The sequence below is a fragment of the Stigmatopora nigra genome, chromosome 14, assembly GCF_051989575.1.
Source record: "Stigmatopora nigra isolate UIUO_SnigA chromosome 14, RoL_Snig_1.1, whole genome shotgun sequence".
Taxonomy (NCBI): domain Eukaryota; kingdom Metazoa; phylum Chordata; class Actinopteri; order Syngnathiformes; family Syngnathidae; genus Stigmatopora; species Stigmatopora nigra.
The window spans coordinates 10,901,554-11,016,913 of record NC_135521.1 but is presented as its reverse complement, the minus strand read 5'-3'; the positions used below and the strand labels follow the sequence as shown (position 1 = coordinate 11,016,913).

The window sequence follows — 115,360 nt, the reverse complement described above, 5'->3', positions numbered from 1 at the left end:
ATCTATCATTCTGTCTGAGGTGATGTGGGCTGCCATACATCTCTCCTCCACTCCCTCTTCCTTCTTGGTTCTGTCTACAGCCCGTGTTTACAACCCCATCCATCTTCTCCTCATGGCATTACATGTCAACAACCACCAAGTTGGACAGATGGGAAACAGAAGAGAGGCAAATCAACTTCTTTATTGGAGAATAAAAAAAGTATTCACTGTGTTTCTGCATGCAATTGATACAAGAGAAGATCTGCATGAAAGGTAAATGAAAGTATGTGTATGCTATATTTACTCATTTCAATTACTGTGATGGGAACAATTATATTAATCTATGATTTCCCTATGCAGTTTCCTTATTTCTTTCTTCCCTCTTTCTCTTTCTCTCTGGCTAAATTTTAACATTCCATTTGCTTGAAGCAGAGCAATTCAGAAGGCTCAATGAAATAACACACCTCAATGAACAAATATACATAGTTTATTCCTTTATTTTGTTACAAAAGCACAATGACTTCCTTCCAGAACACTTTGGCTAGAAAAAAATATTCCTCAATTGCCCCGCCCCCTTATTAAAACATACCAACTACTGTTTGAGTTTTTATATTTTAAGACACCATTCTATAGTAAAAAAAAAAACATAAGAATGAACTCTAAGCATAATATACTGTCAAAAATGAAAACAACATGGATTAAAATCAAATGTTTTTAACTTACTGGCACTTTAAAAATACAAAAAGAAAATGATTTGTGAACATTGATAGTAAACTGCAAATTCAACCAAAACTTGATTCAAACATTAGTTTTGACAGATTTTCCACATCCGTATGATTTTTTTCCATTTTTATTTTTTTCCACAATTAAAAATGTAAAACACTGGCAAACCAACTCTCCTTTATAATACAAACATCGACTGTTTTTTTTCCCTTATATATTTTTTATATAGAAATCTTTTATCGCATATAAAATCTTTCTGAATGTCAAGCCTCCGGTGCTTTGTCCTAATTAATACAACAGCACAACAAGATGGAAGTAAAGTTTGCATGCCTTTCTGGTACACAGAGGCATTAAGTGTAAAACAGGCATTTGAGAGAGGACATTTATGTACATAATATGTGCTGATATGTATGGTTTTGGTAAACTGCCTATTATCTTGAACAGAGAATAATTTGAGATATTAAGAATTAAATTTGGTACCATCGTTTCTAAAGCAGGAAAAAAAGGAACAAATCAATAGAGAAAGAAGCAATGGTATGAAACTAGCACAGCAAACTTTCAATAATAAGCACGGCCATAACCTTCTAGTCACCTTCAGGTAAAAATCACAGCTTGAGGTATGAACAATTTGCAATGCAGGGGTATTTCATAGTGAGTGATGAATGACTGTAATTTCATGTTTTCATGTACCCGCCTTTCCTTTCATCTACTTTGTCAGACATTCCACTGAAGTAACAATTCCAGTGGGGAGAGGACATGGGAAGGGAAGTGGAAAATAATCAAATTTTCAATCTGCCAGAAAATAAAATGAATAAAAAAATGCCTGTTATACAGCATACAGTATATGACGTGTCACCTAGAGACCATTTCAACTTCTCTACAGAGAAACTGATTGAAGGATTTATGTAAAATATGATGACATTATCAATACAGTACATTTACAATACATTGTAAAACTTGACTGTAATTGAAAACTTGACAAGGTTAAATTTTGTACCCCCCACAAATGAGCCATTTTGTTCTTTTGTGGTCTATTTAATACTATATGTAATTTTAAACTCAGTCTATTTCATTGTGTCATCATTGACTGCAATATTTACAAAATACTTTAGTTCTTTACGACCTTGAGTTTACTTATCATTAACTTTATATGGCATCATTATTGATATATTATTTTTTTGTAATGTGATATTTTTTCCCTAACCAAAAATTATCTTTTTAAAAAATGCTGCTAAGAAATTATATACTATTTTGTGCCAGATAGCCTTCTCAAAAGAGAAGTTCCCCAAAGCACATAAAAACTTTGTGTATACAAAAAATGGTGCTGTGACAAGGCATGACGTGTGATATGAGGTGTAGCAGCAACACGTTTTCTTTCTTGTCTTTTTTTCTCGCAAGTCAAACAACTAAACTTTGTTACATAACACCAGTGCAAACCATATACTAAAAACTGTCTATGCTACACTGGTCACAGTGGTCCTCTCAATATTTATTTTAAATGAAAGGGTGAAAGAGTGGAGGCATATACTTAAAATAATAATTGTAGTGATTTATCCTTATCTCCATCTCAGTGCAAAGTCAACCTTAACCACTAGTAAGCATTATGTAGGTAGTAGGGCCAGAAGTGGAGGTGTAAATATTGCACATACAGACTATAGTCAACAACTCCATTGCAATTGCACAAGGCAGGTGGCACACTTAAGACTTTTTTTTTTGCATCACAGAAAATAACACAGTTAAAAAGAAATAGCAAAAACACAACCAGATTCTTTATTGCAGCACACTTCTTGTTTTCCCCAAATATGCACATATGAAAAAGTCATGAGTCTTTAGTTTGTAAGGAGCATTTAAAGAGTACATTTTGGCAGTAAGTTCAATCTTGTTCCAGTCGGGCACAGCAAAAAAAAAAGATGGGTCAAACCACACAGCCATGTTTTTTTGTTTATTTTTTTTGGAGGTCATCCGAGTCTTGTGCTCTTACTGTTCCACCCTGCCCTCATTTTTTGCTCCAAATGTGATATGATCACATTCCTGAGGGACCCAGTCCCATGCTGGCAGTGTGGCTCATGCATGGTAGAGTTTGGATGGTCTTGGGGAAATCATGGGTGAGGAGTCGGCCATTCTCTCCTCCGCTCTCATTACCGCTCATCCTGGTTAGGGTGGAGCAGCGCATGGCGTCATTGATGGATTGCTGTTGGAAAATAGCATAATTCAATCAGTCTTTTCATTTTAAATCATTGCACGTTTGGACTAAAAAGTGACAAAATTGATCCAATCTATTTTAAATATATTAATATATAAATTCAGTATATCTTTGTCTCTCTAAATGTAACAAAAATGGTCCATAAGGGTAGTAAATGTCTGTTTTTTTCATACAAATTAAGATACTTTACAGTTATTTCTTTTTGTTTTCCTATGTTGAGCTATTATATAAATATTCATACTGTCTGCTATTCATTCAAATTGGGCAAGTATCAATTGTGTCTGCCTAAATGAGAATTTTTTTGATTGCTTTTAAACATGGTGGCTGTCTATCTGTTTTGTTTTTTGGGGGCTTTAAAACCTCTGATGTTGGCTGGGAATCAAAGTCCAGTTGGAACAGAGCAGAAACAATTCTGGAAGCAAGCTGCAGCTCCATTTCTCGCTGTAATTGCACTTGTGGGCCATGTCATACAGAAAGAGTAAGATAGTACAACAAGAAGCTGTCAGTTGCAGCTGACAATTCAAAAACTGAGACTCCTCGTCAATTTCATCAGCATACGGATAAGGTGACTAGTTGTGTACTGATTAAAATCGATTGAATAGAATAAAACAACCCACCAAGAACATCCCCTATAATGTTGGCCCTGTTGTGTATTGTTGCTGCTGTTTAAAAGTGGCAGCCCAGAGAAGTGATTCATGTCAAAAGACGAATCGAGTTGTTGTTTGTTCCTTGAATTAACTGTCAAATATTGTAAGCTGAACAATGGAGAACTTCCATATCTCTGAAAATGCAATCATTAGAAATAGAAGCTTCTACACTAAAGCAGTGATGGAATACAGGCCTGCCTTATGGTATAGTACATATATAAAGGATGTTCACCACAATGGGCCCTGCTTTGCAAAACATTTAGCAAAAAAGAGGAGAAGGAGCAGGGGAAAGATTTATTCAGAGTGACAGAGGTAGATAGATGCATCACTGTAATTTGAATTGCCTTTATACCTGCCCTCTAATATGAGCTTTGGTTGATGTGTGTGTGTCCTATTTATCATATCAATTTCTTTTTTTCAGTGTCTACGCAATGGATGATGCATTTTTGTGGCTAATTCTGCCATAAGGAAAACATAACATTCAGATGCAAAGCCTGATAAAGGTGAAGTTCTAGTATATTTTGTCAAATTAAATAACTTAAACTAGATACAGAGAGAGAAGGTCATTTTTATTCTGTTGGTAATTAAAATCAGTATAGTTCTGCCTGTGGATTTAGCGTCTGCACTCTAATTGCCAAGTAATCTATCTTTTAGGCAAAAATATTGTATAGAACTCTTGAATTTGTTTCAAAAAAGCTTGTGGGTTTACTCAATGAGAATTTTCTAACCAGATTTTGTGATTGTGAGATGTTTTGGTCCCATAATGAATGGTTGTCTATGAAAGTACTTTAGGTTTAACCTGAGCAGGTATGAGGACAATTTCAAATTAAGCAATTCAGCACATCTGCAGGCCTTCTTTAACACGAAAACTTAGCGAGGTAGCAACAGAAGGAGAGAGAGGTACAGGAGAGCGTTTGCATTGCGGTGGAAGCCGTGAAAGGCCCTACTGTAGCGACGGTTAGATGGGCAGGGGATGAGTAGGCGGATGTCATCATCATCATCATTATTATCATGGTTTAATGTTTCCTACCCCGTGGCTGTGCTCTGCTCTTATATCTTAACAGTGTTGTTGGCGTACAGGCCGTAGCTCTGCAGCTCTGTGTAGGGGGCGCTAGCACCACTGTCTAAGGCTGAGCAGTGAAAGGCCTGAGCAGCTGAGGCAGCAGCGGCTCGTGCAGTTGAGACCTTCATTCGCCGTGACTCCGTCCTGGATTTGTAGCAGAACTCCACCAGTGCCACAAGCATGGCCAGCCCCAGGCCACCGATCAGGATGTAGAAGACTCCGGCGACGTTGCTCAGGCTCAGAGCACTTGTCTTGTCCTGGAAGAATTGACAGGTAAGGAGTACCAATCAGTGAATGGAGCTTTTGCAGTGTAGCAAAAACTAGGTTTACACATTCATTGACAGAAGACGTTCCCATTCATACATAACATAGTACGCAGAAAAGTGTAAAAACACTTTCGACATGACACGTAGCCCTCTACACAATTGTATGTAGGTATAAACTCACTGGCCACAATATTAGGGGTAATAAATCAATTCATTGAATACCAGCCATTATTTGAAAAGGACAACCCCTTTTATTGCAGTTAATTATTTTAACTGATCTCCAAGGTCCAAAGAATATCGTATATCTTGGGATTCACAGTACAGCTGCGTTTAACACATCAGAAAAAAACTGTCAATCATTATAATGTGTGTATTCATTAAGTCTTTTATCACTGAAAAATTAAACAAGAAAATAAAATTAAGACTTAATAAATGGCTGATAAACATTACCTTTATGTTACAGTTTACCTAATATTTTGACCAGTGTTAATATACTTATACATTCATCCAGGGATAAACTTACGTACATGTAAATAGATTACACACACACTCAGCCATGCACACAGATCGACAAACAGAAATAAACAAACACTAGAATACTTCCAAGAAAAAGGCCTGTCTCACGAAACAAAGTCAAATAATTTTACTGGATAACTTATTGAGTTATCTCAATGCAGCAAGGTGTTATTTCCATTGCTCTGAGTATTTTCATTACATACCCAATCAATGACAGTAAATGCTATCAGAACCCAAGGGCTATCTATCACTACAAGATGTAATAGTGCAACTTCTTTTAACAATACTATATTCTGGATATTGAAGGCAGATTTGCCCTTTATAATTGCCTTAGCCATAGTGATTGTCTTACAATGGTATGCTGTTAATCATTTTTCTCAGATCTGTATTCATAAATATTTAACTATAGTGATGTTGAACTGGTGTCATGACAGAGGCCACACATTTAAAGCTTCATGTGAGTGAATCCCCACCAAAATTGACATAGTAGAAGGCCACGCAAAACCAAGATTTATCATTACTTAAATTTATACAAATATTGATATTTCTATTGGGAGCCATGATTATAATATATGCTTTCTTATGTAAATCAAATAAATGCAAAATAGAAGAACAGCTTGTCCATCAACATAATTCTAGTATCAAAAATCCCATGTAGATTAGAGTTTGTGTTAAACTATATTCATGTTTTATGATTGAATACCATTGGGATGGGAAGCATCCTTTAAGGTAGTTATGATTCATATTGGAAGGTTGGTCATCAAATCTGTTGTGAAGGCATGACAGGCTGCGAGGTATCAATTTAAACTGTAGCAGTGTGATGATTTAAAAGTCTAATTCCTCCTGTCAGGCAAAATTCATCCTCATCAAATCATCTTCATGGCCATTTACAAGCCTGTAAAGGTGTAACCCTGAAGCCCAATACTCAAAAGCATCTTAAAAAATAAATGTTCTGAGTATGTATCAAGAATTATGTTTTATTTCTCAATATTATGCTGATTCCCAGGTTAAATTATTGAAATAAATACGATAAAAATGTATATAGAGGAATAAATAAGTACACTATTTTAGTGATTTTGGTGAACGAAATTTCTCTTTCTCACTCTCACCGTCTTTGGATGGAGATCAAAGTGCAGAAAAAGCACAAGGTTAAGCTTACAGACAATAGTTTATGTACGATTTTGTTCAAAAGTCCACAAGGTTAATTGTGTAAAGTTTTGGCTTTTGCCCTCTGCTGTAAATGACATACTGGACTTTGGCTTTTATCAGGGCAAGGTTATGCTAGGAGGTGCTGTGATGTGACAGAATTAGGATTGAGACTAACCTTTCTTCCAGAGTCCTTGTTGCCACATTCCCCTTTATCGTACCACCATTTGTTTTTCAGTTTGTCTAAGACGGCTTGCTCATTGAGTTTCAACACCGCTAGGTTTACTGGGATTCTTCCAACCACAAAGAAATAACATAAATAACATATTATACCATGTTATTTTATGTTATTGAATCATAAACATAACAAATTACATTCACACATTAAAACTTGAGCTGGGCTTTGGTAAATAAAAGGAGAAAATATTACATCAGACGTGCACACCCACACACACACTCACAAATAATTACAGATGGCATAAGCATCATTAGGAACTTTAGAATCAAAGTGATATGCATTAATACTCCATCTAACTTGTTGTATTTGCTCCCTAAGGCAGTAGATGTGTATTACTATATCACTTGGGGGAACCGGCACACTGCATAGCCTGTATAATAATACTTTAGATGTGCTTTGATTAAAGACTTTTTGAACAACAAATACCTGAATGCAAATTTTAGACTAAATTACAAAATGCAGCTTGTGCTATTTACCCCCTTTTTTGTCTTTTATTGTTTACTGGCATTGCAGTGTGCCTGCCGGTTACCCCCTTCCCCCAAACACCTACCACACACCCAGTGGTGGTGGCAGGTTACCCGCAGGGTTTATCAAACTGGCTCTGACCTTGGAGTCCCCGCCCCCGCTGCCGCACTCTCCCTTGTCGTACCACCACTTGTTTTTCAATTTGTCCAAGAGGCCCTGCTCGTTCAGTTTTAACACTGCCAGGTTTACAGGGTTTCTTGAATATAGTAGAAAACGATATCCATTAGATATGCGACTGATATAATGAGGTAAATATCATTCATGGTGGTGGTGATTATGACAACACTGAGTTGAATTGAAACTCCTGCATTTACCTACTGATATAAAGCAGGAGCCCTTTTTGATATGTGTTGTTAGTTGTACATCAGCAATTGGCTGAAATACAGCAATCAAGTCAGATTTTACCAAGCAGGGGCCTCAGAGGGAGAAACAGCACATTATCAATGGAGATGGCTTGGATGCGGAAGTCTGACAACAGACGGCAATTTCCTTTCAGTAGCGAAGGCATGCAGATCGCTATGGTAACTGACTTATCAATATTCAACCCAAGACATCGTCTTTGTAAATTAAAACTCAGGTAGAATCATTTATCAGCAAAGTCATATATGTATTTGGAATCTTTTGTTCTATCTTTAGTTTCTACCTCTATAAACAAAACACTGAAAGAAAACCATGGTCTAAACCGCCATTGTCATCCTCATCCAAATCATCTCCAAAGAGGCTGTAGCTCTCTCTGGCGAGTAAGTGTATTTCCTATAGCTGATGGCTGCAGACAAAGACTCCCAATCAAAGAAAGGAAGAATCCGCAATCAGAGTTTGAATAGGACATGAATGAATCTGTGATATTTCATAAATTGGGTGTCAAATGAGCTTGCCATGCGGCTCATCTTTTTTTTTTTTTTTTAAACATTCTTCCCTTCTAACTAGATCTAACTAGACTTTGTTTGCAACCAAAAGTACACAACAGCTTTAGGGAACACAGGTACATTATCATCTGAGCTGGTAAAATCTTTGAATTCTTTCTCTGTCTGGGCCTCAGACAAAAAAGAAAGAAGTCAAAGTGCATGGGTATGAATGTCTGGAAGTTAATTAGTTCGGTCACTTGGTTCAAAACCAGCTGGTGCCGAAACAGGGAGGTGAGATGGACTTAACAGGCAGGCATGCGGGTGGCAGGAGATTGTATAGGGGAAAAACGGGTAAAGGGACATCTAAAGACAAAAATATATAAAATGATATGTCTTTTGAAACAAAATAAATAGCAGTCAGCTCCTTCTGAAAAATAAGAGTTATGTCAGCAAGGCATCGATGCAATAATACATGCTGTAGCTTTTCAACAAAGGTGGACATTTGACTTTTTTTCTGCAATGAATGAACTCAAACATTAAAAAAATAACGATGACATGAATCAACAACATTAAAAATGAACTAATTTATATTAATGTTTCCATTTCATCTGAAAAAGTTATTAATGCCATTGTTCAGATGAACAGGAAACATGCACCACAATATTAAACAAAAAAAAATGCATTCATTGTCTATTGAATGGAAAACATCAACCCCCCATTTTTAAAATGAATAATTAACTCGAATAATGCCCATTTTTTATGTGTCATTTAAGTGTGGCATCAAAAATATGTAAATCGCACCTTGAATGCAAAATTATTAAATACCACATAGAGGAAGAGCTTTGAGTGGTCCTCAGCAAATCTTTACTTAACAAGGACATCCCAGATCTAGTTGACTTGATGACATTGAACTAAATCTAAAAATCCGGGTGCACTATTGAATTGAATTTTAGTCTGATTTAAAAGACGCTGTGATTGAACAACTGGAAGCATTTCTGGCAAGTTATCTGACCTTTGGCTATGAATCAAGGTGGAAGCCCAAATGAATCCAAAGCAATTCTGAATAAAATCACACCATATGACTCCTTTCATTAAAATGAATGAGTCTTATTAGTTCTGGATTAAAATCTTCAGATACCACCGGCTTGAGCTCTCCCTCTTTGCAGCAGCAGAAGCATGAATGGTTGTTGATGTAATGCAAAATGGCAGCTGCTGCACTTGGACATTGGCGGCAGAAAAGCATTCAGTATACATTATCATTAGTTACATCAATTACGGCACCTTAATAGGGCACATATTCAATTTGGTTAACTCAACACTCGCAAGTGTGAGCCCTGATGGAAGTGGGCAGGTGGCTGTGTGGGATTTGATCCCATTGACTGCCCTCCTGCTTTGAGGGCCTCTTAGATTGAGATTGACACATTGATTGTATGAGAGTATCTGTTTCAATCCGTACATTGAGTGTGGTTCCATTTTATGCCATATACTAAATGAAAGGGTTTAAAAGAATAGCATGATTAGGTCTCAAAGCCACCAGCCACCCAAAACTGCTCATACAAAAGTAATGTGTAATCAAGCAGTTCCTTCCAAACTTGGTGTTATTTCATGAAATCACAACAAACTGTTTTAAAGAAGTAATGTATCATATTTAAACAAAAAAATAATGTAAAATAATAACATTCTATGCAAACTTTCAGACTGAGAACATGCAAAATCATGATGTAATAATGCAAAAGAAAAATGGAATTAACACTAGAACAATTATGGAAAACTGAAAATGATTTAGTTCATGCATACATAAACATTCATGGAAAGTATCTCTTAGCTTGTATATCCAGCTTTGCTGTAATGACTGCGTTTTACCTGAGGGGAGATCCCTTGGGAGTGGCAATGCCATAACCTTTAGAGTCCAGATTGCCTCCTACTTTCATAGTGTCACAAGGTTTTCTCTGCTCTATGTACTCATTCATGGTAGATTCCAGCAGGTAGGCATATTTCCCTTTGGATTTACGAACTCTTATGACGCCCTCGTCTGTGGTCTTGACGAACACAGATGGATCGGCAGCCTTCATGTAGGACCACATCTTCTCAAACACAGCGATTTTAGATCTCTGTGGAAATATATTTATATTAATTGTTATTAATCAGATAAAATGCTCTTAAATAAGGTACATATATGTCGTATTAGTAATAATTACTGTATAATGTGTTTCTGCAATTCCATCACAATTTTGGGTGGTATGCTCATATATATAATGTAGTGAATGTTTAAATGTTCTCACCCTGAAAAACTCTTTTGTAGAGCCAGCATCCAGTGTTCCATAAGCAATCTCTGTTTGCTTGGCCAAATCTTCAGCGCTCTCGATAGGAGACACCATCCTTTCCACTGTCAGGAAAGCAGCCAAATTGGCAGTATAGGATGATATAATGATGAGAGTGAAGAACCACCAGACACCTCCAACAATGCGGCCAGACAGGGAGCTATAACCAGAGGAAGACACAGTAAGTTAAAAGTCTAAATTAAATGAGATAGAAGTGTTTATATTGTGGTCATGAATATTTCACAAATGGTTCAACTAAACCGCCATTATGACATATATGGCCTATAATGATGTATATACAGCAAGATAACAAATCAAATACTGCGCACTGAGCTTCTTCTACTGCATACAATGGGCTCAATAATTCTTTTTTTATTTGTATTTTGGACACATTTGGATTTGAAATGAAAATAAAAGACCAGTAATTCAAAAATCACAACAGTTTTAGTGGGGTGGCCGACAGGTTAGCTCCTTGGCCTCAACGTTTTGAGGTCGAGGGTTCGATTCTAGGTTAGAATCTTCCTGTGTGGGGTTTGCATGTTCCCCCTCAGTCTTTCATGGTTAATGTCCAAGACAAAAAAGGAACGCAGTGGAATTGTTCGGATTTTTCTGATTAAGGCAAAGAAAGTGATCAACACTTTTGAGATATGTGAACAGATGAAGAGCGTGACAAAACAAGTTGAGGAAGAGAGACCCAATGAGTGAGTGGGTGGCTCACTTGAGCAACAGGAAAACTGAGGGAGAAATAAGAGAGATTAAAAGTAAACTCCTGCTGCTGCTGAGCTCTGGAGATGCCAGTAAACAGCTGTCTAATCCTTCTTCTTCAATTGCCCTCTTTCTATCTTGTTCTTTCTTGTGCTCTTCCCTCCATCCACCCACAATTTCCGCTCTGCCCGCCCCTCCATGTTTGCTCGTGTGCTGGGGGGAGGCTGACAGGGCTTTGTTGTGGTCCACACCTTGGCACAGACACAGAGGCATTCAAGTGTGCACACACTCTCTCCCAGTTGGAGTGGGCTTGTAAGTAAGTTTTGTCACTGCCAGAGAACAACCAGGTCACCATTTCAATCGCACTTTGGTGTGTGTAAGTGAGTGTGTGTGTGTCTAATGGAGTGTGTATGACAGCAGTCCTCTGCACTTAAAGAAAAGAGTACCTGGCAGGCCCAGACCTGTTTGTTCCTTTTTGTTTAGTCCCTAAACCCATTCCGTGGAGCCTCTCTTGCTCTCATCAAACATTCGTGGAGCAGCATCCTACCTAAGAGCCTTGATAATCCTAAACTGTCTCATGACTACATGGGAAAGTCTCCAACTAGGACTGTAATTTCCTAGTCTTGTACAACTGATTAATCAATTATTCATTTGATCTCCCTCTTTTTTTTCTCCTTTCATTTCATGAAAATAAGATACTGTAATGGGGAAGCAGCTTGAATTCTGTTTACATGAAGACATTTGTATATGATAAAGGCTGGAAAGATTAATTGATAAATCACTTGGAAGCCATTCGATATATTATTTCCGGCATAAATTGTCAAAACTGCACTTAGAGGTTTTTAAATGACAAACTGCTGTTTCATCATAGAAATGGACTTGATCTCCATGTATTACTTTCTTGGTCATTGAAATTTTAAGGATATTACAATGAAGAACCATTACCTTTGAGTCTACACTAATCTGCAAACTCAAGCTGGTAAGAGAAATGATTTAATAAAAATCCCTCCTCTCGACATTTAAAGGTCAATATTAGCATGTTATTGCATAGAAAAACAGAAAATGAAAAATGTGGCCACTAGCAGGCACCAAAAAAATGGTGAATGCACTTTTTAAAAGGTTTCGGAATGATAAAAGAGAAGAGTTAAAGATATTAAGACTCTTTAACTTTTCTGTTTGACTCATTTTGTCGAACTTTCCTGTTTGGCTCATTTATAAAAAAACTGTAGAATTGTACTGAAAAGCAGTGAGTGCACCAACATGACAAAATATTACAGAACAACACTGTTAAGAGGCTCACTTTACATTAACTATAGCCAATAATCATCAAAAGATAGGTATGTGAACCTTTCTATTTTCATAGACTTGGAGAAAAGCTTGCTTTCCTCTAAGAAGAAACCTCTCTTTCCACAGTTGCCATGGTAGCACATTCAGCACTCCAAACAGTACTGCTGAGCTGAGAGAGTCTTTATGATCTAATTTTTTTTTTTGCTTCCTCTCCGCATGTCCAATAAGAACACCAATGTGCGATGGAATTGCCGCCACGGTGGGATAACCCTCATTAGGTGTCTTGTTAATTTAGTGGCTAACCAAAGCAAGATTGACTGATAAGACATTAAGATGCCATCAAAGCTGATGGTTGCAAACCTCATTGCTACCCTAAACAAGGCTTTGACTGTATTTTAAATGTAGATTAGACACGGTATACGTCTCTGCCTGTGTACAAAGTGTGAAAATTCAATTGAAATTCCCTATGGTGTTTGAGCATCTTGTTTCTGTGACACACTGGTTTTGTGGTACTAAGTGTGCGTGCATGTATGATCAAAAGTTGAATGTGAGATTTTTTTTTCAATAAATAAAACACAAGCGATGCTATGAACGAAAATGAACTCGCTGTATGAATAAATCATTCCTCCCCCCAATCGCTGTGACAGGAGCTAAAAAATGCCGCAATTATGCAACACAGTGAAATGTAACACCATCTAACAGATTGGTTGCAGTTCAATAAGGCAAAAAGCAATTCTCCTTATGTTCAATACATTTTAAAGTATAGAAGTTAGTCGTTTTAAAGTGCTTTTGGTCTCTTTTATACTGTCTATGAATTAAACAGATTTTTAAAAAAGCAGATACTAAATAGAAAAACTTTCTCCAGCTTTGTAGTAATTCCGTATTTGAATAAATTCATAGACGAATGTGAGGACAAATTATCATATGATTTTCATTTTATTTATTTATTTATTATTTAAAAGATGAGGGTTAAGGCTAAGAGAAGAGGATTTGGACATTTTATAGTATGGGAAACAAAGTTTCTAATCTATTATTGTTCAATCAAAATAGTTGTTGACTCGTATGAGAATTGATTAGGTAGTCGATAAATCCTTGTTAAATTGAAGTGATAGTAGTTTTAAATTGTCAGAAGAAAATGAAAAACTGGTGGATGAAACAAAGAATGAATGGTTGAAGGGAATGAAACAAAAATGGATCTGAAGATTAAGTTTAAAAGACAGATTGATTGCTACAGGATTTGTAGAAATTGTTCAGCCATCTGCAGAGATAAACAGAAGGAGGGCCCACTAGAGCGGACTCCGGCCTATGAAAGGCCTGAGTGACAGAGCTGACATTTAGAAAAAAGCAAAGTAGTCTTAGAATAAATAGCAGAAGCAGCAGTGTGTCCAATAAACAAACATGCACATACATAGACTGTACACATTCATGTACCAACTTAGTGTATGACTAGGTAACACTGAATGCCTACAAGCCTGTGCAAATTCTCTCACACTTTGGACAGTGTGTGAGGACACATATGCACTCCTACTCCCTTAATTCAGGCACTTGTAGTTGAGGAAAGGATTTGAGAAATTATGATGTAAGTACAGAACAAATGAAAACAATATATAGCATGAAGGAAACCTAATTTTCTCTATGCTCTATTTTGTGTGTGAATAAGAGCTAGACTAACTTAGTAACTGGGTCACCCAATTGTTTAAGTGGAGGGCGATTCCCTTCAGGCAAGACTGAGTGGGGTCAAACATTCACTGTGTTGATTTTCTCGCAAGTACACTAGTTCTTACCCTCTTTACATTGTAAACAATTGCTAGATTTCAGTGTAGTTCAAAGGATGACATATTTGTTTGTGAACAGTGTTCATCAAAGATACACTCACACTTTCCAAAAATAAATGTCTGAGGTCACATATATACTGTGTACATGTAAAAAGAAATGACAGGGACTGAGAAAGGTTGGGAGACAAACTGTCCCAACATGACGAATGGCAAGGAATTTTGATGCATTTACTTGCAGCTCTCAGACAAAAAGACATGTCAAGCATGAAGAACAGTAGCCTCTTGGCAATTGTGCAGGTACACAGATTCCCTGCTTCACCCTCCCAATAATATTTGAGTGCAGCAGATGCCTAGTGAAGCACAAGATCAAAGTCAATAACAATGTTACACATCATTACAGTAGCTTTTTTCGGTTTGCCAACGACACGTTTCAAAACAAATTAATCTATATATAACTAGAGGATTTTAGATTTTACCACAAAAAAGCTTACTTTTCCTATTTTTAAATGATACAGCCTGTCGGATTTAATAAAATCACTTCATTTGTGTAAACAAGATTTGCATTATTATCAAACACTTCATCCTTTTACATAAAAGTTTCAAGCAAATCATAGGTGTTAAATGAGTAGAATAATGTTCTACTCACAGCAGAAAGATTATATATCCGTGTATTCCATTTTTAATTTATGAAGAATGTGCGTGCTTGTTTGTTTGCTTGTATGTTTAAAGAAACATTACGGCCTTGACCTGTTTTGAATCTGTAAGGTCAAAATTGTAAGAACAGTAATAGTACTAACATGATCCTCTCTTTTTTTCCACCGAGTCTCTCTGAAAAGCCCAGAAAGTCGACCTCGGTGTCTCTAATTTCAGACACTTAATGAGATTTTTAATTTGTGACCTTTTTGAGAATAGTTTCTTGCCACTGCATATGAGACCTCTAATGGGACTAGACAGAAGCTCCAATTCCCATTAGGCATCCTCATGTTCATCGCTTTTCAAAAAGCATCACTAAAGTGCCATCCTCATTGATAACTTTGATTGAATGACAGCAATGGATCAAGCAAACAGATGCATTGACCAAAAATGAGAGATCTTACCGTGGTGAGATATCACAGCCTTGTTGCATGAACGCCCCCAGTGAGAACCAAAGGGAGTTGAAAATACCAAACTCATTGGACTGTTCTGGATTTTGTTGGTTCGTATTTTGCTGAGTCGTTGTCTGGCCCGGCTGCAAACCATTGGAGGCCGCTGCCTGATTAGGGCTCTGAGGCTCGCCACCTTCCTCGTAGTCGTCAGCATGCCACTCGTATGGGCTGAAGCGACTAACTAGGAACAGTACGACGCTCACGCCAATGTATGCAAAAACTATGCACATCCAAATCTCGTAAGCCAAGGGGTCGAGGAAGGAGAACACTCCAGGTTTGGATTTGGTAGGTTTCTTGATCATGATGGAGATGCCCAGTGACATGAATGGCTTGGAAAAGTCGATGACCTCCTCTCTGACTAGGGTGATGGTCAAAGGTGCCACAGCCACATCTGCTTTCTGAAGGAGAGAAAATATGTAATGCATAACTATTTTTCCCCTCCGATTTCTAAATTGTCAACAAAGACCATTTTTAACGCTCAACCCATTTTTATAGAAACAGAAGACACCCATACAAAGCAGTAGACTCACCCCATATACAAGTTCTCCAACCATGCCGTTCCACATTTTGCTATCAGGATCTCTTGCTCCATACTTGCCATCCGAAACAACCTTCAGTTTGTATTGATAGCCAACATGTTTAGCTATCTCTGCAGCCAGCTCGACAATGTAGCCCTCATATTTATCATTTCCAACAAGCTTTTCATGGTTTGTCTTAAGCATCACATATGGTGATTCCTGTAAAATACAGAGTACAACAAGTCATTAAATATGACAGCCATGACACTGATAACAAGAAAACCTACTGATACAAAAAGTGCTTAAATATATGGCTATGGTCGAAGTTATTGGTCAATGAGAAAGGAGAGGAAGACATTACATACAACTGGACATGGAATGCAATATCATTGAAGATGGACTTTGAAAAAAATGATTTGTGTGTGTATGTACCCTGCCTGACCTTTGTTCTTGACAAATGACAGCCGTATTTGTGCACCTAACATTGATTGGATGGGATTAGGTACTACAGCTGTTCTTACACCTGGGGACCCACTTTGTCTTTCTTCTGAATGCCTTTCACATGGATTCCCAGGTATAAGAATTATTTATTAAGCCTAAAATGAACACCATTTTCAGAGGCTATGAGGTGAACATATGTTGCTGTCATAAATCAAGAAGAAGGAAATTATTATTCTATTGGTTATTGTCTAGATTATTCTGTTCTTTATGTTTTACCCTATTGGTAATATATCTATACTTGAGGGCACGGTCTTGGGCATTCGGAATGACAGACACTAAACCTTTACAAATGCACCCATAAAAAAACATGCAGTCAGAGTTTTAGTCAGAGACAGAGGCTTACAACTTTGGTCCCCCAAACAGCAAAATCTATGGGTGACTTCTGCTATATATTATTGAAGAAAATATATTACAAAGAAATAACTCAAAATCATTGAGAATCACTGCATTAAAGCCAGTCTGCTTTCCACCTCCAGAACTTCTGCTCATACAAACTGTTTTTCACCGACTTCAAGCAGTCACACTGAAATCAAGCACACAGTTACACCTGCATGTATTGAAATAGCACCTAGTCTTAAGTATTATAATAACAATAATACATTTAAAAAAATCTTCAGGTTTTTAGGTAGGAACAATTCAAAATTAAAGAAAAAAACACTATAATACAATTAAAAAAAACATGAACACTTGAAATACACTATAGGGGATATAGAGCCAGTAAAGTGAAACTGAGCTGCAGGCATCTTTGGACACCAATTTTCTTTTCTGATATCAAATTTTCCACACACGACAGAACACGAGAACATCCTGTGCCAGCAAGGATAGAATTACATCTTCCTTGTTATCTCCTGTATATAAACCAGGTGTTCTCAGCAATGCTCTTATTTATTGAAGGAATGTAAGAGATAACCATGGTGACAGATAATAGCAATAATGTCAAAACTACTAACACTAGACCAGTTGCAGATTTATCTCTTCAATTGGCAAGGAGAATGAAAACTATATAGATGAAATGTATAGAAAAAAAAACCAAGAATTAGAGCATGAATGTCAAGACTAGTATTCCAGACAGATTGTACACTTACTCAGATATTTATTAGGTACCTCTGGACCCACCCTGTCTCTGTTACACTGCAACAAGGGTGTTGCCCATTTGCATGTAAAATCCATAGAATTATTAATTTAGCTCTCAAAGCCAGATGATTTAAAGAAGGGGAATAGCGACTATTAGTCCGAAAAATACAATAAGGTATCTGGCAAATTTCCTACATATTCCTGGTTGCATGAGTTCATAGTTGTAATAATTGCCAAGATGTTGCTGCATAATTATGTGATAGCAAGCCAAGTTCTCAAGCTTAGATTTCACACAGACTCACCAAGATAGTAGTGACGATATATGTTCGGTTCTGAAGGCCATATGTATCATTGCTCCCTCTGGTAAAGGTTGCGGTGGTCACATATTTTTCATCTTCGTTCCAGTAGCCAACCTATGAAAAGGATGGTGAAGTACACAGCTTTTTTAAAAGTATTGAAACTTATGTCCTTAAAATGATCTATATCAGGAGTGGTGAACACAGGTTAGGGTTTGAATTTTTGCATTAAAAATAATTGCGTAAACTAAAGTAAAAAACATCATCCATACCTTTTTGGGTCCCGATGGAGCCAGTTCCATGACACTAACAGTGTAGTTAATTCTGCGGCCTTTTTCATTGAATTGAATGTGCCCAGTTAGACCATCAATACGGACCTGAGTTTGAGATGATGAGTCAGTAATTGGAATAAAAGGAGACAGGGTAAGATATATGGAAACAGAAATATATAAAAGCCATTTTCTCTGTCACAAACGTTTGTTCATCCCTTGATGTCAAGGCTTTGGTGTCTATGTTGTACAAGTATGTTGTACTGCATCTGGCTCCCTACGGAGGTAAATGACATATGGGGTGCGTGTTCGTCTACAGTGGAGTGTTTGTCTTGGCGGCATGATGGGGTTAATTGAGCGAACACAGCTTCATTCCACAGTCTATCCGAAGGCAGATGGCTAGATTGACACTGAGTGGTCCTCTGCACAGCCGTTCTGCAGACGGCGCCTCCGGCCGCTTGGGTACATGCATGCTATTTCATTTAATATGGTATCAAGTCTATAATTAGTTTTACAGACAATTAAAACAAATAATTTGAAATGACACTGTTTAGTCAGGCATTGTTGTCAGGAATTGTTTCTGCAACTCTACCAGAACAAATGCTTTTGTGTTTGTCTAATTAAGGACGCCTTCAAGAAATCTCACAGCTAGACTACTTTCTTCTGCTTTCAAATATTACATTTCTAAGCGTAACTGCTGATGTCATATTCCATAATGATCACAGCTGAACGCGAGTGCCTGCAGATATTGTTTACCAGCCTCCATGTCACTTTTGATACTGAGGACTTTCCTTCAACTTTATGTGAACTTTAGGTGACAGAACAAAACCTAATTTGCTAAGCCAGCTACCACTCGGGAGGTGTTAGCGCATGTGCCACTTAAAATGTAGCTGTATGACATTTGATGTTCGTGTGTTTGAATGTAAGGGGTCTTTGTGTGTGGTCAGACCTGCTGCAAAGCTCGTTGGATGTCTATGCCTTGGCCCCATGGAGCTGGTGGGTTGGCAAGACATTCCCCTGCATTGCCCCTGCGCGATATGTCTATCCTTTGTCTCCTTAAATTCTGGAATGCTGTTGACATGACTTTCACACCATCATATGTCAAAGCGCCAGTGTACTGGAAACACAGGGATAATGATTGGGTTTAAAAAATAGTAAATGTTAGAAGGTAATGTGCGGGTGAATTGACATATTTTTGTAGAATGATGTGATAACTAGAAGATTAATATCACATTTAATTTTTTATTCACATCTAGAGTTAATTGCTTCACAATGTCACATTACTTTGCTGGTTAAATCTTTTATCAGGAAATTATATGGCAACACAGGACCATTTTCATTATTGAAATGTGATATAATCAGAGAAAAATATGTTGCCATCCAGTGGCATGACCTCTGGTTAACCGCTACACACAATAAGGGAGCTAAAAATTCTTGCTGTTTAATTATAAAGTGTATAATCCTGTCGGTACACAATGCAGTTTAATAAACCAGCACTCCAATTACAGAAGGTGAACCAAGCAAAAGATTATAAAAAAAATAGTTACTTTGAGTCCACTCTTTGGCATTTTGGAATCTTTGTTGTCAAATTCCATCCATTGTTGGACAACTCTACTGACACTTGGGTCTGAGTTGTTAACAAGCTGGAAGCCTGTAATGTTTGCTCCACCCTTCCGCAGGTCTGTCAGGTCAATGTCCAGGAAACCCTGTGAGGGGAGGTGGACAGACAGACAGTGTGAGGGCCATAGGCAAGAGACTACGCTCACTGGCCACAATATTAGATGCCCCTGGTTAATGAAATGTTCAGAAAGGGCAAAAGCAGTGCAACCATAAAGCAAAAACAGTAAAATAGAATGCAGAGAAACACACTGAAATGCATTTCCTCATCGTGAAATAGCCATTTATTAATCATTTATAGTGTCCCGAAAATGAAAGACACCTCTTTTGAACTTGAGATGAAAGCTGATGGATGGAACCCCACATATATATAAGCACAGACAATGTGGAGAAGAATGGCATATGATACTGCATATTTTGGCATTTATTTGATCCTAGTGACCACTCACTGAGGCTCTAACTATAACCAATTTTTCCTCTTCAAATGTATTTGTTTAGATGCCCGTTTCGTCAAAACATTATGCCAGCAGGACAGAGAGGGAAAAATGGATACAATCCCTTATTGCGATAATTTCCAGGAAAAATATGTCATCCTGAAAAACTTATCCTGACAAGCCTATGTCCTAAAGAGACTTCCTCCCTATTATATGAAGAAGGCCTTTTCAGCAAAAGGGACAAAGGCAAGGCAGTGTGCCTGTCAGGAGGAGGCATGCGGTTGTGATTGAGTAGGAAGTCCAGACCGAGCACGTGAGAAGAGTTTTGACTGATGAGAGGTGAAGGTGCTTCTCTGGATTGTCTGGCAGAAAATCTTCCATTTCCCCTCTATGCTTTGAATTCCTTAGATATGTGTGTTGCATGGCTGCAGACTGGATTTAAAGACTTTCCAGTCATTTCCAATTGATCATTATCTTGAAGCCAGGCTGATTGAGTAGCTTTATGTGTGGCTTTTTTTAATGAAACCCTAAGTAGGGTGAATGTTGTCATGGCAACAACAGTAACATGAAAGCTAGTGATTCAAGAGAAGCAAATGTCACCACCTGCACCTTAAAGTACAAGCATGGTTCCAGTTATGCGAGTAAAACACTTCTACACCATATGGAGGCTAGTTTAAAGTCTTTATAATACCAGCGATGGGACCATCACATTTTTGGGGGTTATTGCAAATGAACTTTTTCATGTTCGTATTTGAAAATAACTGCCATCTACTTGTGTACACCCTGAAGAAATGTGAAAAGTGTTATCATCTAAAATGAACTCATCCATTCGGGGCAGACAAGCCAGATTGAGTCGCTCTAATAATCAGAGTCGCGAGAAAATGTTCAAGCTGCAGCATATTAATGCCGTTATTACTAGAATGTCAATTTCCTCTTCTGCATCAATGAGTGGATATGAGGAACGCTGCAGGGTGGTCAGCATAGAATATGCATGTGGGAAATGGCAGTAGTCAAATTGAGCAAACGGATCTAATCTTGCAGTACATTGAGTGTCTGACCTTTGTCATTGGCATTTTTTTTCACTGCACGTTACATCACTTGATCAGGCTAAATCATTTAAAACTTCTTTTAGCAGAGTGCCATTTCTCCTCAGGTTTTTATTTAGGTTTAGGTTTTGCTTACATTTTTCAAAATGTTTTGAAGGGTTTTATAGAGACATAATGCAGCCTTTTGAGTTATTTAGTATTAAACACTCATAGTGGAATGCAACTAATTTAAAGTAATGCTTACCAGGTTAGCCAAGATGTAGTGGTAACTCTTTGCATTCTTGCCTTTCTCAACAATCTGGTGAGGAGAAAAAAATGATTAAATGACCTTGATAGAAGATTGTGGTGTGTGTGTGTGTGTGTGTGTGTGTGTGTGTGTGTGTGTGTGTGTGTGTGTGTGTGTGTGTGTGCGTGTGTGTGCTGGGTTAGAAAAAGATTGAGACTGTCAAAGCAGTACATTGTACCTAGAAAAGTGTTTCTTGACAGTGAAGAAAGTAGGTCCATACAATTTTGAGTGATGGCAGGGAATGAAAAAGGAGGTCAACATTTGACTTTTTTTTTTAATTCCCGAGATTATCCATAATATAGAAAGTCACGGAAAACTAACAGGCTTTCAACACTAATTTGTAATTTGACTTTGACATTGCCCTTTTCCAGGATTTATATTACATGATAAAAGTGATTTCAATGGCAGATACTAAATACTGGAACACTAATAACAACATCATCAGTGTCTACTGAGGGGGAAAAAAATCATTGCATTTATTGCCCAACACATTTGCAAAACACTACTAGGCATGACACTGTTATCTTTACTGTTGACCGGTCAACCCGACCCTAGGGGTCAGGCAGAATGGAGTAACAAATAGAAGTGTGGAGTAAAGTGTCAGCATCAGTTTGTTCAAAGGAAAGATTTATTCTCATCTTCACTTTGACTGACATTTAAATAGACCCCCTTTCTTTCCCTCAACCCCCATTGCCACGCTCAAGGCTTAAAACTGTCTTGCTTTAAAAAAGACAGTATTTCAGTGTACAATAACTGAATGTCACAAGTGTCAACAACATATAAAAATTAAACCTAATCTTGCAGAGGTAGTTTTAAGTAATGATCCATCCAATTAAAAAAGGCTACGATAGATAAGCATTAAATTCATGTGTCTATTCTCAGCTAGTGTGCAGGTCATCACACATTAGGTCTCTCATCCTCTCAGGATTTACACCTGGGGGGGGGGGGGGGGGGGCATTTGTTTTATGTTTTGTGTGTGTACATGTGTGCGCGTAGTATCGCTGGAGGTCAGAACAGAAGGTGACATTTTTTATTAATTGTGACCCCAGCATAAGACAGGCCCTGCGGTCAAGCCCCGGGCAAGGAAAAGCAAGACAGTGACCCACAATCTAACCACACATGCGACCCACACTGCTATACATACAACAGCCACCATGGGTTACCAAGTGCAAATGTTTTTTGATTACATATGTAAATATGTGCCATTTAGGACATTAAAAGAAAGGATCATCTCTATGCGTAAAAAACTCACAAACAAAAACATCCATGTAATATTTGACCTGTTACACTTTTGTCATCACAGTTGTTCTGCAAGGCGACTACATTAACATTTAGCTTCTCTGAAAAGTCACCCTTAGGGTACTGCCAGTGACATTATCGCAGGAGAATCTGTGTGTACTGTTAGAGATGAATGAGATGAACATGGGAGTTTATAGGGCAGAAGACCCAGATGGGTCTGTAGTTGTGTGTATGTGCAGCTGTATACAAGTGTGAGATACTGTGTGGATTGTGGGAGAGGGGTACCATGGATGCGAGGAACAGATGAAAAAGATTGATGGTGGCTGTATGAATAAAATACTTTTCAATCCATGTTGCTATATAGCAGTGAGAACTGATGCAATAACCTTAACTGTTGACCGTGCTATCAATAACATTCACATTGAAATTGACTATATTGTACCATATGTGTATGACGGCTTGTTCAAAAGTATGATTCATTAGGTGTTGCAGGGAGAGCCGCCATTAGAACGTTGCAGGATTACAAAAAAGATGGTCTAAAAGACGCATCGGCACAACTTCACATTGGTTCAGATACAGAATAAGAGCATGTTATCCCAACAAATAAGCACACATTTAAAAATATTTTGCGCTGAAAAATACTAATGTATTCTTATCTTGTGGATTTATCAATTATGGAATTTTTCCATTACACTTTACGTGTAGTACATAACAGATTTTACTGGTACCTAAGGGTTGTGTAAAAGGTGTACTTCACAAACTAATGCATTTTTGTGTTTAAAGCTTCATGTTCAAAAGTTTGGAAATGCTTTAGGGTCAAATAAATCAAATGGATGCAGTCTACAATAATCAGTGTTATTCATTTTAAATGCATCATTTTTTTTCTTTTATAACAAAAACAGATTGCCTTGAGGATGACAAAATAAACAGTTTGATTCTAAAGTGAGGAGTGAGACTCAAAGTGATTCAATTAAACTGTCAATTAGGATTCCTGAATCATTTTTGTTTGACCACCATCTTGGCGAGAGCTCATTTTTTCACAGAAGAATTGCTAGGTCTTAATGCATAACCTGTGTCATTTATCAGGTTTTTCTTAGATGCTTAGAGACTGCATACAACAGCAGAGAAACTAATGCTGTCACTACCTGCATATTCTTTTCTGTTCTGCATTACTGCTTCTCTTCATCTTCTTAAACCATGCAAAGCCAAATACACAAAGCCACTTTTCCCTAACTCCTTTGAGGAAGATAATTGCTCAAAATAAATCCCATGTGCCCAAAGGAAAAAAAAAACATCCAAACAGATGGAATTTATTTTTCTTTGAGGTTTTAAGATAGTTGAAGCATAATGGTGTATAATAGTAAAATATAAAAATCTTTTTTACCTTTTTCAGGATGCCAGTGAGCCTCTCTGTCTCACAGTCAATGATAATTTGACCCTCCTTCCTCTTGTCCAAATCCTGGAAGACTTTCAAGAAAGATGCTTCTGTCATGGTCTCCACATTGACAGAAGTTACCAGCCAGTCTCTCTCTGCTGCTGTGTCCAAAACTTTCTGGAGTACTGACAGGCCTAATCACAGGTAAAAGAATCATACACAAATGTGACTACATTATAAGTAGTGTCATATGAGACAAGAGCTATTGATAAAAGTTCCCTAAAGGATGAGACATTTGAGATGTTTGCATACACTATAAAAAAAAACAAAAATGACGATGGAAAATATATATTTTGTTAGCTCCTATCACTTTTTGTCCCTATACTGTCAAAGTAAAACATACTTTTGGTCATGCCAACTTAAGATTCTAAGGCGTAAATACAATTATTACTCTATAGTCATATTGTACGTTTCATTTCCAGTTCCTACCCATAGTAATAATACTATAGAGTAGAACTAAGGGCAAGGAACCAAACCCATCCCCTGTAGATTTAGGGATAAAGTGTAATGAACGATTAAGTCCATTCAACACACTGACACTCCCAAGTGGGCCGGCCTAAATAATGACCACTTCTACACCAACAAACACTCAGCCCATGCATCACAGCCAAAGACACCATCACAACCCGGTTTACATCCTCGAAGCACCAATTACAAGTGACACTGCCAGAGTACACTGTTGCCTTGGACACAGGCACACCGTGGAGAAAGAGCGAGAGCAACCAATGAGAGAAAACTCTTGGCAAAACAGGAAAAATAAGAGGTGATTAGAAAACACACAAAGCTCTGACTCTGCTGTTTGCTCCTTTTCTCTTGAAAGTCAGCCATTCAAAGTGAAAACCAGAAACATTCCAAGGAGTGATGCAGTTACCATGCCACAGTGCAGCTGTTACCCAAATAAAAAAATGCTTATAAAATAGAAATAAGATTTTAAAAAGGGTAAATCAATGTTTATTGGGCGGACAGCCAATGTTTTTGCACACTGACACGCTCTTTTGGTCATGATTGTTCAAGAGTTTCAAATATTATTACCTTGTGTAATAATAGCTCATCTGAAACAACAACAACAGTTGCTGCAAAGAAAAATGAGAAATGCAGTCAGTGGTTCTGGAAAATGATGCCTCGGACATATTTGAATGCACACCAGCTGCTCTCCAGGCACTCTATGCTACCTATTTGATGCCAAGTCATTAACTAACAAAAGGATGGATGATGTTCGGCCTCCATAAATAAGCACAATATGAGTAAATAAATAAGACTGGCAGGGAAGCAGAAGGCGGAGATGAAAAGTGATGCACTTCTGGTTGGAGAAGTTGAACACTGAATCAGAGAAACGTAATGGAGCCGAAGGTTATCAGATCTAACACTGGAACTGATGTGTGCAATGGTGACATAGGATGTGATTAATCAAAGCTTGTGAAGAAAGTCCAAGGTTCCGGCTGAAGAGACATTTTGCCCTCCTAACTTACTGTGAAATTGCAAAAAGAAAAAAAAAAACCTGATTTTCACAAAATGAATGTTTCTCAACATGTATTGGGAGAACTTAGTCTTGTTTATGTATTACTAATTAGTAATTATTAGACTTTCCGCAGAGGCCTGATGGTTTGTGACCGCATAATTGGATCAGCGAAATAAATCACGCAATAGCGGCCGCAAAGGAGTAATATATAGATTTTTCATCAATTACCTGTACTGATTATCCTCATCAGGGGATCCTAAGGCTTAAAAAATAATTTCTTTTTAGTCAGACCTTACTAATAGTGTAAAATCTTTAAACTAAATACAATAGAAAATAGCCAAGAAATCATTGTATTCAAGTCTGTGAAAAATGTTAGAGTAGTTGGTCCAATTAAAGTGAGTTTTTTTTTTCCGTCCACTCCATTTTTGTTCTGATTTCCTTCAGTGAACATTCTATTTCAGATGAAGACAAGAATTTGATGCACCCCAATGATTTGGAAAGAGAATGACAAGAGGTCTCACAGGACTAGCTAAAGTAAAACGGTCCTTTGAAGGCATCCGAAATGAGAATAATATCTTAATGGAATCTGGCTCCCACATGCACCCTTGGGCACCAGGCAATTGAGAATAGAGAAACTAACCCTTTAGGAAACCATATCACTGAGATATTTATGATGATTTAATGGCCTATTTTTCCTAATCTTAGTTTTTGTAAGAGAAAACAACATGTAGGTTTTTTTTTTTACAACTACTGCATGTCAAGATAACAAGACCATCATTTCAAATTGCAACTTTTCAATGCTCATAATGAAATTGTAATCTTATTTCCTGAAGACAACATTGTATGAAGTTAACTGAGCAGTTTAGATGTGATAAAATACAAACTCACACACAACAACCAACAGGTTTTCCTTAGAAAAATAAGATATTGCCTCTATTTCTTGAATTGACCTTGTGGACAAAAAGGATTCAGTAGAGTATCCAGGCAACCAATGTCTTCTTAAATGGATTTCATTGACTCAATTCTTCCACTCAGTCAAACGGGCATGCATAAGTACTCATACAGTATAAACAGACAGGATCACAGGACAATTAAAACAATCTTAAGGACAGGCGTGACAAAAGGTTATCATGTATCAACAGAGCAAATGAAAAGGATGACAACTTTGTCATTGTCTATTAGTAAGCATAGCAGTGTTATGAAGTCCAGGTTTTTAATCCTAAAACGGTATATATTAGATATAAAGTGTTACATAATTCTTGCTTCTTTGGACATTATCTTTAAAGGAATGGTAAGATGGTGTATACGTGCTTTTTCTTTCCTTAGCAGAAAATAGTGTATGGTTGCCCCTCGTTTATGACAATGCTTTAAGAGAGCTAAGAAAGGGCGTGGCAACATATAGGGAGGATAGTGGCGATTCCATTCTAGGGGAAAAGATAAGCAGACATGAGGATGATTTCTCCAGTTACTGTCTGTATTTTTAAGCAACAGAAATTCCTGCTGAGATGAGCACAATGAAAAGCTGAATCTTTGGTTCTTTTGTGTGATTTATCTTCCAGTCGGTGCAAGTGCAATTTTCTTTTCAGTATTCTTCTCTAGTATAAAAACAATTTCACAGTTTAGGGTGGCCTGACAGTTACTCATTCATACACCATTGTCATGCCTGGTGTATGAAGACCAAGGATGGTTAGATGTTTGTTTTTTGTTGGTATAGATGTATTTATATAATGTTCTTTCTATTCTTGCTTCATATATCTAAATTGCACAGTTACAGACATTGATAGACTATTGAAAAATGAATTTAAATGGTGAATGAGCGACAGACAGAATAACAAACCAATACATACTTACCAGAGTCTGAACTGTACATGTAGACAAACTTGTTCCATCCATAGTATTCAATCACGCCCACAAGAGCATCCTGTAACTCAGGCCTCAGCTGGATAACGAATTGGTTCGCCGTTTCAATCGGGAAAGATGGTGTAACAAAGCAGACATGGAGGGCGCCGCAGAAGGACATGAGCATGTTGACCGTCTTCCTGTCATACAATCCAATGATGGCGTAGACGCCCTTGGAGAACTGGGAACAGACTGCATGGGGAAGAAAAAAAGAGAAAATGCACAGATAAATGGCAGTAATTAAATGATAGGAATTAAAATTATTGGTTTTCACAAACAGTTTGAGCATCAGAAAGCCAATAGGGTTAGACAGTTGTTGTTCTGAAGTTTTATATGATAATATAAGGTAATCAGCACAGACAAACACTGTGTGTGTGTTTGCAAGTGTGTCTTGGCCTCCGCTGAACCCCAGAAACTGACTCCCACGCTCCTATGATCAAACCAAGATTAAGAACCACCGTCAGACACTGAATATTAATTTTCTGTTGAGATAAACTGTGATGCATTTTGGATTCTGTCTAATGACTGTCAAGAGTTGCCTTGGTAAGTTATAAATTTGGTTTTATGTGCTGAGTATGTTTTATCCCTAGAAAGATCACTGCAATTAACATTATGTTTCCTTCTACGCTGAAAATTAATTGTCAATGCTGAACATTTTGGACAGTGGTATTACCATCCGAAAGTGAGGCTAAAAACAATGGCGTCCTGCAATTAATAATAATCTTTTAAAGTAAAACACAGGAACAAAACAAAACAGTTCCAACTTTGGGCAGTCGGCAGGGGACAGCCTGAATTGGTTGCCAGCCAATCACAGGGCCACATCCATCCCAACCAGGTGCTCAGATTTGAGATGCATACACCATATATATACACCTTACCCATTTGTTTTCCAGCAGCTTGTCTGTTTACTGTCAGTGAAAGCTGCAGGAGCTGAAGGCAGATTAGGAATAAAGAGGTTAATCAATGTATCCCCGGGGTTCCATTGACATTTCACTGGCAGCAGTAGGCGACTTCCATCTATCATTTGCATTTATCCCTCACTAGCTATCTCTCTCTCTTTTTGTTCATTCTCTGTCTGTCAAGCTGATTTTGTTCACACCCTACCGTCCCAAAATAGCTCATTTATGTTCACTGTCTCGTCATGACTAGTTCACAAGAGTCACACATGCAGTTTTTGGTCTGCTATGGTTATTGAAGGCTCTTATCTGAGTGTTAACCAAACAGATTGATATTGCCCTGCACCAGGGCCAGCTCACCACCAGAAGCCGGGGAAAAGACAGAGAAGATGGCCTGTATCCAAAACGCCTAACCTGTCACAGACCTGCACCCTCCAGGCAGGCAAATGTGTGTTCTCGCCTATGACGAAGACAGAGGGTGAAGGGGAGGGGTGAGGGAATATACACATGAAAATACATGTCCACGCATATATACACACACATACACACACACATATGCAGCCTCGAGTGCTCCAAAAACCTAGTGACTCACCCTACTTAAAGCAAGCCCTGAAATAGAATATTTTGCACCTCGCCATACTTTTCTTCATGGCTTGTTTGTAAATGTACATTATGAGATATAGTATTTATGACGTTTTTTTCACTAGTAATTCTCTCAAGTTATTATTTCCAGTGGCCTAGATAATCAGTCTAGATGAAGAGTGTGTAAAGCACAACTTGCTATTTATTTATTCCATTTATTTATAGAGTTTCATTACAGTACTGTACACATTGGTCTTTTAACCAATGATGTATGAAAATACTTAAACTGACATAAAAAGACCAGCAGCGGGACCTCCAATTTTTAACACCCTGATTTCTGAAAGATATATCTTTGTAGAATCAAAAAGTCTGCACAATAATTTAACTGGAACTTAGTATGAATGATACCAGCATTTCGTGATCCTTCAATTTATCTTTATTTCAGAATTTTCTTGCTCATTTTTCCAAAAACATAATCAAAAAGCTACAAGCAAATGCTGAACCTCATTAAGGGTGGAAAAATGCCTCAAAATGTCATGCATATGACCAGTAGTTGAAGAAGAATAGTGATAACCCTGTAAAAAGAACAAAGGCAAGAGGAGAGACCAGAGCGTCCAGGGATGTCTTGTCTTCCCTGTTATGAATGATGAGGAATTACATTTGTGTATAAAAAAATAAAAAAATACAAACTATAGCACTTGGAGGGAAAATCTACTGTTTTGTCATAATTAGGATTCCTTTGCAAGAATTAGGGAAATTGCCAAACTGACTTGGCTTCACAAAATCCGGAGAGAATATTGGAAATAATGGAGGATTTGATTCCCAATTCTGCTGCATCACATTTGTATTTACACTTCAAACAAATATCATCGCAAAATAACAGCCCCACACATACAGATGAAGGGAAACTTTACGAAATGTGGGAAACAGCAGATCGATCTTCAGCAGCTGAGGCCAAACTGAGAACCAAGTCACATTAGAGAAAATCTCAAATGCTCAAGAGACATAGGAGTAGAGTCTGTCAATAACAACCCACACAGTTATGGTCTTGCTTATTTGGTGTTGTCTGTAGCCTGCAGCTGTCCCTCTCTTTAGCATGAGCCAAATGTCAAATGACAGAAGTGTCACTGACGGCTGGACTAGCAGGGCATGTAAATGACAGATTATTTTTTTATATATTTCTTTTTTGTTGTTGCTCCCATATATATTGGAGAATAGTGGTAGGCTAGACAGTTCAGATTATTCGATCCGGATCTGTACAATATCCGATTGAAATAGCAAGTTTTCTCGACATAGTGAGGAAATGTATTTAAAAATGAAGTAAAACAATGTAACGTTTCTCTTACAACGTGTACTAAATATTTATGATAGAATATAACATTGCACTTAATTATACATTTTTAGAGTGGATGTTCATGTAACATAGCTCATGTTTCTTTGAACCACATAGAGGCCATGCAAAATCATCATGTATGAATTTACATCCGAACAAATCAGTGCATTTCTACAAGTCCTTCATATTGAACCCTCGATCTTTGAACTGTTATGCAGACCTGATAGCCACTCTCCTACTGTGCCGCCCTTGCTGCATGTCATATTGACGCCATATTTTCATTTTTATTTGAGGGTTAAGGTGGGTGGATGGTGTGGAGGGGGTGTCAATGACAAGGGCAGAGCATTTTCTGTCACAACAATTGGTAACACACCACCTCCACAAGGGTGAAGGGTCACTCAATCAACCACAGAGCACTTGGAAGAAAGATAAACACATCTGACACCAGACATGGGAAGATGTACGTGATGGCGCTTCGCTCAGCCACCTTTGGCTGATAACTGTCAGATGATGTGTATAATAAAAACAGAGCATGTTGTACCCCCTCTGGTCCCATCCATCTTGTGGTGAATAATGAGCCACAATAATGAGTGGCCTAACAAAGGATGCCAATAGCTTTTATTCACAGAGCATTTTGTACATGCTGCTTGTGAAGAAACCCTCAGGTGATGGGCGGTTGAGGGAAGAATTGCTGTGACTCACACAGAGCAATCAATCTCTCCATGTGCACATGACTGGTCCCTAAGAGACATGGACATAGAACCAGCATGGTTCTGCATGAATGTCTCCATCATTGAGTGGATGGTAATACGAGGTTGGTTGTCTTTTAGAGATGATTGATGTTTTTTCTCTAGTTGTGTGGTCTAAAAACGTTATAGCAACTAGGCATTTGTGCTGTGCTGTCGTTCCAGAGTTTGATTATTTGGCCTTTAACAATTCTCTCAAGTTCCCTCATACCCCCTGGAGTGTTGTGCTCCAGGGAGGTGTGCTTGCTATTCTCCCATAAAAGCGGCTTTAGTTTCTTTGGCTCGAAAGAGATTTGAAGCTTATGCTAAAGCAATAAACCAATGTTTATGACGATGATGTTCTTGACGTGTGTGTTCGTATGTGGTTGTCAATAAAGATAGACTAGAAATGAGAAGGGATGGAAGGGAAAATGATCATTTGCCTGAAGTGAGATGAAATAGATTTTTAAAAAATTGATGAATCCTCGGAAAGGCAACAATAAGGTCCAAAAATAATGTCATGGTTGTTTAGGCAAGTGACTTTTGTTGGAAAATTAAAAAAGAAAAGCATGGACATCCAATACTGAAACCAATCCAGTCAAAGTGGTTAAGACGTCTAAAGTGTCAATGATATTCAATGGATTAAAGAAAAGCGCTATGAGGGGTTAACCGGGCTTATGAGCTGTTAATAATAAATAGGAATGGCTTAATACATGAGGTGTCGAGAGGATCAGAGCAAAACTGATGGGCAGGGAAGGGAAAACAGATGTATTATTGCTTGTGAGAGGAGATAATGGGGAGGACTGCAGCGGGGAGAGAAAACAAATGTGGGCCTAGCAGTGGGAAATGGGGATTGCTGGGTGAAATCTAGATTTCTTCTATTTCCTCTAAGTAATAAAACAATGGTGCAGCATCGCCTCATTAGACAGGTAATCGAGGGTGCAAGAACACACGCCTCAGCATCGGGTGTTTTGCTCCCCTCTCTTATGGCCCGCCCCTACTAGGCTATTGTCTCTCCTCCTCCTCCTCATCATCTTTCCCCGTGGTGTGTAAGCCCAGGCCTGCCACCTGCTGAATAAATACCTGGGCAGCAGGTCAGAACCCCAGTCGAAGCCATTTCCCCATCATGGGGTATGGAAATTCCAATTATCTCCTTAACAATCATGCTTTTGCAATTATCTCCAGTCTGCATCGCTGTCGGTAAGCACAGGGGGGAAATTTTGCTCACAGTTTCATTTCGCTGACAGGAGACGTGATGGAGGTTAAAATGTGGAGCAGGGAGATACAATAAAAGCTGCATGCTAATAAATTATAGAATGAGAGAACCCTTTTATGTTGAAGAATTGCTACCTGTCAATTTGTACAAAGTGTAAAAATAAAATTAGCATTGTAAAAGGAAACATGTGACTGAGAAATTAAACACTTTGTGCACAAATATACAAAATACATTTAATTTTTTGAGCGTCCACTATCTTCTAATATGAAATGAGTCTGTATAATAACTACTTGTTAAAAAAAACTAAAAGCGCAAACAAGTTTTTAAAAAATCATTATAGTATGCTTGGCATTTAACATTTGCTTCATGTGAGTTGATCAGCTTTAACAAATTACAAATGTGCCAGTGCTTATGGGCTAGGATGATTACTAGTCACGGAAGTCGTATTCACTTATTCAGAGAAATTATTTTGGATGTGTGTAAGACTGAATTTGAGTGTGGGATGCATATTAAAGCACTCTAAATATCCTCAGGTCTTTCAGTTCTGACGATAGGAAAAGGGTGTAATTCAATGATACAGGAGTTGGCATCTTGTGGATGACAACAGCACTGTGGGGCAAAAGCTGCAGCAACATATCAAACTACTTAATATACTTGTAGATTTTGCTCTTTATAAGAGTGTGGGAAGGCTCCCGAGATGTACAGGCAGTGACAAAGGGACAACGTCAATGCTGTCTTTGCCACCCAAAACATGACAGCTGCCATCATGGGACGTTCACTCTGCAGCCCACAAAACATTGTTTTCTAATTGCCCACAAAACACATCACTAAGCCAGACGTCCTCATCCCGGTTGCCATTACCTCCAGAGATGACAGGTTTCTTTTAAATACTGGAGAGGGTGTTTAAATACAACAATACAGCACAAGTATTTCAACGCACGATGAGGGGAAATAACAAGGAACTTGACATAAGCTACAGCAGATGATTGGAATGAGAACATTTCCCAAAGGTCCTAGAAAATATGAGCCACTAGACTTCCAAAATTATGAAAATAAAGACAAGACAAGATGTGTTTTGAGGCCTCCAGTCAATTTTAGTGTCATTATAGGGTGTCCTATAGTTTTCAATCTCAGGCCAAATAACATCCAATAACGGCAACACTTTAAAAAAGTGAACAAACAAATAAAATAAAAGTAATTACAACCATAAGACATTGCATACAGTTAACTTGACAGTCAAAACATCCATGCCATTGTACAAACTGGAGGTGAAAATATCCAAAGTATCCATTGACAGTATGTTGGTACTTTACATAAAAAGCATAGGTTCAGATAGGATAGGCAATTTTCCATTAAAAATGGTTACTTGTACTGTTTGTGACAAAAATTAAACAAGCTTTTTCCACCTAATTTTCTCTTTCGTCCCCGTTGAGTGCCCCATGTGCACATTTCTCTTCTTTTCTCAAGTAAAGCAACAAAAGTAGACAAAGCACATAAGAACAATCTTTGTCCTCTTCCTGCTCCCCATTCCATCACTTTGCTGCTTGGGGAGCACTCTTTGAAATCTACATTGATTGCTATGGGCCATTCACAATCCCCTATGGTGGATACTTATTCATCGAACCAGCACCTGTCAGAATCTTGCTCCTGAGAGAATAGTTTTCAGCTTACTTTATAATTTATCACTCAATTCTTTGTTGTTTCACCTCAACAAACAACTATATTGGAACAATAACCCAGTATTCTTTTTCAATATCACATCCAAGTAATCCATCCGATCATGAAAGGACTACAGATGTCACTCACCTAAGCTGCACCTCACTATCAGACAGACAAGCAACACAATATAGTACATCACCCCAAGGCTCTCCCAGAGCAGCCACCAGGTCGTAGAAAAATGCAGCTTAACCTTCTTCTCAACACTTGCAGTATTTCCAAACTAAGGTTGTAAGTGCTTGCTTTAAACCCTGAAGGTAGTGTTAAAAATGTTATATAGTGTCACTAAAAACATCCAAATAAAAGTTAAAGTCAGATAATTATTTAGTTTTCCTTTCTGTCCATTGGAGTATTATGCATTACAGCTGTTAATAGTGCTGGTTTTTGGTGCTTTTTGTTGAATATTTAAATTCATAATTCCATTGAGTGTTTGCTTTGGATGTGTTGGACTGAATAATACATTCAACACATCTGGCCAATCTCTTGTTAGCTATTGTTGTTGTGCACATGTGTGTGAGTGGTGAATTCATTGCACAAATGCTTGTACAGATTGTAATTAACTTGTTAGTGCCATTCTGCAGGATAAAGAAAAAATAAGTTGAGTTCTTGTTGAACTGCACTATTAATAATGGGTTGAGTCAAGTATATATTGTTTTTTCTTTTTAAATCAGTCAGAAAAAAAATCTAATTTTGATTTTGTATTTTAAGATCTTATGATGCATGTTTGATATGAACAATGTAGTATTCACTTGACATTTTCATAGTACTGAATGGTATATCACTAGTTTTTGAACAATGACTCCAGCTGTTCAGTCATAACAAACAAAATATGATGACAATTGCACAACTGGCATTGTTCAATCAAACTGGACTGATGGATGGACATATTGAAGGTATTACTGTACTTTTAAGTGTACATTAGAGTATTTTTCTAAGATGAATGTAAGATTTTTCTGGGGATAGTGGTTATTGAAGCAATGCAACATTAATTTCTGCAATTCTGCGCTCACAACTTCTGCTTCAGACACAAAAGCACAACGGCTGTGATTTTCCATCTATTGACAATCACTTCTTGACAAGATCTTTTAACCTCTGCCGTCACAGTCTCTCCTTGACAAGACCTATATACATCCAATCTTGCCACAACACTGTTTGATAGGTTTATTTCAGGAGGGGCAAACCCTCCCCCTCATCCTATATTGATTAGCTTGGCAGGAATCATTGATCATGACTGTCTCATAGGTCTTTTAACAGTTCCCTTTGAGCTTCCCTCACAGACACAATGACACACTGCTTCTTGCATCACAGCAACAGTACAAATAGTCTTTTCTATGAACACTAATTAGTCTATACAAAAGCTTTATTTCCTCAATGAATGAACTGGACACAAAATCAAAGGCACATTAGTAACCCTGAAGCGAAATGTACGTTTTAAATAGCACCGTTATACATTGCCGCCTGGTGCTATATCCTGTCATTTAAAAGCAGGGCTTATTACCTAAAATAGCTAACGAGTGGTGTTAATCCCTCCACACCTCCTCTCACTCACGCTCCCTGTCATATGCATGTGCACACATAGATATCAAAGAGAAAAGTCGATCATGAAAGCATGAGCCTGCAGACTACGCGACTCAGTTCGTCCTTATTATAAACCAAGTCAATAGCAGATTATGGTAATGTGATACCTAACTGAGGGGAACAGTGACTAATATTCTCATGTACATGCAGCGACCCTAGCAGTTATTTTGAATCACTGAAGTAGATCTTTGCTATAAGCCTTTTCACTGGTCTACATTGATACATATGGTTGTAAATTGAGAATGCTATCTAATGTGTAACATACAGCCAACACAGGCACCAATAAATCTGGATATTATTAATCAACCTGAATACACAAAATCTACTAAAATCCAAAGATCAAATGATACTAGACCATACTATATAACTACCGATCGTTTCATAAATAACGAAAAACTAGGATTTCAAAGGGGAGGTCCACAAAAATAAGAGCAATTGCTATTTGAGAGGAGATTTTACTGACTATAAAATGACCACATCCACGAAAGCTTTCCAATTTCAATGACTAAAGACCTTTGAACATCCAGTCGTGCCGAGAATGTGGAATAGAAAAACAAAACAGAATGTAATAATAGCTTTGCTGTTAATACCTGACAGGTATATATATGGTTCTATTTTCGGGCTTGGTGCAAATCTGCCTCAAAGTGCTGTGCCAATAGGTGAAGATGCATTTTCGATTCGGTCTATTTCGCAGAAAATTCTCAAAAGTAAGGTTGTTAAGCTTCACTATTTTATTAAACCAGAGTAGTGGCCAACCAGAAGTTGCGAAATATTGACAGTTAGGATTTACTCCAGGCCTTTTCCTCAGGGCAGGTGCCAGCGTTTGTGTGCATGTGTGCAACTGTCTAAGTGTATGCATTAGGAGGCATCGCCTCTCGAGGAAGTGGCGAGTCATCGGAGCCAGCTGATGAGTATCACCCTCATCCGGAGCTTCTATTCATGCCCTATGCACAAGGGTTCATTCACCCAGTGCTTTTCACGCTTATGCACCCCAAGAGCCCCTGGGCACCTTCCCACTATCAACTGTCACTCACTCACGACATCCTACACAGATGTCGGAATGGGCACTGAGATTTTAGCACGCACGCTCATCTATTTAAGCATGTTAAATAGAAACCCAGGAATAGAATGCTTTTCTTCGGTGACTCATGACGCAAAGACATTTCTATAGAAATGACAGTGAAATGCTCTATTAGAGAAGAAGTGATCGTTTTGCTAGCGGGTGGCATACTTAGTGCGGTCAATTCTATAGTGTTGGACTGAAGTGTCACTAAATTTGATGGTCGGCACAGAGGATTTTAGAAGGAAAGATGGTTCATTCTTTCGTATTCATGGATAAAGCGATATGATGCATCGGTTATTGAAACACTAACAAAAATGTGGTCTCAGGGTTTGGAAACAGAACCACAAGAGCAGTCTAGGTTTTTTTTTCTTAGTAGTTATGTATGGCACTTTTTTTTGCATCAAACAAATATAAAGAGCCCAATTTGGAACCCTACACGCATGCAGAAATCCATTGGGTCTTTAAACTGCATTGATTCAGTCAAATAGTAGAAGATATAGATGTCTCTTTACTATCACTTCAGTGGGCAGTGTAACAAAATATCAATTTTCATTAAAGCTTATCTTTGGCAAGGTTGCAGAGGGGTGGAGGCTATCCCAGCTGACATCAAATGCAAGGATGGTCACTAGTCCGTCGGAAATTGAGTAGGCAGAGACAACCGGTCACACTCACATTCACACCATCACTAGGTGGAACAGAAGCCCTGTGGCCTGCACTCAAATGAGGCGACATCTTACTCAACCACCAGGAAACAATTTGCAAACACAAATCTTTTGGCTACACACACACACATACAAAAAAAAATCACCAAAAACAACAACAATGAAGATGAACCCAAATCTCAAATAAAGACATGAAATAATGTTTGATTTATAAGCTACTTTGTAGATATTCCTCTCTTTCATGACCTTAATATTAAAATTCCATTCCACTCTAGGAAGAAAGTCATCAATGGGGGCCTGTTTTGTTTGTTTACTTTATTTACACACACATGCCCCAGTTGCATGAGAAATGATGGTATTCCTTAAAGGAAAGTTTAAAAAGCTCAGATTTTTTTTTTTTTTACCATTGACAATACAATCTTTTACCATTCATTCCCTTTTTATTCAATTTCTCAGTGACCGTGCCAGTATATTATGATTTTAAACGACTATGTGCTCATGAAACACATCCATCCCATCACACCTATCTATAGAAAATTAAATTTAAATAGCTTTCATTAAGATATGAAAAATATTTCTCTAGTTCATCCACCAATGCAGAGGAAAGCGCTTAAAATGTCTCTTTCCAACCTACAACATCTGGGTTCCTCTATTCTATTTGATGCCGAGAAACATGGCTAAACCTTAATAAAATAGGGCATTTACACTGTATGCTTGAGGCAGAATTTTATCCCCTGTTAAAAAGACTCAAAATTGCTATTATAGAAAGAGTAGCTAAATGTAGGATAACAACAAGGAAGCAATTTACTGTGACATTTCCTTTGTATCTCTGAGGCATGCACTTGTTCTCTGACTGGCATTATGACACACATTATCAGCCCCATGAGAATAGAATCCCCAGTCCCTACTGCTCTGTCTACCCTGCTATTATCTAGATTTACAAAAAAAAAAAAAAAGAAAGCACTGGAATAATTCCACATAATTTCTCCTTTTCAACGCACTATAATGTTAAATTCCTTCATATGTTGCATTGCTACAATGATGATAATCAAATGCATTTTAAAACCATCTTGCTGCAATTGAAGCTCCTTAAAGATCAATGGGCAGCTTTTAGGACCACCCCCAAAAAAGCTTTTAAACATAACGCTGCAGATGTTGACCTCAGAGGAGCGCAAAAAGCGCACCGTGTTTTACGCAGCAAGAGGTTGCAGAAGAAGAGAGAAAAAAGTCCCCACGCAACAGTTTCCAAGCCCCCCACACTCACCCTGCACGGCCTAGATGCCATTTTTCGCTCTGCGCCAAGAGTTTTGAAAGAGAAACCACAAGCGAAGAGATGGCGACCATGCATTTATACTTACAAGCATACGTCATGGAAAAACTATTTCCCATCTTGACCATGTCGACCTGCGGAACCAGTTTAGGGATGTCCTGGTGGTGTGAAAGGGCGAAGCGAAATACTTCATATTCGTGAGATTCGGTGGGGAACAATCCTCCTGTTGAGTGACAAATGGTGAAATAATAAGGCTCTGGCTCCAGAGAAAAAAGAGCGATAGAGATGTGATTTTTTTATGGAGACAAAGGCGCGCGAGTGCCATCCTTACCTATATTGATGTTACTTGGGAAACTTGCGCTCGTAGCCAAGCACATCCCCAGTAAACAGATGTACAGGAGGGTAACGCTTCGCTGCATATTTCCTTTTGCATTGGCGAAGGGGAAAGAGACGGGATTCGAACATACATAGATAGGTCTCCTCAGCGTCTTCAACTTCCAAATACACCTCTTGCGCAAGCGCTCCTCTCGCTGCTGGTTAGCGCAACATCATCTTCACCGATATTGAACTCCAAAGGGCGAGAGAGAGAGGGAGATGGAATGGGAGAGAGAAATAGAGAAAGAGGGGGACGATGACGATGATGATGAAGGTGCTGGTGCTAATGGAGATGGCGAGAGGAGGTAACTTACTTCCTCTCTCCTGCTCCCCCTCGATCTGCTGCTGCTGCTGTCGTATCGATGGTGAATGTGTGTCTTCATCGTTTGGCGTGCTGCAGAAATGTGCACGCCCAGGAGGAAAAAATAATAAATAAATAAAAACATTGAGGGAGGAAAAAAAGTATTCATTCCAATTTGTATACATATTAAACAATTCTTTCACTGTTTTCCTCATATGGGATGTTGTCATGCAAAATTGCAAACTCTTTAAAAAATTGCAACATTTCAAACTGTGAATTGAACCTCTACACAATGGCAAAATGTCAAACTATGAATTCAAACTCTAAACAATTGCTAAATTTCAAACTCTCTAAACTAGGGTTGGGCAAATAATTCCACAAAGTGCTGCAGTGGATGCAGATTTTCATTCCATAAAAGGAAACTTTTCCACCAATCTCATATTTTACATATACAATAATTGGATTGCAGTCAAGTGCTTCTTGTTTCAGAAACTGTCTTTGTTGGATCAGTTGGGAAACAAACATATACCCACAGTGGCCCACAAGGAGAGTATTGCCCACCCCTGATTTAAACTGTTGCAAAATGTCAAACTCTGAATTCAAACTGAGTCCACCAATGGCTGCAATTGGTCCTGGTCTTTATTCCAACCCATCCAGTGCTGACATTTTAACCAATGAGGTGTCTTCTGAAATGAGTAGCACCTGGCTTTGATTAACTGATTACACTTGCAAAAGTAATCCTCTTGTTTGGTTGAAATGTAAACTTGAACCCTCTGCATCCCTTTGACACCCATGCACGGTGAGTCCAAACAATTACTTGCATGTAAAGTGACAGAATGTGATATTATCAGTGTGTGGTCCTTAGGAACAGAAAGAATTTAAAGTTGGCATTTTGCAGCCTAAAACATTTCAGCTCTGATGAAGGTAATTAGTAGAGTGGTTGACATCTAATGTATTAAAGTCTTCTTTCAAAGTCTTTTGCAAGTTGTTTTAATATAATGTACTGAACAAGGAAGGGGATGATCAAAATTAATTGACTGATTGATCAAAATTGTCATAATGTGCGCTACTATTTGGACATCACACAGTAACAGTATTGCATTATGTATTGCATTAATACGTGACATTGTGCTCAATTCTAGGGATCTCCTGGTGATTTTTCGGACTTCCCACTCAACTTTTTCAAGGTATGTCTTGCTTCTATTGTCAATAAATGCCCTATCAATATCAATCTTTTCAGACTAGTGAAAATAATGCATACCATTGGGAATCATTTATTGTAGAGGATGTAAAAAAAACAGCAAGCATAAAATGTATACAAAAAATGGCATATAATGTGATGCAAGAAAGGACAAAGACGTTGGAAATGGTGTGACTGAGTAATGTCAATCATCTTATGGTGTATACAACTTCTGGGTCCCATCTTTTTAATTATTAACTCAATGTGTATCCCAAAAATATGGCACCACAAATAAAATTAGATTGGTGGTGGATAACATGTACAGAGCTTGCATGCTGTACTAAATACTGTTAAGCCTTAACTTTATTTCAATGTATTTATTTATTGTTTAAAGCATTTTAGTGGTTTGAGAGTGGTTGCATGATTAAAGAGCAATTAATGACACTATTAAAAATCGAGAGCACTTCTTGACGAGGTTTAGTTTCCAGGATAAAGAAAATAAATCAGTAGGCAGCAGAATAATACAAATTCTAGATGCTGGAAAGATTCGAAAGGCAAATAAAACTGCTTAGACGTTTTCTGGGGCAAAAATATTCCCTGAGGTAATTGATTGAACATTTCAAGATTCTACTCTTTTATAAACTGGTGCTTTTTTAAATGAAACATTAAAATTCAGACTTTTTCCTCTAACATTTCCTTTCCTTGTTCAGTAAGCAGGACTGGTGAGCTGCTGATAAGGAGGGGTTATGATTTAAACCATGTATTTACAGACAGCTACAGCCAATTACCTCAGAACGAAAAAGTGCATGCCCCCAATGCGTTTGTACACATGGCAAAATGAGCCAACACCTCATGGGATTCATTGCAAACTGTACTGCATTGTGTTATCAGGGTCTTTATTTAGAAAATGAGGTATTAATTTTTGACTTTGACAAAATTAGGGTTAGAGGTTCCTAACTTGACAAAGAAAGGTAACATTTACTTTTTTCCCAATCATTTAAATTACTTCCACAACAGTTAAAGAGGTATGAAAACACCTACTTGGAAAAAAATAAATACAATTGTATGTTTAATTGAATTCCCCCCCATCATAAATTCTCATTATAATATATGCTTGAACATACACTATTTTATTGTATGAATGGTAGAATGTTTAGTAAAAACAAGTGTTAAGCTTTGTTATTTGTATGTAAGCTTACATGACAAATATGTAAACATCCTGGTTTCACAGTTTATTTCAGATTGTACCCGCTCAATGCAGCCACTTTTTAAAGCCTGATTAATGCAAATAGCTCTTAGAACAGCAGTTGCAATGATAGCCAACTATTTCGAGGTAGAACACAAGCAATTGCTTGTTATTTTACATAAAGAAAATATGTGGTTGACAGAAAAGAAAGCACCAAAATACGTCTTTCTCAAAGATCATAAGGTGTGTCTGTCGGAGGTTTTTAATAGAAGTCTATGTTAAGCAAATAATGAGGCCAATCCGTCAAAATCCCTCCTGTGGTTCTTCTCCAGTGGGCGTAAGACAAACTCACAAGTATGTTATTCCTTTTTATTTGAGCCTGTAGGACTGCGCTCGTGCAAAGAATACATAAAAAAAAGGAAAAGGGAGAGGAGAAAGTACTATAAAAATGGGTGACTTCAAAAGAGTTAAGGGGCCGATGGATACTATGACACAATATATACATAAAAAGCCTTGATATTCATATCCCATCGATTAAAGACATGTTGAGGGTCAAGGGTTTAGTGGCACAAAGGTGGAATATTTCCTGTATAATTTAGTAGTACTTCTTGTTACTTACCTTGTGGGGTTTAGGGAGGGGAGTAGTTATAATAAAAGATGCATTCCAATTTTACAAGGTTTGAAAGGCTGTTGTGGAAATTAATCCAAATTCAAGAGATCAAATAATACTTTAACACATTTAAGTGTTTTTATGTGTGGTGATTTTTTTGTTGTTGTAGAATTTGGTGGATTTTTTTGCTGATTTTGGAAACCAAACCCTTAGGAATTGTGATGTGGACATTACCAGAGCAAATATTTTTGTTTGATCACTGTCTGTTGAAAGGTAGGCAGTTTTATTGTTATCTAAATACCATAATAGTATACAATATAAGACTTGTTGAAGAAAAGGTGCAAATAGAGATATAATATGAAATATGCTCAGGACAGGCTGCTGAAGGGCAATCTGATAAAACAGCTCAAATTTCCAAAAAGCATATTGGTGGATTTTAAGGTCTTCCATTAAACATAAGGGTAATCCCCCTGAATAGGGAAGAGGATGTAAGAAACTATCTTGCAAGGGAAAGCTCATGACCCAGGCAGGACAGACCACGATAAAAACAATGTCCCTGTTTAATGTAATTCTATGAAATTTCCCCTAAAGTGGGTCTAAGGGCTTTGTTGTGTAACAGTTGCATGGAAGCATTGCATCTTCCTATCCAATGTATTTTGTTTTGGAGTGGTTAACTTGCTTCATCTGGAGACTTAAGCATTCATTCTTTGAGCCACAGGCATTGTGGGGATACACCAGACTTGGACAAATACCATACATTACCACAAAATCAATAAGGAGCCGACCAGCATGGACTCAGTGGATGTCTGATTTCTGTCCTGGACCTTAATTGGGTTGAGTTATTGACATGGAGCTTACGGTAATTAGGCATGCCTATAATAGATTAAGAAGTTCTTCCAGGATAGATCCTACTCTTTTAGTTTGGCAAGATTAAATAACTATGAAGAATATCGATGCATTTTTATATTGTTAAATGCATGAGTTTCCGATTATTTTAAGTCGTTTTTCAATATTCAGGTAGCATAAAAACACATTTTTCAATATTCAAGCTTTCAGGCTTTCCCTTTCATATCCACATTATAATCATGAGTCATGGATTTGACAATTTTCATTGTACCAAACAATTCCCCACAGGATATACAATTTATGCTAATCATACAAAAATTTGATTTGGCATTCAGCATTATATTCCCAGAGAGACTGTTCCTAGTTGGAGCACATAGTCCTTTTTTGTCAGTAGTCAAGCTGGCATATATACAGTAATATACCAAGAAGTGAGAAACACCATCGTGAGGAAATGAACATGATTTTTGTCCTCACTGTCCTTTTAGTGCACTCCAGGTGTTCTTTTTTAACATGCTTCCTGCATAATTGCCTTGCCCCTCCACTAGCCGCCGGGGAAGTGGTGCTCTTACAATGTTACCGAGGTAATACTGATTGATGGAGTCGATACTTGTGCAGTCCTGACCATTGAGCATCGCCGCACACAGAAATGTCAAATTTCCGGGGAAAAAAATTACAGCAACTGGGATCAAGATTGATTCCCGAGGGGAAAACGGAAATATTGTTACTACTAGTGAGCCCAAAGAAAAGCATCCTGCCATTCAACATAACATACCATATAAAACCTTATGCATCAATTGCTTCAGAATACAGATAGACATAGTGAATGAAAAACGAGGGGAACTTAAAGTGTTTTTTTTCCATGACTTAAACTAGCTTTTTTTTACCCTTGCATGTCTCACTGTCGAATATGAGGTGTTTAATTGACTCATAGTTGACATTTATTGTTGACAATACAATAAAAGAACATAAGGAAACAGTAGTAACATGTTATATAGACAACAAAATAAATTGAATGGCGCACAGAATCACGGTTTCAAGGATCCAATTTTAGAGCCTAAAGGCCACTATTTCATTTGTTTATTTCATTTTGTGAATAGCTTATCCCCACTAGATAATTATTTTAGCAAGTAGTACAAATATCTGCCTTTACTCTGTATTGGACAAAAATGCTGGTGGGATATCTATGTTGATCTTGCATAGTATGGAGAAATTGTTAGATTTTTACATTTTTGTAGTTCAATCACGTTAGAGCAATTGTACAACCACACATAATGGGACAGGTGGTTAGGGCAGATAAGATGGCAGAGTAGAACCTTGATTCAAGAGGCTAATGAGCTTTGTGACTTCTTTTCGAGTATCAAAACCTTGCAAACTGAGGTTAGTGTTACCAAGAGCCTTGGAATACATAGAAGTGCAATTAATCCTTCCCAAGAAAGCCAACTAAAACCTTCCTTTCGGTTCAAGTGAATAAGTGTAGAATACTGATGGGTGTGTAGCAGTACTTATCTGAAACAGCCAGGTCAAATACTTCTCAATTCTCATAAAATCTCAAGAGTAGTGTCTACTTATTTGTTGAAGGTCACAGCACATTTAGCCTGTCTGAAAAATCAATTTCCTTTCAAGTTAAATCATCCCTTGTGCTTTATTGACAAATATATCTCAAGTGGACCACACTCTGATCATCTAAAGCAGTGATCCTTAAACTATTCCAGAAATGGCTAAAGTGGGTGTGGTTTTTGTTTCAACCTGTAACCAATCCTGTATCCTAGAAGTGCATAAAGTGGATTGAAGTCTGGTTCTCTTTTTCCAGCAGAAACTTTACAGAAGAAACTTTGTGTTGGATCCGTTGGAAAACAAACTTCACCTACAGCGGCCCTCATGGACCAGTTTGAAGACCTTGGATCTGAAGTATGTTGGTTACAAAAATGGATAGGAGCAAAACAGAATTAATATTACAGTATGTATTTTGAGATTGAAAAGCAGCTGATTAAATTGGCTGCATCCAACATTTATATTTAATATAGATATGCAAGATGATTCAATGTTATATTTTTGAATGTGGATTTTTAAATGAATGGGTATGCATGCATCTCTGTGTGAATGCTGACTTTGGGTATACTTTGAAGGAATGGGAAGCCAATCTGCTCCTCTGCAGATTAACTTTCTCATCAAAGACCCCGATTTTTGCCAAACACAACACTCGCTATCTACAGTGTGTGTCTGCTCACTCATTCCTCCACTCCTTCACAACATTACACCATTCCCCCAAGTCCCTTTCTTACCGCTTACTGTCAATCAGGTGGCATACATATTGGCGACAGTGTGTGTATATTTGTGAGAAGGCAATTGATCTTTAAGCGTGAGAAACCAAGTAGAGTTGTACCTCTATTTACAAAATTAATTGGTTGCAGAACTTTTTTCGTAACTTGAAAATATCGTAAGCAGAGCAGTCCTTTGTATGTAAATTATTGAATTTGTTTCACTGTCCTCACACGACTGCCAACTAAACCCTTTAAAATTTGCCAAAGTGTCACAATTTTGTATGAAAGATGTGAGAAACAAGCAAAAATGAGAGAAAATTATAGGAAAAATATTTATTAATGTCTCAAAATGAATATAATGGCATTTTAGACTTTTATGAGTGGCCTGTGTGCATGTGAGAAAATATGTAGCCTGTTGCATTTGTATGGCTTTTAGTCAGGGAATTGCAATCTTTAATAAGAATGTACTTTAAGTTTCCAATAATTATATTAGTTTAGACTTGATGCATGGCCAGAAAAAGTCCTATCATCGTTTTTGTTCGGACATTGTGTTGAGTCTGCAGGCTCTATTCCATCTGGCTCTCATCGCTGTAAGAAATGGCGTCCACTTCTCACTTCTTTCACACACTGAGCCAAAAAACACTGCATTCTGGTCAATTTGCCAAGCTTCCGGCCACTTCATGTCTGTTCTGTGAGTGTCCAACAGGAGGCTCCGTGGATTACAACATGAACGAGAGATATAGGAAATAAACAACATTTCTTCATGACCGATGAAAACTCCTTACACTTCTTTTATAACATTAGGTTTGGAATTGGAAGAGGCAGAAAGAGGAACAAATCAATAACCAAAGAGAGAGTGGGATATACTATGAAGCACTACCTTGGATGTTTGCCATGTGAATGGATGTGAGAATAGGTGCAAGAAACCTGTGTCCCCTGTGTTTCTTCTTTTTGTTTCAAATGTGCTATTCTACTGTAATTGTGCTGAGTGCACTGGAACAGAGATAAGAAGACGGGGGTGTGGGAGGTGGGGGTGTTGGACATGCTGAAGAAGTGTAGTAGCATGCAAAATAGAGTTGGATGATACAAGAGTACATCCTTGGAATGGTGATGATGTTAACACACAGCGTGTTTTCATTAGCAGTTAATTCTAATGAATAAGTTCATAGCTTTGAAGCTATTTTAAATATTCAGGAGCAATGCATTTCTGTGCGTAGAGTAGGAAACGGAAGGAGGATAGAGAAGGGAGGATGTGAAGAAGAATAGGGAGCCATCTAGTCTATGTAATCTAACGACACATGATGTTTTAGAAATGGACCATATGGAACTGGAAACCTCCGAGTGGAAAGCCGTTAGGAAAACTGATGAAATGAGAATCGCTGCCTTAATTGTTTCAAATAAGCATTTGCGTGACTTGTCGTTCGTTGTGTGTTGGTCCGCTTGTCTCCCCGTGGAGACAGATGCAGAGTTAGTCATTAGTGTTAAGTCAAAAGACATTAAGCCAAGCTGCTTGTGGTGCAGTAATGACCAGGCATTTTGAAGCGATGACAAGCAGGGATGGGGTCATAACGGTTTCATTTTCTATTCCTCCCTCGGGGGAAAAAAGGCGTGGGATTTTGGTTTTAGGGAAACCTAGAATGAATTGGAGAGGATGGAATTGCAAAGGAATATTTATGTTGTTGTTAAAAGCTAAACAAAAACACATACACTACCTAGGTGCAACTAAAAGGTTTCACTTTCTATATAAAAGTACTTTTGTTGAGCTCATTGACTTTCTTCTCATTTCACATATCAGAATTATCAACACATTTTAGAAACAGTTCCTAATTTAGCTTTTCAACGCTCATATTTTGCAAAAATATCCATCTTAGGTGTATGACTTTACCATAAACCTCTGCCAAAATTAACAACTCAGTGAGGGAACCATTCAGTTTGATGTCCAATTAATATGTATGAGTATAAATGTGGGTGAGACCTCATATAAAGACTTAACCATGGTGACGTAACTATCTGATGGCTTGGCTGGGAGATATCAATGGACTATTTATTGCCGGTTTTAACACTGAATAAAAGAGGAAGGACATAGGGTGTGGAGTTGAATGAAATAGGAGAAATTGGAGGAGGCTGTAAATAAAACAGAAAGCTGGTGCGTTGACTTCTGAAATACGCTGATGTCAAACATGAGGCAGGGAATCAAGGGAAGTTGGATAAAAAAGGTTTAAAAGCTGAAGGAATTTGCATTTGCAGGCGGCGGGAGCATACATTGGAGTCTAAATCCCATAGAATGTGTCATTTTTGCAGGATGAATACTTTTGATGTCAAAACTGCAGTGCTTACCGTAACATCCTGTGAAAATGATAACACTAGAGCATGCACACTTTCCACACTGTCTACTGATAGTTGACAGCATTAAAGCACATTACCGCACCATCGGTACTGCTATTCACTGTGTTATGAATTATGCTGTTTAAATGGTTTCCCTTCTTTATGTGATGTGGGCATGGTCTGTAGAGAAGCATCTAATGGCAGTAAATGAATTCATGGCCTGATAATGCGTAGGCTGCAAACACAGCAAAGCAACAACAGCTGTCACAGATAGTTGGGGAGTCAGTGAGAGGAGGAGTGAGGAAAGATATGAGAGCAAAGAGACCAGAGCTGCACAGGAGCTTAAATAGCAGCACCATGTACATGTGCAGAAACGTAAAAAAAAACAAATGGCTTGTGTGAGCGATGATCAGACAACATCAGTGAGGTTCAACATTGGAGGAAGTGTGTGGTGGAAAGCAGGCTGAGACTCAAATTTATTGCCCCAGCAGACATTATTCTCTGAGTCAAAGTGTGGGTGGGGGAGAAGAGGTATGGGTACATGAGGTGAGGAGAAGATGATAAATGTTATTTGACAAGACTGTCTTCCTATGGGAGCTTTGATTTTCAGTGGTCAGTGCTCAAATATTGATTAATTTTCATTTTTGCTGTTGCATTATTGTTTTCCTGCATTTGTCAGCACCAATCTGACATATTGTATCATTTGTTGTTCTCAACTATGAGTTCGATACAATCAATATGAGCAAAATATTTCCATTGTATATTTCTCCCCTTGCTAATGAGAATCAGCTCTGAAGACATAAGTGTCTAAGAGTAATGATTCGACTAGAGATTATTCCTGTTATTTTTATTAGTGCTATGGCTGCATATATTTATTATGATAAGGTGTTCAGAAAATGAATGAATATCATTTGGCATGATAATATTATTACATATGCTGCTTTCTAGTCCACTGACTGTTTCTATAATTTACAGGATTTAATTTACACAGACTCATGTTTATCGCACCCTTGGTTTGCAACTGTTGGGACATCTAGCGGCAATTCTACTTCACTGATGTGAAATGCCTAATTAACCTGATGCTTGTTGCAAATCATAAGTACGTGATGGTGGGCAAGTGTAGTTACGGTGATCACCGAGCACTTCTACGGGTGCTAATGATCGCCAATGTATCATTAGGAGTCATACATTATTTTGTTTTAATTAAAGATGGCTGAGTCAAGTCATCCTGTATATGCACAGTAGACTATTGCCTCCCAATTAACCTAGATGAGATACCAGCTCTGGTTGCTGTCATGTAGCCCTCCACCCCCACAACTCAAGGTTAGAAGTGCTAATGCTTTAGGTTCTACCAACAAATTATATGTCTAGAGGTACTTATTTATTAGTCATGGATGAGAGGAGAAGCTTGTTTCCAAGTGTCAGATAAACACAATGTGAGGGGAGGTCATTAAGAAACCGTGAGATAGTCAAAGCTTCAAATGGATAGGTGATGATTAAATGAGTGGGGGATTCCGGGGTTGAGGAATGCCACCAGACTGTCATAATATGGATTAAAATATGAAGAAAGTGTTTACACGACATTCTACGATGACATTCACACATTGAGTGTGTTAAATTCCTCGTAGCATTGATTGGCCAAGGAATATTACGTGATTGTCTGCAGCCAGTGATGGCCAAGTGAGAATGTTATCATGTATAAACATGATGAGTCTTGACTTCTATGGCTGAGGCTCCACTGTACCCCTGAGACTGACTCACCAAACCCCTTGAGTTCGATTGAACCCAGGTTAAGAACCACTGCTCCATAACAACCCTCCACCTCTTATGTAGGGGGAAAGCAGGCTCATAATACAGACTTGGCCAAGGAAGAATATTCCATTTCTTTGCATACAGTTGAATTCACAAAAGAAAATCTCAGATTACATGATGAATAGGCCCTAGATGAGGTGAATATGAAAGTGTGCCTCGAACTACTTTATAGCATCCGTGGTAGGAATGACAGTTGGGCTAGTTAGACAGAATGTCGAAAGAAAGGTAAATAAATGCACAGTCCCAAAAAGGTTTTTAGTATATTCCAGATAGAGTTTTGAGGATCATTCTTGAATGATAGCTCATCAAGCTTCTTTCACAGCACGCCTAATTGCTTTTAGATCAGTTCCTATGGAAACAGCCGTTTTTCTTTTAAGCTGCTTAGTGGGGGCTGTTTCATCACCTTTTCTCATGGGGGTTGGTGCCACTGCTTCATTTGAGGTTTTGGATAAATGCAACACACTATATGCACATTATTTTATTATGCTTCAGAGGACAGGCAACATACCATAATCCAGTTGCTAGATATTTGGTTAGTAGTGTAAGAACTGCACATTGTCTTACTTTCACACAAGCACAGATATGATTTGGCAAATGTTTACAAAGATCATTGAGATCACAAATAAGGATTTAATCTGGGTATTTTATACATGTAGCCATACGTATATTTTGATAATATGGTTAAGATTTTAACATTACAGGTTTTATAATGGTTTTTAAATTTAGATATTTATAGAAAGCATGTAAGAATTGTTTGGACCATGGAAATTTGAAATAAGTAATTTAAACTAGTACATTTGATTAAATTCCTGCCTCTCATTTCAGCTATTTTAATTCTCAGGTTTATAATTCAATTTATTCTTTTAAAAAAATAATTTTAAAATAGTTATGGTTAAAAAATATGTATTGCATTTGGTTAACAGAAATATAACATTGTTGCATAGGTCATTTATGTGTGAAAGCAACAGTTAGACCTATTTGCTGGAAAAGAAAATTTAACTGTATTGCAAGTGTTTTCTTCAAAACTGAGACTGCTCTCAAAGGCAGCTTTGCTTGGGGAAATTACCCAAATGAGTTTGTACTGCCAAGTAGGATTCCTGCACATTTCCTTTCCAAGAACTAGAGATATATTTGCTACTTGCCTTAGCTCAGTCCCAGGTTACATTTTGACAGAGAAAAACATTCACACTCAGACCAAGTGGGAACTCAATCCACTCTAGCCACGTCAAAGTCTCTTGGACAAATATGTGATGGTGGTCCATTTGTTAAGCAAAAGCTAGCCTGCCAACTTGATGATCATGATTAAAAGCATGCAATGCAATACTTGGGGTATTTTATCGACATATTAACCAAGTGCCAAAGAGATGAGGAAATGTGTATAGGCTACAATTCAGTGGAGATGCTTAATAAGGCTTGAAATGTATTCGATGACAGGCCATAAGTAAGTTTAATGTAGGTTGTGTTTGTGGCTCTGGGGGATCATTAGACTATTATGTCCAGATCTTCATTCTATTGCCAGGCCACAATCATTCACTTCAGAGTAAAGTATGCTCACAACCAAATCTGCACCCTTGACTTAAATACAATATTTATCTGACAACCAAAAAACAGTTCTTACTCATTACTTTTAAAATGTATAAGTGGATATAAAACTAAAGAATTTTGCAATGCACACATTTGCTCTACTTGCTATACTGGTTGACCCTTGATACAATATTTATCCGAGCTGCTTATCCTCACAATGCTCGCAGGGGTGCTGGAGCCTATCCCCAGCCAACAACGAACAGTGGGCAGAGTACACCCAGAATTAATTGACAGCCAATCACAGCAACCCCAGACCCTAATGAGGATAAAGCGGTTCAGAACATGAGATGAGAAGAAAAGAAAATCCGCACATAAATTAAAATAATTGTCAATGTGTAGGTGGACTGAAAGAAAAAAAATATGATACTGTATTCTCATCATCATAAGCACTGGCACTAAGTACTGTATTTTTAGTGCGGTTAAATGATAGCAATGTACAGAGCTGCCACAGTGTGTCTTCACGCTAAGATGAGGACAGCTTCCAGAAGATGCTGACGGGTTCACAGGTTCAGCCAAACAGCTCTTATCTCCAACTGGCAGCTGGAAGTGGCAGAAATAATTCAGTTTAATAGCCATTGCTGTTGCGTGATAATGGCCACACTCCTGTCATGATGGGAGACTTCTCACCTTCTTACCCCCATAGCTTTGACTCTCCTCTACAGGCAACTGGCGTTTCAAGCAGGAGTAGGTAAACATTTCTATTTACTACTCCATCTGCTTTCACCTTGATGATTGTTGATGTGATTCACTTCAATGAATCACTACATGTATAGCAATTTATTCAATAGAGTTAAATTATCAATATTTTTTGTTAGCTTTCAACAGATGTCGTAGTCTAAATCAACCCTATTCTCAATGACTATTCTTTCATAGGTAAGACTATTTGCCACCTTTTGTTTTTGTATATTCTGCATGATTAGTCTATGATTTGGCAAAAAAGTAAAGCTGGTCAAAATTGGTTAAAGAATGATAAAGTTCTATTATACCAAGAACCACATGTGGATATTTGTATGTTTAATACATAAACTAGGATCTACAAACATTCCCATGAGGCACGCTTGACTTAGTACTCTTGTGTTAACAGCCCCTCAAACCGCTATTAAGATTATTTTTATTTACTTTAGGAATTCCACAACTAATTTACATACCAGAGATGTCATCTTAATTCATTACTGCTCACCATCTACTATACAACCATGGAGGAACATTGTTTATCTTCAAAGAGAAATTGAGAAGTCTGGTTTTAGCCAAATGATGCTGTTGTTCTGCTTTGTGACACAAGGCTATGTTGCATTAATTCGGCAGTTTGTGTGGAGACGTCTTTTTCTAATCTCCCCTTCAGCACTTTGCACATCTCTTTGACGCCCACATGCATAAACAAGAAAAGAAACACTGAAACACATGTGCGCACACATATAGCACCAATAATGACTGTGACAGGCTAATTCATTTTCTTATAGGAGATAGGATAAATGTATATATTCTTTACCTGTTTGTGTAACTGTAATGGTTATTATTTTGCAATTAGTGTTATCTGTTGATGTTCACCTATGTTTACTTACCTTTACAAAGTGAATCAATAGAGACTTAATTCCTTTGTTACCTTCACTGACTGAAGCAATTAAATTGCCTATAACAGTAGCCAATTATGCAAAACTGTTCCTTACCCTTCATCCGGATTCCCACTTGTCAACCCCAAAGTCTGTGTATGTTGTAAACAGACAAGACTCTCATAAGTAATGTTTGTATTATTTCATCGATGTCTGGTTTGCAAATTGAAATATTAGGTAATTTACAATCCAAATGTTTCTAGCAGTGGTTAAATTACAGAAGAGACAAACAGCATCTTTAAATGGCACCACAAGTAGCAGCAGTAGCCTGCAGCTACCGGGCACACTCACAAAAGGTCAAGGGAACTGCAACTAAAATGAACAAAATTCATGCAAAACAACAGGAACAATGTGGTTCCATCAAAAAAATGCAATTATCTTCTGAGACAATAGATGATTATTCACCTCAATTGACTTTTTTAAGTAGACCCTCATTTGAGAAAGGCTTAGCTTTGTCTTATCAGGATCTTTTAATTTGAATATTAAGTTTACTAATATTATGGTACAAAATGTTTGGAGTGCAGAATCCACTTACCTCCCCTTCCTTTAATAATCATGCTGACTGGCTGTTGTTTAATTATAGGATTAGTAGAGTCATAAATGAAAAATATATATAATTTTCTACCATTAATTTAAAAAGGGACAGTGTTCATTTAGCTAGAGGCGGTCCTGGATAATTTGGCTTCCTAGGCGCACACCCCCTCACACACCCAACGCACAAACTATATTATAAATATATCATTTCTGTTATTTATGAGCTACCTGATGAAGCAGTGGCTCTTTTGACTGACTTCGATGTGAACAATGTGGGATTGATTACAACTTGCTGTCGGGGTGAGCGTGAATGGTTCCATCTTCATGTTTGCCCTTTGCCTCGTAGGTGACCTGTCCATGGTGCTGAACTACGAACTACGGGAACCAGGCAGGGGCTAGATACCCTGAATCGGTGACCAGCCAATTACAGGGTAAGATGCAATATATATTTTTTAAATTAGTAGACTTTGTAGATTCAAGTAAATGTTGAATAATTATTTTCACATTAAGACTGTAGTAAAACTTAGATGATGGGTCTGATTTTCTATTGATTAACATTTGGTCTCCACATGGAGTTCTATGAAGTATTGTGGAAGAATTTGGTTGTTAAGAGTCTGATGGAGATTAATTTAAATTTGAGATATAAGTAGGAGCCCAAAGAAAATAGAGTACAATAGAAAACTTGAAACTGGTGACCAATATGACAATACTTGAACACATTTGGATTATGAAACTAGAAATGCTCCTATTCTTGTTACATCTCAAGCAATGAAAGTACCAGTACGAGTATTGGGAAGTCAATACTTGCCTGAGGGCTGTTTTTTTTTAGCGCTTTTGACCCATTTGTTGAGTATTCTACCACCCCTGTTAACCTGCATATAACCTAGTTGATTTACTTAATACCAGTAAATGCTTACAGAAGTGAGTTGGACTGAACCCTTCGTCTAACCATGAGACCTTATGCCGTGAACTCGTCATTTGAAACCTATCCCACCTAAAAGGCTGCATTAGAAAGCCCTAAAGTACTACCCAAGCTAGGAAGGTTCAACTAGAACTAAATGCAATTTCATCCATGGCTCTGCTCTCTGTGACCTGTATGTGGTAAAAGGGACTTGGACTTGATGGGTAAAGGGAGAGACTGAAGCTTTAGGCAACTAAGGAAGGGGAAGAAAGATTTTTCACCATGCAGGGACTTCATTTCCATTATTATCATTGTAGATTAGCAATTTTATGCGTGTGAAATTACCCATGAATTTCTATAGCCATGCAGTATAATGAACAAGGAACATGGAACAAAGATGAATGCTGAACCTTTTTATTCCATGCAATGGTTCTGACTTTAAGAATCTTGCAGTCGTTGAAGAAAGGAAATAGTGAGTGTATTACATCAAGGTCACCTCAAAGTTTTAAATGAGTTGGAAAAGTTGTTAGTCCCATTTCAAAATTAACACTTTTTTTTTTATTACTTTATTAATGGTTAAAGGAAGGGCTAGCACAATTACAAAATCCAGTCCAGGCTAGTGTCTTTTTTTATTTTTTTTGCTATAAGGAATAATATGGAAAAAGGAAGTGTTATGTTCAGGGAATAAATATTATTGATTTGCTTTAACTATTTTTCTCCTGGGAGTAAACCATTTAGTTTGGTCCTAGTGAAGTGTAGTAGTGGGGAATTGCTCAAATCTATCATCATCAACTTGTTACGTTTCATAACACATCATACGTATCAGCACATGCAATGGTGTGAAAGGCATCAGTAGTCTGCGTTGGAACTGCATTGTTTTTGTCATAGAATTGCCGTTTTAAAGATGGAGATTAACTCCTTCCCACAGAGCAGACAGTGTACACACAGAAAAATAAATCCACTAATAGCCTGGGGGCCTGCAACTATAAACAACAAGCACAAATGCTTACATGAATTGCTTTTGGCTGAGAGGAAGCGTGGAAATTGGATTCATGAAATGTCTTGTATCTGACCTTTTTGTTTTTTTGCCGTAATACAGGTGATGTTCTTTTTTTGGTCAAAGTTTTACTGATCAATAAGATAGTCATTTTTGAACCAATCTTTTTCTTTTTTGTTTATTTCTTTTAATTGTATGACTCAACTATTTGAAATTGTCATTCCCCCCTCAGGAAATGAAGCAGATGCATAATGAACTATCTACTTATTGTGTGATAAAACCATCAGTACCTGCTGCTTGAATAAAAGGTATGAACTCCTAGATCTTATCTTATCCCACAGTAAACAACAAACTTTTAATTATTCTTCTCCTGACTAAGAAAGAGTTTATTTCCTAAACAATACTACAAAAAATAAGACGTGTCTTTCAGTGCAATACGTACCTACGCCCTAAAGAAGGACATGTTAGATATGTGCTTGGGAAGACATAAGTCCATTCTGACATTGCCACACTGCTGTCAGAATGATGCACCACTGTAATATTTCCATGTTGAGTATTTTTGACTTGTGCGAGTTGAAAAGCTCTTGTCAGATATCAGTCAGAATATAGTGATGACTCACTAGCTTACTGAAGCGAGTTCTGAGGGGTTGCAACTGAAGAAATCCAGCATTGACATAAAATTGCATCACTTGTGAGACATTTATTATCTTTGGACCTTGGAGAGGCAAGAGACAAAACAGACATACTTGCTTCATATAACACTAAAAAAATATGTTCTGCAAGTGTATATTTGTCTTATTCTTTACATTTATTCTGCAAAAGAATACAAGTAAGATGACATTTCAAAGTTTTTATTAACGGGGAAATATTTTAATTCTTGCACACTTAGGATTTGGTATCACATTAAAGGTGTGGTCAGTCTTTTCTCCACCTGCAGACAAAATAAGACAAGACATCTATAAATTTACTGACACTTAATATTTGCATTTTTTTAAGGGGCATAGTACATGCAGAGAAACCACATTCATGCTCATCACTGAGTAGAATCTGAATCTGTGCTGCCTGTGAAGATGTCAATGCCACTATAATTGTCAGTGACTTATGGAAACTGTATAAAAGAACATGGAAATAAATTGAATGGAAAAGTAAGGGGCCTCAGAAGCTTTCTACCTCACAAGTCTGGTCAAACTTGCTATTCAAGAACATGTTCCATCAAAGCTGCTCATGGGCATAATACAACTAATTATACTAGGTAAAAAAAAATGTAGATGGTAACTTAAAATATTTCCTATTGTAGAATGACGGCTCGGCTGTGCAACAACTTTATTATGGAACAGATTGAGCTATCGGATAGGAGGTTAGGGTCAGCAATAAATAGACTGATGAAGTGAGGATAAGAGTATAATGCATTAATGTGACTGCTAGGACCTGTCGACAAAGATGAATGAATGTTTCTAAGATGAAGCAAGTAAGACATTTGCAAACGGTGATGTAGTGAATCATGTTTGGAAAAGTGTGTGCTTCGTGGATATTATAATGAATTTGTGGGTGAACTAAAGACAGTTGTGTGGGTGACCATCCCAAGCTGCAGGGTGACACAACTGAGGCTGGCTCTCAATGATGGGAAAATGCTATGAAATTGATGTAGGTGACATCCGAGGGGGACAAGATGAATATGTGCGTCTGATTACGGGAGAAAAATAGAAAACACCAAGATGAGAAAGGATGGGAGCATCTCACTGTAAAAAAAAAAAAAAAAAAAAAAAAAAAAACTGAATGATAGAAAACATGGAAAGCAATCTCTCGGGTATGTAAATATATGACTATATTACACTGAGCAGAAAAATGAATGGAAGAGAAACACAAAACATGTATTATGGTCATCAAACTGTTTTTTTTAAATGGGGTGGAATTGAAATACAATACAAGTCCAAGTGGTTATATACAGGACAAAGTTTGGACGAAACCCCTATCAAGATCTTTGTGGAGATGAGTATTCTCGGTGACTTTGGGTTGAAAGTGAAATAATCCCTGCACTTGTCACCGGTTACTTGCAAGGCAAATATATACAGTATGGAAACACAACCATTTACACCTTTTTCGGACCCTGGCAAAAATGTGTGTGTGAACGTACATACAAACATACATACATAAAAACGTACAGTCCGGGCAACATTGTTGCTTACATCGCTTGTGTTGGAGAGAGTCCATGATCAATTCCCCATAGAAAACCATGAGGGCCTAAACAATGCAAACACATGCATACATGTATGCCTACATACATATGCCGCACATGTAGCATGAACTTCCTGGTTGAGACAATTTGGAAGGCTGAAGTAGAGACATCAACCAGCGTGGTCCTCCAAGACCACTGGTCTGGGCAGGTGTGGTTCGGTGCCCGGTTGGAAATCATTCTTCCATTACATAGAAAAAACTACTCTGGTCAAATGGAAAAATAGTAGGCCTTAGCTCAAGCAGTAGAGTATCCATTCACCATGTGAAAAATTGTTGGTTCAAAACCAATGTCTTGCAATTTGTCACTTTTCAGGTCAAATGGAATTATAGTAGGCCAGTCAAGTGTCATCTTCGATGACTGACTGGCAAAAAGCCTTACTATACTAATAGATGTAACAGACAAAACAATAAATATTACATTCTACTTTTGGGAGCCTGTGGTCCAGTGAATAAGTCATTGGCCTCCCACCTGTGTGGACCTGGGTTCCAATCCTGGTTTGCTCTGCTTACCTAACTTTTCCCACTCGAAGGTACCATAAAGTACTAAGTGTGACCTGGGAGTGAAAAGAGACAAAAAAAACAAATACTACAGTCAAACCATGTAGAGTGGTGGCCCAATGGATAAGTCATCAGTCTTCCACCTCTTTTGTCTTGGGTTCAAATCCAAATGTTTGCAAATATTTTCCCAATATTATTCAGGGAAATTAATGAGACAAAAGTACAAGTACTACTGCTGTCTCACACTGGGTGTTGGCCCAGTGGTTAAGTCATCAGTCTACCACCTCTGTGGTCCTGGGTTCAAATCCTAGTGCATGCAAAGATTTTCCCAATATTATTCAGGTAAATGAAAGAGATGAGAGTACAAGTACTACTTATTTCTCTCATATGGTGGTGGCCCAGTGGATAAGTCATCAGTCTACCACACATGTGGTCCTGGGTTCAAATCCCAGTGCATGCAAAGATTTTCCCAATATTATTCAGGTAAATGGAAAGGGTAAAAGTACAAGTACTACCACCTTCACTCACAGGGTGGTGGCCCAGTGGTTAAGTCATCAGTTTCCCACATCTGAGGACCTGGGTTCAAATCCCAGTGCAGGCACAAATTTTCCCAATGTTATTCAGTTAAAAGAATAAGTTCTAATGTCTAAGTGTCTAACTAAATAAGTATTCAGTGGTGGATGAAGCATTTTGTCCAAAAAATGACTAAGTGTTTCACCCCATTTCCTTGGATAAAACGTTTCAACACCTATGTATAAGTGGGGCACGAGTTGGTGTAGTGGGTTGCACACTCGCCTTTGCACGGAGAGAACGTGAGTTCGCTTCCCGGTGTCGGCGGTTGACTGACCAAGCAAGCGGTCGAGGGTCGGCCGAAGGCCGACCCGAGAACGCCTTTCGCACATACAGGTCCATCAAGTGTCTTCCGAACTGCCGAAGGCAGTTCGGAATATAACCTTTTGCTGAAAAGTATGACTAAGTGTTTAATATAAATTAAAAAGTTTTTTCTTTTTTTTTCTTATTCCATTTACTTTTTTTTTCTTATTCCATTTACTTTTTTTTTCTTATTCCATTTACTCACCTACATGGTTTTGGTGATCAACCAAATGACGACAGCGGGAAGCGAACCCAGGACTCCCAGGTGGGAGTCCAGTGCACTAACCTCTGCGCTAACCAAGTGGCTACACTTTTCTCTGTCATCATTTCAGTGTCTTGTGTACATGTGGTTTTCGGGTCAAATGGAAATGTAGTAGGCCAGTCAATGCCAAGTAATGTGGTGGATTGGGAACTTAGCTCAAGCAGTAGAGCATCCAGCTGCCATGTGAAAGATTCTTGGTTCAAGACCAATGCTAAAATATAATATATCATTCAGAAAATTCTCAAGCCAGCAGATATCATGTTTTGTTATATAAAAGACAAAAATGCAGTTAAGTAATTCATGATTCACACTACAATCAAACATTATTGCAAAAGAGAAATTAACTAGATAACTGAGGAATTGAAATAAATCTATTAGCCTGTATTATCTACACCATTTTGATGCTTCTTCTTCCACCTTTTGCTACTATCACCGCTATAATGTATCTTTGTGTGGTGTGCCCTACTCTTCTATCAACATCAGAGGTTACAAATTCTCAAGGGTTTTACAACAGAAGAAATAAAATGCTGAAATGTATGAGCAAACTCCACATTAAATAGAGAAGAACTGGCTCAAAAGTGAAAAAGTCCTTTACATGTACTTTTGTAACTTTTTGAGGGTTTTCTTAAATTAATCCAACAACATTTTATCATTCAAATTTACTATTTATGTAATTGTATGTAGGTTTTTGTGTGCCTGCAATTTACTGGCACTCATTTCAGCCCGTTGTTAGCGGGGATAAGATTCAGCACACCCATGACCCTCCTGAGGATAAGCAACATATAAAATGAATGTAATATTCTAGCCTTTGAGAGCAGACACTTGTATTCTGGACAGAGCAGAAGGCTGAATGATCGGATCCATTGAGTGGCCTATCTGGCGAGTGTGTCAGCAGATGCTTGCTCCTTTTCCCCACACATTGGAACATATGGCTCCATTCAGAAAGGTGGAATTGCATGAATATTAATACACTTTCCCCATGCAATAAGTACCCTCACAGGAGGCCAGTTTAACTTGAGTGAACACTAGAGGCATGTGTTAAAATGATTCATCGCTTAAGTTAGAATGCTGAAGGAGTAGATTGAAGATGGCCTCATCACCAAGCAATTTCACTCTTTTGATTATGTTTTATTATGCTGTCAATCCCAGTTTAAAAATGAGACATTTTCAAGTGTCAATTTGTTTTGTTCCAAAAAGAAATGGTTTAACTTTAGTACAACAGTATTTACAGACTTTTTGCATGATTTCTTCTATCAATTGGATTATTTTATTTCAAACTTGGTATGAACTGACAAGTGAAGATATGTTAAAGGGCAAGAATTCTCCTTCCAATGTCCTCAAAAAACACTTCTCCTTTTCAGACCATTTTTAAAATAAACAATAGCATAGCTTTTGTTTTCCGTGTCCATACGAATATACTACAAGGTTAGATTCACTCTTAGACAAGCAGTGGTGACAAATAATCCTCAAAGTTTACATTTTTCTTAAGGCATGAACTCTAATGAAATTGCATTCTTCTTGTATTATTCTTCACAAAGAGGTTCCTTTTTGCCATGCTTATAATTTTGATCACATACCTAAGATAAATGTCCTTGTTCTGCAGTCAACTTGGCCAAGTGTAAGTCTATTCTTCCTCAGCCTCAGGGAACCCATCTGCAACATTCGCAACGGTCCGTGGTTCTGCTTGACTGAATCAGTACACCTGCAGCAGATTTGGAAGAGGAAGCTGGGTGAGGATGTCACATATCTGTAAACTGACAGCACCTTATGTTCACTCTGAATTTGCAAATCAGTTAATACAAGCTTTGAAACAAGAGGAAAGATCTCAATTCAACTCAAGATTCAATTGGTTATCTGTAATATTGACATTTTACAACATAGTAAATAGTAGTATTATTAAAAACATGGAATGTGGTGACATTTTCTTATGAAAAATGCAATTTTCATCACTGTTTAAATGATGATTTTACTGTAATTTTGCCCTCTTCATATTTGGTAGTCATTTTTTTTTTTAATGTACATAGATTAGAGTATTATTTTCTTGACCATAGTTTGTGGTATAATAACTAAGCCAGTTTTTAGAGCCTTTGTTTACTGCCTTACTCTGGCATTTATTGTAATATTGACTGTCTGGTTCTGGCATTTAATGTAACATTTGAGTCATCAGACTGGTCATTATGAAAGCAGGATCATTGCCTACTATGGTCCTTTCCCAAGCTTTTCTAATTTTCCACCATATGTTTTTATTGCCTCTTTAGATATGGGGATTCCACCACATATTGCACCCCTGCGACCTTTGTGTGGATAAACGAAACAGAAAACAAATGAATGAAAAAATATTGCTAAACATCCTGCTCAGTTCTGAGACAAAATGAAATTTCAAGAGCCCTCTTAGTGATCTCACAATATATCTCAAACACACACACACACACACTGCATAAATAGCTATAATAAGGCCTTGAGGAGAGTGTGTACAAAGAGATCAAGGAAATAGGTTTTGTGCAAGTGTTGAGTGGGTCATAAGCTATTTAATCATAGAGGAAGATTTTACTAAACCTGCTCTTGGAACTTCAATTTAGATCAGAAAGAAAGAAACAATCTAATTCCATTCCACCCAATCCCCTTGGAATCCTTGCTATCTGCTTTTAGTGGCACCGTCCGAAAAATTCAACAAAGTACTCAAGGGTACCTCTCTGCTGCTTTGTTTCATATACAATGGCTCCTTTTGTAACCAAATGAAAAAGTGTGAACATGTGCTATATGCTGACATTGATTTATCTGACAAAATAAGACTATGTTATGCCTAGCCCCATCCAGAAGGTGGTGAATTATTAACTATTGTTGGCAGTGGGCCTAGGAAGGCATGAAAGGCCTGGCATCCACCCCAGGAAGGGCGAAAAGGATGGAAGTGTCTTTCCCTACTACTCTGAGCTCAGAGTATTTTTAGTGCAGAGAGCAACCCCGATGGCAGTTTGTTCATTAACGCTCCCTTGCTGGGTGAAAACATCCAGTCAGTGTCAATTACACAGTAGCAGGTGGGCAGGTACACTCTTGACTGTTGGAAGGAGAAGAATTAGTGCAAGCAACTAATGCCAGGAAGCAAGAACATCTGAAGTGGGAAACAGATGTTAAGTATTTTATCACAATTACTCCATACTGAATTTTTGAGCATTTTTGAAACTTAGCCATACTAAAGCTAATAGTGGTCATGTGAATGGTTTAAATTATTGGTTTGACGGATGCATGCTAGGTAGGAAAACCCATGTATAACTAAAAAAAAAGTGTTGCAGTTGTTTTTAAATGAAATGCTGCATAAAGATGTAATCAAAAGGAATTTTTAAAACAGAGAGGCATAGTTCTTATTCTTGAAAATAGAATTGTAAGGAAGGGGCAGATTGGCTTTGTCAAGTGCCATTGGTAGTCTGTTGGGTCTTTCAAAATCCAAGCAATACTGTATTTAGTTCAATTTTCTTCAGTTTGCAGTGGTTGATTTTCCACTCTATTATTTCAGTAGTTTCAGGGAACTGTGAAAATTATGTGAAATACTAACAAAATGGAAAATGTGGGTCATCTAATATTGCAGCTTTTGGAAGAAAGCAATCAGTTGAGGAGTTTTTGAAAGCTTAAAGATAGTCATTGTTAGACATTGATTGAAAATAATGTGACAAAACCCTTATCATCAATTTGCTTGACGAGCAGAGTTCAATTTATTCAGCAAGGCGAGTTGTTCTTTCACATTGAAGAATCAGTAAATTTGGTTTGGCGATCTAATTAAAATGTCCGACCACTGGACGAGTACCAAATTAGAGACTATGTGAGAAAAAAAAGCAAACACTGGCATTTGCTGGCATTAAACAAAAAAGGAAACTAGCAAAATAAGTGTATTTTGTTTCGATTTTCATCAACTGTTCATAACTCACATGTAAACACACCAAAATTAATTAAAATTTAATGGGCCACACTCATTTGATGAGTTCCCATTAATTGACAGTGGTGTTTAATGCCTGGTCATACAGAGGAAGACCCCTTAAGATATGGCTATGAATTTAAAAGAGATCATTTTCAGTTGAATTACACAACAGCGGAACATTTTTCTGTCACGATGGAAATCTCGTGTGATGCAAGTAATAAAAGAAGACAGCTGACCTGAGGCTGAGGAAGAGCCAAATTGAAGTGTTGACATTACAGTATTACGACTGGGACAGCTCTTGCAAACCAAGGCATCTTGGGATCATTCATCACCTCAAATAACTACAATTTAATCGGTGCATTGATATGTCTGGGGAAAATCAACCATACTGTAAATATTTTGATAATGTTATGTTCCTTAGGTGCCCTGCTTGTCTTTTAAATGTTCTTGATTTCATTCAGACATAGATATTAAAAGACTATAGCATTGCAGCTACGCATAATCTGTTATATGAGCATCATATATATTCACGACATCTTTAAGTGCACTTACATAAAGCAATTTGACTTGTTCATAAAACCATATTTTTCGGACTATAAGTTACACTTGAGTTTCAGTCGCAACAGCCAAAGAATACACAATGAAGAGTGGAAAAAAGACTTGAAAATTTGTAATGTCGTTTAATTTCTGGAGTATTTAATCATTTAAGGTTATTGTGGGACTGTTTAGTATGTTTAGCAGTTTGATAGTATAGTGGATCATTCGCCTATGCATTTTAGGTTCTATCATACCACTATTGATTAAAATCTTTAAAACTGGTAGTTTTCATCATTATGCCCTGCAATAAAATGTAATTATCTTTTATATATTGTTGCAGTTAATTTCTAAAAGACAATTGTAGGATCATCACATTTTATGTTCCCTAGTGTGATTGTCAAGTGTTATGTTTTGGGATGCCCTATGTAGTAGACTGTAATGCACTATTGATTCGAATAAGTCTGTTTTTCCTCCTTGCTTTTCCCATAAAGAAACATCATGAAATAGCAAATGAAACATAGCTCGACTTGATTTGTTTTTCCTTTCCTTCTTTGTTTTCTTTTTTTTTTTCTTTGCTACTTCTGGTAGTAAGAGGAAAATATTTGAATTTCTTCATTTTTAGGATGAAGAAACAGCATGTTAAATTGCCTTTGTCTCACAAGCTGATAGCTTGGGGCTCTTAGAAAAATCCTTGACGAGCGCTCAGGACGAGAGCTGTCACTACTAAGCCAAACACACCCACTCTGATCTACCATTCCCTCAGGGTTAAGAGATGCATGAAAAAAGGTTAAGCCTGTGATAATAACCTACAAGGGTGAAGTAGTTAAACAAAGTAATAACTACAGAATGCTGGGACACATATGTTATGTTGCCATGATGCCCTAATTGCAATTGAGTAAACGTATTTACTTATTTTGAGGGATCTTATACCAGTGTGTCGCAAATTGTTCTGGGGTGAAAGGCTACTACACCCCAGACTGGTCACCAGTTAGACATAGTTGAGCAAAAAAATATATATAACCCAAAACAACAACAAAAACGACATCAGTATTAAACCTACACCGTCTTGTTTTCCCATATTTTCTTCTAAAAAAATGGGGGCACGTCAACAGCTAACGCAGCAAGCTTTCTGCCCTTTCTCCCCGTCTACGTGTCGGTTATTACTATTCTTCCTTGTGAGTTTTAATGGAAATGACATTTGGTTGTTCTATACTTTTTACATGTGCAAAGACAATAAAGGCATCATTAATGCATGCGAGGTCATTGTTAGCTATGTGAACACAGTTTCTGCCACACGTCGTTACCTGCCACTGGACATCATGTTATGTCTCTATTCGCTGGCCTCAGTTTGATAAGAAGGGATTATTTCATGCGTGCAGTTGATATCATTTTTAAGTGGCTGTATTGAGAGCCGTAGATGGAACAATATGCAGTTTCTGTTAGGATCCAGCTGAATAATGAAGATGATTGGAATGCTTTTACTTATATTCCAGCATATCCACACTGATTAATGTGCAACGTCCTAATCAAACCAACAAAAAATTAAATTGGGAAAAATATGCATGTTTCTTGCACTGTTTTTCAGCAAACTAGCTAATGTTTTGAAAACAAATAATCAAAATAAATGTACAATGTCTTTAAGAATGTAATACATATTTAAATGAATCAAATGTATCCATGCTGAGGCTTCCCCAGGAGCACAGCCAGTACAATATCTGATGGCGTCTCTGAATTGGCTTGTCCTCAGTATGACAGCAGGCAAAACACCCAGAGCAGAGAAACAAAGAAGTGTCTTGAAGCCATTTTAACAACTTTTCGTTCCTTTCCCACTTATCTCATCTAACTGAGCTCTCATCCTTTGGAGGCAATCTCAACAATGCGGTTTGTTTTATAATTTACTGGAAGCTAATACTCTGAACTTGGTATGCAAGTCTTATGTGAAGCCATAGAGACCTTGCAAATGTTGTAGCCTTGTCAAAAACACATGCATTTGGAACTAAGGTGCAATGTTTGTTGCAGTGTCCCAGAACAACCTGGAATTCTACTTCTGTGCAACTGCTGATCCCATACTAAGTGTTTGGCTCCATAAACGAATCATGAACCATCTGCCCTGCTGAGTCTGAACATGGCAAGAGGGATGCCTTTCTTGTTATCCCATATTAATGAGGCATTGTATGCTTGCCAAGGTATTACACCAATCCAAACACAAAACTGTAATATGCAAATGTTGCTTTCGTCTGTGTAATGTGAGCCATAGAGCTACATAAACACCAATGTTACATTCATCAACATGCTATGAAGCCAAAATATTTGCACTCGAATTATGAAAGACAAAGAAATTGGAGTAGTTATGGAATTTAAAGAATTCTTATGGGTGATTTTAAAGTGGGACTGACTCCATTCTCATTATACTTGTGTTGTGACATTCAAGATTGGCCTTGTTCTCCACACTTGAGATGAAATATTAAAAGTCTTTGTCTCGTCCAAGTGCCAAAAGTTTTGGTTTTGTCTTGAACTGTTGAGACAGCTCATTGCCAACATCTATCTACTATTCATTCACTTCACTTTCCATTCTGCTTATCCACACTAAGGTTGCAGGGCCTACTCCAGCCAACTATGGGCAAGAGACACCCTGAATTGGTTGCCAGCCAATGGCAAGGCACGAGGAGAATGCCAACCATTCATGCAAACACTCACACCTTAGGGAAATTTACTGTGTTCAACCTGGATAAAACCCACAAATCCACACGGGGAACATGCAAACAAGAAAGTGATAAAATTTCAATCTCAGAACTGTAAGATGGGCGCATTGTACCGTGCTGCTTGATCTACTATTGTTCAACTTTAGTGATAAAAAAGGAGCACAAATTCATCAATAAATTAAATTCCTATGTAACTATCCTTCCACCATGCAGATGCAAATTAATTTAACCTTCAAAACAGAACAAGACAAATGTTTACAGAAATCCAACTATGATTACAATCCAGCTCCCAATTCTCAAAAGTCCAAATGCCCATTTGATACTTTGGCATAAGTTTTTAATTAAAAATTTACCTGAAATTAAGCTAAAAATTAGGCCATCAAATTATACTACCCAGTAGTAGTAGTAATTTTAGGTGTTAAGATGGAAAGTTAATATATTTAGTAAATTTAAAAAAAAGACAACAATCCTGTAAAGAAAATGTTGAGGATGCTTGAGCAATGGCACCTCCAGAGGGAAGTACTTAGAGTGTAGGTACATAAATAAACACACACAAACCTGTTTTCATGAGCCTCTAAAGAAAGAAATAGTGAGCTTGCTGAAAGGAGATTACAGCCCTCAACAGTCGCCATGGTATTACTGATGATTGATGTGATTAATAAAATTGTTGTCATGGCACCCCCTTTGCCTCTGAATATAGTTTAAAAGACAGAGATGAAAATAGAATGAAAAATAGACTAGAAATTGCCATGTGTGGAGCTTTGCCACAAATGCCAGACATGGTGGCATTTCGCTCACATTCATTCCAGAGAACAACTTAGATAATATAAGAAATCCAGTGGCTGTTAAGAAAAAACAACATACTTTTGCCCAAATGTCATACCTTTGAAAACACAAAGTAAAAAAATTTATGATTTTTAAGCTAAAGCCTTGCAATCTAAGTGTTAATGGTTGTATGTGCCATCATTGATTGGTCTGTGCCCATGTCGTAACACAAAGTTTCACTTCACTGTGCAGGGTGAAATGGAAGAGCTTTTCAATTTGTTCAAGATGTACTTTGACATTTCAAATATTATAGACTCACAGTTTGGTTTGATTTGATCCATTTTTAAACTGCTGTGCAGATCCACTTGCAATAACACTTTCTACAGTTTAAGCCGTTATTGCAGCACTTAAATCAATAGGGATTTTTGTCATTTTATTGCACAGAGAATGCCATTACGGTTCTTAAATGGCAACATGTAATGTCACTTGAAGAAAATTACCTATAGGTCAACTCACACCTAAAAATCAATTCAGTAAGCAATGGGAAGAGAGTACACAATGTTTGGTCAGGGTGGAAAAGTTAGTTTTGGATGCAATGAACCATTGCAGTGTTCTTAAGGTTAAGACTATAGAACTGTGAATGGATATACAATATGGCAAAGCACAACATAGTAGTGTTCATCACACATTCTGTAGGGTTTGTTAAGACTTAAGCATTGATTTACCTGGCTTCTTGGGACGGTCCTGGAGCTTTTCCTCTTCTCTGGACACTTTCCTTTGGCAGACAGGCAGTCATTGAGTTCTCCTGTAAGAAGTTTTGATAAACTTTAGAATTCTTTGTTCTGTTTTTGATAGCAAAGAGTAGAGAAACCGCTTTAAGCAATGATGCCAACTCTACCATACTTCACAGTTTGGTATAGGTTTGAATGTTGGCATGCTGTTAATCTCCCCCACACATTGTATTATGTGTTCCTTCCCAACCACAGGAGCCTATCCCAGCTAACTACGGGTAACAGGCGGGGGACATTCTGAATCAGTAGCCAGCCAATTGCATGTCACAATGTGACGGACATTGATTCCGGCTCACATTCGTACCTAGGGGCAATTTAGAGTGCTTAGCCAGCCCACCCTGTATGTTTTTGGGATGTGATTGGAAACCAAAGTACCCGGAGAAAACCCATGCACACTGAGGACCCACCTGGGATCGAAGCTTTGACAAAAGACATTCGGCCGCCCTTATTGCAAAAAATGTCTACTTTTTAATCTAGTTGAGATCCATTACAACGTCTCTCTGTCTGACCGAATCTATGAAGTATCTTCTGTGTAGCATAATCATAGATATCTTCCATTTAATCCAAGCTTTTGAAGACAGCTTATTAACGTCTTGCTGCTATAACAGAATTCAAGCATGTGTCTACTTGTGATCAAGAGACTTGAAGTCAACACCTTGAAAGAATACTTAGTATACTATAGGAGACTTAAAAGCAAGGTAATTGTTGGGATGGGGACAAGGCATTAAAGAAATGTCCAATCACAGCAACTCACGCTCAGCACTCTTTAGTGAGGGGAGGCTGAACATACAATAGATCATACACTCCAATGCTGCATGAAGCTGCCACTGAGCTGAAGTAACCATGGCAACAGGCTGCTGCTAGACTGTCGGGAGAGTGTCAGCTGGAGCTGGAGTCAGTAGGCCTCCAGCTTATAAACACTGAAATAGATTAGTTTACAGCAAAGCCATAAACCTCATGCTTGCATGTAGCTTGACGACTATTGATGTCGCAGGAAGTTAAAAGTAAGAGTGTGGTGGGATGTGCACACTCAAGTTTTTTTAGGCAGGGAACCAACTAAATGGTCTACATCAAAGCACTTTTTGTGAGTGGATCTACTTTCAGCCACAGCCGGTGGCAGTGCGCAATGCAAAAATATGCAGAGCGCATCAAACAGACGAGGGCAAGGCAAGGGTGGGATGATGGAGATAAAGCGTCCTCTGATTATTTTGCGATCACTGCAAACGGCTGCACCAGGGAGCAGGTGATCAACCTTTCAGATTAATTATCTCATTAGGAAATGCGAATGTCACCGCCATAATGTTTTTAACAGGTTAAGAGGCAATAGAAAACGCTAAGTGCAAGGGTTTCACATTTAATAGACAAGAGGATGGAAGCCTGGACTGCTACAAAAAAAAGAAAAGAAAAGAAAAGGCAGGAGGGAAAGAGAGTGAATGAATCGATAAAAATAACTATAGAGAAAGATAAAAAAGCTTGATGACTAACACCAATGCGGGAACCAAACAAGAATAAATAAGTATGAAATAGGAAATAACTAATCCTTGAAAATGCTTTTAGCTGGGTTTCGGGGGTTGGATTCTTGGAGTGAGCAGAAACAAGTTAGCCTAGACTAAAAAAAAGTGAGGGTGGTTAATACTGGCGGAAAGATTATTTACTAAAGTATCATATCATGAAATAATCATGAGGAATAATTTTCGTGGCCCCTTTATTCCACCTATCCAAGTAGGACATGCTTCTTCTATCTCTCTCTCTACTCTACGCACCAAATACTGATTATACCTTGGGGGACTTTATGAATCCTCCTAAAAAGGTAAAACAAATGAATTGGCATATGTATATCAGTAGTTTATCTCCACACAGTTCTTATAGATGAAGTTGCCTTGGTAATAGTCCTTAACACAAAAAAAAGTGATATCTGTTAAGGCTTAAGATTGCTGCTTTTCTAAGTGATTCTATCTTATTTTTAGAAATTAGAATAAATACTGATAATGTCCATGCTAATTAAATAGAATCTGAACCTGGGGATATTTGTTATTGTGTAATTTTTCGACTCATAATTAAAATCCTGCAGGAAAATCCAATGTCAAATAATTCATATTCACTCTGTACAGCTGTATTTGCCATATATGAATTCTAAGGAATTAGTCTTTGTAAATTATTAATTATTAAGGCATGAATAACAGCAGGACCTGTGCTTCTTTAGCATATTATTAAAGCCAGTACTTAAGTATATAACAATGAGACCATAATAACTAGTGACAAAAAAAATTAATGGTATGAATTTCCTCCAAACAGCGTCCCATTGTTTTTTTAATTGAAAAAGAGGGCCTTGAAATGAAATAAAGTCCATAAACAGCAGTGTATTTTCACACATTTACAATAAACCCTGGAATTGAGACATCAGGATGAGTATTGTTTAAGAATAACTCCCTTCTTACATTTGGATTGATATAAAAAAAAAAATGTGCATCAATCTGTAGGTCGCTTCACTCACATTTGTCTATTTGATTAAATATTGCATAAAAAATGTGGGCTTATTAATCAAGAACAAGTCAAAATATCACTCTACAAAACCTAATGACTGTTTGAAACATGACTAATTGAGGTATGTTTAATGATTTCCCCATTCTATGAATATGATTAAGCCATATTAATGTCAAATTAACTTTCACTTGAACTTTTAGGTCACTTCTGCTATGAGACCAAGAAGCACCACTATCTCTAATTAAAAATCAATGCGCTTTGAGCAATCGCTATAATAAATAATTTGCATATAATCTTGCACCAACATCAAATCTGTACAGCTCATCTATGATGGATGATCACAGTGGTAAGGTTGAATATTCCAAGGGAAGAAAAGTAATGAACTTCCTTGATTGTTTTAATTGCTTAAAAGTCTTGATTTTCTTAAATTCCTATTTGACTACACTAATTGTATTTCTCTCATTTTCTGCTCTAAGCAGTTTGTACTGCAAGCATTTTTTTTTTTGTAAATTCTTTTTATAAGCTCAGTATAGACTACTAAACCCTGAGGAGCAGTAGTCCCTCTCCCCAAATATCAATCACTAGAAGGAGATTGCGCCATTAAAAAGGTTTTAATGAGCTTAATCATTGAGGTGGGAGATGAATTTTGGACTCATTTAAACATGTTGTTTAGTACTGACATTACATTAGTTTGTATGTGACGTGACACTTTTAAAAGTTTACAGAAGAAGTTTTAGTTTCTAGCTAAAGTGATGACTGTATTATTTGTTATAGTTTATCATTTTGTTATTTAATTCAAACAAAAATGAAGATTTTGGATAAAATTTATGTTTAGCTAAATAAACATGAGGTATTTTTAATCAATTTTCTTATTCTCATACACATATATATATATATATATATATATATATATATATATATATATATATATATATATATATATATATATATATATATATATATATATATATATATATATATATATATATATATATATATATATATATATATATATATATATATATATATATATATATATATATATATATATATATATATATATATATATATATATATATATATATATATATATATATATATATATATATATATATATATATATATATATATATATATATATATATATATATATATATATATATATATATATATATATATATATTAATGTATCCGCTCTACTCTTACTACCATTTAAGGATGAACCACAAACAAGAACAAAACAAAAATAATCTACAAATTTTGTCATGACTTATTGCGTTATAAACATCCTAAATTATGAACTTTATAGTTTCAATTAGGTACTTAAAATCTTATGTTGTCAAGAATAATCATTATTTTTTTTTTTTTTTACAGAGTGCATAGTGAAGAGGCATCAGCTCCATCGATAGTAAGAAAAAGAATGTTTGAAAAGAGGAAGATGGAGGCATCAAAGGAACTTACCCCAGCCCATGGCAGCATAACAATGAGATGAGCCAGGACAAATCTGAGTCAGCCCTGAATATCAAGGAAAGAAAAAAAATAGTTAACCCTTGAAATATTTACACAAAAGTTTGGGGGAATCACATGACAATGTTATCATCAGATTTTCATTCCATTAATTTTGTTTTGTGAACATTGTGTTACTTCATAAAAATGCAGTAATACTATATGGAAGTTGATTGAGTGGTTAGCATGTTGGAATCACACTTCTTGGGTTGAGGGTTTGATCCCAGGTGAGTCTCCCTGTTTGGAGTTTGCATGTTCTCCCTGAGCTTGCATGGCTTTTCTACGGTCTCGTCCCAAAAACATGCAAGGTAGTCTGGTTGAGCACTCTAAAATGTCCCTAGGTATGATTCTGAGTGCTTGTCTTTCTCCACTCACACTCAAATTATTATTACTATTTTTCTTAAATCAACAAAAAAATGTATTTTACCAGAAAGGGTTAAGGTACAATAGTACTGGTCCATGTAGTGCTTGAATGATTTCAAATATAATTCAGATTAGCATGTATTAACATGTAATTATTTGACAACCCTTCCAAAACCAAAGCCTTTTTTTTCCTTTTAGCAATTTGTGCTGCTCTGTTACTGTTATGTATAATGGTGGACTTTTCTACCATGCAAGGGATGAGTCTTCTTAGCTATTTTCAACGAGGTTGTGATTTCTTTCACACAAATACTTCAATAAGAACTACGATAGTAAAGAAAAGCAATACTTAGATATTTTTTTTACAGTTCAAGGTCCATAGTCTTGGGTTAATCTTATTTAGTGCATAACTGGCCTTTTCTGGTAGTTGGGTGAAAAGGCATTCTTTCTAACATTAACCTTTGGCTTTTTTTGTTGATTTTTTTTGGACCAAGTACATGGAAGCTTCTCTCTCATTGTGTCAAAAAAAAAAAATCTATTGTGGCTACATTTGCTACAACTCTGTGGGATCATGATCACTCAGAGAGATGTCAACAGGAGTTAATGAATATTGCCCTCCACGAAGCCGGGGTAATCTTGCCAACAAAAAATGTCCCCTCATTTATAAAATCTGTCATAATACAAAAAGGGAAACGGACAGCATGCAGGGCTCAACCTACCACAGAGGGATTTTTCACGCTTTGATGCCTAAAGCTGTACTCCATTCTTTATTTATTTGTTGGGAAGTTTAAGTTTGGGGAGTTATTATTAGGGGGGATTTGTTGCAAGAAAAGACAAAGAGGACAATGAATGCCTTTTACTATTGGGTTCTGTTTTCTGCACTTGATTTTGTTCTCTCTCTTTTTCTCTCTCTACTTCACTTGCTCATCATCTCCTCTCAGGTGTTAACAAGTAATTGGCTAACCTCTTTCATGTCTTCTTTTTGGGCCGGAAAATGTATTCTGGTTTGATTAGGTGGAAAATAATCTATTGTGTGACACTTTCATACAAGTTTGAAAAGAACAAGACTTAAAAATTGGAATCTGGTACAAAAATTCAGCTGCACTGCACTGGATTTTATGTCAGTATCTAAATTGATTCTGATTTTACTGATGGCTATCTTTTTTTATAAATAGCGAGCACAAACTTAATGTATTGCTGCATAATTTCATCTTTGTTGACATCAGAATAGAATTTACTCAACAAAAGGAGGAACAAACAAACTGACTTTGAATTGTAAGCCACCTAAAAATGCTTTTCTCCACTTTTAAAACAAAAAAAATGATAGAAACAATCTCATTTCATTAATTTATTGCCATGACACTTCAGATTTAATAACATGCCATGATTCTACATTTAATGGCTGATTTATTCTCTGATTTCAGAGTATTCGGAACTGTGACGAGGCTTCTATAAGTGCTTCTGAGATTAGTGACACATTATTTTCTCCCAACTGAATAGCACAAAGTCTAATTATAATATAATGAAATAATGCGTCTTATTTGCCTGGATTTAATTTCATTGTTTATACTGTTATATAACCATTTATATTTTTAATCACATCATAATAATTGTATCATTTGTGAAATCTATAGCCAGGTGATCTTTTTGGTTAGAAGATGATTTCCACTCACAATTCAACTCACCATGACTAATCCTCTTATTTTTAAATTATTGTGTGAATGCATATGCTTTCATCTTATTTGAAATGAGAGCAACAAAACTATGTTAGATTTAAAGTAGCTGTCTGTTCAAAGTGGTGTCTGTCACTGTCAAATCTAAGAGAGATTTCTGTTTAATATCTTATGCAAATTCCCTGGCTTGGTTAGTTTGATTTAAAACATTCAAAAAAAATGTTTTAAAAAGACACAAGTGACCTCTGTGCCCTGCTATGCGGCTTTTTTCCAACTTGTTTGGTTTTCTTAGTTTAATTGAAGGACATGTATTGAGAAAAATACTGCCACTACACAGTTTGAATATAGTCTTAAAATGGAGTAACTAAATAGTCATATTGACTCATGTATAGCAGAAAACAGCCCCCCAAAAAAGTCCTAACTAAATGATATCTATTCAGCCATTTGCTGCCCAACAATTCATTATTTCCAACAAGCAGAAAAGAACAAACACAAGGGATGTCGCTTTGCCAGTGGGATCACACACACTATACACAAAACACATCCAATTCCCATTAAATCTTCTATATTGGACACGTGTGTACGGAGCAGAAACTCCTCCATTAACAAATTGAAAATATGTCAGTCAAAGTTTGCATTTTTCCAGAAAATAGTCAAACTATTACATGGACACACAGAATTAATATAAAGTTTAGACTCTAATTTTATATTTCCTCATGTTTATTGTTCTACTTTAGGCGCAGTACATTTTCTATGAAACAACAATACAGCTTCTAAAAGCTTATTGATTCATCTTGTTTGTTGAGTAATGTAGAACAAACCTTTTAGAAAATATCACTTGGAAAAAGTACTGTAGATTTCAAGTGTATTGCCAATGAAAGTAAAGTAACATTTCTGATGGAAAACAGCTTGAGAGTAAGTGCATATTATATAGAAAGTATCTATGTATATACTTCAAATTCTCCTGATTACCCACCTACAGAGAGAGGTACTATATATTCATTTTTACCAAGAGCTGCTGAACAGTATTCAATTCAAAATTTACCATGACTGATGTTCAGCATAAGACTTGAAAAGTACATTTCTGAATATGGTTAACATACTTAACATGAAACTTTTTTATAGCACATTGAATATTTATTTGCAAAGTGCATCAGGAATAAAATGTATTATTATAATGTATGGAGGCGGAGAATATATTTCCAGTTCCGTATGCCTAGGTGTCTGCTTCCTTCCTTGTTTGTCTTTGTTGGCGTTTGTGAAGGAAGAAATATATTTTTATTACATTTGCAGGCTGTTTGCAATATGAAACGGAAAAGGTGGTTAAATTTGGGGGGCTTGGGATCGAGTTCAAAAGGGCCAAATTGAATTGTTGTTGACTTTATTCTCATTATTTCCATGAAAGTAAGGCAAACACACAAGAGCTACTATTGGCCATGTCTCACTTTTGGCTATAATGTTTTAAATTAAGACAATAAACACAAAAAAACTCCATATAAATACTCCCTAGATACTTCCCACACTTATATTGAACTTCCTATTTCTTGTCTTGGGGTAGTACTTAAATTTATAAGACCCTTTTTCACTTGAACTGTCCATCAAATCTTTCTTCCTTTCCTATTTTATTTCAAATGCAAACTCAGTGCAGATATTACACAGCCACTGACTGATCTTACATTATTCAAATAGATCAACTAATTGACTCTTTACTGTGCACACAACACTGCATTCCACATCAGCTTGTGAGATCTTTTTATGCTGAATATCATCCAGCAATTTTGTCTATTAAATAATAATGCATACCAACCTCAAAGCCGTTTTAATGGTTAGAGATATTCCTCTGTTGTTGCACTTCTCCAGAAGTTAATAATAATAGAAAACCACATATTTGGATCTGAAAAACATAAATTCAAACAGTAGTGACTTTTTAGGCTCCAGTAACCCTTGTGAGGAAGCACGGTACATATGATGAAAGAATGAATCTTTAAATTTCATCTTTTCTGGGAAATGGGTGCAAAGACCATCTCGATCAGTCAATATTTTCCCCTCAAGGATGTTGGAGCAGAAGGATTTTTCCACAAGTATTTGAGAGGGGAAAGTAGTGAAGCTTAGAATCCCCAGCTAGTGGAAAGCAGACTAAATCATTGCACAATCAAGAAAAAGCGGAATAAGAAGGCAGTGGGTGTACAGGGTTTGCAGGTCTGTAGAGAAATGGAATAATCTCATGTCCTTGGGCTTTTTAAAATGGTTTACACACCTTTTAGAGGGGGGGGTTAGAGTGAATTATTTTCCAATTTCCACTGCAGACAGTTCCATATTGTGTGTAGATAATGTCTTCTAAAGGGGCAATGCCCCGTATCAGCTGGCAAGTTTTTAAGCAAGGATTTAGTCATTCTGTTATTCAGGGAAAGAATACTGTTTGAATTAATGCCTTAATCTTTTTGTCACCTGTGAACTTGAATTTCAATGATCTCAGATGTCAGATTAAACGTGCCTTTATTTTCAAGCAGCTTTCGATCTTTAATCTCTTCAAGCAAAAAGGTGGCATCATTCAAACAAGCAGATTTCCTGAATTGCACTTGAAACCAGACATTTTCTATTCTCTTTCCCTTTTAGTGGATTGTTAAATATTGCAGAATAGTGTATATGCCTTTAGTGAGCTACAGCATGTTGTGTGGTAGCAAAGAAAACAATGGGGCTTGTTATCCTCCATTCAGATTGTTCCCTAAATCAGTGTGGAGGCAGCTCTGGGCCATGTAATGAGCACTGCTGAAATCACAGAGGACAGGCTGACGCTAAGTGTCTCACAAAGCAGGTGCCTCTTAGAGACAAAACACGCTATCCTCTGTGTGTCTGTTACGTTAATGAAAGCATCCCATAACAGATAAACACATACCAAAGCCAATACCACAGTTCTACATGCACAGGTGAAAAATGGAAAATAATATATCCACATTCCATGTTGAGCAGAAAGCAGTATTAGAATGGCACATTACTGTGAAATACAGTATAAATACATTTCAGAGTATTGTTTTCCCCCAAAAAATTCTATAAATAGTACAAAATTATATATGCAAAGACGAGCCCTATGTTTTTACTACTATTTTTCCCCTATTGCCAGTATACTAATATGAAATGTACAACTATAAATTACTAGATGTTACCATTAAAAGTCACGGCTATGTCTTCTAACTGAGTCATGAAAGAGCAACTAACTGCTAATGACTCACTTGCACACATTTTTCTCTAAAATTAAATGTTTTAAGGTTGCCATTTTTTAAATAATAAACACTTATCCAAGCTTAACTCATGCATGAGTCATTTAAATGACAATTGCAGTTATTCTCAGCAGTCTTTCACTCTTCATGTTCAGCTAGGAAAACTATTGACTGCTAAAGAGAAAAATATGAATTAATACACTGACATACCAATGACAGTCGATAAATTGTATTATTTATTGACTGGTAATGGCAGTGACTTAATTAGAAAATAATAATAGTGATAATCGGTGCACAGTAGATTTAAATCGAGATGCCTTGCAACCTAAAGCTCACACAGTAAGGTAAAAAAAACCTAATCATTCATAGAAAGTCCTCCATCTTTTCTGTTTCTGGGCTAACAAACCACGGCAAGGCTTAGCCTGAGATCTGCTCACATTCTCTGCTATCTAAGCACTACAAATGCCCCTACAATATGCTAGTTTAGCCACAGGGGAAATAAAGCTTCCAGACATGAGACTCCACCACTGAGCTCAAGTGTGGGGAGGGAAGAGGGGCAGAGAGCATTTAACCATGCTTGCTTCCCTGTCCTCCTACGTCTTGTTAAAAAGATGATGGTCACTTAAAGCAGAAAAGAGATAGCTACAACGATGAAATGTTAGACGCTCGGCTGAAGGGGCCTGCAAATGAACAGGTGGATAATCTGACAGCAGATGGTGAAACAGGATGACCTTAACCAGACAAATTCAAATAAAAAAGGGGTGTGGTGGGGGGGGGGGGGAAATCACTAGCGCTGATACATGCCATCTGTAGTCTGTCATCATTTAAAATATAAATTTCAAAACTATTTTTTTTTTAATATAAGTACCTCTTAAAAAAACATTTGGCTGTTCAAGTACCACCATCATAGACTATAATGAAATCAGGTTGTTCAGATTATGTGTAAACCAACTATACTTCAGAGTGATTACTGCTTTGGTTTGGAAAGAAGTAAATTCCATTGAGGGATGAATGTCTTCAGGTAAAGCATCATACTGACAACCTTTGACCTAAACTGTATTAATCTTTCGGAAAAAGAGGAGGCAGCTTTAAGAGTGTTTTTCCATAAAATGCCTAAAATGTATTCAAGATTAATTTGATACAAATTGACACTATCTTCCCTTGTAACTACAGAAGGGCTGGAAACATTATATCCAAGTCAACAAATTGTAACTATATAATTCTCTTTGCGGGAGTGCGTCAGGCTCATAATTCTGGGGTTCTGGGTTCAAATCCAGGTCAGTCCACCTGTGTGGAGTTTGTGGCCTGCATGTGTTTTTCCTCCGGGTACTCCACTACTACTATGGGCAATTTAGAGAGTTCATTTTAGAATATTAAACTATCTGTACATGTAGTATTTGAAAGAAAACACTTAATCATAGAAAGATGGAGTACTATTCCTCATTTCTATACTATTTTATTTTGAAAAGTGACTATAACATTGGCCTGTGCCTTCTGACACATCATTGCGGGTGTCTAAGTTGCGTGATATGCCACACCTAAAAATAAGCACACAAAAGAAGTGAACATAAATATTAATAGAATATAATGCAAATCATGCCCACAGATTCCCTGCATGCATTGTAACATCCTTGGCTTCACGCTGTTCAAGCTTTTTTTTTCCTGTAAATATGACACACAAGAGATGCACACTAGAAAATGGGATTTTATTTAGCTAAAAAAAAAAAGAGGTTTATAATAATATGTTATGCAATACATATTGTATAGAAATACTGAATACTACAACAAGAAACCTTTCTTCCACTTCACTTTGCCAACAGCAAAATGGAATTAATACTATGCTTCAGGGTTCTCTTTTAAATTATATATTTTTATGTTTCTTACAGATTAAATGTCCTATCTATCAAATTCAGGAATGTACTTCCTTAGGTAATAGTGAGCCTTGAGATATAACTCAATGTCCAAAACATTAAGAGCAATTTCTATGAGCTCATTTTTGCACAACTCTAACTTCTGCTGTCACTTCCACCACCTGTTGATTTCATTTCATTTTTGACACCTTTGGGTCTCAGAGCACACAGCCTGGGGACTCCAAATCTGTGTTCAGATGTCAAAACCATTTACTCATGCAGTTGCAAACATATGGACTCCAGGTGTGTGTGTGTGTGTGTGTGTGTATGGCATATGTCAGCACAAAAAAGGAGTGTGGAGCTGACGAATGCACTGCTCAGAAATATTGTCACTTCACACGAGCATGATTGTAATTTCAAGCCTCTCTGGAAGTCATCGTATGGTGCATTGACAGAGCCCAGATAACTAAGCAAGGCGGGCAAATGCATCCCTACTTGGTTCTATCTACATTTACAGCCCATTGCTCCTATCCATGTTTATGTCTGTTTATTTCAGGGAGTATTTTAATATTTTATATTGTGCACATGGACTCATATTTCTCCCCACTTGTGTATACCTGCTGTCACAGGCTCAGCAAGGATGCATACAGATAAATGTGGTCCCTACAGCAAAGTGAGCTAAGCCCGGTGCCCACCCTCCTCTCCATCCTTCCAAAGATAAACGGTTAAAGCTTGAATGACAGTTTGAGCATTGTTAGACCTCAAACGTAGCCCGTTCTTTCCCAGCGCGCCTTCCTCATTTTTTTTTTTTTTTTTTTACAATCTAACGACAACTCTCTTAACTCATCTCTTTGGGTCACTTGCATTCGTTTCACAGTAAGCTGAAAAAGTGCAAAAAAAAAGGAAAATCTTGATATACCATACATATTCTATAAAGACGTCAGTAGGCACTGGGTTTTATAAGTGGGCTGCTATGTAAATGTTAATTTTTGAGCAGTCCTGTTCATGTTAGAAATAAGAACAATAGATTAGTAGATTAGCACCAAAGCCATCAATAATTTAGCAAATCAAGTCAGACAACGTCACTTGTAGTTAAACTTATGCAATAGATATCATTTTCTTTATTGATTCCTATTAAACTTGATCTTAAAAGTGAGTTTTTAGGGGCCAGTGATGAATGGAAGCATCATGGGGTTGTGCATTGGAATCATGCCTCAGGACTCGGCTTCAATTTAGTATTTTCGTACTTCTGTGGGTTGACTCTGCTCTGGCTTCCTCATACATTTCCAAAATATGCATGTCAGGTTAATCAACCACTCTAAATTGTCCAATGGCTGTTTGTCTACGTGTGCACTGTGATTAATTAGTGACTAGTGCAAGTGTAACCTTGGCCAAAGTAATCTGGGATGTGCTTCAGCTCACTCATGAATGAAAGATGACACACTGTGTAGAAAGTTTTTTTTTTTAACTATTCATAAAATAGTTTCCATCAAATCTATTTACAAATTACTAGTCAATCAATTTTATGTGTTCATCTAGTTGTCATGAACCAGTCATAATATCGTCTTGATCATAACCAAATTCAACTTTTTCGTATACTAAAACAATTTCTATGTTAGAAAATGAAGATACCAAATGAATTTCCATTGCAGTGATACTTTTCATCATCCGACCATGGGGAAGCAACATTAGCCCTACACTTGAAATCGAAGACAGAAGTTGTTTGCTGCTATGACACAGCCTGGAGGAGTGATACATGCGTCTTAAGTGCAAAGTGATGCAAGAGTAACAAAGCTTAGCAATGAAAAATGGCCACATGGGCTGGATAAATCATTAATGCGCTAAATCTCTCTCCCTCTGCGCTTGTGCTAGAACGTATTTATACATACACATCCCCTCACATACTGTGTGTAGAATAAGAATTTTCTGACATTTACACTGATGGATTCAGGTTAATTTGTGCATGCAGTCATGTGAATCTACTAAATTTACATTGCTTCTATATGACCCCAACTTCTTTCCTGACCCTGAATTATTTAGCTATTATTATCATCTTTCGTACCAGTGGAGATGCTAACCTTTATTTTGTAGGATATCATCGTTCTTATAATATAAAATGAAGAAAAATGAAGTTCCACTGACGTCAATTGCCTAATGAACAGGCTTATCTTTTTTGGTACAAAAGGTTTTGATGTCAAGTGTATGCCACCTGTGACTAGTTTCATACCAACAAAATATAGTTCATAAATGACAACATAATTTTGATGACAGATTTGTAAGTAACTGTGGCAGAGAGCACCAACAAGGAAGGCAAACAGAAATGACCTTTGTTGCGGGTTAGATGGGCCTCACCCCGCCCTGTAGCATTTGTCGAAAAAAACATACCTAATGAGATCAGAATAGGTCAGGTCAAAAGTATGGTCACACTCAGAAGCAAGAGCAATTAATGGTTGCCATCCTACACACATCTTGGTCATAGCTTTGGTAAAAAAAAAAATGGTATTAAGCCTTCTAAGAGTGCTGACAAGGTAACAGATTGAGCATGCAGTGGGAAAAAGGGGTGGAGGGATTTTATCATTGGATTATTTGGAAACATCTGGATCTAAAAAGTGCTGCCGTCTCCTTAATTAACCTCGTCTGCCTCTTCCCTCAACTTGAATCTTTCCATCGACAAATCTATAACCTATTCTTCATCTAATCATCAAGCAGCCCTTCTGCTTATCTTCTATAGATGGCCATATTTCGGTTAAGGATTGACTGCAAACCGTATCAAGTGTAAAAAGCCACACGGACAAAGATGAGAAGCGTAACGAAAAGACATAAATATACATGCATTGTTTGAAGTGGGATTGGTTTTTTAATATCATTGTCATGGTAACACTCCCTCGCTTGACACAGCGCACATCCAGCAGGAATCAGTGTGAGGAGGAACGTTATGCAACAACAGAAAACCCCACGCACTTGTCAAAAGACAGAAAGACAGACAAATAGACGGCCTGACTCAATGCTACACGGCATAGTAAGACCATCTGTCGTTATACCTTTACCGTGACAAGAACAAAACTTACTCCTCCATGTGTTTCTTCAATCACACACACTAATACACAACAATGGTCAAGGTACTACTGTACACAAAGTGGTGGAAAAAAAGCTGGTTAACAGAATATGGCAACACAACAGACTCATGCATCAGCATACTAATTAGTACTTTTCTTTCCCAAAGGTATTGGAGATAGTGGTGAGCACGGGAAGTGGATAAATGAAAATGGGGATCACTAGGGGGTTACCCTGTGATAGAATTAGGAGATGGGTCATATATGATGGCAAAGCAAAATGGGACTTGAGAAAGAAACTATGTATAATAGCATGTGTTGGCCTATATATGCAGTGTTGAGGGTTTAAGTGTAAAAAATGAGAAAAGAGCAAGTGTGAAAGGATATGAAGATGCAACAGGAAGATTTCTCTGTCCAGCCGCTTGCCAGCTTTTTATTTGGCATATTAATGCTTAATTTCTGGACTTCCTGTGTGTATTCGATTGATTAAACTGAAAAATCAAACAGAGCGGACAGTGGAGGGCAATGCTTATTATTTGGCAACGTTGTATTACAGTCATTAGTGTGGATGTTGACTAACTCAAATTTTTTTGTTTCATTTTTCAATAAAAGCACAGAAAAATAAATATCTAAAGTGGGCGGAAATGCATGTTTTACTTTATGCAATGAATAATTTTTTTAAAAAATCCCAATAAAAAACACGTGCCATTATCATCAAGTTTTACATAAAAAATTACTTCAAAATTATAATTGCAACAATGGCAATGGCAAAACACAATTCCTTCATTGCTGCCCCCCCCCCCCCCAAAAAAACCAGAGTTAATCCTAATCAGAAAGGCTGTCTTGAATCTTTGAAGCTTTGTTGGAAGTAATAGAGGCAATCACAGGCCACTAACGGACTTTGAATTGGTGCTTCAAAATCATCCTCTTTCTGAAAGCGTCCTGATAAAAGCCTTAGGCCAATCATCCAGCGCGGTCTTTGGTGCATGAAATCTGACTGTCAGGATTTTGCTGATCTACCTGCTTGCAATAGTCCTTTCCATTTGCACATGGAAAAGGAATACAAAGAAAAAAAACACACAAAAAAACACACTGAGCTAGTTAATTGGACCCATGAAGCTAAAAAAAAACAAGTGCACAATCTCTCTGCCCAACATCGTCTACTAAGTGTGTTGTATGTGCGCCAAGCATGAAAGTTGCTCTCTGCTTTCAGGCGTGCCCTCTAAAACCAGGCAATTTCCTGTCGAGCAAGCGGACTGTGACAGCAGCAGGTGCCTAATGGGTAAATCTTAGGAAACAGGCTGTTGCCGGAATCCAGCAAAACTCAATTGTATTAATCCTCTGGATTAGCAGCTTTAATTCCAAACACGTTTCCCGTTTTTGGAAGTTTTGTTTCTTTGCCCAAAATGACAAGCTGATTTTTTTTAAACTATTTAAACTTTTGGAACAGCTGAATTTGAATGAATATTGCTCACTTTTACTTGTATATGCCCTGATAAGAATGTCACACACTAATGAAGTCTTTGATCAATGCTGTGTTGATATAAAAAGTCGCACTTGCCACGTCAAGTTTAAAGACCACTTAAAAATGACAGTTTTAATCTCCTTCACTGACACACACACACACCTCGTGTCTTTTACATATACACATGCACATCGGTTTTGAAATGAGGGATTTAGATTATGGCACAGAACAGTAAGAGAGTGTACTCTAAGGGTGAGGCTTATTGGAATTCATAGAGCATTTGTTGTTTGCATAAACAGGTGGCTGTGTGGAAATAACTTTTTTTTTTCCTCCCCACATCATGTGAATGATGCACCTTTAAAAGTGCATACACATGTACACACAGTGTTAGATGTGTGTTATTTTAAAGCATGAAGCATGTTAATCTCCCAATTTCAGAAAGCCTTTAATGGGGGTTTATTGTATTATAGATGTATGCTCATATTGTAGCAACAGAAACTACCACACTGGTATTGTTCATATGCCACCCAAATAGGTTGTGGGTATAGGTTGTGCACAATTTTATAAATTATATTATCCTATTCATTATTTAATATTTAATTAATTAAATGATTTTTACAGCAATAGAAGGCCAGTCGCTTAAAAAACTAATGGTTTGGATGTCTTATTGGGTCAATGGCATTGAAAAATAATTAATTATTGCCAGTTCATATAATTATTGCAGTGCAACAGTGCACAAAGATGTGTTTTCGTTAACTGTAGCAATTCACTGTTTGCATTATATCTAGTAATTCACAAATTTGCTCTGAAAATATGAGAATGGAACTGCGTGGATTATACATATTTAAAAAAAGTGTGAGCGTTCATGTTTTTTTTCTTTTATATCTGTCAATATTAAAATACATAATTTAACTGAAAACATGCTCAAGTCACAATTATACATGACCAATATTTTTAAATATCCCTTTGGTTACTTGAAAACAGCTATGGAGATTTGGGGCTTCTATAATATATAGACTAAAGAGCAATTGATTAAAATACTGACAAGTAGCAAGGACATCACATCAGTGGTCCACAGTTCCTGTCGAACTGATTCGGAGAACCATACACAGCATGTGTCAATTTGTGTGTGCACGTGTATGTGTACTCATGCATGTGTGCGGACAAGCGAGGCCCAATGTCTTGCTGTGAGACATCTGTCTTATTTCCTAATGGAAATGTGATTTTGTCTTGCTTCTGCGAGCCTCTTTTACTATTGCAGCCGATGTAAATGCTGACCTCGGCACCTCACGTCAACCTCTTTATTTATCTCCTCTTTCAAAGGCTAAGAAATGCTGGGATGGAATCCTCCTTCACTTTATCCTGACTCAACTAGTTATGCTTCAAAATGTTCCGCAAACATATTGATCCCGTTAAGGGTTGCTTCAAAGGCATTTGCTATCTCAATTTAAAAATTCAAGGATATAGAGATGGAATTAATTCAATATTTTGGTTCACTTTTATCTTATTTAGCTGACTATCATAGAAAGACGGAAACTTCTTATGGATGTATGTACAGTATTATAAAACTCTTCATTTTCAAATCACCTTTATCATTTTGAAAATGAATACAAAAGCCTTCAATCTGTTTCGCTCTTGATGTTGTTAATTACATTATTAATGATTAAAAAGCTCTTTGGATTATTGTACTTTAATCCATCCATTTTCAACATTGCTCAGAGTAATGGAGAAATGGAGAACATACAAGAATAAAATCAATGTATAAAAATTAAAATTATTTTAATTATAACACAGTTGTCCTTAATAAAATAGCCAATATTCAGTCATCTATCAAAATTGGATGTGGTAAATGTTTTTAACTTGGTTGTCTAACCACAAACCCACCTAAAAGAAATACAACAAAATAATTAAAAAAGAAACCTGGGTCAATAAAAAAGTATTCCTGACCACAACATTTTCCTCACTATTTTAAAAGAGCCCAAAGTTTATGAAAAACTAAAGTGTTGTCCGTGTTATATATTTTTTCACTCGTGCAAAATCAAAACAAAAAAATAAAGGTGGTGAATTTTTGCTCACTCCAGCTGAATATAGACAAGTTACATGATTGTTTCCTGCTCAGTCAAACTCAAAGCTGACAGTACAAAAATGATCAAGTATATCCCAGAACTACAATTTTTCATCTATCACTAAGTGCAAGAGAGTGCCAAATTAGAGATTAAACTCTTAATAGACTCATTGGCAGCCAAGTGAATGGGTGTACAGGGACAGATAAATCAGACTTTGGGGGACATGATTAGTTCCAGAATTGCTATTAGAGACAATTGACAGTACTTTTCTTGTTTTTTTTTCCCCAATTTGACAACCTAGGCCAGTGATTTTGAATTTTGTCACCATTAAGACTTTTCCCCAATCAGTGAGGATGCAAAAAAAGCAACACCAAGCTTCTAACTCTCCTTGAAAAATAGGCAGAAAGCCATATTTTAGATGGGAAGGATTAGGTAAATAATTGAGAGAAAAGGCTTTATTTCATGATTTGAAATACAAGGCCAAGAACAACATTAAAGTTAATACAATACCTGAAGAATTTTGTATTTTTACATTGCCTCCAGTGCATTAAGTAAACAACAAGGAACATCATTTACAAAACTAAAGGTCACCGAAAAGGTTAGATGAGTCATAATGAAAAACAGGGATATAATAGGACTCCCAAAGTAGGAAAATAATTCATATCTAGAGTAATGGAATTATTCTATACAAACACAGCATGGATGCCCACCAGTATATACATATGCATTAAGAAAACATATCAAAAAAGCATGTGTTCTTACCTATTTTTGGGATGTTTCAGTTTGGCTGCAGCAAAGTTGAACCCAGGTTGCAGGGGAAAAAATGGTGGTGAAAAATGCTGGTGCAAAACTTAGGCTTTTAGTGACAAAAAAACTCTAGAAGTGCAAAAAAAACATTATTTAAAATGATGATTTACTGGATGGACACACAAGGTAATGATAACAATACTCCCACGCCAGATGTCACCAAACAATTTCCTGGTTCCAAAAAAAAAAGTCTAATCAAATGAACTTGACACAGGTGGCTTCAAGGGGCGGGGAAAACATGACCACACCTCCTCACAAAAGCCCAATAGAATGTGACAATTTTAAGTTAAGTATACGTTATTATTACCATGATCAAAACAATATTATATCGTAAAAAATAGCATTAGAAACTTTGTGGAATGTCCTCAATTCACATGTTCAAAAATAAAAGTGTAGAGGATATTTAAGCCATTACATTTGCAGAACAATGTTTTCCACATCAGCAAGTATGAGCAATAAAGTGTGGTGACTCTGTAAACTGATAAGTTGTAATACAAATGTGTTTTGTCCATAGCATCCCTCAGCTCTTGTCCCTCCCTGTTCAATGTCGCCCCTCATCACTTTCTATCTCTGCCATGGTGCTCCAGCTGGCTAGGTGAGATAACTCCACACCAAGACACTCTGTTGGGAAGGCCCAGCTGATGGAACACAGGCCACGAATCAAACGTACCATCATTAGTCCAAGAGTTCATGAGGCGAGACAGAGCTCTTATCTGTTCACACTTAGGCAGTACTACCCTAACTCATCCTGCACAGCCTGCCAGCTGCCCTGAGATGCCTTCTGTTCATGTTTACCTGTGCAAAGACATCTCTGATTTGTGTAAGCGCTGAACTGTTGTGGACTGCATTGGATGCATGTGTAATTAGTCATGTTACCACTGCTATAAATTATACATCTACTTCATATATAAAATATATCAAATACTTAATATATAGAATATAAAATGAGGGGTTTTGAAACTTTATTTTAATGATATTGGCATTTTATTGGCTTCATTTGGACTCTATTTTTAATTTTTTGTTCTTGGCCTCATTATGGTGAGCAGGAGCTGATTCAAGGTGACTTTGGCTGTGAACTGTGGTAGCCCATTGAAGACCAATAGCTATTTTCTAATCAAATATCAATTTCACTTACAATATGGAAAATTTAAAGTCTTAATTGAAAATAACATGAAAATTATGAAAAGTCGGAGGTTGCCAGAATAGAAAAAAGGGGGTCAACATCCAAAATTGACAATAATAGGCCTAAATTGAGATTCATACTATTAAAAACAATGCTCCAACACCGTTGTGCTTGATAAAATGTAATTGAATTGAGACTAAATCATTATAATGTTAATATTAATATATTATATTGCCAATAGAGGTTGAGAATCCCTGCGAAATATAGGTATTTCAGTAGAGTTGGTCTACATTTGAGAACTGGATGAGTTTTGAATACTATATACTAAAAAAGGAATGATGCTGCCATCTTGTGGCAATTTATGCAAACTTCTAAGCAACAGTCATCTTGACATTTTAAAACGACAGATTCAAGACAGACTTGATGCTCACAACTGTCAAACCAACAAGCCAGGTCATTTTTTGACCTTTATCTGTCAGGAAATATCAAATATGTTAGCATTTCAAATATAAAGGTCAATACAAAGGTTAGATCCATTCAGAAGGTCATGGATTTTGCCAATATTCTATGATTTGAAACTAACAGAACTACATTTTGAATGTGTTGAATGTCATCAAAACAAATTATCCTTTGATTTTCTACACCAATTGTTCTAATTGAGGTTGTGAGTGAGTTACAGTCTATCCAGACTGACATTGGGGGTGAAATGGGATAGACAAGGTCCTAACATGCATTTGGCTTTACATTAGCTGTCTACTGGCTCTATTTTATTTTTATCACATTGTTATTTGTGATTATGTATGAAATGCTGTGAAATCTAATATCGGGCTGCACGGATCATTAGATTTTTGAATCTATATTCGGCCTTTAAATCTAAATTTAAGCCTTTGTATGAAGTTTGATTGGCCTTTCATAATTACAGTGTTTTTTTTGTTTGTAGTTTCTCTGGATTCTTCCAAAATTCCGAAATATGCATGCATTATAGGTGTGAAAAAGAGATACTAAATTATTCATATCACTAAATGTAAATTCAAATAAATTTAGTCAACAATAAGTACATATTTCCTATGATGAACTAGTTACATGATACATGCATCATGCATTGTACCAGTTGGACAAACTAAACTGGATCAGACAGATGGGTTCACATCTGAATTGGGGGTGATGTTCCATTTATAAGTGAATGACTATAGTCAGTTTCACACTTTGACCAGGAGGTGGCAAGGCAGACTTTTATAGAGAAAATTCCAAGGGGCAATGGGTGCCAGAATAGCAGTGCACATGCTGGACTGCCTCAGAAGCTGAGTGTCATGTTGACTCATCATCACTCCTATAGTATTGTAAGATGAGACTGCTATTCACAGCAGGTGCCCTCACTAACTGCCAGCTAGAGGAAGTAATCGACCCCCAGCAAGATTAAAAGAGAAAGCTCCACATTCTATGAGGTCAGCTGAAGAAACATACAAGGCTTTAAAAATCATGGTTCTATTAACGTACGATGATATCAATACGTCAGGACATGATTCGACATTAAACCAAGGAGTCTCCTAAATAAGCCTCCATGATCAGGTTCAACAATATTATACTATCAATGTCAGTAATACTGAGAATGATTGATTTTATGATTGCATCATTAAAAAAAATACATTGTTCATTGCCCTAAATGTCAAAAGATACCCTTCCTAAAATATTCATCTCAATAAATAACTATTTTAATCTAAATGGACTCTTAAATTATTAGTGGGGAGTACTATCAGTAGATCATTTAAAAACAATTCTAATAAATTTGCTTGTACAGTATTTTTGGACAATCCTCTGTTCAATTCACATTATTTCTGCAATAAAACAAACTGTACACACCAGAAATAGCGATTGTAAAAAACTATTTGCCCAAAATGTATTGCATTAGCGCATACATATATGGCCTTAACATCATTAGACGATGCAGCATCTCTATATCTAAGCATCCTATAAATATTGATGACAAAGAGGAAGACTGACTAAGCTCTTAGTCATTCTCTCTCTCTCTCTCTCCCTCTCCCTTCTCTGTAATTTGCCCCCTCCCTCCCTTTTATACCCACACCCTAGATACAGGCAAGCGTGCACACACCAGCAGATACACTCAAGCTCCTGCCTCCCACTCTGCAACCATACTCCTCCTTACTTTCTGCCTGTGGATTTGGCCCGCCATTCGTGTGGAACATCGGTAAGAACATTCATTTTCCAGCATATGTCACATGCTTGTGTGCCAGTGTGAATCTTTTTAACTGCTTGTCACTGGGAGTCAGACAAAGGAGTGCATGGGTGTGGCTGGAGTACCGGAGTAAGCCGGATGATATCAGACAGATGATGTGCAAGAGAATGGCTGTGGGCATCATGATGAAGTAACAATGGGGATTAGTATTTAAGTAATTAGTTAATTGAACTAGGAAATGTGCTCTAGTCAGGGTTTGGCAGAGGAGTAGGTATTATTAGTGTCATAATACAGTTAATTTTGACACTAAAGATTGAAATATCTCATTATATTGTTATTAAACCCCCTTTTTAAACTGTGGAGATGCATTAAAGACGTAGTGAGTAATTTTACAGGGTAGTGGGTTAAAAGAAACGTGACTGGGCCTTTGAACATGTTGTATCACCAGAGGCTAGGTCAGGGAAATGACTGCAGTCCAGCAACACAGGGCTGCAGGGTGGATGCAGAAGGACAGAACAAAGACTTTAGTCTTTCCTTTTGGGATTAAAAACTGAATAAACAGAAAATGATGAGGAAAAACTAGATTTTGAAGGACTTGGGAAAGATTAGCATCATGACGGAAGCAGCTTCTACGCAGGCTAACATGTGGATATGCGTTGGCTGCACAAAGCCACTCCCTTATCATGCAATCATGACAGGTGGAAATCTTTCTTAAGAGTACATGTCAATTTGACTATTCTTGTGACAGCCTTCAAAAAACAATATTCTTGTTTAGTATATATCAAGATTAAACCTAATTTTGATAGTTGAAGGAGACTTTTATACAAAAATGAAAATGCAATGCTTTTTAAAATATGAATTTGTCTTTGCAGTCAAAATGTCTGACAAGCCGGATATGACTGAGATTTCCCGTTTTGACAAGACAAAGCTGAAGAAGACTGAGACAAAAGAAAAAAATCCTCTACCCACCAAAGAGAGTGAGTCTCCCCAACAATTATTCTATTAGGGGGAACAAAAATCACACATACTTTCTATCCACTGCAGGCAAAACTGATGAACTGAATGAACTGTCTAATCACGTAGTCTTTTTCTCTGTCCTTTTTACAGCTATTGAACAAGAGAGGAAAGGGGATGCCACACCTTGACTAAGAAGCACATGAAGAAAAGAAGATGGGATGCCACAGCAAAATGCACTTTCTTTTAATCATCACACTATTCTGCTATCCTACTGTTGTTGTTGTTTGACAAAGGGTGATTTTAAGCTCCCATGGGGTTTTATTCTCACATGGAGTTGGGGGGGTCTCTCTCCCATTTCAGAAAAAAATGATTAGATTGGTTGCCTGACTCATTCTGTTAGTGTGTAGCTAACAGCTCGCCGATATTCCCAAACTGGGGAGCGGTGTTGTGATGTAACACCAGGAAGGAGGCAGGCAACCACACTATGGAATGCTGAATAGGATGGTTTCCTTTAAAAAAAAAAGGAAAGCCATTTAAGCCAAACCATCGATGATGTTTTCTTAAGTATTTTTTACTTTTCATTTTCAAATAAATATCAAGATGTGGAACCTAATGATGCTCATTTTTGGGGTCGCCTCTAAATGAAATTTTGCACCGTGACACAACTGCATGGGTGGATTTCAAAGGCCAGTGCAAGGAAACGGGCCCAAAGGTGCAGGGCTTTATACCACTCATTTGTGGGCATGTTTGGGGTGCTGGAGCCGATCCCAGCTGACTGAGCGAAAGGGGGACTACACCCTAGACTGGTCACCAGTCAACCATGGGCCACACAAAGATAAAAATCAATCATTTGCACTCACAATCACAGAGCCACTAATTAAATTGGTCCCACACTGCAATTGAATTCAGGCGAAAGAACCACTGCACCATCCGGTGGCTATTTTCGAAATTAAAAATAATCAAAAATAAACTACACAAATAATGACTAAAATTATATCTGTTTGGATCCAAACACATACCACTATTGTATATAATAATACACACAGGTATACCAATAATACTATGAGTAGTGTATATGTATGTTAAAAGTATGATAAATATGTATACACAATACATATATTTATATATAATGTATATATAAATACATGTATATATAATACATATATTTAAAGATAGTGTATCTATAATAATATGTATATAGTATATATAGTATTTTTTAAAGAAGTTGTTATTATTATTATATACATTTTCCCACGTGATTTGGCTGTCATAGTTTCGATGACACCCATCAACACGCCCATGTATTTAGAGCTCTGTTTACACGTTAACACCCCATTAAAAATTGTAAAGAGCACCAACCCTTTTTAAAGACTAGGCGCATGAAGGGTGGATTCGAATTAGGAGGGATTATTCAGATTGGCTATACATAAAGGTTTCCATCATATTACACGATGGCGAACCATGTCTAATTATAGGGATTATCCTCACCTCGTTTGTTAAAATTCTCGCTCATTTGACCGTCTATTGTTCTAAATACTGAGTGAATTTGTGATTCTAGAGGATTTTGAGTGGTTTATTTGGGCGATTTCGCAAACATGGTGATATTTGTAATGTGCATCACTTAATCCTCACGAGTTGCCTAAATGATGATGAAGAATGACTGAAATTGACGGAATTAATGTTGATGAGGGCTGTGATGACATAAGCAAAAATCAGCACGATAATCCTGCATATACAAGTGATTTAACAACCAACAATACCAAATCGAGTATCATTTTAGATCCCTAAAAAATACTGCATAAAGTCACTGATGCAGACTTCTTACCCAAATCAACGCGTCAATGGATTTATATCCTTGTAAATTCCAGACTGCTTTCACACCAGTTTGTTTCTGAAGGAAACATCTATTATCCTATTATCACCACGATGCCAATGTCGGCGATGTGTGAAGTAGTATTTGCATGACTATATAGGCTCAACTCCCGCAAACTTTTATGGCTTTGTCGTCACCGTGTGCCCTGTGGGACACTGGTGCCATTTCCCAAGCATTAAAAAATAAGAAAAATACAAAAAAAAGATATCCATACTTTGGCAAACGATGTCATGCATTTTTCTAAATAAATTACCAATCAAATTGTGCACAAAATATATGGAATATGATGCATTATTTGGGGGAGGATGCAGTTAGAATCTGGGATTATAAATGCATTACATGTTGTCACTTGGTGGGAATAGGGTCCGAGGGTCTGTGCTATGCAGGTGAATGAATTAGGGGCTATAGAAGTGTTACCCTCTTTCTCTTTCTCTGTCTTTGAAGTGCACGTATGCGAGGACGGCTCCTATTTGTCTCCAGGTCGGTTCGTTCTTTTTTTCACAGTGGAACGTTAGCTGTTTGACAAATCTGTCAATCAAAGGGCAAGCACCATATATATATCATCAGCATTTCAGTAGTGCGCTTTTCTTATTTGCTACTCACATCTAGGAGTCGATTTGGGATTATTTTACCTGCAACTCTGCATTATGGGCTATAAAATACAGTTTACTGTAATGGTCCTTTACACGAGTTGTATTTTAAATTTTTCATCCACTTGGTTAGTCCTTTTGCATGGATTACATTTAAATATTGAGTTTGCCCGAATTTTGGATTACATGTTTTTTTTAATTTTTTGCAGGACGGTGAATAATTTCCTCATGACTGGACCAAAGGTGCGCAGTAGGAGTCTAAATTTACTAGGAAATGAATAATGTTCTTGCATATGGAATAATGTTGCCACCACCCTGCAGGCTTTTCTTACTTATGCCAGTAGCGTGCAAGTGGGTGCACAAAGTGGGATACACGAGTGCAAACACCAGTTTGCTTGGGACAGATGGAACTGTCCACACAATCCTCTGCCATTGTCCACGCATAATGGACATCGTATTGGTAAGAAATGATGATTTATGGAAAGCAAAATCCAATAAAATACATTAAATTATTTCTAAACAGTCATTAGTGTAATATTATTTAAAAAACATAACTATTGTTGCCTAAAAATGCTGTATTTATTTTATTTTTTTACTCATTTAGTCAGATTTTATTGTATTTATGCACGTTTTGTTATAATGGCGCATATGAGGGACAATATAGTGATGTATAAGTGATTTTTTTATTGTTATTATTATTATTTTTAGCTACAAAAGAGACATCTTTTGTCCATGCCATCAGTGCTGCAGGAGTGATGTACACTCTTACTAAAAACTGCAGTATGGGAGACTTTGAAAAATGCGGGTGTGACGACTCCAGAATTGGGCAAACAGGTATACGTATTGCGTCTTTTTATGATTAATCACCCAGTCAATTTCACAAAGAACTTTTTTTCTTAATAACGTTAAATAATAACTATTATGTTTAATCTCCAGGTGGGAAAGGATGGATTTGGGGAGGCTGTAGTGATAATGTAGCATTCGGAGAAAAGATCTCCAAACAATTTGTGGATGCGTTGGAAGATGGACATGACGCTCGTGCTGCTGTTAACCTGCATAATAACGAGGCTGGGCGGCTAGTAAGAATATAATATTTTCAAAAAATACTACAAAAATATCCCAATCTATATTTTCAATCAAATTTCCTCACTTTTTCCTCCCCCTTGTTTCAAGGCAATTAAAGCCACCATGAGGAGAGCTTGCAAATGCCACGGTGTATCCGGAAGCTGCAGCATCCAAACATGTTGGATGCAGCTGGCCGATTTCCGAGAAGTGGGCACCTATCTGAAAAGAAAACATTCCCAAGCCCGGAAACTAGAAGTGGACAAGAGGTCAATCCGAGCCGGCAACAGCGCAGACAACCGAGCCCCCATTACGCACGCTTTCCGCAACATACCCCGGACGGAGCTGATTTACTTCGAGGACTCGCCGGACTACTGCATTCAGAACCAGAGCCTTGGCTACAAGGGCACTGAGGGACGGGAGTGTCTGAAAGGGGACAAGAGCATGTCGCGATGGGAGAGGAGGAGCTGCCGCAGGCTCTGCTACGAATGCGGCCTTCGAGTAGTGGAAAAACACATTGAAGTTGTCAGCAGCTGCAATTGCAAGTTCCACTGGTGCTGCACGGTTCAATGTGACAAATGCACAAATGTGGTAACGAAATATTACTGTGCGCGCAGACGTAGTGGCAAAAAAACGCACAACAAATCACAACGAAAGCATCGTGCACGTGTACATTGATTTTAACGCATTTGCAGCCTAATTTTGCATGCTTTAAAACTGCACTTCATTATGTAACATTTTTTCTAAAATCAAATAGCAATATATTCACCAAATGTTCATGCACAACAGGTGTTAGCTCTACTCCAAAGTGTGATATCTATAAAATAAACATCATTAAACATATATATTTTTGTATTATATAAAAGGAATATCTCTGATTTGTAATGCGAATAGTAGTAGTAGTAGTAGTAGTGTCGGCATGCAGATTTGGTAGGAAAACAAACTCAATCACATTAATACCATCCTTTGAAATGCGCATATAGGCGTTTCCTAAATCCGTTATCCAATCAGCTTTTGCCCACTTGGGGGATACGGCACGGGGTTGCGTTTGTCCCTCCTTGAAATAAAAAGCTTTAACTCTCCACCACTGCCTCATAATGAGTTTGCTGGTCGACAATCAAGCAAAATGGCACAACTTCTGAGGCTTCTACTGTCTTTCCTGTGTGCATTTTTTCCAGGACATGCTTGGTAAGCAAAGCCCTTTTACTGTATCTTCTTAAGGTAATGGACTCATTCATTCATTTTCAAGTGTCGCTTTAGATTTAATATTATTTTCTACACAGGATTGCTGGTAACTTTTTGATGACGGGATCCAAGGTAAATGACAGTTGCAACATGGCTGTTTTAGTATAATTTAGGGCAAAAATAAATGACTGTCTTTGATTTTTCTCCAGGGTTATCTTACCTACGCCAGGAGCGTTCAGGTTGGCACGCAAATTGGCATAGACGAGTGCAAACACCAGTTCAAATGGGACAGATGGAACTGCCCAGAAAGCGCCATTCAGCTCAAAGGACTGAGACATGGTTGGTAAAATACACACTATATGGATGGCACATGTATTCACATGAAAACAAACCATATGATGTGTCTACAGCCACCAGAGAGACCTCATTTGTCCATGCCATCAGTGCTGCAGGAGTCATGTACATCCTGACCAGGAACTGTAGTATGGGAGACCTTGACAACTGTGGCTGTGATGTCTCCAAAAATGGCAAAATTGGTAAGCTTTGATTCCAAAATGAAACAAATTGAATTTGTTTTTAATTCTAATGGGGGTGGACCGGTGGACCGAGTGGTTGGTGCGTCGGCCTCACAGCTGTGGGGTCCTGGGTTCAAATCCAGGTCACCAATGTGGAGTTTGCATGTTCTGGCCTGTGTGGGTTTCCTCCGGGTACTCCGGTTTCCTCCCACATTCCAAAAACATGCTTGGTAGGCTGATTGGACCCTCAAAATTCCAATGGAGTGAAATGTTTGGGCAGATTTTTGCATGTTTCTGTCTAGCTGTACAATTATTGTATTTGTCTTTACAAAAATGGACTACACAGCTGTTTTTTTATCTTAGGTGGTAAAGGCTGGTTGTGGGGTGGCTGCAGTGATAATGTGGAATTCGGAGAGAGGATTTCCAAACAGTATGTGGACGCACAGGAGACTGGTCAGGACTCTAGAGCTGCTGTCAACCTGCACAATAATGAAGTTGGGCGTCTTGTAAGTAAATGTACTTTCACATGATGGATAGTTGGATAAGGAGGTACACTAGATTGCTCATCTAGCACTGTAAAACAATCCTTCTGCATAATTAAATCAAATTGGGGGGTTACATTAACAGTACATTTATTGTTTTGAATGTACAGTAGTTAAAGTGCATAGTGTTTCCCAACCAATTTTGAGCTGCAGCATCCTTTGTATTGCAAAGATCTCAAAAAAAAAAAAAAAAAAAGTATTTCAATATCTAATTTGCACACCAATCTCCTTATATTCTAATCTTTCTCTTGGAATATTAAAAGGTATGACACAGTATACTTGGCAGGGGAGTAAAAACAATTGCAAAATGTTCCTACAGGCCGTGAAAGCAACCATGAAGCGCATCTGCAGATGTCATGGCATGTCTGAAAGTTGCACAGTCCAAACATGTTGGTCTCAATTGGCGGATTTCAGAGAAATTGGTGATTATTTAAGGGCCAAGTACAATCAAGCCCGAAAATTGGACATCGATAAGAAGCGTAAAAGGGCAGGTAACAGCGCAGAGAGCCGGGGAGGCCTTGTGGATGCTTTTGGCCGACTTGCCCAAACTGAACTCATCTACCTGGAGGATTCGCCTGACTACTGCAGGAAAAACATCAGTCTGGGTTTATATGGCACAGAAGGCCGGGAGTGCGTGCAGCATGGCGAGGGACTGACACAGTGGGAGAGGAGGAGTTGCCGAAGACTCTGCCATGAGTGCGGCCTGAGGGTGGAGGAGAGGCAAAAAGAGGTGGTGACCAGTTGCAATTGTAAGTTCCAATGGTGCTGCAAGGTAAACTGTGACGACTGTTCACAAGTCAAGGTGAAACACATCTGTGCCAGGAGGGAAGTGGCTGAAGGTCAAGCCCTAAGACGTAGATATCGTGGACCAAGATAAAAAATAGTTTTCCCATAATCTTCTAAATAAAATTTTAAAAAGGGGAATTTACATTAATGTTTGCACTTTTATGATGCCTGTCTTGTGTTTATTGATATTAACCTGTGCCATTAAAATAAACTAACTGTGCTTTCTGATTCAGAACATGTTGTTTCTTCATGGTAAATTAATAAAGTATGTTATATAGTTAGGAATAAGGGTATTTTATGACAAGATGTAAGGGAAGTTGTGGACATTAGAATGAGAAAGGTGTCAATACACTAAATAGAGGATTACATGGGTAACATGGTGGAGATGACACCTATAAAAAGGTGTTGATCCAACAGGACTTTGATGCCGATGTGGATTGAATTGATATCCGCGCTTTGAAAGACAAATTAGTGAAGTATTTCCACCAACATAGACATTTGTCTTAATAAACTGAGAGAATGTCAAACTCAGTCTATTTGTCACATTGCACATTGAAGTTGAACGACAGGAGGGAAATGTTTATCAGCTTTTGTCCAAGTGATGCTTGTCTTCCCACTTCCATTATTAAAAATGAATGGCTTTGTTTCTAAAGACTGTTTTTTATGTCTGTAAAGAGTCACGGCCATATTTTTTTTTTCATTTTTTACCCACTGTGTTGACTGAAAATCTTCCACTCAGCAGGATATGTCATAAATCTGCCACTGTTTTAGTTAAATAAAAGATGGAAAGGCTATTCCCTTCATCAGGGGGTCTATCATAGAGGCGGGGGGGATCTATTTGGGCTAGGAAAGGAGAAAACCCAACTGCACCCTCACAATTAATAAAACAGAAAAAGTAGGCTTCACGTTCAAGTAATGTTAAGAAAAAGAAAATGTACCCTCAAAAATTAGACTTTTGGAGGCAGAATGATTCCCATATGCTACCAGTGACGTCCTCTATTTCCCATGCTGTCCTGCTGTGTACTAATGAAGGCTTTACCCCACTGGTGGTCCCACCAATCCACACCTCTTATCTCTTATTTTTACTGGCTATACATGATTACTTCCATATTGGCCCTAAAAGGAGAACTTCTGACCTAAACACTTTGTTCCTCACTTTCTTTTTTCCAATACAATTGAGTGATAATACACTTGAAAAGGTTAAGTCAGCATCGCTTACTTTTTCTTAGACATTTCCTAATTAAAGTGCTTAGTCTATTATCATACAGCATGTTGACTCTACCGTGCCAAGATCCTGTCTTTCACCAGGAGTACGTTTCAATATCAGAACAGTGGAGTAAAACAGTAAAGGGGAGGAAAGACCTACACAAAGGCCCCCCCAGGAGCACTCATGTATTCACCCAGACAGACCTGAGGGTCTTGGGGGTGGATCACACCGTGATTGATCATTCCCCCTCCTTTGCTGCCCACCTCTATCACCCAGGTGCGAGATACGAAGACACAAGTCTCGCTGTGGCGGGAAACACGTCTTAGCTTTAGGCTAATCTCACACTAGAATGGATAACTACTTAAATGTAATATTATTTAATAAATAATGTCATCTACACTGTAACCTAATTGTTTAATAATAACCCTCTCCTGATTTTCTTCATGTGGAGTGGTTAGCCATTCAATTTCATAAACTTTGTGTCAGAAAGTCTGATGATTAGGGTAAGAAAAGGTTCAGGAGAGTTACAACTAATTTACATCCACAATTCAAACACGTTTTATTATTACGTTTGAAGCCACTTGAGGTCAGTAAAGAATATTTGAACCTATGATATTCAGTACGGCATCACATCACAATGAGTTTTGTGAACATTTGAGCTCCTGCCATCCCATAATTTTCAAACTTTAAACAGAGGTTGTTACAGGTAAGAAATAGTATCAATATATTACTAACATTTGCTATTATAAGGGTAACACCAATCATTTATTCATTTTTTGAACCACAGTGGCATCAATTAGTGTCATTTGTGATCAATATTACGGAAAATGGCGATTCAAGTCTCTGTGTGATTCCTCGTTAGGAGGATAAACGCCTTTTAAGTAAAGAACAAGCTTGAGTAAAAGTCTGAAACTAATTCCCACCTGAGTTACGTCTCTTACTTATCGCCACCGTTGCTGCGCAGTTTGTATTTGTCCAAAAACTCAGCGTGTTTCTGCCGTAGGATTTCCGTCTGTTTCTTGAATCCATTAACCCTGGAAACAGCCACAATGACACAAAAATTAATTCGAATATTTTGTTCAAGTGAAATAAAATATTTAGCAAGCATTAGCCTGTTGAAAAAAAGGAAGAAAAATTGTGCTTTTAGGGAAGAAGCAGAAATTCTCCACCTAAAAAAAAGACAACCTGACATATCCATAATAAAAAACACAACACCCAAGTCACAACATAATGACCGCAAGCCAAGTATAAACTGGATTGGTCACCCACCTGGCCTTCTCTTTGGATTCGTTGTAGATTTCCGTAATGACGCGATCCTTCTCGTCCATGAAGTTGTTATGGACCTCTTCTAGCTTCCTGCAATAATGAAAAAAAGTTACCGTCAACATGTAGATAGAACATTTAAAGTTTGAGGTTCTTTAGCTCAAATAGTAGTTAATTGGCAATGGGTCAAACAGTGAATATATATTAGTAGAGAGCAACACATGATTCAGTTTTCTTCATTTTCACTAAGAGAGACTACTTTGCTGCTCTTTATCCTTTACATGCATCTCCCAATTTCTGATAGCTTAAATGTAGGAGTTAGTGCAAAGCAATTAAGCGTTGGTGCCTGACTATAAAAAGTACAGCATTTGCTGATTATCTATTCGTTTATTAGTCCGTGATTGAAACTGTGTGACTTAAGTGTTACCTGAAGAAGACAAAGTGTGCCCCTATGCTGACCGCCATTGTAAGGAAGCAGTAGCCCACTAGGCGGAAGTTTCTCTTGCGCCGCCGCTCCTTCTCCTCTTCTGACATTTCCTGTGTGTGGGATTGATACATTTGTTCCCAGTAACGCATGTTGTCATGTGCCGTTGACCCACTGTGAAGCAGTCAGACAAGGGAGAAAATTGTTGCTTGAAATGATATGATATATTAGTATGTAGTTCCCAGAAAAATAATTACATTCGATTAGAGGGCATCACCTGGTTCCATAGCTGGTGTGACCGGATGCCGACCTGAAGGCTTGGCCACCTCCTGTCCTATAGGGATGTTTGATTTTGAAATCGTACTCCTTCCTACTGGCCTTCTTGCTCAGGACGTGGTAGGCCTCGTTCAATTCCACAAACTGGCTGTGAAGCATCGGGTTGGAGGGGTCGCTGTCTGGGTGCAGCTGCGCATGAAAAATGGGTCAGTACAGTACACACTACAAATGTGGGTAGGACATATACAGTATGTACAGTATTTGGGTTTTATACATGCACCCGAAATTAGTCCAAAGTGGTGAAACACTGCCATCTTGTGGTATAATTTCAACACATCAGTCGATATGCAAAACATTTTTGAGGATGTCATTTTATGAGGTTGGAGATGAATTTTAAGGGATAAAAAGGTTGTGTATTTGCAAGTGATTGTTTTTCTAAACAGTGATTACCTTTTTAGATTTGTTAAAAAATGCATTTTTTATTTCATCTAAGGAGGCGTCTGATTTGATTCCCAGCAGGTCGTAGTAGTTGACACCACTTCTGATATGAAAGGAACAGAGAGGATAGTACTTTAGAGAAACAAGTGATGGACAGAAATACAGAAATTCACTGAACTAGATAAGGCTTGGCTTTGAAACTTTTTTTTCAAAGTTTGCACGGTGTTCTTGTGTAAATGTGCTTTATGTTTTTGGGAAATATAGTATGTCTTTTCTTCATTTAGGACTCAATTTTCCATCAAAAGGAGAGTGAGCGTGAATGGATGCTTGTTACATTTGACTATAGTTCAGTGTCAGGTGCCAAACACAAAAGAATCTGTTTAGAATGCAAGTATTGTGTGCATTGTGATGTGTGCACTAAGCGAGCCCGCATGACCTTTTATCTTGGTGGCTGTCCACGTTAGCTACATAGTTGCATGTGAGCAAAACAAAGAGTGTGTTGACTCATGTGGTGGGACATAGGAATAATTATATATTACTTTTGTGCTTTGCTCATCGACAAGAGGCGCAATCCACTTTTGTAGCACCAAAGGCAACTATGGCAGAGGCGTAGCTGTGCTTCCAGTTGCATGGCCGAAGATGGCCGTGGTGGCACCACCCGGCGTTCCTTTACAGGGGGAAAACATGAGTACACAATTAGCATGGGATTATCAGGACTCATGGATGAAAAAACTGAATTGAAGATGTGGATCTAGCATGACATATACTAGATAACCAAATAGTGAAGAACATATTCATGTGGGTTTTAGGTGGGGATGCACAGGGTCTTAATAAATGTTAAATGCTTTTGTTGTCATAATATTGAATCAGATATGCATGATCTGTTCACATGCCCAACACACCTTGTTTGGTTACATGAGAAGGGCACAAAAAGGATGAGATCGCCAACTATCGAAGTGCCCCTTTTCTGAAATAAGAAACATTTAATGTAGCCTATTTCACCCACAAGGACATGATTGCAAACAGATTTGAAAGTTTGATTATCGCCTTATTAGTACGATATTTTTGCACCTAATCAACACTGCTAGCAAGCATTAGCTTCACGATCATAACATGATAAAAAAACATTCAAATCTGTCATGCCACGTAGTGTTATAAGTAAGTAATTGTGGGAAACGAGAAAAAAATGCATTAACCTTTTAATAAAGTGGATCAGAAAACTGACTTACCAGATTGACTGAATGAAGTTCATAACACAATGTACTTTTGGATGGAGTTGCACAACACAGTCAAGCTCGCTGTTGTAAAACCAGCACAGGGCACGTGTTAATTTCAAAATAAAAGAAAATTTAAACGTACTGACGATCATTCATATACATGTAACGCATTGCAAATAACACTCAAAACCACAAAATTAACCTTGTTTAAGGGAAAATCTGTATATATCTATTCATCTTCATTTATAACATTCCTGACCTTGTTTTATTTACATATGTTCACCATTGAGTCACGTGTATTTCCCTCAGCCAATAACCTCACAAAGTACCTTTGACACTCACCGTAAACAGGTTACAACTGTCGTAACATTTGACAACAACACAACGAATAACGCACTAATATCTATTGGAACTTTACACACAGTTGACATTTGGTGAGTTTATTATAATTTTTTTCTATAATTTGTTTCAAAAACTTTAATATTTCAATCACCCCTGCCCCGATTTTTAATTATTGTATATGGCAGACCAAAAAAATCCAGTAGATCAGCCTTTGGCACAGTTTAGGTAGGAAATGAAGTATACTTTAATATTTAATAATATTATGTATCTGTCTAAAGAGAGTGAACTTTTTCCTTTTACCTAGGCTGGCACTGATTATTTATTTTGCATCCTTCATCATAACAATCAAAGGCTTTCATTATTATTATTTTTCTCAATAAAGTGAAATGCAATAACTATACCTTAGCAGACAGAAGAACTGGGTGATGGACCCAGAGGTTTCTTTGCTGCACCACTGTGCTGCCTGGCGGGGCCTTCGCCAGTCCCAAGTGCAGGTTGAAATCTCTGAAAAGTAAAGTCACATATTACTACTTTATTGAGATTGTGTGTATATGACTTGGGACATTCAATTGTATTTGTAAAAAAAATGTTACCTCACAGGTATAACTGTCAGATGGATGTAGATCTCCAACATCACATCGAGGAAGTTTGGACGGCGCGGATTTCCAAGGAGCCGTGGCTTTTCAACGGTGCCAAATTCCGACTGCATTCGTTTCACGCTGCAACGCCCGCTCCTGAAAGCACAAACTCCATGCATAGTCAAAGCACAGATGAAAGGGAGACTAGTCCCTTGCTCACCCTAAGGGTTGGCATCACTTCTTACAAGGACTACCTGGGTACCAATTGGTCATCTCGGGCGGACGAACTGCGCAAACGTGGGGAAGCCGAGTTGGGCAATAGTCAAGCACTGTTGGCCCAGCCTTTAGGAGTCGGCGCCGTCCTGTGTACGGGTGACGGACAGGTGGTGTTCATCAGGAGGAGTCGGGAGGTGGCCGAGGCAGGGGGGAAGCTGGACATTCCCGGTGGGCACCCGGAACCCAAGGTGAGGGCAAGCAATTGCATTAGGTCCCCGGAATCTATTGTTATGAAACTGCTCTCTGTATTGTAATTTTTAAAATGCACTTATTACAGTCATATAGGACAGGGGTCTCGAACTTAGTAAGTTTCTCCATAGCACGATTCCACTTGCTTCAAACACATTTAATAAAAAAAAAATTAAAACATTGTAAACACATTTAAACACAAAAAATCTCATGGTGAACACAGCCTGAAACTGACTAAATAGATAAAAAAGTACATTGGCATCTCATTTCCCAAAGTACACTTGATATATTCTTTAAAAAAAGTTTGAAAAACAATATAACATGAACGCACTATGTATTATTCCATTGGAAAGCTATTTGTGTGACCTTAAAAAAAAATCATTACGGTCGTCATCAGGTGGTGTGCGAGCGTCTGGGTGAAACAAAAATTGACTTAAACTTGCTGCAGAAGACCCCGGAGGCCATTGTCGCCGAGCTTTTCTCATCAATTTGCGCTGAGATTAGAGACGAGGTGGGTCTTTTTTCCAACATTCATTTCAGCAAATTTTCGGCAAGGCTGTAACATTAGCTAAGTCTGTTTTTCCACTTCCTTTTCTTCTTACTACTCCTCTTTTATCCTTAGGTCAACATTCCTCTTTGTTCCCTTGGGGAGCCAATACTCATGGGCATTGCATTGAATCACACAAGTGCCGGAAGACCAAGTGCTGAGTTTTACATCAGGTATAATAATATAATAATACTATCTGTGAATTTAAATGGTTTTAACACGAGCAGAAACCAAATCTATTTCAAATTCATTGGCTGCCATCCCTCCTATTTCAAAGGGATGGGATGGGTATAAAAAATATGTTTTTTCTGCTATTAATTATTTTTAAAATAGTGCCTGAGTTTTTACGTGTCAGAAGTGATTGAAGACACGCTACATATTATACAGTATGAATACAAATGAAGGTTCATGTAACAGCAATTATTTTGCATTCTGTCTTCTATTTTCTAAGTGTCAATTTTGTCATTGTGTCTTGAGTTGTTCACTTTCATCCGACCAAGTCCGAGAGTTGTACTGGAAAGGAGGAGCGGAGGCCAGCGAGTCGACGGACATTGTGTTTCTCAGTTGCAAGGTAAGAAATTCCCACTTCATTTAAAATAGTGCATATTAAAAAATGTTAAAAATTCCCAACAGGAATTGTCCCACCTGAATGTAAGCAGCTCACTTTGGTCGGAGCTGTGTCCCTCAGCCAAGGGAGCTGTGCTGCTTTTCCAGACTGTGAAGCCTCAAGTCTTACTTTAACAGAGTCCGATTTCCAAGGGGCACTCACACTATGATTCCAAACTGTACTGTAAACAATCGAAACTACTCTTTGAAATATTTAAAATAAAAATGTTCTTTCAAAATGGCAGTTTTTTTCCCTCGGCGTTTCCCCACAGATCAGATGGATCTTTAGAAGCCATGATTGCCAAGCATATTTTTTCTTGTTTAACAGAAACCTTACTCTTCACATCATTGTCTTCGTCGTTAGCTCCCATAGCAGCCGCAGTAGTACATGGGTTGCTGGTTATAAGGTACATTCCACTGAAAGATAAAATAACATTTAATCAGTTCTAATGGGATTCGCCATAAATCTGGTTGTGGGGAAATTATTTTGTACTCACATGCTGGCTCCAACCCTGCATGTTATTCCAGGCTAAAAGGAAGGAGAAAATGTCGTAACTTACTCGCAAAATTTAAAAAAATATATATAAATATATGGTATTGGTACAATACCACACAGACAGTAGTCAAAAAAAGGTTATTGGTGCAATATGTAAAGTGATGATTAATAGGCTAATAATATCTACCATTGAATTGGCTTCCTAAGTGTGGATGATGTGGATGCCAATGTGGATACGGTCTCTTCTTCGGTTTATATTTCTTGGATTTCTCCGGTTTGGCAAGAGGTGGCAGCAGCCGGCGAGCTTCGTCTTTATACGCCTGCAGCAGTGCCTGAGCCGCTTCCTGCGCCAGCTCCACGTAACGCACCTCGTCCAAAACGTCATCTAGCTGCTCAGGGAGACTGCAGCTGACTGGAAGGCAGGAGCAATCATATTTACTAGAAGTGACTTAGGCAAAAAAAAAATGGTGAATTGGTCGCCACCTTGGAGTTTGAGAAGAGCGGTCTCAGGAACAATCTCGCCGTTTTTCCGTTGCTCCGACAGTCGTCTTTTCCACTCGTCGGATGAAGGGAAAATCACCACGCCCGTGCGTCTCCCAAAGCCGGAGAACAGTTGCAGCTTGTATTGTTGTGCAGAGAAGTGTGTGTTGCACTGGGGAAAAATAAAAAATAAAAAATGGTTGTTATCCGACTAAAATAATACAAAATTCAGTACATTGTGGTATTACATATTGACTGTAGTCATTTCCCAGAGTTACCTGGTCCAGGATGTAGTTGCCTGGCGTGTGAGTGGCTATTTTGATGAGCTCAGTCAGACACTGAGCAGCTTGCTGGAGCCGCTGCTCCTTCGTGCCCCCGCCCTGAAAGGGTTAAGTCATGTTGATGTCACGACCAGTGGATGTGCTATGGGATGCTTTGAGACTGACCATCATGCACGTGAGGAGCACTTCTGTGCCCAGCAGCTTGTAATTTTTCTCTGGATGCTCCCGCATGTGAGCTCTGGCCCAGTGGCTCTTTCCGGAAGCGGGAAGGCCCACCATTAATATCATCTAGGGACACAAATAGTAACATATACAACTAGAAAATGTCATTTGAGGTGAAATTGCAGGGGGGTGTTCTGTCTCACGATTTATCTAAGCTCAGCTATTAAGTAATGATATACCTTCAGGAGATGGGTAGAAGTTTTGCTGTGATCCAGCACCAGAAACTCACCTCACACTGCGCCAGGGAGCTCGGTGCGGATGTATTGCGACATCTAAGCTCGCCGGGGAGTGCCGCCACTTGGGTGAAACCCGGAGGAATGGGATACCAGGGAAGATCCGTGGGGTCCAAAAGGAAGCGGACCACACAACTCTTACACAGCACGTGAGGGAACAGAGCACGGCCTCGGAGCTCAGATGCCTCTAGAGAAAAGGCCAAGCCAAGAGAGCGTCCATTTTTGTGGAAAGAGAGCAGAACGTCACCTTCGGTGGAGAAAGCCTGCGGGATGACAGTAGTCAGACTTAAATATTTACGAAATCAAAGTTTACAGGCGATACAGAAAAAACAATAATGATTATTCATTAAAAAAAATTATCATGGTAACAATTGTTAGTTTTTGACTTTTTGAAGTGAGCAAGAATATGGTCTCCCGTGGAAAACAGATACAACTTTATGAAAGGTCAGTGTTGCCAAATTGCCTTTTGGTCGTTATATCATTACAAAAAGTGACTTATCAGTGTACCTCATATAGAGAGATGTTACTTTTTGTAAAGAAATTGATTTACTGTGTTTTTGTGGAGTTTCAAGAAGACATTCACTCACAGCATAACAACCAATGATGTCCCCTTCACAAAATGGTTCTCCATACTCTTCTTCTCTCCCACACGTCACTTTTCTAGCACGTCTATCATAGGCGAAAGAAAATTCTTCTTCTCCTTATGGTCCAAAGAAAAAAATATATAAAACACACGACATGCCAAAAAAGTAAAAATGTAACTAAAAAATGGCTGACGGTGAAAGTTTACCTAGCAGCAGGGATGTTTGGGCAGCCGACCATCCAATCCTCATCCCGTAAATCTGGTCGGTCTGGGAAGCGTCCGGCTCGGAGATCGACAACCTCTTCTCTAGCCTCACTTGGAAGCCCACTCTGCCTTGTGAGACCCCGTGAGAAAGTCTGCCTCCGGACCATAGCAGGGGAAATCTGTCCCAAAATCGTGGCTGGCCGCAAGCGCCGTCTGAGCCCACATCAAAGTGGAGGTGACTGTCATCTAAGTGAAAATACAACACAATAATGCAGGTCAAGTCAGAAATAAGTCAGGTGATTTAAAAATGCGTCTTAGCACTCACTTGAATGCAGTTTGACTCCATCTTCATGATGTGCTTCCGTCTCTTCTTTCTTTGGCGGAACTTTTGGTGGTTTAGCTCTGGTGGACAATAACATTTTTGGCGTCAGAAAAAATATCTTTTCAAAATCCTTTTTGTCAAATCAAACCCAAAATCAAAGACGTCATGTTACCTTTTATATCGAATTTCCTCTTTAAACTCGTAGAAGGCACGACCTCGCTCCTCCTCGACCTCTGCCTGGTTCTTATCAGGGACTATTTCAGCCTCAGTCTGTGTGGCCGAGTCGTGGAAATCTTGGCCCTGGTCCGTCGGTTCACTCAGTGGTGGTTCACTGGGAACTTCCTCAAGGGGAGAGCATGGCGATAGTGAGGAAGGGGGCGTCACCTCCACTTCCAGGGTCTGGGTGTTATTTGTTGGCACCAGTGGGGAAGAGGGTGGAATTGGATCTGCTGAAATGTGATCATTTGGGGAATAAGTGTTAGTCATGTTTACTCTTTTATGAACATCTTAAACTAATCGTTTATAACAGTGAAATCAAACACCCCCTGGGAATGTGAGAGAAGAATTCCCTGAATTGGTGGCCAGGCAATAGCAGATCTTTATACCAAAATTCATCAGTAAGCCTCAGTGGTTTGGCTATTATATCATTCATACCTTGTCGCTTAGTGGCTCGTTTTCGTGTGCTCTCTTCCCGGCAGCCGTCATCCAGAAATGACCACAAGCGCTCCACAAGGTCTCCTTTCAGCCCCCGACTGTCCAAACCGGCTCCATCAAGCCTCGACCGGAGCTCAGCCACTTTTAACTTCTTAATTTCTGTTAGCTTCATTGTAAACCTATACAAAAATATGAGGAAATGAAAGATTAGAACTAAGTTTCATAAAATAAACTGTAGTTGTGTGTGGTTTCAACCAACACACCAAAACAAAGGTTCAATATAGAGCCCCGGCTGCCGATTGGCTGCCAAAGGCAGCTATTACTTCCTCGTTTTGGCAGATTCAAACACTGTTTATACGTATGCTGGCATCGTGTGACGAGAAAAGGAACTACATCAAGCCGTCAATTTATATTGACATAGGATGTGGGAGGGAAATGGATTGCATGAAAAAATAGACACTCTAAAGGTCAAATAAATTGGTTTTGACCAGTAGTCCAATACACTTCTTTAAAATCCTGGTGTCAACAAAGAGCTGCCTTATAAATAATGTCCACAAGATGTCCCCCTACATACAACAAAAGGTTGGACATGTCTCTTCAAGAAAACAGGTGTAAAAACAACATAGGGAAGAGAATATTCATGTTTAATGTGTTGAAATTCTCTCAATAGAATGGACTTTTATGATTAATGTTTATAATATAATTTGATTATTGAGGATGGTCCTCAATTGCTCAAATGTCAGTTATACTCGTATTCCATGAGACTATAGCAAAAAAAGTTTACTTAACATACAAAACATACATTAAAACCAAATAAATAGTATATTTTTACAGTATTGGGTATCAGAGCAACAGAGGTTATTGCAATGGTATAGAAAAACCTTTCCCTTTGAGTGAGGCCTCGCCTTCTGCCAATCATGGTTGGCCTTCCTCATCAGTGACAGTTACAGCATAAAACCATTGAACCGTGTCCGGCCCTGAGCAAATAGAACGAGTGTTGTGCGAGAGAGAAAAAAAACAACAACTTTGTAAAACCTTTTATCCAGAAAAATAGATCATCCGTCACTGACCAGACTCCCCCCACTTGCCCCTCTCTTCCCACAGGTTGCGTAATAGGCCCTACCTTATGAGTCAGTCATGGTGAGGGACATTTTTTGTCCGGAAAGAAGGTCACCACCCGAGAGTCGAAATCAGTCTCTTATTGGTCTTTCAGTACGATATACGCCACTGTATCGTCCTAAAATCCCTAACTGGCACTAATGGCGACCATTCGTTAAACAGATTGACAGTGATCATGCCATAAGTGATTACTTATACGGTCTTCATACTGTGTGAGAACATTTTGATGGAGGCTTAAGTTACATAATGTTGGACTGTGTCACAATAAAGGATTAGGCCTTTTTTGAGAAGTTCCGTTTCATGGTAAGTGACCCAGAGTTTTTTTTTTTTTGACTTTTTCTGTTTTATAACAATGTTGTGACTTAACAAAGTCCATTTGTACCTCTGGGAACGTAATGAACTTATTCCTTTTGTCAAGTTATTTATTCATGCAGTTGTTTCAACACTTCAAATCATATCGTTTCCCACCCAGTTCTTTCCCTTTCCAGGTATCCTGTTTATGTAATTCATTCATTCACAGAAATACAAGAGAAAGTGGAACTCATATATCTGCATCTGTTTGGGGAGTTCCTTAGTTTAAATACTGTTGTAGAATTCCGAAAGATTATTAGAGCTGTGACCTTAACATTTGACCCCAGGACATATCAGGGCAAATTAAGTGTCTAGTTGTTCGCTATCTTTACATAGACTGCCAAGTCGGAAATGGGCAGGACCTCAAGGATTGTGAAAGGAACCGGGAAAGAATTGGAAGGAAAAGGTGTAACTGTCGCCAGATGACCACTACATTCCCTATCTTTGCCAAAAGGGGTGCAATAAAACAAAAGCTAATCACTATGATGCTCATGTAATGGGGTAGACAAAATACAGCAATAATTCATGCAGTTGCATAATTTTAGACATTTATATCCTTATTTTTCTGGATTTGTTTTTCTACTCAAATTTGCAAGAGTGAGTGGGTCACCACCAGTTTCATTTAATGTCCTTCCAATCTGTCCTGCTCAGTCTACTCTGATCCTATAAGGAGCCACTGAACAGTGCAGCATGGGGTAACATCCTTTTGATCTTGGGAGATTAAAACGTTTTAGTGTGTACTATGCTTTTGCCTGTCCTCTTGAGTCAAACAAAAATTCCACTGAGTAAGGAGACAGCGTGGGACCACATGCAGGCACAATTGCCTGGTGTCTTGGTCATTGAAGTAATAAGAAGAGAGAAGTTATTTATTCTGCTATGGCTTTAGGAAAGTTGTTCAATCATCACAGGAAGGGCATTTTCTTTTTTTTTTTTTTGCGCATTTGAGATTTTGTTTTGTTTTTCTACAATCTTGCAGATTCACACAATTACTTCCTTTCTGGGGTTATCTCTCAGGAAAACAATTACAGGAACTACAGAGTTTTTTTGTGTCGCTGACTGTACGAATGAAAAGTGAAAACAATTCAGTTTTAAAACTGTGTCCAAATTCAGGAACTTCCCTTTGCTCAGCAATGCTTAACACAGATAAGAATTATGAGGGTTTGTCCATATAATTGACCGCAGTCACCAACAAAACAATATTGCACAAAATTCGAAGATTAATTTACATTTACTTATTTTTGGTGAGAAACATTTAGGAGGCTCTTATTCTTCTTTTGGTCAGGACCTCAAAAGTCTTGTTATGTTAGTCTCGGAATGGCCAATGAGGTTCATGCAAGATTTTTTTGTTAAAGCCACCTCATTAATGTGATTTTAACAAAAAAGACCTTCAATGTGAGTGTTACTAAATACCACCAACCCTGTGAATCACTACAAACGTAACAACTTTGTCTTTGGTCTCAGCGTGTCACAGTCTTGGATAATGTGGTTTTGAGCATAAACCCACTCTTCAAGGTTGGATAAAATCCCATTGAATGGATTATCACACAATCACCAGGTACATCCAGTTGAGAGACAAACAATCACGAAGAGGGGATGCAGCCTTTTGAATGAAAGTTAGGCGAGTAAACAATTTCACCCGGCGTGACATTGCTTACAAAACTTTTTTTTTTTTTTTTGGGAATCATGCCAGTGAGAAGTGAATGTATTGCCTCTCTCTTTTAAACACAGCCCCCCCCCCCTCCTCTATGTCTTGCTCAGGTCACAGTTGGAAGACCATTGAGAATGTGCCATAAGTCCATCCCCCAAATGAGGGAGGCGTCAAACATGGGATTTGCCATTATCATTCACAGGAGTGTGTGTTGGGGGTGACTGTTGTGTCTGGTCTAGGTTCATGTGCTGGGCCAAAGCCTCAAAGGTCTGTTGTCACAAACGACTCATTTCCATTTCACATTATGAATCAGTGTGATTGATTTGTTCCTTTCAGAGAACAAAAACAACAACCAAAAAATACACCTACACTACAAGGTCTTTTGACATTTAGTGGCTTCTCTCCCAAATGGGCTATTTCTGTAAGATAAATATTTTTTTTTTTTGCAGCTAAAATTTGAGCAACTTTGACAAAATCTGTGGTTTTGTTGCATATTCTGGTCTGTTTTGAATAATTTTCTACTTTGGATTACACTTCTAAATCAGTTCCAGAATATACTGTCAAGTTGTACTTTAATGATGGTTTGTATTGACAAATGTATTCTTTCTCCTTAATGATTAATGAATATTTGCTTAATTATCACTTATTAAGTTTTATGAGACAAACCGCCCTAACCCTAACCCACACAACAACTGTAATATTTTCGAAGAACTACAAATCCCTTAATCCATACTTAAAACAGTAATAGTACTCCCACAATGCATCATTCATGATATAAAAATATAGACTTGTTTAACTCAAATGTCTTATCCGGCACAGTTTTTTTGTTAAATTGAACTGGGATGGCGTTATGATGTGACTGGGCAACCCTGACAGCATGTAGACATTCCAGTTAACTCTTTACACCCTACCAGCGACAACAGGTAGGTGTGACTGGCGACAACAGGATGATAGGGTTCAACACCTCTCCGACTTCCTCTCGCACGCCCCAGCGCCACTGTGAGGCACACCCAATAGCAACCCAAAATTCAACAGAAGTTCAACACAGCGCACAAAAATGGGGCCCCACTTGTATCTGGGGATTTCAATGCACATCTGGTCACCGGTTTGAATACCTCAATGCCTTCACTGGGTTAATCCATTGGACCGAAGAAGTGCTCATCGACTCAGAGTTCAGTTAACCCGAAAGCAATGGTGATAACCTTTGACCCTGACCTGAAACCTTTGACATGAACCTCGGGGCTCTTCAAACAAGACATTGGCCTTTAGGGATTCGACACCCGTATTTCAAGGGGGTTTCTTTTTACTTTCTCTATTTTGCTTTCTCTCTGCATCTGTCTAGTCCTGCGTCTGGTTGTCCCCGCTTGGTTTTAAGGGCAGAGTAAGATAATCCATTTAGTCTGTTTCCTTTAGAGCCTATCCAGTGTTTTCACAACACTTTGCCAGAGGAAAATGTCAGGAGTAAACATTAATACATGGGTTTGTTTTTCCATGAGTTTGCCCTGTTCCGTACTTCATGTTCTATCCTGCTCTCAAATACTGTCAGATATGCTTTTTGCTCTTTCCCAGATAAATCCTCATGGAAAAGGATACAACACAAGAGCTCTCATTAATTCTGCAAAAAAATGCTAAATCAACACTACTTTTTGACTCTTTCCTTTGGTGTTATTAAAGCGATAACGGTTGTTTATGTAAACCTGTCCTGCAAACTGTCTATCTACCAGTTAAGGAATTGTTCAAATAAACTTCTTGCCTTATCTGTAACCTCATAAAAGCCATTAAAAAAAAGAAAATATGGCAACTTTTGGTGTTAAGAAAAAAATATCAAGAAGGGAATTTTTTTCCTTGATGAACATGCGATGAATTCTAACCACTTATCCTCACAAGATTCACGGGGGTGCTGGAGCCTATGCCATCTAACTGCAGGAACCGGGAGGGCTCATTCCATAATCAATAGCCATCCAATTGAAGTTATGAATTTCAGTTGCACATAATCCACACAAGACCCCTTCCGGCTTTGAAATAGTCAACATCACTCATGACTATTGAGGCTTTCCTTGTTGAGTTCTTTAGATCCTCTCAGGGTTGAGTGCTTCATAAAGGCTCAGAGAGAGTGATGGGAAGTAATGGTGGATAATAATGCTAATTGGAGGAGATCGCAGCGCTTCTAAAGAGGGAAAGTGGTATAAATGTGTGAGGCCTGCTTGGTTTCAAAGAGCTAGGCGAGAGTTCTGTCTGTTTCTTTCCGCACACCCTAGCAACAGCGCGTCCCTCTGGATTGGACCAAATAACTCAAGGAACTGTTCAAACCATACCATTGTCACTCATCCTTTGGTTCTGTCACTTTGGTCCTTCTGCCAAACATGCCAGATCCCTGTGTGTAAAGGTCTGAAAACAAAAAAGAAAGAGGCCTGTCTGGTATAAAAGGAGGGAAAAAAAGGCTTGTGTAGTCCTCCCATCTATCTGACCTACATTTACTTATTATTATTATGCGCTGCGGAAAAAAAAACAGGCATGTCACTGAAATATGAACCACTATCTTGCCAAGAGGAGCAGGCTGACACCAACATCTCAGACTATCAACAGGAACATGTCATGAAAATTATCTTATTGAAGGACAGAAAGAGGGTTCAGACAGATGTCTCTTGATAGCTTCACTTCATTTGTGTTCCATAGTTATCTCTGCCAAGTACAAATGATTTTCTTTCTTAACCTGTGCAGGCTTGAACTCATTGGCTGCCGATAATTTAAAAAATAACAAGTCAGGGTCGTAACCAGTCTTTTTTTTTCTGTAAAGAAATCCTCTGTAGTGACCATTGTCTATGACAAGGGTAAAGTGGGTCATATTGGCTTGAAATCATATTTTGGAGTTTTAGGTTAGGTGCACCCAAGGGTGCCATGTTTCACCAACAACCCCTATGCTGTAGAAGAGGTCAAGCGGCATTGTTATGCAACATTTTGGTATGAATGAATAGGTTTGAAGGCCAGTGAATACATGTGAAAATGAGCGAATGAGAGGAGCAGCAAGGGGCATGCCCGAGGCAGTCCTTGATTCTTATGGCTTCTGTATTTGTATGCTTTTACCCAAATTGACCTTGAATCCTAAGAAATAGTGCTTATCAAGCTGTTGGGTCCAATAGCAGAATGGTTAGGTTAATCCTCCGAAGAGTGAATGCTACATTTAGTTTTTTATTTATTTTGGGGGCCTCATTTCGATGAAACGCAAGATTTTTTTGAGTATGAAATAAATATATATTGTTCATTCTCCGTTAAACAGCTTTTTCAATTAAATAAATTGAAATTCCAGGACACATAAGCAATAAAGTGCTTGTTAAAAGATAAAAACAAAAAGGCCCCACTCTGCGAGCAAATCCGACCTCAGGCACGAAGCCAATATTCCCACTGTCTCTATGTGAGTGACATCACTGCTTGGCATCAAGAAGCGTGGGGGAATAATTAGGTTTTAGATGGATGAACTAACTATGAGTGTGCTATGCAGCACGGAATTTGCGCAGATTTTCTCAACATCAAGCACATACATTTCAAGTGTTGCTTAAACGAGGGGTGAGAATAAAAGAGAAGGGAGAAGTAAGCATTGAGGAAATGAAATTAAATCAATAAGATTTGAAACTTTCACAGACAGCAATCACTCCGCTGATAGCTGTTCTAAAGTGAGCATTATCTTAGCTCATCCACTGCAAGTCCATGAAAAAAATATATGGTCAGTTTTATTAAACAAAACAAAGATTCTCAGCAGAAAACACACACGGTTCACACTTAATTTGAATTGTCTTTTTTCCTTTCAGTTATTAGAATTGTCAACTCATGCAAACTCCATAAAGTGAGGACCCGGGATTAAACTCTCGACCCTAGAACAGTGAGGCCGATGCACAAACCATTTGCCCACCAGACTCCCCATATTGAACATATTTTTTTAAAAAGGTTTGGCCTACAAACCTCTGAATGAGAAGCTTTCATGTGTCAATAGTATAAAAAAACTAAAGAGGTGAAAAAGGAGGCTAACCTGCTTTAATAACTCACTAAAGACTTCATACATGACCACCTCAGCAAAGCTGCTGTTCACTACGCTTTGCACTACATACACGGCCTACTCAGCCTTTATTTGCACGATGCGCTTTGTCAACCTCCATTTAGTGGCTTCTTTACAACACACTCGGGCCCTTTGAATATTAACTGTGTGATCACTCTTGCCACACAAGCAGCCTCCCCGGACCCCCAATCAACTCAGCCCATCTCCCCCCAACCACTTCGGCTTGGAATACACACAATTGTCATCCACTGTGATGCAAACTTGGCATGAGCAAATACTTCATTGAGGTTGTGGAATTCTTTATATTTGCATGTCAAATTGTCAAAAGTGAAGGGGAAAAATTTGGCTTATTCATGCTTGATGTTGCTGAGTCATTGTAGTGTTAGTGAAGTGCAACTGTTGTCCTCACTGGTGTAATGAGCATAGCAGCTGGAGCAGGAAGGTGGCTGTG

At 37.8% G+C, this 115,360-nt stretch overlaps 7 protein-coding genes and 1 long non-coding RNA gene across 17 annotated transcripts; 5 read left to right on the top strand and 3 right to left on the bottom strand.

Moving 5' to 3' along the window:
- Positions 1-460: 460 nt before the first annotated feature.
- gria1a (glutamate receptor, ionotropic, AMPA 1a) lies at positions 461-39,167 on the bottom strand. 4 transcript variants are annotated; one of them, XM_077732334.1, is made up of 16 exons: positions 38,830-39,167; positions 38,587-38,721; positions 27,410-27,649; positions 24,049-24,233; positions 21,384-21,437; positions 19,590-19,748; positions 18,992-19,159; positions 18,046-18,150; positions 17,780-17,890; positions 15,915-16,121; positions 15,337-15,782; positions 10,434-10,632; positions 10,015-10,262; positions 6,722-6,836; positions 4,738-4,872; positions 461-2,893 (listed from the first exon to the last, which is right to left on the bottom strand). In XM_077732334.1, the coding sequence occupies exons 1-16, from the start codon at positions 38,915-38,917 to the stop codon at positions 2,726-2,728; spliced, it is 2,763 nt and encodes a 920-aa protein (XP_077588460.1). In that variant the 5' UTR covers positions 38,918-39,167; the 3' UTR covers positions 461-2,725. The 4 variants fall into 4 exon arrangements, with proteins under 4 accessions (XP_077588460.1, XP_077588459.1, XP_077588462.1 ...); XM_077732333.1 differs by lacking the exon at positions 6,722-6,836 and adding an exon at positions 7,388-7,502 and having other exon boundaries at positions 38,830-39,165; XM_077732336.1 differs by having other exon boundaries at positions 2,745-2,893; positions 4,583-4,872.
- Positions 18,296-71,645, top strand: LOC144207102 (uncharacterized). 4 transcript variants are annotated; one of them, XR_013328563.1, is made up of 8 exons: positions 18,343-18,504; positions 24,058-24,243; positions 40,317-40,361; positions 44,807-44,904; positions 53,469-53,553; positions 55,253-55,328; positions 65,355-65,521; positions 71,452-71,645. It is a non-coding gene; the product is annotated as an uncharacterized LOC144207102 (long non-coding RNA). The 4 variants fall into 4 exon arrangements; XR_013328564.1 differs by lacking the exons at positions 18,343-18,504; positions 65,355-65,521; positions 71,452-71,645 and adding exons at positions 18,296-18,327; positions 56,017-56,752; XR_013328565.1 differs by lacking the exons at positions 65,355-65,521; positions 71,452-71,645 and adding an exon at positions 56,017-56,752 and having other exon boundaries at positions 44,810-44,904.
- dnajc4 (DnaJ (Hsp40) homolog, subfamily C, member 4) lies at positions 60,049-102,554 on the bottom strand. 3 transcript variants are annotated; one of them, XR_013328561.1, is made up of 13 exons: positions 102,471-102,554; positions 101,740-101,808; positions 101,413-101,477; positions 101,050-101,177; positions 100,523-100,613; positions 100,074-100,261; positions 99,800-99,970; positions 99,379-99,465; positions 99,033-99,143; positions 75,424-75,510; positions 71,539-71,592; positions 67,528-67,607; positions 60,049-60,590 (listed from the first exon to the last, which is right to left on the bottom strand). XR_013328561.1 is itself a non-coding variant. In XM_077732342.1 (10 exons), the coding sequence occupies exons 4-9, from the start codon at positions 101,139-101,141 to the stop codon at positions 99,047-99,049; spliced, it is 726 nt and encodes a 241-aa protein (XP_077588468.1). In that variant the 5' UTR covers positions 101,142-101,177; positions 101,413-101,477; positions 101,740-101,808; positions 102,471-102,553; the 3' UTR covers positions 96,075-96,819; positions 99,033-99,046. The 3 variants fall into 3 exon arrangements, 2 of the variants coding, with proteins under 2 accessions (XP_077588468.1, XP_077588467.1); XM_077732342.1 differs by lacking the exons at positions 60,049-60,590; positions 67,528-67,607; positions 71,539-71,592; positions 75,424-75,510 and adding an exon at positions 96,075-96,819 and having other exon boundaries at positions 102,471-102,553; XM_077732341.1 differs by lacking the exons at positions 60,049-60,590; positions 67,528-67,607; positions 71,539-71,592; positions 75,424-75,510 and having other exon boundaries at positions 98,644-99,143; positions 102,471-102,550.
- Positions 89,277-90,962, top strand: tmsb2 (thymosin beta 2). Its single transcript, XM_077732853.1, has 3 exons — positions 89,277-89,404; positions 90,265-90,369; positions 90,500-90,962. Exons 2-3 carry the CDS (start codon positions 90,270-90,272, stop codon positions 90,535-90,537), a joined length of 138 nt encoding a protein of 45 aa, XP_077588979.1. The 5' UTR covers positions 89,277-89,404; positions 90,265-90,269; the 3' UTR covers positions 90,538-90,962.
- LOC144207097 (protein Wnt-8a-like) lies at positions 91,448-94,995 on the top strand. Its single transcript, XM_077732337.1, has 5 exons — positions 91,448-93,055; positions 93,134-93,272; positions 93,521-93,646; positions 93,749-93,891; positions 93,986-94,995. The coding sequence occupies exons 1-5, from the start codon at positions 92,870-92,872 to the stop codon at positions 94,550-94,552; spliced, it is 1,161 nt and encodes a 386-aa protein (XP_077588463.1). The 5' UTR covers positions 91,448-92,869; the 3' UTR covers positions 94,553-94,995.
- LOC144207784 (protein Wnt-8-like) lies at positions 94,794-97,142 on the top strand. The gene is made up of 7 exons (XM_077733421.1): positions 94,794-94,804; positions 94,886-95,062; positions 95,158-95,191; positions 95,269-95,398; positions 95,470-95,595; positions 95,938-96,080; positions 96,436-97,142. Exons 1-7 carry the CDS (start codon positions 94,794-94,796, stop codon positions 96,991-96,993), a joined length of 1,179 nt encoding a protein of 392 aa, XP_077589547.1. The 3' UTR covers positions 96,994-97,142.
- Positions 102,058-104,504, top strand: nudt22 (nudix (nucleoside diphosphate linked moiety X)-type motif 22). 2 transcript variants are annotated; one of them, XM_077732339.1, is made up of 7 exons: positions 102,058-102,161; positions 102,476-102,580; positions 102,670-103,111; positions 103,510-103,623; positions 103,735-103,832; positions 104,137-104,230; positions 104,293-104,504. In XM_077732339.1, exons 2-7 carry the CDS (start codon positions 102,495-102,497, stop codon positions 104,398-104,400), a joined length of 942 nt encoding a protein of 313 aa, XP_077588465.1. In that variant the 5' UTR covers positions 102,058-102,161; positions 102,476-102,494; the 3' UTR covers positions 104,401-104,504. The 2 variants fall into 2 exon arrangements, with proteins under 2 accessions (XP_077588465.1, XP_077588466.1); XM_077732340.1 differs by having other exon boundaries at positions 102,087-102,161; positions 102,479-102,580.
- Positions 103,255-108,039, bottom strand: LOC144207101 (heterogeneous nuclear ribonucleoprotein U-like protein 2). The gene is made up of 12 exons (XM_077732344.1): positions 107,741-108,039; positions 107,259-107,535; positions 107,090-107,166; positions 106,768-107,010; positions 106,565-106,677; positions 105,974-106,240; positions 105,688-105,810; positions 105,520-105,621; positions 105,245-105,413; positions 104,949-105,173; positions 104,763-104,794; positions 103,255-104,682 (listed from the first exon to the last, which is right to left on the bottom strand). Exons 1-12 carry the CDS (start codon positions 107,910-107,912, stop codon positions 104,626-104,628), a joined length of 1,857 nt encoding a protein of 618 aa, XP_077588470.1. The 5' UTR covers positions 107,913-108,039; the 3' UTR covers positions 103,255-104,625.
- Positions 108,040-115,360: the final 7,321 nt, after the last annotated feature.

What these genes read in the sequence shown, in the direction of transcription:
- gria1a (XM_077732334.1), bottom strand. Translation starts at nt 38,917, where the DNA reads ATGCAGCGAAGCGTTACCCTCCTGTACATCTGTTTACTGGGGATGTGC. An exon ending in ACTACATCTTGGCTAACCTG is followed by an intron (nt 19,749 to 21,383) that starts GTAAGCATTACT and finishes CTCCCCTCACAG; the next exon opens with GGTTTCCTGGACATTGACCT. An exon ending in TCCAACGAGCTTTGCAGCAG is followed by an intron (nt 18,151 to 18,991) that starts GTCTGACCACAC and finishes TCTCAAACTCAG; the next exon opens with GTCCGTATTGATGGTCTAAC.
- tmsb2 (XM_077732853.1), top strand. Translation starts at nt 90,270, where the DNA reads ATGTCTGACAAGCCGGATATGACTGAGATTTCCCGTTTTGACAAGACA. An exon ending in TCCTCTACCCACCAAAGAGA is followed by an intron (nt 90,370 to 90,499) that starts GTGAGTCTCCCC and finishes TCCTTTTTACAG; the next exon opens with CTATTGAACAAGAGAGGAAA.
- LOC144207097 (XM_077732337.1), top strand. Translation starts at nt 92,870, where the DNA reads ATGGGCTATAAAATACAGTTTACTGTAATGGTCCTTTACACGAGTTGT. An exon ending in GCATAATGGACATCGTATTG is followed by an intron (nt 93,273 to 93,520) that starts GTAAGAAATGAT and finishes TATTATTTTTAG; the next exon opens with CTACAAAAGAGACATCTTTT. An exon ending in CTCCAGAATTGGGCAAACAG is followed by an intron (nt 93,647 to 93,748) that starts GTATACGTATTG and finishes TTTAATCTCCAG; the next exon opens with GTGGGAAAGGATGGATTTGG.
- LOC144207784 (XM_077733421.1), top strand. An exon ending in GCTCAAAGGACTGAGACATG is followed by an intron (nt 95,399 to 95,469) that starts GTTGGTAAAATA and finishes ATGTGTCTACAG; the next exon opens with CCACCAGAGAGACCTCATTT. An exon ending in ATAATGAAGTTGGGCGTCTT is followed by an intron (nt 96,081 to 96,435) that starts GTAAGTAAATGT and finishes ATGTTCCTACAG; the next exon opens with GCCGTGAAAGCAACCATGAA.
- dnajc4 (XM_077732342.1), bottom strand. Translation starts at nt 101,141, where the DNA reads ATGCAACTGGAAGCACAGCTACGCCTCTGCCATAGTTGCCTTTGGTGC. An exon ending in CACACCAGCTATGGAACCAG is followed by an intron (nt 99,971 to 100,073) that starts GTGATGCCCTCT and finishes ACTGCTTCACAG; the next exon opens with TGGGTCAACGGCACATGACA. An exon ending in GAATCCAAAGAGAAGGCCAG is followed by an intron (nt 99,144 to 99,378) that starts GTGGGTGACCAA and finishes GGCTGTTTCCAG; the next exon opens with GGTTAATGGATTCAAGAAAC.
- nudt22 (XM_077732339.1), top strand. Translation starts at nt 102,495, where the DNA reads ATGGACCCAGAGGTTTCTTTGCTGCACCACTGTGCTGCCTGGCGGGGC. An exon ending in GTGGGCACCCGGAACCCAAG is followed by an intron (nt 103,112 to 103,509) that starts GTGAGGGCAAGC and finishes GGTCGTCATCAG; the next exon opens with GTGGTGTGCGAGCGTCTGGG. An exon ending in TTGTGTTTCTCAGTTGCAAG is followed by an intron (nt 104,231 to 104,292) that starts GTAAGAAATTCC and finishes AATTCCCAACAG; the next exon opens with GAATTGTCCCACCTGAATGT.
- LOC144207101 (XM_077732344.1), bottom strand. Translation starts at nt 107,912, where the DNA reads ATGAAGCTAACAGAAATTAAGAAGTTAAAAGTGGCTGAGCTCCGGTCG. An exon ending in ACGAGCCACTAAGCGACAAG is followed by an intron (nt 107,536 to 107,740) that starts GTATGAATGATA and finishes ATCACATTTCAG; the next exon opens with CAGATCCAATTCCACCCTCT. An exon ending in TGCAGGGTTGGAGCCAGCAT is followed by an intron (nt 104,683 to 104,762) that starts GTGAGTACAAAA and finishes TTTATCTTTCAG; the next exon opens with TGGAATGTACCTTATAACCA.